Source organism: Bufo bufo, chromosome 6 (genome assembly GCF_905171765.1).
Source record: "Bufo bufo chromosome 6, aBufBuf1.1, whole genome shotgun sequence".
NCBI classification, from domain to species: Eukaryota; Metazoa; Chordata; class Amphibia; order Anura; family Bufonidae; genus Bufo; species Bufo bufo.
Genome location: NC_053394.1, coordinates 180,360,949 through 180,504,442, shown reverse-complemented (window position 1 = coordinate 180,504,442; position 143,494 = coordinate 180,360,949). Strand labels below are relative to the sequence as shown.

General features: G+C 44.7%; 2 protein-coding genes across 4 annotated transcripts; both read left to right on the top strand.

Annotated features, from left to right (window-relative positions):
- The first annotated feature begins 23,652 nt into the window (after nucleotides 1-23,652).
- Nucleotides 23,653-82,356, top strand: LOC121005089 (gastrula zinc finger protein XlCGF26.1-like). 3 transcript variants are annotated; one of them, XM_040437628.1, is made up of 8 exons: nucleotides 23,653-23,765; nucleotides 24,984-25,120; nucleotides 35,302-35,463; nucleotides 35,549-35,630; nucleotides 55,120-55,217; nucleotides 55,674-55,788; nucleotides 60,760-60,996; nucleotides 81,625-82,356. In XM_040437628.1, the coding sequence occupies exons 2-8, from the start codon at nucleotides 25,040-25,042 to the stop codon at nucleotides 82,329-82,331; spliced, it is 1,482 nt and encodes a 493-aa protein (XP_040293562.1). In that variant the 5' UTR covers nucleotides 23,653-23,765; nucleotides 24,984-25,039; the 3' UTR covers nucleotides 82,332-82,356. The 3 variants fall into 3 exon arrangements, with proteins under 3 accessions (XP_040293562.1, XP_040293559.1, XP_040293561.1); XM_040437625.1 differs by having other exon boundaries at nucleotides 60,760-61,302; XM_040437627.1 differs by lacking the exon at nucleotides 23,653-23,765 and adding an exon at nucleotides 24,619-24,778 and having other exon boundaries at nucleotides 60,760-61,302.
- Nucleotides 82,357-127,192: 44,836 nt separating this feature from the next.
- CLP1 (cleavage factor polyribonucleotide kinase subunit 1) lies at nucleotides 127,193-139,519 on the top strand. Its single transcript, XM_040437638.1, has 3 exons — nucleotides 127,193-127,295; nucleotides 127,824-128,477; nucleotides 138,754-139,519. The coding sequence occupies exons 2-3, from the start codon at nucleotides 127,833-127,835 to the stop codon at nucleotides 139,429-139,431; spliced, it is 1,323 nt and encodes a 440-aa protein (XP_040293572.1). The 5' UTR covers nucleotides 127,193-127,295; nucleotides 127,824-127,832; the 3' UTR covers nucleotides 139,432-139,519.
- Nucleotides 139,520-143,494: the final 3,975 nt, after the last annotated feature.

Genomic DNA, 143,494 nt, shown 5'->3' with positions numbered 1-143,494 from the left:
ACTGCCTGTTTTAAGAGCAGGGATTGAATATGCGCTTTTAGAAGGGACTGATCTTTTATGCAAAGTTTCCTGTTTATGTAAAATCTTTTTGGTGGAGGGGAAGCGAACTCCATTTTGTACCCCGAGGATATTGGGTCCAAAACCCACGGAGACTTTGCAATTTTTTCCCAGGCTGGGAGACACTTTTGGAGTCTTCCCCCCACCGGGCTCCTGGAGTCATTGTCCAGGCTGTTTAGAAGACTTGTCCGGGTTGAAGAGAAACCCCCTTCCTCTGCCACTGGAGGGTTGCCATGTACCCGAATTCTGGTCTATCTTTCTTTTGGGAACGAAAGGACTGGCGGTTATGGAAGAATCTGGCCTCTGATGGAAACCCTTTTTTCTTGTCTGAGGCTTTGTCTAGGATATCATCCAAGACAGAGCCAAACAGTCTGTCTCCTTCGCAGGGGATATTACACAGTTTGTTCTTAGAAGTGTTATCCCCTGACCATGACCTGAGCCATATTGACCTCCTGTCTGAGTTAGCCAAGGCGGCCGATCTGGCTGATAGTTTTACCAGATCAGCAGAGGCGTCTGACAAAGTTAGTAGCCTGCTTTAGGCCTGGAAGGGAGGCTAGAATGTCTTCGGTAGGAGTACCCGCAAGCAGATGCTCTTCTAACTGGGCAAGCCACAGTGAAAGGGTCCTGGCAGTACAAGTGGCCGCAATGCTGGGCCGTAACATAGCGGTACAAGTGTCCCAAGATTTTTCAAGGATTGACTTACATTTTTTGGCCATAGGATCTCTTAAGAGTCCCACATCTTCAAAGGGAAGTAAGGACTTTTTTGAAATCCTGGCGACCGGGGCATTGACCCGTGTGGGGTTTTATCCCAGTGGGCCGAGTCTGACTCGCTAAAGGGATACTTGCGTTTGAAAACCCCGGAGACTCCCGATCTTTTCTCCAGGTCTTTCCATTCATTAGCAATTCATTTCTTAATATTTCAGTGTATAGGAAAAACACGTCTCTTTTTGTCTGCCAGTCCCCTAAACATGTGATCTTGGATAGATTGAGGCTCTTTGGTTTGCTCAACATTCATGGCCACTCTAATAGTCTTTAGTAATGAGTCAGTATCTTCAACTGAACATACGGGCCAGAATTATCATCAGATGAATCCGAATCTGAGGATACTTCACCTTCATCCAAATCAAGTTCAGATTCTAGAGGAGTCTCTGGAATGGACTTTGAGGTGGAGGGAGCCTGTGGGAGGGAGGCTATCCTGGTCTCGATGCCTGAGGGAACTTCCTCTTTAATGATGGATTTTAGACTGTCCACTAGAGACGGTTTTTCCTCCGCCATTACATTAGCTGCACATTTTTGGCAGAGTGTCTTTTTGGAGTGGCCCACTAGCTGTTTTCCGATGGCACACTTATTTTTAATAGAGTATTCCCCGACCTTGGGTTTTCCCCTAAGGCTACTTTCACACTTGCGTTCAGAGCGGATCCGTCTGGTGTCTGCATTATAGGAGCGGATCAGTCTGTGCAAACGATGGTATCCGTTCAGAACGGATCCGTCTGCATTATATTTCACAAAAAAATCTAAGTGTGAAAGTTAGTCAGACAGATCCATCCAGACTTTGCATTGAAAGTCAATGGGGGACGGATCCGTTTGAAAATTGCACCATATTGTGTCAACTTCAAAAGGATCCGTCCCCATTGACTTACATTGTAAGTCTGGACGGATCAGTTTGGCTCCGCACGGCCAGGCGGACACCCGAACGCTGCAAGCTGCGTTCGGGTGTCCGCCTGCTGAGCCGAACGGAGGCCAAGCAGAGCCAGACTGAGGCATTCTGAGCGGATCCGCATCCACTCAGAATGCATTGGGGCCGTACGGATGCGGTCGGGGCCGCTTGTGAGAGCCTTCAAACGGAGCTCACAAGCGGAACCCCGAACGCAAGTGTGAAAGTAGCCTAAGAATTAAAGAAATAATTCCTTTAGGAAGGATTCATAAAAGGAAAATTTTCTAGTGAAAGGAACCTTCACCCAAGACAGGGCCCCCAGTGAATTACAAAGGGCAAAAGTGAGCAGAGAGATGCCCCAAAAATACTCCTGTTAGGAGGAGGCTTACCGGGCTCAGGGCCTTCTGAGGGTAGTTCAGTAGGTAGAGACATGCTGGTCCCTTCTGGAGCTGTACACTGCGACAGACGCCATTCTCTGCCCCATGCCGGCATTTAAGTTTTACTTCCTGGTCACTGCGCGCGTGCACCCACGTGACCGGATCTTGCGAGACTTTCGCCCGCAAGTTCTCTCGCTGCCGGCATCCTCCTTCGCAGCCTGCAAATGGAAACCGCATCGCCCGGGGTTGCCTGCGAACCGCAGGGCTTATACCTAGATGTCGGAAAGGTCTCTCTCTTACCCTGGGATCCGACGTACTGCTGCAGCCCTCCTGACACCCGTCCAGGGAGAAAAAGGTACTAGGCTGCGCAATCTTGGTAAAGCGCAGGAGAGAAACCCCGCTCCATTCTACACTTCATCCCAGAGGGACAGGAAACAACTGGAGAAGGAACATGGGAGGGGGATTTTAAAGGTTGGTTCTCCACGTTTTTTCCTGACCCTGGGAGGCGGGGTAACCCTCCTGCTTAGTGCCATTGGGGAGGCGCATGAAAAACTTGCAAAATCCCCAGTGTATCAAATATTTATTTCCCCCACTTTATGTGGAGTTTTTATTTCTAAAGGTGTTGTCCCATTACAAAGACATCCCCTATCTATGTCTTATTGGCAGGGTTCTGACTGCTAGGAGCCCCAGCCAATCGTAAAAAAAATGCTGTGTTTCCCTGTTTGAATGCAGTAGCAGTCACTCATGTGCTGCCGCTCCATTCATCTCTATGTAACTGGCAGAGATGGCTGAGCACTGAAGTTGAAAGCAGAGACAGCGTGTACGTGTGACTGCCACTCCACTCATCTCTATGTAACTGGTAGCGATAGCCCAACACTCAGGCATGGGATTCAGCCAGTTCTCCAGATCCGGTTCTTAAAATTACAACTAGATCGGTGAACAGTGTTACCAGCAGAGTCCCGATCCGGTTCTCTGGCAGCAGCAGGACAGCTGGAGCTGTTCTCTTCCATTGCTTTGCGTGCGACTGATAGTTTAGCTCCTTATTTGGGTGGTATGTTTGTGTAGTGTATATATGGTGTATTTATGTATGTGTACCATATATATGGTGTATGTATATGTAAACATGTGTCGTGACGCCATGTGTCCGCAGTTGAGTAGGTAACCAGTTACCTACTGAAGTTGAAAAGAGCGACAGCGTGTGTGACTGCTACTCCATTCATCTCTACGGAACAGGCAGAGATAGCCGAGCACTGAGGTTGAAAGGAGTGAAAGCGCGTGTGTGTGTCACTGCCGCTCTATTCAAGAGGTGAAAAACAGGGTCTTTGTCAGGGGTGGACTTGGAACCTAAAGTGGCCCTAGAAAGAAATTCACGGCTATATCGATAGGTACTTGAGCGTCCCACAATGAAAAGAAATTCACTGCTAGTGTGGGGTTAACGCTTAAAAAAAAAAAAAAATTCTTTATTGAAATATAATTAAAAGTAGGTAGGAACAAAAGAAAAAGTACCGATGTAAACGGCAGGAGAACTACATCACTCAACCGGGGAAGTAGGCGTGATGACCGCCCACACACATAAGTGTGACCCTGGTGAGGAGCTATGGGCAACCAAAAATAGCCCCCACTAGTTCACCATGCAGGTCAATCACACGTGGAGCCCACCTGGCCAAATATAGTAACATAGTAACATAGTAACATAGTACATAAGGCCGAAAAAAGACATTTGTCCATCCAGTTCGGCCTGTCATCCTACAAGTTGATCCAGAGGAAGGCAAAAAAAACCCTGTGAGGTAGAAGCCAATTTTCCTCACTTTAGGGGAATAAAAAATTCCTTCCCGACTCCAATCAGGCAATCAGAATAACTCCCTGGATCAACGACCCCTCTCTAGTAGCTATAGCCTGTAATATTATTACACTCCAGAAATACATCCAGGCCCCTCTTGAATTCCTTTATTGTACTCACCATCACCACCTCCTCAGGCAGAGAGTTCCATAGTCTCACTGCTCTTACCGTAAAGAACCCTTTTCTATGTTTGTGTACAAACCTTCTTTCCTCCAAACGCAGAGGATGTCCCCTCGTCACAGTCACAGTCCTGGGGATAAATAGATGATGGGATAGATCTCTGTACTGCCCCCTGATATATTTATACATAGTAATTAGATCTCCCCTCAGTCGTCTTTTTTCTAACGTGAATAACCCTAATTTTGATAATCTTTCAGGGTACTGTAGTTGCCCCATTCCAGTTATTACTTTAGTTGCCCTCCTCTGGACCCTCTCCAGCTCTGCTATGTCTGCCTTGTTTACAGGAGCCCAGAACTGTACACAGTACTCCATGTGTGGTCTGACCAGTGATTTGTAAAGTAGTAGGAATATGTTCTCATCACGGGCATCTATGCCCCTTTTGATGCAACCCATTATCTTATTGGCCTTGGCAGCCGCTGCCTGACACTGTTTTTTGCAGCTTAGTTTGCTGTTTATTAAAATTCCTAGATCCTTTTCCATGTCAGTGTTACCGAGTGTTTTACCATTTAGTATGTACGGGTGACTTGCATTATTCCTTCCCATGTGCATAACTTTACATTTCTCAGTGTTAAACCTCATCTGCCACTTATCTGCCCAAGCCTCCAATCTATCCAGATCCCTCTGTAGTAGTATACTGTCCTCTTCAGTGTTAATTACTTTACACAGTTTAGTGTCATCTGCGAAAATTGATATTTTACTATGCAAGCCTTCTACAAGATCATTAATAAATATATTGAAGAGAATAGGGCCCAATACTGACCCCTGAGGTACTCCACTAGTGACAGTGACCCAATCTGAGTATGTACCGTTAATAACCACCCTCTGTTTTCTATCATTGAGCCAGTTACTTACCCACTTACAGACGTTTTCTCCGAGTCCGAGCATTCTCATTTTATATACTAACCTTTTATGAGGTACAGTGTCAAATGCTTTGGAGAAGTCCAGATACACGACATCCATTGATTTGCCGCTGTCAAGTCTAGTACTTACCTCCTCATAGAAACTGATTAAATTAGTTTGACATGACCGATCCCTCACGAAGCCATGCTGATATGGCGTTATTTGCTTATTTCCCATAAGATGCTCTAACATAGCATCTCTCAGAAAACCTTCAAACAGTTTACCCACAACAGATGTTAAACTTACCGGCCTATAGTTTCCAGGCTCTGTTTTTGGACCCTTTTTGAATATTGGCACCACATTTGCCATGCGCCAATCCTGTGGGACATTCCCTGTCAGTACAGAGTCCGCAAATATCAGAAATAAGGGTCTGGCTATGACATTACTTAATTCCCTTAGGATACGGGGGTGTATGCCATCCGGTCCTGGCGATTTGTCTATTTTGATTTTTTTAAGTCGCTGTTGTACTTCTTCCTGGGTCAGACAGGACACTTTTAATGGCGAATTTATTTCAGCATTCAGCATTTCATCTGACAGTTTATTTTCCTCAGTGAATACATTGGAGAAAAAAATATTTAACAGCTTTGCTTTCTCCTCGTCGCTCTCTGCGACTCCCCCCTCATTACTCTTTAAAGGGCCGACACCTTCAGATTTCTACTTTTTAACATTTATATAATTGAAGAACATTTTAGGGTTAGTTTTACTCTGTTTGGCAATTAATCTCTCGGTCTCTAGTTTGGCCGCTTTTATTTGTTTTTTACATGTTCTGTTTTTTTCCTTATAGTTTTTCAGTGCTTCCGTGCTACCCTCCTGTTTTAGGGTTTTATATGCTTTCTTTTTGTCATTTATTGCTTTCTTTACAGTTCTGTTTATCCACATTGGTTTCTTTTTGTTCCTTAACCTTTTATTCCCATACGGTATGTACCTCTCACAATGAGATTTTAGGATGTTTTTAAAGATATCCCATTTTTTGGCTGTATTTTTATTTTTGAGGACTTTGTCCCAGTTAGTTAGGCCTATGGCCTCTCTTAGTTGGCTAAATTTAGCTTTTTTGAAGTTTGGTATTTTTGTTTCTCCCTGTAGAAACGCTCTTTTGAATGATAATTGGAAGGTTATTACTTTATGGTCACTATTTCCCAGGTGTCCCCCAACCTGCACGTCTGTTGTTCTGTCAGGTCTATTGGTTAATATTAAGTCCAGTATGGCCGTCCCTCTAGTCGGGTCCTGAACCAGTTGGGAGAGATAATGGTCTTTGGTTATTGCCAAGAATCTGTTTCCTTTATGAGATATACAAGTTTCAGTTTCCCAGTCTATATCTGGGTAGTTGAAGTCCCCCATAATAACCACCTCATTATGATTTGCCGCCTTGTCTATCTCGTTTAGTAGTAGATTTTCTGTGGACTCTGGTATATTAGGTATATTATGGCTCAGTGTAGCTCCCTTGACCCCAATAGTGGTCAATTAGTGGGTGGTTCCCCTAATTCCTAAAAGCTACAGCTGTGTGAGGATAGGCTGGGGTCAGCCATTGGTTGCTGGGTAAAGCCTATAGAAGCAACTATCTGATAAGTGAGAGGGATACTGGGCCCTGGAAAGAAACCTAAAAGTGGCCTCATGTTGTTGGCGGATCCAAATTGATGGAAGGCAGGGTCAGCAATACCATAGTGGAAAATACTGTCCCATCAGAACCATATACCACAGTGCAGCACAATATATTGCCCCAAACACTTTTGCTCTGGTAACCATCAATAGATGCCATTTTCTGTCCTTCTCCAATTGTCTCTAATTAAAATATGGAGCAGGGGCTTAGGTAAAATGTGGACCACAGCAGTTGAATTTAGGAGGGCATGTGTAGTTGCTGGCTGGGTACACGAGTACCTGATCCTCACAGCGTTAATTACTGCTGAAAGCTTATTTTGTACACGGCCAGCAGCAGAGAGGAGGACTTCGGCAGCCCCTTGGGCATCAGTCCAACAGGAAGTTTCCCTGTTAGATCTATGGCCAATCTGCCCTTGGCCTTTGTTCTTGTGATCAACAGGGGCTCTAGTGGTCTACCCTGCTGATTAGATACTTACACTGGACGTCCAGCTCTTGGCTTTGGAATAGATGGACTTCATTTCGTATTCTTCCAGCTGTCATGGCACTAACACAATGCTGTTTGGCTGAAATACTGCTATAGACGAGCTGAATGATGCTGTTTCTATTTTATTGAGAAATCTTCTTCATGGCTGCTCTTGGATTCGCTTGGGAATCAACCTAATAAGACCCTGAGCTATTAGGGAATGTAAGAACAGGTAGTAATTTGTAGTCTACAAGAAGAAAAAGATTGTTCCACCACCAGGAGCAAAACAGTAACAAAGCAATCACAGGAGAAGAATCTGCAGCACTAATCATATACTAAATAGTCGCAAGTCCAATTTATGTATGAGATAGCCAGGATTGCCTATAAAATGATGGTAGTCTCACGTTCAAAGCTGTAGTGGATGGTGAGATATGGAGCCTGAAAGTCTAAAGTTCTAAACATTGGTACCCTTTTGCTCGTCGGTGTATTCCAAAGTCGGTGGATAGGTGAAAAGTCTTTGTAATGGGACAACCACTTTAACCACCTCCGGACCGCCTAACGCAGGATCGCGTTCCGGAGGTGGCAGCCCTGCGCACAGTCACGCATATATGCGTCATCTCGCGAGACGCGAGATTTCCTGTGAACGCGCGCACACAGGCGCGCGCGCTCACAGGAACGGAAGGTAAGAGAGTGGATCTCCAGCCTGCCAGCGGCGATCGTTCGCTGGCAGGCTGGAGATGTGTTTTTTTTTTAACCCCTAACAGGTATATTAGACGCTGTTTTGATAACAGCGTCTAATATACCTGCTACCTGGTCCTCTGGTGGTCCCCTTTGTTTGGATCGACCACCAGAGGACACAGGTAGCTCAGTAAAGTCCCACCAAGCACCACTACACTACACTACACCCCCCCCCCCCGTCACTTATTAACCCCTTATTAGCCCCTGATCACCCCTGATCACCCCATATAGACTCCCTGATCACCCCCCTGTCATTGATTACCCCCCTGTCATTGATCAACCCCCTGTAAAGCTCCATTCAGACGTCCGCATGATTTTTACGGATCCACTGATAGATGGATCGGATCCGCAAAACGCATCCGGACGTCTGAATGAAGCCTTACAGGGGCATGATCAATGACTGTGGTTATCACCCCATATAGACTCCCTGATCACCCCCCTGTCATTGATTACCCCCCTGTAAAGCTCCATTCAGATGTCCGCATGATTTTTACGGATGCACTGATAGATGGATCGGATCTGCAAAACACATACAGGCGTCTCCCTGGAGCCTTCCAGGGGGGGTGATCAATGACTGTGGTGATCACCCCATATAGACTCCCTGATCACCCCCCTGTCATTGATCACCACCCCTGTCATTGATCAACCCCCTGTAAAGCTCCATTCAGATGTCCGCATGATTTTTACGGATCCACTGATAGATGGATCGGATCTGCAAAACACATACAGGCGTCTCCCTGGAGCCTTCCAGGGGGGGTGATCAATGACTGTGGTGATCACCCCATATAGACTCCCTGATCACGCCCCTGTCATTGATCACCACCCCTGTCATTGATCACCCCCCTGTAAGGCTCCATTCAGACATTTTTTTGGCCCAAGTTAGCGGAATTATTTTTTTTTTTTCTTACAAAGTCTCATATTCCACTAACTTGTGTCAAAAAATAAAATCTCACATGAACTCACCATACCCCTCACGGAATCCAAATGCGTAAATTTTTTTAGACATTTATATTCCAGACTTCTTCTCACGCTTTAGGGCCCCTAGAATGCCAGGGCAGTATAAATACCCCACATGTGACCCCATTTCGGAAAGAAGACACCCCCAGGTATTCCGTGAGGGGCATATTGAGTCCATGAAAGATTGAAATTTTTGTCCCAAGTTAGCGGAACGGGAGACTTTGTGAGAAAAAAATTTAAAATATCAATTTCCGCTAACTTGTGCCAAAAAAAAAAAATTTCTATGAACTCGCCATGCCCCTCATTGAATACCTTGGGGTGTCTTCTTTCCAAAATGGGGTCACATGTGGGGTATTTATACTGCCCTGGCATTCTAGGGGCCCCAAAGCGTGAGAAGAAGTCTGGTATCCAAATGTCTAAAAATGCCCTCCTAAAAGGACTTTGGGCACCTTTGCGCATCTAGGCTGCAAAAAAGTGTCACACATCTGGTATCCCCGTACTCAGGAGAAGTTGGGGAATGTGTTTTGGGGTGTCATTTTACATATACCCATGCTGGGTGAGAGAAATATCTTGGTCAAATGCCAACTTTGTATAAAAAAAATGGGAAAAGTTGTCTTTTGCCAAGATATTTCTCTCACCCAGCAAGGGTATATGTAAAATGACACCCCAAAACACATTCCCCAACTTCTCCTGAATACGGCGATACCACATGTGTGACACTTTTTTGCAGCCTAGGTGGGCAAAGGGGCCCATATTCCAAAGAGCACCTTTAGGATTTCACAGGTCATTTACCTACTTACCACACATTAGGGCCCCTGGAAAATGCCAGGGCAGTATAACTACCCCACAAGTGACCCCATTTTGGAAAGAAGAGACCCCAAGGTATTTCGTGATGGGCATAGTGAGTTCATAGAAGTTTTTATTTTTTGTCACAAGTTAGTGGAATATGAGACTTTGTAAGAAAAAAAAAAAAAATAAATAAATAAAATCATCATTTTCCGCTAACTTGTGACAAAAAATAAAAAGTTCCATGAACTCACTATGCCCATCTGCGAATACCTTAGGGTGTGTACTTTCCGAAATGGGGTCATTTGTGGGGTGTTTGTACTGTCTGGCCATTGTAGAACCTCAGGAAACATGACAGGTGCTCAGAAAGTCAGAGCTGCTTCAAAAAGCGGAAATTCACATTTTTGTACCATAGTTTGTAAACGCTATAACTTTTACCCAAAGCATTTTTTTTTTACCCAAACATTTTTTTTTTATCAAAGACATGTAGAACAATAAATTTAGAGCAAAATTTATATATGGATCTCTTTTTTTTTGCAAAATTATACAACTGAAAGTGAAAAATGTCATTTTTTTGCAAAAAAAGCGTTAAATTTCAATTAATAACAAAAAAAGTAAAAATGTCAGCAGCAATGAAATACCACCAAATGAAAGCTCTATTAGTGAGAAGAAAAGGAGGTAAAATTCATTTGGGTGGTAAGTTGCATGACCGAGCAATAAACGGTGAAAGTAGTGTAGGTCAGAAGTGTAAAAAGTGGCCTGGTCTTTCAGGGTGTTTAAGCACTGGGGGCTGAGGTGGTTAATATGGCATTTTGTAAGTGAAAAAACACTTTTCAGGAGTTGATTTTTTTTTTTATAACTTAGAAACTTGACCATGTGATCATTTGATTGCTTCTATAATACATTACTTCCGTATTGCAATGCATTATTTCTGTCACTTTAAAACTAACAGGCATCCTATTAGGCCAGTCATACGACTGAGGAAGTCCCCTCCCTATGTCAACTACTTAGGAGCTGCGGTCACATGACCTGTTACATGTGACTTGGCAACTGAAGGCATCTGTGTTGGTCCTGTGTTCACATGTGTGCATTGCTGAGAAAAATTGAGTTTTAATAATTGCAAACGAGTCTCTTGGAGCAATGAGGGCATTGGCATTATAGAGGTTCCATTCTGATTGACAGAGCCAGGTAGGTGTGATGACTTTCACTGCTTGGCCTTGTCAATCAAAGTGCAGAGCCTCTAGGTGTAACAGCAACGCCCCCATTGCTCCTAGAGGCTCATTGGCATATATGTAAACATGATTTTTCTCAGAAATGCAGGCAAATATAAACATGGTAGATAATGATGAGCTGCTGCACCTATCTGGTGCCTACTGATATAAAGAAGATTTCAATTACTTACCGGTAATTGGTTTTTCCTCTAGCCCCCACAGCGGCACGACAGGATACCCCGCCTCCCCAGGGACAGGAAACAACGTGGAGATCTTTAAATATAGTCCCCTCCCCTTACCTGCTCCAGTAAATAACCGAGGATCTCTGGAATGGATGCGACAATATTAATCTATATGTGTTATTGAAATTAGACAAGGATACTTTCCAAGAAATGCCCAAAAAAAAAAAAAAAAAAGTGTTTGTTTTTTTAACAAAAGTTTGAATAACTTCTGGGTGGGAAATTCCCCATTCTGCTGTGGGGGTTAGAGGAAAAACCAATTACCGGTAAGTAATTTAAATCTTTCCAAACGCCCTTCCCCAGCGGCACGACAGGAGGAATAACAAAGGAATCCTATATCAGGGGGGGACAACCGCAGATAATACCCTGCGAGCAAATGATAACTCCCTGTTCTTTAACACGTCTAACTGGTAATGTCTAAAGAAAGTGGAAGGTGACGACCAGGTGGCTGCCTGGCAAATCTGTTCTAACGGAACCTCCGCTGATTCAGCCCAAGAGGCTGCCACAGATCGGGTTGAGTGGGCCTTCAGGCCCGCCGGAGGAGGAACCTCTTTTAAGTCATAACAAGTCAAGATTGCAGATCTGATCCATCGACTAACAGATGTTTTGCTTGCCGCGTTCCCCTTATTTGGACCTGCAAATTGAATAAACAGTCTGTCAGTTTTTCTGAGATCTTCCGTAGTCTTTAGGTAGGCAAGTACTGCTCTTCTCACATCCAGGTTATGGAACCGTCTTTGCTCTTGACTGCCTGATGGGGATCCAAAGGAAGGGAGGGACATTTCCTGTAGACAGTGGAACTTAGAGACCACCTTAGGCAAAAAAGAGGGAGAATGTCTCAGTACTATCCTATCATCCTTGATGGATAGGTAGGGAGGTTTGCACGAGAAGGCCTGGATTTCCCCCACCCTTCTAGCCGTGGTGATAGCTACTAAGAAAAACGTTTTAAAGGTAAGTAATTTTAGTGATATTTCAGATAAGGGCTCAAAAGGACTGTCTGATAAGGCAGCCAACACTAGATTCAAGTCCCAAGGGGGGACAGTGGACCTCACTATTGGTTGTTTTCTTTTGAGCCCCTCACAAATCTCTTAACAAGGTCTACCTCTGGCAATTTTACATCAAGAAATGCACTCAAAGCCGATATGTCGACCTTCATAGTGCTGACTATCAGCCCCTTCTGTAGTCCTGACTGGAGAAACTCTAGGACCTTAGTGATTACAAGGGGACCTCTAGTATCACCACCTGTAAATTTTCTGAAGGACTGCCAGATTCTGTCATAAATCTTAGAGGTCACCTTTTTGCGGCTATAAACAATTGTGGAAATTACCTCGTCCGAGAGGCCCTTTTCCTTTAATATCTCCCGCTCAGTCTCCATGCTGCTAATTGGAGTTGCGTTGTCCTGGGATGCCATACTGGACCTTGATGAAGGAGATCCGGGATGTCTGGTAGTAGCCACACGTCTCCTGCTGACATCCTCACTAGGAGAGGGAACCACGATCTCTTGGGCCAGTAAGGTGCAATCAGGATCAGCCTGTGGTTCTTCTGTAGCACCTTTTGCAGCACTTTGGGGATTAACGCAAAGGGAGGGAAGGCATAGAAGTTTACTTTTGGCCACGGGTGAGAGAGAGAGTCCACTATGAGTGGGTGATCTGTATAGGCTAGAGAGCCGAACTTTTCTGTTTGTCTGTTTTGACGTGTGGCGAACAGATCTACTTCTGGAAGGAACCATCTTTGTGCTATGTGATGGAATATTTTTGGGTTTAAGGACCATTCCCCTTCCTTTAAGACATCCCTGCTGAGAAAGTCCGCGACTGTGTTGTCTTCTTCCCTTATGTGAACCGCTGATATTGACAGTATGCTCCTTTCTGCCCACTGGAAAATTTCTCTTGTGACCTTCGCTAAGGATGGAGTTCTTGTGCCTCCCTGCCTGTTCAGGTAGGCCACAGCTGTGGTATTGTCTGAGAGTATTCTTACTTCTTTTCTGCAGATTTCTGAGTGAAGGGCCTTCAAGGCTTCCCAGACTGCGGTTAACTCCTTCAGGTTGGAAGAGGCTAGATTTAGATCTCCGTGCCAGCCACCCTGTACTACGGATCTGTCTGTAAAGGCTCCCCAGCCGTTTTTGCTGGCATCTGTAGTAATAGTGACTACATTTGTTTGTTGCCACGGGACGCCTGCGTTTAGATTCTTGTTGATCAACCACCAAATTTAAGGAATTTCTTACATACTGAGGGACTTTTACCTTCAGCTCTAGTGAAGCTATGCTCTTGTTCCACCTTCTGAGCATGAAAGATTGAAGAGTTCGCGAGTGAGCCTGGGCCCACTTCACTGCTGGGATAGTTGAGGACATCAGACCCAAGATCTTCATTATTGATCTGATTGTCATTCTCGATCTGCTGCGGAATAGAGTAAATTCTTGCTTGATAGTTTGAATTTTCTCTTGTGGGAGGAAGGTCCTCATGAGTCCTGAGTCTAGCTGCATCCCTAAAAAGATCTTTTTTTTCGGGCCGGAGGTCTGATTTTTCCATATTTATTAGCCACCCCAGATCCGTTAGGCTGTGTTTCACTAACTCTATGTGTTCTAACAAAAGACTCTCTGATCCTGCTGCTATTAGGAAGTCGTCTAAGTAAGGCACAACTAATATGCCTTTTAGATGAAGGTCTGCTATCACCTCTGCCATCACTTTGGAGAAGACCCTTGGTGCTGATGTAATGCTGAAAGGAAGGACTTGGAATTGAAAATGGTGTACTACCGAGTTTTGTTGTACTGCAAATCTGAGGAATCTCTGATGTTCTTTGCAGATTGGAATATGGTAGTACGCGTCGGTGAGATCTAGGGTTGCTATAAAGAGGTTTCTTTGTAATAGACTTATCGTGGATTTTATGCTCTCCATCTTGAATCGTTTGTAAAGTAGATGTTGGTTCAGTCCTTTTAAGTTTATAATGGCTCTGTATGAGCCGTTTGGTTTCATGACTAGAAATATAGGAGAATAACCTGTTCCTTTGTGTCACGGCTGAGGATGGGGGAAATCCTCAGCCGTGCGATGCCAGATGCTGTTGGCCTACTCGGCCAGGAGAACAGGATAGGGAGCAGGTCACCTCCTAACAGCGTCCCTACCCTGACCCCAACTCCTAACTGCATGGGCTGACCTTAAAGGTAGGAGGACCCATGCGCAGGAACCTCGGATCCCTAACTCACCCTCCGTCCGGTCCCTGCGCTAGGAGTCAGGGTAAGACTACCTACTCCTCCTAGACGTGGAGGAGCAGGAGTCTCACTGGCCAAGCTGTTGGGAAAAAGGGGAACACAAACAGCTTTACGGGTATGGCAGGCGAACTAGAAGTTCCACCAACCTGCCACAGCCTTGCTGACTGGATCCCTGTGCAACAGGAATCCAGAACCGTAAACTGCACAAAGTAACAAGGAAGGTCCCAACAGAACATCACATACAACATGACATACAAGAAGATATAAACATAACGACAATATTTTTTATGACCACAGGGGTGGCTCTCACAGGCAGGAAGAAAAACACAGGAGGCTGCTCCAGCCAGCATGACTGAAGCAACCTTCTGAGCCATGTAAAAGTGAGAGGCTTTAAAAGCCAAGTAGCCACACCCAGTCAGACACACCCAGTGACACACACGCACACTGGGAAGGGAGTTAACCCTTCCAACACCACTTAAACGGGAAGTGCACACAATACATACAACGTGCATAACATACACACACACACCTAACATAAAGGTTGCTAGGTGTAACCGCATGAAGATGCCGCAAGCTGCCTAGCACCAGCTCAGGCTGCTATCTGCGACAATCTCCAACCACATGTTGCCCGCGGCAACCACAAGTGAGGCAACACACAAGTAGCCCTCACCTGTGGTTGAACTACCAAAAACAAACCGCAGGCAACCGCATGCGGTTAAGGAGTCACGGTCATAGCCATGGCCGTGACACTTTGCTCTTCTGGGGGAACTGACACTATAGCTTCCTTTTGTAAAAGGATCTCTATCTGATCTAGGATTAACGATTGAACTGGATTTTTTTTTTGGTAAAGTGGAACACATCTTGGGGAAGAGAGGAGAATTCCAGTTTTAGGCCTGATGAGCCTACGTCCAACACCCAAGGAGAGTTGGAAATATTCTCCCAGTCTGGGAGGAAATATTTTAGCCTTCCTCCTACCTTGCTTCTGGCGTCATTGTTTTGATGACTTTTGGGAGGAGTCTGAGGGGTTGAACAAAAAAAAAAAAAACTCTCCCCCTTCCTCTTCCCGAACGCCACCGGGAAGAAAAATCTTTTCTTTTCTGGTCTTGTGTGCCCCTAGATGTAGGAAAAAAATAGTCTTTGATGAAAATTCCTTTGTTCAGAGGGAAATTCCTTCTTTTTGTCTGTGGCTTTTTCTAGGATGTCGTCCAGGACTGACCCGAACACCCTATCACCTTCGCAGGGGATGCCGCATCACCTGACCAGGACCTAAGCCACACTGCCCTTCTGGTGGAATTTGAGAGGGCCGCTGATCTGGCTGCTAGTTTTATAGAGTCGACCGAAGCATCCGCCCAAAAATTTGCCGCCTGCTTAAGTACTGGCAAAGATGCTAAAATATCCTCTCTAGGGGTTCCTGTTACTAGGTGTTCTTCTAACTGATTTAACCAGATGGACATGGACCTGGCTGTATAGGTTGAAGCAACGCTAGGTCTAAGGATGGACATGGAAGCCTCCCAGGACTTTTTTAGTAGAGCCTCGCTTCTCTTATCCATCAGGTCCTTTAGGAGACCCAAATCCTCAAAGGGTAATGCCGATTTCTTTGTAATCTTTGCTACCGGGGAATCCACTCTAGAACATTTGTCCCAAAAGGACGTATCTTCCTCTGAAAAGGGATATTTCCTTTTCAGGACCCTAGAGACACTCAGTCTTTTTTCCAGATCGGTCCATTCCTTACTAATTAATTTTGTAATATTAGAGTGGAGGGGGAACACCCTTTTCCTTTTTTCTCATAAGCCTTTAAACATCAAATCCTGTATAGCTTTGGATTGCTTAGACTCCTCCAAGTTTAGGGTTGCTCTAATAGTTTTCAATAATGCTTCGGTGTCCTCTATGGAGCAGAGTGGCTTCCCAGATTCGTCCTCAGAGGAAAGTAGTTCCGGCTCGGAGAGGAGCTCCCCATCATCTAAATCCTCTTCCTGATATTCAAACTCTAAAGTAGCGGACATCTCGGTCATGGAGGTAGAGGGTTTTTGGGACATGGTGGCTAGTTTTTGATCCACAGCGCTGCTTACTTCCTTCCTAATTATATTTCTAATGTTGTCCAATAAGGAAGGGGACTCTTCCGAAACAATTTTCTCCAAACACTTTGAACAGAGGGGTTTCTTATAACCTGACGGTAAGGCTTTTTTACAAATGGAGCATTTTTTGACTCGCTGAGATTCGGTGGACTTCTGAGCTTCCCTAACCTATAGATATAAGTCAGAGTGCTTGTTTAATAAAGGGGGCTGCCAAGTTTATTAAAAAAGGGAGAGGTACAGTCCCTTATCCAGTGCAGTAAAAAGATAAGAATCTAACCCCTCAGTGTACACAGGCTACTTCAAGCATTTTCTATCTCCACCCAGAGGAGGGTAGCTTACCGGGCTGCCGGCCTTGGATGGATCCGTGGGTCTGCGCATTGCGTCCTCTCATGATGCCGACATGTTGCAGGCTGAATCTCAGGACGCTGCCGATTCCCGCAATTTTTTTAATGCCTAGGGGAAAAGACGTCACTCTTCTGCGCCTGTGACCCGCGCCTTCCTCTCGCAAGAATTGTATTCAGGAAGCGCTGCCTCCACCGGAGGACTTGCGCCTGAGAGACAGGGAGGGCCGCACCGCAACCCCGCGATCCTGCTCCCCCGCCGAACTGCCGGCCGTCTTCTGTGGGAAAAAAGAAACTCCCACTGATGGATCTCCACGCTAGTCCCAGAGGGACAGGAAACAACTGGAGCAGGTAAGGGGAGGGGAGTATTTAAAGATCTCCACGTTGTTTCCTGTCCCTGGGAGGCGGGGTATCCTGTCGTGCCGCTGGGGGGGGCGTTTGGAAAAATTATAATTATAAGGGTCCTTCACTCACTGCACCTAATATTAAAATGGACGGCGCGGAGGAGACCAAGGATGTCAATCACCTTTACAAGGGTGTGCCAAACGGTGAGAGGACGAAGCCTTTAGGTGCTGCAGCAACGCCCCACTAGCACCTAGTGGCTAATTTGCATATTATTAAAGTCATTATTTAGTGCGACCGGTGGCAGGCAGGGAGATACAAGTCATACCGTTATGTTCTGCTGACATTAGCACATCGCTAATGCTAACGATTTTTCTGATAACAGAAACCCTTTAAGCTATAAAAGTAGTACAAAGTATTTACGGTACATACAACTATTCGATTTACGGCTACTGAGGAGGGAGCCAGGAGCTCCGAAACGTGTATGGTCTATATCCTAGCATGGCAGGCATATATTTTTATTTTATTTCTGTATTTGTGCTAGAAACTAGAAAGAAAAAAAACTGGTCATAGAACCAAACCGCAAATCAAAAATTGCGGACCCATTGCAGGTGTAGTCCGCTGCATCATCTTTAGCGAGGCTGCACGCATTGTTAGTGATACAGTACGTACTGATGGTGGAGTGGAGAGCCAGAATGGTATAACCTACAGGTGAAACTCGAAAAGTTAGAATATCATGGAAAAGTCCATTTATTTCAGTAATGCAAATTAAAAGGAATTGCATTAATGCAACTTAAAATTAGAGTTTTGTGAAAAGTTTCAATATTCTAGGCTCAAAGTGTCACACTCTAGTCAGCTCATTAATCCATATCCCCTAAGAAAAGTGTACCTCAAATTATCACTTTGGGGTTTCATAAGCTGTAAGCCATAATCATCCAAATTAGAACAAATAAAGGCTTGAAATATCTCACTTTGCATGTAATGAGTCTATCTTATATATTAGTTTCACCTTTTAAGTTGCATTACTGAAATAAATGAACTTTGCACGATATTCTAATTTTTCGAGTCTCACCTGTAGCTGTGATCGACAGCCACAACTTTCAAATGGAGGACACATGGTATGGACTAAACAAGAAACAGTGATTTCACAGCGGACTTCATCAATCACTCAGGCTCAATTCACACCTGAGCGTTCTGAAAGGAGCGCTCTGTATGCGCGATTGTACGGACGTTTACAAGCGCGCATACAGAGACAAGTGTGCACACAGTGTCGCGCGTTCCCGAAAGTCTATGTACGGGAACGCGCGACAAGCGCCCAAAAAAACGCTCCTGTACTTGTGTGAGCGTCGGGCGTTTTACAGCGCGATCGTACGCGCTGTAAAACGCCCAGGTGAGAACCATTCCCATAGGGAAGCATTGGTTTCTCCTTGTTGAGCGTTTTACAGCGCGTAGGAACGCGCTGTAAAACGCTCACGTGTGAATTGAGCCTAAAGCACGGTGTTACTTTTTCTGTGATCGAGCATGGTTGGAGTGGTGGTTTTTAACCCACGTATATAATCCACATAATCTATTATCAGCGCAAGATTGAACTACCCGACATTGTATAGCGCATAAATACCGCATCTTGAGAATACAACAATATCAACAAATACCGCACTTTGGGAATATATCAATATCATATGCATGATACAGACATAATTATATGTCAACACATTTATAGCTGCAGGGCCCGCAGGAACAACTATTCTTTGTGATTTTTTACCATAATTGTATATTGATATATTTGTATTAGTTTTTATTTTAATTAAAATATATGTTTAGAGCACCTGCCCATTATGATTTTCTTTATAAATAGATATATTTGAGATATACATGGGGGGGGGGGGGGGGGGGGCAGTCGCTCTGGTAGACACTTGGTAGCTATGCAGGAAGCAGGGACACAGACAGGATAAAGTCCAATTTAAGGCCTCTTTCACACGAGCGAGTTTTCCACACGGGTGCAACGCGTGACGTGAACGCATAGCACCCGCACTGAATCTTGACCCATTCATTTCAATGGGTCTCTGTACATTAGTGAAAATCACAGCATGTTCTATATTCTGCGGTTTTCACGCAGTCCTGGCCCCATAGAAGAGAATGGAGCTGCGTGAAAAATGCATTGCATCCGCAAGCAAGTGCAGGTGCGATCCGTTTTTCACTGATAGTTGCTAAGAGATGTTGTTTGTAAACCTTCAGTTTTTTTATCACGAGCGTAAAAAACGCATCAAAAGCATTGCACCCACACGGTAAAAACTGAACGCAATCGCAGACAAAACTGACTAAACTTGCAGCATGGTAGGCCCCCAGCTAAAATAATGTCCCCCATAGTGTGTTTTTTTTTTTTTTTTTTAAGGGCCCCCAGCTTTATAATGTCCCCCATGGTTTATATAATGCCCCCATAGAGTCCCACAGCAAAAACAAAAAACACCTTATCCACTTGCTCACGCTGCAGCAGTCTCTTCACAGAACGGGACCTGCCGAAGGTGCGTGATAACGTCACTGCGCGCTCCCAGGTGGTTAGGTCACCACGCAGATCACAGGTCCTTCGGCAGGTCCTGCTCAATGAAGAGAGAAGAGACTGCTGCTCCGCGAGCAAGTGGATGAGGTGAGTATATATTTTTTTTTTACCCCAAATGTCCTGTGTACCCGTTTTTAACGGCCGTTAGACGGGTGCACTCCTGTCAATCGTCTGTTAGAAACGGTCCCATTGATTTTCAATAGGGTCAGTCTGGTCGTGAAAACAGCCACAAATAGGACATGTCCTATTTTTGGACGGACACACTTCACTGGCTATTAAAAGAACGGCCATGTGAATAGCCCCATAGACTTTCACTGGTGCTAAAAATGGCCATGTGACGGACGTTACTTAGACGGCCATTTTGTGTGCATGTAGCCTTAGTGTTTTTATTTCACACTTAGGCCCCTTGCAGACGAGCGTTCCTCCCGCAGCGAGTCCGCATCGCAGCACCCGGCCTGACAGGATTCACATAGAATTATATTGATTTACGAGGCTATGTAACCCTTACAGTTCTGGAATGTATTGGATAACACTGGCAGGATTATGCCAGTTTTATCCAATACATTCCAGAACTGTAAGGGTTACATAGCATCATAAATCAATATAATGCTATGTGAACCCCGGCCGCGCCGGGAGGTCAGGCCAGGAGCTGCATTGCAGACTCGCTGCGGGAGGAACACTCATCTGCAAGGGGCCTTAGATATTCCAACAAAAGCATAGCCTTAATCCTGCTTGGCTCAGCAAGTACCTAATACAAAGAGACAGTCCCTGACTATACGTGGGACCAGCTACCCGGCCCACAGGTACAAATGGTAAGTATTGGGTGACACATGCAATACCTTCTGTAGTCCAGCTTCTCCAGGTATGGCCACACTGCTCAGCTCTACACTGAGCTTTAAATTAGGCCCTAACGAACCATGTGACCCGCAGCTGTGGGCTATGGAAGCCTAGGACCGAAGCCCGGGTGGAGTGAGCGTCCCACTGCCAACCTCACTCACTCCAGTAAAAGCAGGTCCCAGTACATACTTTACAATCTGTCTATGTTAGCTATGGCTAACATAGACAAAACAGGCCATCAACCCTGCTTATCCTGTGTCTAAGGCCTCATGCACACAAACGTATTTTCATTCCGTATCCGTTCAGGTTTTTTTGCGGATCGTATACGGAAACCATTCATTTCAATGGGTCCACAAAAAAAACGGAAGGTACTCCGTGTGCATTCCGTATGTCCGTATTCTCGTTCCGCAAAAAAATAGAACATGTCCGATTATTGTCCACATTACGGAGAAGGATAGGACTGTTCTATTAAGGGACAGCTGTTCCGTTCCACAAAATATGTAATGCACACAGACGCCATCCTTATTTTTTGCGGACCGCAAAATACATACGGTCGTGTGCATGAGGCCTCAGTTAACCTTTCAGTTCCCAGAGACACACCCAAGGCTTGACAGCCACCGTTTAACCATTTCAAAGGCAGATATCGGTTCTACCAAACCATGCCCTTCTCACAACATATATAATCTTACATATGAACATGGGACCAGCACAGATGCCTTCAGCTGCCAAGTGCACATGTAACTGGTCCGCCGGTTTCATAGGTACATCTAACGACAGGAAATGCTTTTAAAAACAGCCTGCCGGAATGCCGTCTGGTGCTATTGATTATTATGAGTTCCGGCGCAACCTGGCAAATATGCCAAAAATCGGTTGGCCAAATACCAATGCAGCGGTTTTTGTCTATCCGATTCCCAGTATTCTATGCTAGAATAGCCTGCCGGTGTGAAACAAAAAACACAGCATTCACCAGTTTAATCCCCCACTGCCCCTACTGGTCCCCACCAGTCTGTATATACTTCTCAGCAGCTGACCATACACATTCTTACTTTATGACCGCTGCAGCCAATTACTGGCCTCAGCAATCCCGTCTGGATGTCAGACACTAGATTTTTTGTAGTGACATTTTTCAGCAATGAGTTTTTGTTTTTATTATTTCCATGTCCGTTTTTGAAAACCACAGCATGGTCTGAGTGCGGCTTTTCTGTGCAGTAGACATCCATTGTTTTTTCGCCCCTCTTAAAAAAGTTCATAAGTCAATGCATAGCTTGCAAAAAAAAAAAAAAAAAACATGTACTAAAACACACTAAGGTAGACTGTAGATTGCCTAAACTTAAGACACTTTTGTCTAACTCCATGCCAACTATAGGTTGGCTTAATGTGGGCTAGAATTTTATGTAAGGCCATGCCCTTCTCAGACTAGCCTCAAACTTTCTCTGAATTTAGATGCACCAAATAGCACCACAATTCACCCCAAAATGTAGGTGCACTCATATTAGTAGATGTGGGCAACTATTAATTTCGATTACTTGTATAGTGTCAATATATTCCATAATGCTTATGCGATGCGCTGGCCCCTAGGGGAGGTGTGGTGGAAGCAGTTGGAGAGGATGGGAGTGAAGGCTGAGGCAGATGAGGGTGGTAGTAGTCCTCACAGTAGCTATTTCCAACTCTTCCCTAGGCTGTGGTTGGAGGAGCGCAACCCTTCTTCTCTTTAGGCCGTGAGCGGTCAGTGTATTACTGTAGTGCAGCGGCGGCATGAAGTGCACGGCGTCATAGCAACCAATGACGCCGTGCGTTCCTGCTCTCAGCAGGATGCCAGGCCAGGATACCAAGGACCGCTCACGGCCGTGTGCATTCGGCCTTAGGGCACACTCGATGGAGGGGGGGTCTGAGCAGGAACAGCCTGTCTCCTAGCAACCAACAAAGACTTCCAGATCAACTAATTACCACCTATATATAACCTTTTGGGATTCATAGTGCATAGATCATCATCACATTAAACATTTGAAGTGGAGAACCTGAGTATAAGGTTACAGGTACATGGTGACATTGGTCATGGCCAGGATCACAGAGGCATCAGTGGTGAACCCATAGAAATGGATGGGATTGCAGTGCGAGTCGCATGTGTAACGCGACTGCAACCCCTATATTGCAAAAAATCCAACCCTATTGTTTTTATTTCCTGCGATTCAGGGGTCGCAGCACATGTGCAACCCCATTCATTTCTATGGGATTACCACCACACTACGATGCCCCTGCGATCCTGGCCGCGACCTGTACTCTAAACCTCTTTAGTAGTCAACCATTGGTCACTGCACTTAGACAATCAATATTTGCTGTCCCAATCTCAATTCCCTGTCAGTGGGTTTTTGGAGTGTGAGAGAAACCAGGGGGAAACATACAAGCTCCATATAGATGTGACTCTTGATCAGATTCAAGCCCAGGACCGCAGCGCTGAAAGGTAATAGTGCTACCACCGAGACACCATGTTGGACCTATTTATAAAAAGATGACAATAAAATGCAACAAAAATGCCATAAAACACATTTGTGGAAAAAACGCGGGCATTTTACTAAAAAAAAAAAGCGAAACCAAATTTATGTGTGAAGGAAACCATAAACTGGCCAGTAATGTTTTTTCAGAGCTGAACCTGGACATACCCATAATTTCACCCAGACAGCCCCCCTGATGTTCGCATCGGAGCATCTCATGTTGACCGATTGGTCACTGGAACTCCTGAAAATGCCTTTGCCCTGCACGATTTAGCGCAGGGCAAAGGAGAGCATCGGAGCATGAACTGGGTGAAAATGTAGCTATGTCTGGGTTCAGCTATGAACCTGGACAACCCCTTTAAGAGAAGAAAAAAATAAAAATGACACCTTGGACCATGCTCAGACACATTATCAATAGAGACCACTCCAGCTGTTCTGAAAACTACAACTCCCAGAATCCTCCTTGCAGTTCTATGGGCGTTACAGCTGAGTAAGTGTGCATACTGGGAGTTGTCGTTTCACAGCAGCAGGAGTGCAGAAGGTTGCTGATCGCTGATATAGAGCCTATGACCTGAGGGGAACTAGTATATGGGACATTGGCCTGGGTGACATTCCTTCTACAAAAAAAAATTCTTTTTACGACAAAGAGGTGCAGGTTCTGCTACAAATCACCCTCCTCTCCCTCACTGACTGATGTCCCACTGTGGGCTGGAACCGCAGTCTTCTCCCCTTCCGCCATTAGGTGTAAGCCCCTCCCCTTTGAGCCCGATCATGTGACCTCCGATACCATGTGACTTGTAATCTACTCTAGATCCTACCCACAACCCCGTGCTGTCCGAGTCCTTCCCTAATCCCCGCTAATCCCCGTGTTTCCTGTGAGGCAGATGTCGAGGCTCTTTATTCGGGACCCGCGTCCAGTGAGAGGTAGGAATGGGGTGTAGGATGATATGATACGGAGCTGTTACGTCAGGTGTCGATCCCTGGGGAGGCTTTATTATTATGCCTGTCTGGGGTGTAATAAGTCTCTCTAACCGCAGAGGTTTTAGGCTGTCATACTAAAATCTATCATTATTCTTTTTCGTGTAGTTGTAGGAATGTCTAGAAGTCATTGCTATGTGTCCAGTGATCCTGACCCGCCTGTCTAATAGCTTCATGTATTCCCATGTAATAACAATCGTAGAACATCTATTCTTACAGCTCTATGTTGTGCCATTCCTCTATTATTCCTGCTAGGTACACCCCCCAACTGGTTACCACCCCTCTGTACCCTTACTGCAGACTGCTAGCAATTCACTCATAACTTCTAGTAGGAATAACAGAGGAATGGCACAACATAGAGCCTACAGTAGGGTCCGTGGGATGCACACAGCCGGTATCTGTGTTTTGCTGACTGCAAAGCGGTTCCGGACGTGTGAACGCTCCCTTATACTGAATCTTTTTCCATAAAACTATCTATGACTCTGCTGTCTAACCTGCTGCCTGCATTTTCATGGTGACAGGTTCCCTTTAAGAAAGCAACATGGATAATACATTTAAACAAAATCGGGGCTGTGGTAGCCATTTTGCCCTTTTTTTGTTGGGCCAGAAATCATTTTCCCAGACTTGTGAAAACTGTGGAAGACACCTCAAAGAACGTGATGAGATTGTGGATTTTGTCAGGATTTAGGCAGTATGTTCATGTGACTGGGGTATTCTATGCCCTGTTAACATGCGTCATAAAATTTGGCGCAGAATAATGAATCTTACATGGATTTAATAGGCTGATCACGCTCCTTATTCATGTGGACCCCGCACTGTGAAGCCATGGATAAGCTGTGTTGAGGCAGAATCTGACATTTACCACAGTTTTGCAATTTGGCGGCTGGTGCACAGCTTGTGAAAATGAAACTTGCTGAAATGCGTTTCGCCTGTACAAACCCTGCAAGGTTTTTGGATGTGTAAGAATACATATTAATTGATTACTCGTAGCATTAATATACATTATGTAATATTCTTGGTATTACTTTGTACAACCTGCTCGTCTATCACCGGCGCTCCATTCGCGATAAATGAGGCGCCAGCACGCATTTCTGACCAACCACCACATCCAATTCCATGGGGTGACCCTTTAACATATATTCTATTCTCCATCTATATTTATAGTGGGACCTTGTGCTCAAGCTTTCCTGTAAAGACAATATTTTCTCATTGCATACTTCATGATGGACCAAGACAAGAGACTAGTGGCTGAGAGGATATTAAATATCACCCTGGAGATCATCTACCTGCTGACTGGAGAGGTGAGGGATTTGGGCACTTGTCACATCACTCTTAGGCTACTTTCACACCTGCGTTAGGTGCGGATCCGTCCGGTATCTGCACAGACGGATCCGCACCTATAATGCAAACGCTTAGATCCGTTCAGAACGGATCCGTTTGCATTACCATGAACAAAAAAAAAAAATAATAATTTTTTTTTTTTTTTTTCATGATAATGCAAACGGATCCGTTTTGACTTTACATTGAAAGTCAATGGGGGACGGATCCGTTTGAAAATTGAGCCATACTGTGTCAACTTCAAACGGATCCGTCCCCATTGACTTACATTGTAAGTCTGGACGGATCCGTTTGCCTCCGCACGGCCAGGCGGACAACCGAACGTTGCAAGCTGCGTTCAGGGGTCCGCCTGCTGAGCGGAGCGGAGGACAAACGGTGCCAAACTGATGCATTCTGAGCGGATCCGCATCCACTCAGAATGCATTGGGGCAGTACGGATCCGTTTCGGGCCGCTCGTGAGAGCCTTCAAACGGAGCTCACAAGCGGAGCCCCGAACGCAGGTGTGAAAGTAGCCTTATCAGGATTGATAAAACATACGCCATGACTCAAGCGTTGAATGTGGGAACTCCCTCTTATCTCCATCTGCTTGGAGATGTCCTGGATTCTAGGCTTGGTGTCATATGACATCACTGTTCTCTATTAATGGACGAGATGGATATTGACAATAATGCATGGCTTCACTTATGTCATAAGATAGGGATATGATCAGAGGATTTTGGGAATTTGTTTATATCCCTTAATAAAGGATATGAGCTTGAGAGCCTTAAAGGGAGTCTGTCACCTCCATATGGCCATATACAGCGCTTACATTGTCCTATAGCACACCTATACATGAATGTAATGGTACCTGTCTTTTTCTGTACACTTGCAGAAGCTGGAAAAACGAACTTTGATTTATATGCAAATGAGCACTCGCAAGTGCCCAGGGGCGGCGTTCACTGTGTTGGAGCCCAGGCTGCTCTGCCTTTTGTCATTGCTTCCCCGCCTCTGCCTATGCCTGACCTCCTATTCCCTTGCGTCATCCTTTGGTCCGGCCGAGATCCCGCTCCTGTGCACTGCCTCGCCAGGCCGGGGCATGCGCACTGCAATGCCCATTGTTGGCACGGCATCGCTTTAACTACTGCGCATACGCCGGAGAACAGTGCGAAACCAGCCGCAATGTTGCATGTGCCGGCGCATGCGCAGTAGTTAAAGTGATGCCATGCCCACAATGGGCAACACAGTGCGCATTCTCCGGTCCGACGAGGCAGTGTACAGGCGCGGGATCTCGGACGGACCGAAGGATGACGCAAGGGAAAAGGATGGCGGGGAAACAATGAAAAAAGGCAGAGCAGCCTGGGCTCCAACACAGTGAACGCCGCCCCTGGGCACTTGCGAGTGCTTATTTGCATATGGATTAAACTTTGTTTTTTCCAGCTTCTGCAAGTCTAAAGAAAATAACAAAGGTACCATTACATTCATGTATAGGTGTGCTATAGGACAATGTAAGCACTGTATATGGTGGTGACAGACTCCCTTTAAAGGTGTTTTCCAAGATTTTTATGCTGATGACCTATCCTCAGGATTGTAGAAAAAGGAATGAAAGCAGCACACACGGTCTCATCGGGTCACCAGAAAGTTGAAGTAGAAGAGTCACAGCAGCATCTCCGTTTTTTTCTTTTTTATTGCGAAAACTTCACAGCATGTATACAAATAAAGTGCAAAGTTTCAGCTGTAACCAGCCTTTATCAAGCATAATCAAACAGTGACATATACCGACATTAAATAGGGTAACCTCCACCCTCCTCAAAAGACATCAACCAATAATATGCGTTCACCTGCCACAACCAACCAATCATAATTGATCACAATAGTAATCCCTCTTTTGCATATATCAGCAATCTCACCTGAGTAGATTTCACCATGGACTCACTTACTCCCGCCCAACATTCGCGACTCCGCCTCTGCACTGCTCAGACTCGCGCTACTCACTGTTTGTATATCACCCCGGCAACCGCGCTGCAGATCTCGTGGAGATCCCGTGTGAACAAGTCACAATACATATCTGCTCAAGCTACATAGCCGGCGCCGAGACTAACAGCCGCGCATGGATATGACATCACTATACGTCCCGTTGCCAGGGTAATAGACAGAACTTCGCGGACACAGCGAAAGCGGAGCTCCAAGAGTAAAGGGTCCATCTGTCCAATAGTACATGTCATATAAATCTCCACCTCCAAACAAATTGGGGCAGGGCACCTATATGACTATGGTGACATACATCTAATTTAGGGATTGGGCATATATTTAACACAAGCTGGTTACACATATCATTCTAGAGGATATAACAGACATAATTAAAACCAATAAAAAAAATCACTAAGATTATACAGAATACGGAGGATGACCTCAATAAAGTGGGGATCATCTTATTCGATCCCTGCCACCCTGAAATCTAAATTAAGACCATGTGGTTGTAGGGATCGCAGGGTATATATCCACTTAAGTTCTTTTTTCCTTAAGATTTTTTTCTCTGTCTCCACCCCTTCTAAGGAAACCCACTGCATCGATGACTCTAAACCGCAACTGATTAATAGAATGTCCACGCTCAATGAAATGTCTGGCGACTGGTTAACCAACGAACCTTTCCTTATTGTGCTCTTATGTTTGTTGATCCTTTCTCTCACCTCCATTGTAGTCTCACCCACATAGATGAGACTACAAGGACACTGTATCATGTAGATAACGTCTTTTGATCGACAGGTAAAAAAAACATTGATTTTAAATATCTTTCCACTATAGGGGTGTGTAAATGTATCACCCTTCATTAAATTACTGCAATTGCAGCATGACAGGCACGGGAAATGACCATTCTTTTTAGGAGCCAGATATAATTGCCGATCCACCTTTGGACCACCAACATCACATTTCACCAGTTTATCCCGTAAATTGGCATTCCTTTTGTAAGCCATGATTGGAGGGACAGAAAATTCCTTAATCTCGGGCAACCCCCGTTGTAAAATATGCCAATCCTTTCTAAGGATATTGGCAATCACACCACTGTCCTGTCCAAAAATGGAGACAAAGGGAATCCTTTCCATAGTCCTGTCACCAGATGCCTCAATGAGCGTGGATTAACTATCAATTCCCATGATCTTTTTCTTTTTTTTCAATAACAGTTGTCTATGGTAACCTCGATCAACAAACTTATTGCACATTTCATCAACTCTCTTAGAGAAGTTCCCTTCTTGTGAGACAATCCTTCTGACTCTCAACAGTTGACTCCACGGCAGGGAGTCAACCACACGTCGCGGATGATAACTATTATAGGCCACCAAATTATTTCTATCTGTCGGCTTTTGATATATATCTGTATGTATAACACCATCAATGATATGTACCCTAACATCAAGAAATTGTAATTCATTTTCTGATGCTGTAACTGTAAATTGTAGTCCAGGAACCCCATTATTAAGGTGGGTATGGAACTCATGCAATTCCTCCCTGGTCCCACCCCATATCATGAAAATGTCGTCGATGTATCGCAGCCAGCACAGGACCCTCCCAAAGAATGCAGATCGATATACCAGCCTGTCCTTCACCTCAGCCATGAACATATTGGCGTAAGTTGGGGCCACATTGGACCCCATGGCCACGCCACGCTTCTGTTGGTAAAAAGTGTCCTCAAAGAGAAAATAATTTCTCCTCAGGACAATCTCAAGGTGGAGGACAAGCCGGCAATCATCCAGGGAGAGTCCGGTGCTGGCCAAGGCCACATCGACATTCAACCCATAAGTATGGTCAATTGACGTGTGTAACGAGACCACATCAAAGCTGACAAGCAAAAATTGTGAGGGTAATTGAATTTGCCTTAGTTTACCCAGAAAAAATCCAGTGTCTTTGACATAGGAGGGAGCCGTGGTTGCGCGGACCCGCAAAGCCTGTCAAGGAAAATAGAGATTGTGTTGAAGACGGATCCCCTGCCAGACACAATCGGTCTGCCAGGCGGATCCTCCAAACGTTTATGTATCTTAGGGAGTGTATATATCATGGGGGTGATTGGATAGGCAACCCTTAAATAATTGTTTAACCACCTCCGGACCGCCTAACGCAGGATCGCGTTCCGGAGGTGGCAGCGCTGCGCACAGTCACGCATATACGCGTCATCTCGCGAGACGCGAGATTTCCTGTGAACGCGCGCACACAGGCGCGCGCGCTCACAGGAACGGAAGGTAAGAGAGTTGATCTCCAGCCTGCCAGCGGCGATCGTTCGCTGGCAGGCTGGAGATGTGTTTTTTTTAACCCCTAACAGGTATATTAGACGCTGTTTTGATAACAGCGTCTAATATACCTGCTACCTGGTCCTCTGGTGGTCCCATTTGTTTGGATCGACCACCAGAGGACACAGGTAGCTCAGTAAAGTAGCACCAAGCACCACTACACTACACTACACCCCCCCCCCCATCACTTATTAACCCCTTATTAGCCCCTGATCACCCCTAATCACCCCTGATCACCCCATATAGACTCCCTGATCACCCCCCTGTCATTGATTACCCCCCTGTCATTGATCAACCCCCTGTAAAGCTCCATTCAGACGTCCGCATGATTTTTACGGATCCACTGATAGATGGATCGGATCCGCAAAACGCATCCGGACGTCTGAATGAAGCCTTACAGGGGCATGATCAATGACTGTGGTGATCACCCCATATAGACTCCCTGATCACCCCCCTGTCATTGATTACCCCCCTGTCATTGATTACCCCCCTGTAAAGCTCCATTCAGATGTCCGCATGATTTTTACGGATGCACTGATACATGGATCGGATCCGCAAAACGCATCCGGTCGTCTGAATGAAGCCTTACAGGGGCATGATCAATGACTGTGGTGATCACCCCCCTGTCATTGATCACCCCCCTGTAAAGCTCCATTCAGATGTCCGCATGATTTTTACGGATGCACTGATAGATGGATCGGATCCGCAAAACGCATCCGGACGTCTGAATGAAGCCTTACAGGGGCATGATCAATGACTGTGGTGATCACCCCATATAGACTCCCTGATCACCCCCCTGTCATTGATTACCCCCCTGTCATTGATTACCCCCCTGTAAAGCTCCATTCAGATGTCCGCATGATTTTTACGGATGCACTGATAGATGGATCGGATCCGCAAAACGCATCCGGACGTCTGAATGAAGCCTTACAGGGGCATGATCAATGACTGTGGTTATCACCCCATATAGACTCCCTGATCACCCCCCTGTAAAGCTCCATTCAGATGTCCGCATGATTTTTACGGATGCACTGATACATGGATCGGATCCGCAAAACGCATCCGGTCGTCTGAATGAAGCCTTACAGGGGCATGATCAATGACTGTGGTGATCACCCCCCTGTCATTGATTACCCCCCTGTAAAGCTCCATTCAGATGTCCGCATGATTTTTACGGATGCACTGATAGATGGATCCGATCCGCAAAACGCATCCGGACGTCTGAATGAAGCCTTACAGGGGCATGATCAATGACTGTGGTGATCACCCCATATAGACTCCCTGATCACCCCCCTGTCATTGATCACCCCCCTGTCATTGATTACCCCCCTGTAAAGCTCCATTCAGATGTCCGCATGATTTTTACGGATGCACTGATAGATGGATCGGATCCGCAAAACGCATCCGGACGTCTGAATGAAGCCTTACAGGGGCATGATCAATGACTGTGGTGATCACCCCATATAGACTCCCTGATCACCCCCCTGTCATTGATCACCCCCCTGTCATTGATTACCCCCCTGTAAAGCTCCATTCAGATGTCCGCATGATTTTTACGGATGCACTGATAGATGGATCGGATCCGCAAAACGCATCCGGACGTCTGAATGAAGCCTTACACGGGCGTGATCAATGACTGTGGTTATCACCCCATATAGACTCCCTGATCACCCCCCTGTCATTGATCACCCCCCTGTCATTGATCACCCCCCCTGTCATTGATCACCCCCCCTGTCATTGATCACCCCTCTGTAAGGCTCCATTCAGATATTTTTTTGGCCCAAGTTAGCAGAATTTTTTTTTTTTTTTTCTTACAAAGTCTCATATTCCACTAACTTGTGTCAAAAAATAAAATCTCACATGAACTCACCATACCCCTCACGGAATCCAAATGCGTAAAATTTTTTAGACATTTATATTCCAGACTTCTTCTCACGCTTTAGGGCCCCTAGAATGCCAGGGCAGTATAAATACCCCACATGTGACCCCATTTCGGAAAGAAGACACCCCCAGGTATTCCGTGAGGGGCATATTGAGTCCATGAAAGATTGAAATTTTTGTCCCAAGTTAGCGGAACGGGAGACTTTGTGAGAAAAAAATTAAAAATATCAATTTCCGCTAACTTGTGCCAAAAAAAAAAAATTTCTATGAACTCGCCATGCCCCTCATTGAATACCTTGGGGTGTCTTCTTTCCAAAATGGGGTCACATGTGGGGTATTTATACTGCCCTGGCATTCTAGGGGCCCCAAAGCGTGAGAAGAAGTCTGGTATCCAAATGTCTAAAAATGCCCTCCTAAAAGGAATTTGGGCACCTTTGCGCATCTAGGCTGCAAAAAAGTGTCACACATCTGGTATCGCCGTACTCAGGAGAAGTTGGGGAATGTGTTTTGGGGTGTCATTTTACATATACCCATGCTGGGTGAGAGAAATATCTTGGTCAAATGCCAACTTTGTATAAAAAAATGGGAAAAGTTGTCTTTTGCCAAGATATTTCTCTCACCCAGCATGGGTATATGTAAAATGACACCCCAAAACACATTCCCCAACTTCTCCTGAATACGGCGATACCACATGTGTGACACTTTTTTGCAGCCTAGGTGGGCAAAGGGGCCCATATTCCAAAGAGCACCTTTAGGATTTCACAGGTCATTTACCTACTTACCACACATTAGGGCCCCTGGAAAATGCCAGGGCAGTATAACTACCCCACAAGTGACCCCATTTTGGAAAGAAGACACCCCAAGGTATTCCGTGAGGGGCATGGCGAGTTCCTAGAATTTTTTATTTTTTGTCACAAGTTAGTGGAAAATGCTTATTTTTTTTTTTTTTTTTTTTTTCATACAAAGTCTCATATTCCACTAACTTGTGACAAAAAATAAAAACTTCCATGAACTCACTTTGCCCATCAGCGAATACCTTGGGGTCTCTTCTTTCCAAAATGGGGTCACTTGTGGGGTAGTTATACTGCCCTGGCATTCTAGGGGCCCAAATGTGTGGTAAGGAGTTTGAAATCAAATTCTGTAAAAAATGACCTGTGAAATCCGAAAGGTGCTCTTTTGAATATGGGCCCCTTTGCCCACCTCGGCTGCAAAAAAGTGTCACACATCTGGTATCTCCGTAATCGGGAGAAGTTGGGGAATGTGTTTTGGGGTGTCATTTTACATATACCCATGCTGGGTAAGAGAAATATCTTGGCAAAAGACAACTTTTCCCATTTTTTTATACAAAGTTGGCATTTGACCAAGATATTTATCTCACCCAGCATGGGTATATGTAAAAAGACACCCCAAAACACATTCCTCAACTTCTCCTGAATACAGAGATACCAGATGTGTGACACTTTTTTGCAGCCTAGGTGGGCAAAGGGGCCCACATTCCAAAGAGCACCTTTCGGATTTCACAGGTCATTTACCTACTTACCACACATTTGGGCCCCTAGAATGCCAGGGCAGTATAACTACCCCACAAGTGACCCCATTTTGGAAAGAAGAGACCCCAAGGTATTCGCTGATGGGCATAGTGAGTTCATGGAAGTTTTTATTTTTTGTCACAAGTTTGTGGAATATGAGACTTTGTATGAAAAAAAAAAAAAAAAAAAAATCATCATTTTCCACTAACTTGTGACAAAAAATAAAAAATTCTAGGAACTCGCCATGCCCCTCACGGAATACCTTGGGGTGTCTTCTTTCCAAAATGGGGTCACTTGTGGGGTAGTTATACTGCCCTGGTATTCTAGGGGCCCAAATGTGTGGTAAGGAGTTTGAAATCAAATTCAGGAAAAAATGAGGAGTGAAATCCGAAAGGTGCTCTTTGGAATATGGGCCCCTTTGCCCACCTAGGCTGCAAAAAAGTGTCACACATCTGGTATCCCCGTACTCAGGAGAAGTTGAGGAATGTGTTTTGGGGTGTCTTTTTACATATACCCATGCTGGGTGAGATAAATATCTTGGTCAAATGACAACTTTGTATAAAAAAATGGGAAAAGTTGTCTTTTGCCAAGATATTTCTCTCACCCAGCATGGGTATATATAAAATGACACCCCAAAACACATTCCCCACCTTCTCCTGAGTACGGAGATACCAGATGTGTGACACTTTTTTGCAGCCTAGGTGGGCAAAGGGGCCCATATTCCAAAGAGCACCTTTCGGATTTCACAGGTCATTTTTTACAGAATTTGATTTCAAACTCCTTACCACACATTTGGGCCCCTAGAATGCCAGGGCAGTATAACTACCCCACAAGTGACCCCATTTTGGAAAGAAGAGACCCCAAGGTATTCGCTGATGGGCATAGTGAGTTCATAGAAGTTTTTATTTTTTGTCACAAGTTAGTGGAATATGAGACTTTGTAAGGAAAAAAAAAAAAAAAAAAAAAATCATCATTTTCCGCTAACTTGTGACAAAAAATAAAAAGTTCTATGAACTCACTATGCCCATCAGCGAATACCTTAGGGTGTGTACTTTCAGAAATGGGGTCATTTGTGGGGTGTTTGTACTGTCTGGGCATTGTAGAACCTCAGGAAACATGACAGGTGCTCAGAAAGTCAGAGCTGCTTCAAAAAGCGGAAATTCACATTTTTGTACCATAGTTTGTAAACGCTATAACTTTTACCCAAACCATTTTTTTTTTACCCAAACATTTTTTTTTTATCAAAGACATGTAGAACTATAAATTTAGAGCAAAATTTCTATATGGATGTCGTTTTTTTTGCAAAATTTTACAACTGAAAGTGAAAAATGTCATTTTTTTGCAAAAAAAACGTTAAATTTCGATTAATAACAAAAAAAGTAAAAATGTCAGCAGCAATGAAATACCACCAAATGAAAGCTCTATTAGTGAGAAGAAAAGGAGGTAAAATTCATTTGGGTGGTAAGTTGCATGACCGAGCAATAAACGGTGAAAGTAGTGTAGGTCAGAAGTGTAAAAAGTGGCCTGGTCTTTCAGGGTGTTTAAGCACTGGGGGCTGAGGTGGTTAAGTCATCATCTATGACAGCTTTATGTAGGGACTCATCCAAAATGTCATTCAATTGTCTCATGATCTCCTTGACATACTTAGGGCTATCCATCACAACCACGGCACCCCCCTTGTCAGCTGGCTTAATGGTAATGGTTTTGTTATCCACAAGTGCCTCAATAGCTTGTCTTTCCTGTATAGAGAGATTGGTCCTAACATGATTATCAGCATCAGCTCTCATCCTCTATCTGTTTATGTACAATTTCAATATACGATTCAACCACATGATTATTACACGGTGGGGAGAAATTGCTAATACGCTTCAGCTCAAATTTACTAAACGGCAATTCAATACCCTGTTTAGTCCCATGGGAGTGGGTACTAGTTTCCTTATTGGAGGCAAAAAAACTTTTATTGTATACATGCTGTGAAGTTTTCGCAATAAAAAAGAAAAAAACGGAGATGCTGCTGTGACTCTTCTACTTCAACTATCCTCAGGATAGGTCATCCGTATCTGATCAGTGGGGGTCCGACACCCGTGACCCATCCCAATCAGCTGTTTGAGCGGCACAGCCTTCTCTCTGCTTTCCCTAGGCCATGTGACAACATTTTCATGGCCAGGAGTAGTTGGGCCCCATTCAAGTGAATGGGGCTGAGCGCGATACCAAGCACGGCCGCTATTCAATGTATGGAACTGTGGTTGATAAGCTGATCAGCGGGGGTCTGACACCAATCAGATACTGATGTCGTATCCTAAGGATAGGTCATCAGTAAAAAAAATATCTCGGAAAAGCGCTACTCTTGTTTTGGAGGACTCCCACAGCAATGCTTTTATGCCCATTGTAACAACACATACGTGGTGGCTCGCAGGTATCCTTGGCAATATCAGCTGTGATGACTGCACTATTATTCTGTTTCTAAATCTACAGGTTTACATGGTAGTCAAGAAGAAAAGTGGGGAGTCATCAGGAAGAAGAACCAGGATCCAGAGCCCCATTAAGATGCCTCCATCTATATCACTGATTCTTGAGAGAAACAGTGAGAAGATCCTAGGACTCACTGACAAGATCATTGAGCTGCTGGCTGGAGAGGTGAGCGCTGCTGGGTGTGATGGGACATTATACAGTAACACCATGAGAAGTGACTGGATGATGACTGTATCTTTGTGTGTGTCAGGTTCCTGCGAGACAGTATATAGAAGAACCCACAGACCTGTATCTGGATGATATGGACAATAATGAGCCCCTTTCATCTCCAGGTAAGTTCATTTATTATTATTTTATGCACTTATATAGCGGTACTATATCCCGCAGCGCTTTACAGAGATTAGCATCACACCGTCCCCAATGGGGCTCACAATCTAAGTTCCAATTAGTAATTTGCGACAGCGAAATCAATAGTAATCCATAACAAGTCTGTTGTGAATTCTGCTGCAAATTTGCCACAGATTTCACACTGTGCCTTGCGAAAAGTGAAATCCATAGTATAATTTCATATGCTGCTGATTTAAAGCCTTAAGATTTCTTAAAATCTTATCTATTTTGCTGGTACTATAAAAGAACCGTGCCAAATCAAGAATTAGCAGACTGCTTCCAAACTAGACATATAAAAGCAACATAAACATGGTATTGACATCTAAGACCACTTGAACGTGCACAGCCATGGTCATGTGTCTCCCCCGAGGAAGCTAACATGAAACATGTCGGTGTGTTCTGTTGAGGTTTCATTTGTACAAGTCTGTAGATTGATATATGGTATATGTTTTGATGAGTGGGGTTGCACCACATTGTGGTTGATTGATCTTTCATTGGTACCCCCTTGTATCTGTTTTATTTGTTCACACATGACCACTGTGTACGTGGTCTTTGATGTCAATACCACGTTTATGTTGGTTTTAGATGTCTAATAATAAAGATGTATCTTTCTCTTTCGCCTATGACAGCACCCTTGGAGAGACTGACTCCACCTCCTCAGGACAGCAGACAGGAACCGGAACCGCATTTTAAAAGAGGGACCATCCCCTCTATCCCCAGTTCTGTCAGATCCGTTGGTTAAAGTTAACATGGAGCTGCGGGGGCCCCGGCTATGTATAGTGTGAGGAGGGTTATCCCGTGCGGCATAAGGCTCCTTTAGAAGCCGCTGCAGAAGAGAGGGCTCCCTTCTCTATCCTACCCCATTTCTGTTCTCCTTCCTGGGACCTGGAGGGGGGGGGGGGTTCGGCCTTCCTGGGCTTCTGCGAACCTCTGCGGCCGTGTTCACATGTTCGGCCGCCGGCCTGCGTTCAGGGATGCTTTACTTCCGGGTTGCGGCGGTGGGAGGAAGCCGACGCTGCAGACCAGAAAGGAGGGGAGGGCAGCATGCGGGCACCGAGGAGAAAAGCCCAGCCAACTCGCTGCCATGCCGAGTGGAAGAAACTGGCATTTCCTCTTCTCCCCTCACCCACGACAGCACCACAAGAGAGAGGATCCGCCCCCAAAGAGAGGAAACCTGAAGTACAAAAAGGCGGAGACTCCCCTCCAACTTCAGTATGGTTTCCTGTCTTTAGAGGGGAAGCCTGTGGTACACCCTTTTCTCCCCATGGCGGCCCTTATTGTTACCGGCAGTCCCGGTAACTATCGCGGCACGGTGGTGAACTGGCAGAGACGTGACGGCTGAGTTCCTGAGCGCTGGGGGCATGATACTTCAGTGCAATTCAAAGCACTAGTAAGAATCGCGCGCGCTGGAAGGAAGACTTGTTTGAAGCCGGGTAGGGGGGGAGCGTTTTCTGAATGGAGCGCACGTATGCGCGGCCACTCATCACGTGCTTTGTGGGAGGTGCTTAATAGCACAGGAACCCGGAAGTGAGTTGCCGGCGTCTTCCTTTACATGTGCTTGCTGTAAGAACAGAAACAGTGTGCTCCGGTGATCACTATGGAGGAAGAAAAGAGGGACAATACTGAAGAACCAGTGTCCAACCCAGCCTTGGTACCTATTGGAGGGGTGAGAGGCTTATAGCCACATATGTTTATTTGTACTCCTGACTGGTGTATCTGTATATACATGTTTTGCAGGGAAAACCCAAAAATTCCCTGACTAAGAGACACCATAAAGAGTGTGCTATCTGGTGATGTGCCTTGGCCTCCGATTATGAGAAGTTATGTCAGCCATGTATTGATAGGACAGTGGCGGAGGAATCACCGTCGTTTTATAAGTGTTTACAGTCTTTGGTAGATCTGAAATTGATTCATCTTTGGCCTCAAGGAAAAGTGTGCCTAAAATTAAGAGAGAGCATACGGTGTGTGAGATGGTTTCCTCAGAGTCAGAAGAGGGGGAGGACGTCCAGTCGGTAGAAAATCCCCTTTCGGATATGTCATCCTGTTCTTCTGAAAATGAAGAAGGTGAAATAGGGAAACCCTTCTTTCCTACTGAGGACATAGATAAATTACGGTACTTAAATCAGTCAAATCTACTATGGGAATAGAAGAGGCCAAAGAGCCTAAATCGGTACAAGATATTATGTTTGGCGGTCTTGAGACTAAACATATCAGATCTTTCCCTGTCCATAAAACTGTATCAGCATTGATTAAGGAAGAATGGCGAAAACCTAACAAAAGAGTTTATCTCAAATTTTTTTAAAAGGAAGTACCCTTTTTCTGAAGAGATAGCAGCTACCTGGAATAAAGCTCCCAAAATTGATGTGGCCATTTCAAAGGTAGCTAAGAAATTATCATTGCCCTTTGAAGATATGGGATCATTAAAAGACCCTTTGGATAAGAAAGCAGAGGGTTTTCTGAAGGGGGGCTTGGGTAGCTTTAACTTCTTCCTTTTAGTCCCTCCATTGCTGCAACCTGCACAGCTAGATCACTAATAATCTTGTTATCAGAACTAGAAGACCAGTTAAAAAAATAAGTGTCCCAGGGAGGATATGATGGCAGGATTGGCGACTATTTAAAAGGCTGTAGATTTCCTGGTTGACGCATCAGCGGATGCAATAAGATTAGAAGCAAGTTCTTCTGGCCTAACTAATTCTGCACGCAGAGCCTTATGGTTAAAAAACTGGAGTGGAGACATTCAGTCAATGAAGAGGCTTTGCGCAATGCCCTTGTTTGGTTCATCATTGGATGAATTATTGGAAGTGGCCGACAAAAAGTAGTTTCTTGTGCAGACTTTCTTCTTTTCAAGAGAAAGATTCAGTCGCCCCTTTCGGAATAAAAGGGAGAGAGAAAGAGGAGATAAAGACTTTAAATTTAAACCCCAAAAAAGGGGGGCGTTTCTTCTTTTAATAGATCTTCTAGAGAGGACAAAAAAAAACAGGTCCGTAATGACGATCGGTGCCATGTAGGAGGCAGACTGAAAAGTTTTCTTCCTGCATGGACACTTATTTCCAGGAGTCCCTGGATCTTGGATACATTGAGTCTGGGCTTGAGAATTTCGCTCCCTACCTCCTCCAAGATTCATGATAACAAGATCGTCACAGACAGAAGAAATAGCAATTATTTCAGAAGTACTATTCTTAATAGAAAAAAAGGGGATTAGTACCAGGGTTTTTACTCTTCACTATTCCTAGTAAACAAAACAGTTGGTTCCTTCAGGACTAATATAAATTTTAAAAAGTTAAACTGGTTCCTTATATTGGAAGAATTTCAGAATGGAGACTATAAGGTCGGTAATAAATTTACTGTTTCCAGAGTGTTTTATGGTTGTACTGGATTTAAAAGACTCTTACTTTCACATTCCTATCCATCATGATCATCAAAAGTACTTTAGAGTAGCATAGGAAATAGGAGTCATCTACCATTTGCAGTTCCAGGCTCTTCCCTTCGGGTATCAATGGCACCCAGGGTGTTTACCAAGATAGTGGTGGAAATGTCAGCCTACATTCGAGAAAAGGATATAGTATTTATCCCATACCTGGATGATTTTCTGATTGTAGCAGAGAACAGAGTAGCATGCAGCAGAGCGGTAGAAGAAGTGATGAAGATCTTGAAAGAATTGGGATGGATCTTAAACGAGGAAAAGTCAAAACTGTACCCTCTTCAGTGCCAACAATTCCTAGGTTTAATCTTAGATTCCAGGAAGCAGACGTGCCTGTTGCCAGAGGACAAGATTTGGAATATAAAGAGGGAAGATACAGATGTTAATCAATCATCCAAAGATCTCCTTACGAAAAGGTATGTCAATCCTAGGAAGCCTAACTTCATGCATTCCGGCAGTCATGTGGTCCCAATTCCATCCAAGGGATCTTCAGTGGTTTTGACTGTCTTTCAAAAAGCGAGACAACCCTTAGAATTAAAAATAGAGATATCCGTCCGGACACTTCTCAATCTAAAATGGATGAAGACGGACAATTTGAATCGGGGAGTTCCATGGTTAAAAAGCAACTTAGTTTGCCTGATGACCGATGCAAGCCCTTGGGGCTGGGATGCCCGCATTCAGGATCTATCAGTCCAGGCGCTATGGGGAAGGAGTCTGAAGCTGGCCTCCTCCAATATGAAAGAGTTGATGGCAGTAAAGTTTGCAATCCTGAAAGTACTTCCGCTAGTAATTGGGAAGGACTTGAGAATTATGTCACACAACAAAACTGTGGTGTCATATATAAACAGACAAGGAGGAACCAGAAGCCAGAGTCTGATGTCAATGCGAAGTTCTATTATCCAGATAGTAGAAACTAATTGCAAATCAATTTCGGCAGTTTACATAAAGGGAAAGGAGAACATCCAGGCAGATTTTTTGAGCAGTCACATAATATCTCAGGGGGAATGGGGCCTGGATACAAAAGTTTTTGGACAGATAGTGAACGGCTGGGAGATGCCATGCATAGATCTTTTTGGTTCAGCAGAGAACAGGAAAGTGTGAAAGTTATTTTCCCTGTCTCTAAAGGGATCCCCATGTGGTCTAGATGCCTTTCTCCACAGGTGTGATTTTTCTCTTGTATATGCTTTCCCCTGATCCTGAGGGTTCTAAAAAAAAGATAAGGGAAGATCGAGCAAGAATAATTCTGATAGCCCCATTTTGGCCTAGGAGACCATGGTTCACATGGTTGAGAAAACTGTCTGTGACGGATCCATGGGTTCTTCCAGCAACCAAGGGCCTTCTGTCGCAGGGACCAGTAGTTCATCCTCAGGTCGACAGTCTTCACCTGACGACATGGAACTTGAGAGGCAGCTTTTAGCTAAGGGCTCTTTCACACTTGCGCTTTTGTTTTCCGGCATAGAGTTCCGTCGTCGGGGCTCTATGCCGGAAAAATCCTGATCAGGATTATCCCCATGCATTCTGAATGGAGAGAAATCCGTTCAGGATGCATCAGGATGTCTTCAGTTCAGGACCGGAACGTTTTTTGAACTGAGAAAATACCGCAGCATGCTGCGCTTTTTGCTCCGGTCAAAAATCCTGAACACTTGGCGCATCGACGGATCCGGAATAATAGCCCATTGAAATGTATTATTCCGGATCCGTCCTAACTTCTTCAGTTGTTACGACGCAACGACGGATCCGGAAGTTGCATCTGCGCCAGAAAGTAGGAAGGACTTGGCTGGCGCGAAAAGAGACTGATCCGGAAATCCTGAAGCCAACATCAACGCTTTTTTTCCGGATCCGTTGTACGGATCCGGCCCCATACCCGATCCGGACAAAAAACGTTGATGTTGGCTTCAGGATTTCCGGATCAGTCTCTTACCAAAAAAGCCGGAAAGACTCATCCGGAAAGAAAAAATGATGCGTTCTTACGCGTTTTTACGGATCCGGCGTGTAATTCCGGCAAATGGAGTACACGACGGATCCGGACAACGCAAGTGTGAAAGAGCCCTAAAAAGGTTTTTTCCCACGAATTGATAAACACCCTGCTAAAAAGTAGGAAGTAGGTTACCATTTCCATATATTCTAGAACTTGGAAGAAATGTTTGTCCTTCGCAGGTTTACATTTCAGAGATCTTCCATGTCCTTCTCCAGTAAACAAGATTCTTGAATTTCTCCAGAAGGGGTTGGAGATTGGATTATCTCCTAATACCTTAAAAAGTACAGATTTCAGCATTGTCGGCTCTCTTTAATGAACAGTTGACATCTAATCCGTGGTTGATCCATTTCTTTAAATCAGTCTCTAAAACATCCCTGAATGTGTCTCCCAAGGGTAGCTCCTTGGGACTTAAATTTTATTTCTAGAGTCCCTTTCTACTCATCCCTTTGAACCTATTGAGCAGATTTTGGTTAAATTTCTGTCTCTGAAGTTATGTCTGTTAGTGGCCCTTCAGCTCGAAGGGTTGATGAACTCCAGGCAATTTTGATTAATGTTCCTTATACTACCATTCTAGATGATAGAGTAGTTATTAAACCTGACCCAGCTTTTATACCAAAGGCAGCTTCTAGGTTCCACAAATCTCAAGAGATTATCCTTCCATCCTTTTTTGAGAATCCGACATCTGAGAGAGAAAAGGCTTTCCATTGCCTTGATGTCCGGAGGTGTTTGATTCAGTACCTAACCAGAACTAAAGATTGGATGAAATCCTCCTCGTTGTTCATTCTTTTTCAGGGAAAGAATAAGGGTCTACAAGCCTCTAAGAAAACTCTGGCAAGGTGGATTACGTTTGCAGTGTCTCAAGCCTATGTATCTTCAGGAAAAGAACCCCTAGAAGGCCTTTGTGCACATTCTACTAGGGCTGTCTCTACTTCTTGGGCGGAGAAGGCTGCAGTCTCTATTGAAGATATCTGCAAAGCAGCGGTCTGGTCTTCTCCGTCTACCTTTTTCAATCACTATAGTCTACAGTTAACTTGCCTGCTGATCTGTCTTTTGGTTCTAAGGTACTTTCTGCTGTTATCCCACCCTAAGAGTTCCTTGGTTCTTTCTCGTGGTGCTGTCATGGGTGAGGGGAAAAATGAAGATTACTCTTACCGGTAATTGGATTTTCCTAAACCCACGACAGCACCCATATGTTCCCTACCCTCTTTCTTTTGGTGCTGGATATTACACATGGTTGTTGCAGTAAAAAAAAAAAATAATCCTTGGAAAGGACATGCTGACGTTGGAGGGGAGTCTGCCTTTTTGTACTTCAGGTTTCCTGTCTTTGGGGGGCAAAGCCTCTCTCTCATGGTGCTGTCGTGGGTACAGGAAAATCCAATTACCGGTAAGAGTAATCTTCATTATTCTGGCTGATTTAGCTTATGAACATGGAGCAGACTCAGTGTGCTGAAACCACCAATGATACGCCGATACCAGGGTGGGGTAAGAGGGGTTGTACCCCGACATGTTTTATAGTATATGCCAGGGCTGGCCAACCTGCGGCTCTCCAGCTGTTGCAAAACTACAACTCCCAGCATGCTCAGTCTGCCTACAGCAGGGAATGGTGGGAGTTGTAGTTTTACAACAGCTGGAGAGCTGCAGGTTGGCCAGCCCTGGTATATGCTCATGGGGTCATGTGTTGTGCTTAGGTGTCTGAGTCTTCCAGGAAGATCTCCAGATCAAAAGAAAGGGGATGTGCTGTGTGTGAAAAGAAGCTACTCTCTGCCTGGGCAAAACTCCTATGCCAAGTGTGTATAAGCAAGTTAATGGAGGAGTAAGCTCCGTCTCTTATGGGCAGCATTAAACAGATGATCTGAGAAGAGGTCAGAATGTCGGTTAGCGGTTTAATTAGAAGCCGACCCAGTACTTCTGTGCCTGCATCTAAAGATGTCCCCTCCAGTGACAGTGATGTGTTTTCTGGTTTAAAAGAAGGAGGAGAATGAGTGTCATCTAATGAGTCCTCTGAGGCGAATCCACAGGGAAACCACTGTTTCATGTTGAGAACACTAACTCCCTAGTCAAGGCTGTTGGAGTTACCATGGGGTTGGATGATCAGAAGCCACCGAGGTTAGTCCAGGACTCTGTTTGAGAGTCTTGGTCCCAGAAGAAAAAAGGTGTTTGATGTCCATAAAAACATTCAAGCGGTCATTGCCAAAGAGTGGAAAAAAAACGGATAGGAAGTTTTTTGTTCTTTCTTCTGTGAAGCGAAAATATCCCTTTCGATGAGAAAATCTCCGCTCCTTGGGATAGGGCCCCAAAGCTTGATCTCCAGTAGCCAAGATGTCCAGAAAAGCAGCACTTCCTTTTGAAGATATGGGTTTGCTTAAGTACCCGATGGACAAGAGAGCATAGTGTATTTAAAAAAGAATTGAGAGGCCTCGCTATTGCCGCTACTTCTGTTACTAGATCCCTGAGGCCGGGAGGGGAGAGACCAGCTACAGGTTAAAAGGCTTGTGCCAGCAAGCGGGCGTGTCTTTTTTCTGAAGGAGGGTCACATCGTGCCATGTGTTTTAGAGGGACCTGCAACCAGCTGACATCACTGCCCTCCATGTGAATACAGCAAAGGAACATTCATCTACCCGGTAACTGACTTGAACTCTGTGTAATCCTGTTTGTACCATATTACCTGTATTTGTAACCTCAGACCACTGTATATAGTGTGACACTGTATATATTGTGTGTATAGTGTTATATCTAATGTGCCCTTAAGGCGATTAAATATATAATTTAATCTTGTGCTATCTTGTATCTCGATCACGAATTCCCCACGTCCGTGTTTTGGCCTAGTTATAAGCTACCACGGGTTGGTTTCTCACCCTATATAATCCCGTTAGCGGACCGGGCTTATATCAAACGATAAGCTGGTGGCAGATTACCCGGGCTGAGGAAGCGCTGTTTTTTACTGCGGCAGTTAAAAGGCTCTCTCAGCTTGTTGCCTTTCTGTGCCCGCGTGGACAGGAGGTGTCTGTGTAAACTGTACCAAGCTGACCTTACAGGCTCCTCCAGGAGAGCGTAATGTCACATCTTGGTAACCAGGGACCATACCGCGTCTCATGAGCTCGACGTAGTTGACGTCGAGCAGGCACGAGGTGTGATATCTCTCACACCCTGTCTTTCGGGCACCTGGTGATCCACAGGGTGGGGCAGTCATAGCTCTACTACTCTGCCTGTGCTCACATGTACTAGGCTGTCAAGCCATACCCATATTGGCTGGAGCAGTAACCTTGCGTGCACCACTGCCTGTACCTACTGCTGAGAGCTGAGCAGCCTAGGGGAGTCATTAATTATTCTGTGTGGGGGATGGGTAAGGGGCTAGGGCTTGGTATAGCCATAGATCATAACTGTCACTGTCATGGACACTGTGTATTAAGGTAATAGCACTCATCACCCCTAACATCTCTGGTCAGACAGTGTTAAGAAATCCTCCATGTTGTGCTATCCTTTCACAGAAACTGAACCGGAACTTAACCAATACAGGCATATGAAATCGGATATTATAATTGAATCACATCACCACAAAATAAGCATGGTTAAACACCCTGCAATTTTGCAAGTTCTCCCACTTAGAAATCATGGAGGGGTCTGAATTTCACATTGTAGGTGCATTCCCACTCTGAGAGACAGAATAAAAAATCAGGAAATCACATTTTATGATTTTTAAAGAATTTATTTGTCTTGTACTGCTGAACATAAGTATTTGAACACCTGGGAAAATCAGTCTTAATATTTGGTACAGAAGCCTTTGTTAGCAATTACAGAGGTCAAATGTTTCCTGTAGTTTTTGACCAGGTTTGCACACACTGCAACCGGGATTTTGGCCCACTCCTCCACACAGATCTCTTCTAGATCTGTCAGGTTTCGGGGCTGTCGCTAAGCAACACAGAGTTTCAGCTCCCTCCAAAGATGTTCTATTGGATTTAGGTCTGGAGACTGACTAGGCCACTCGAGAACCTTCATATGCTTCTTACGGAGCCACTCCTTGGTTATCCTGGCTGTGTGCTTCGGGTCGTTGTCATGTTGGAAGACCCAGCCACGACCCATCTTCAATGCTCTGACTGACGGAAGGAGGTTGTTGCTCAAAATATCACAATGGCCCCATTAATACTCTCCTTAATACAGTGCAGTCATCCTGCCCCCTTCGCAGAATAGCACCGCCAAAGCATGATGTTACCACCCCCATGCCTGACAGTAGGGATGGTGTTCTTGGGATGCAGCTCATCCTTCTTTTTCCTCCAAACACGACGAGTGAAGTTTAGACCAAAAAGTTCTACTTTGGTCTCATCTGACCACATGACTTTCTCTCATGCCTCCTCTAGATCATCCAGATGGTCATTGGCAAACTTCAGACGGGCCTGGACATGTGATGACCTGAGCAGTGGAAGCTTCCACGCAATGCATGATTTAAAACCATGACGGCGTAGTGTTCTACCGACAAGTGACCTTTAAAACTGTGGTCCCACCTCTCTTCATGTCATTGACCAGCTCCTCCCTTGTAGTTCTGGGCTGATTCCTCACCTTTCTTATTATCAGTGATACCCCACGAGGTGATATCTTGCATGAAGCCCCAGTCTGAGGGAGACTGACAGTCGTCTTTAGCCTCTTCCATTTTATAAAAATTGCTCCAACAGTTGATCTTTTGTTCACTAAGCTGCTTGGCAATTGCCCCATAGCCCTTTCCAGCCTTGTGGAGGTCCACAATTTTGTCTCTGGTGTCTTTAGACAGCTCTTTGGTCTTGCCCATGGTAGTTGTCATCTGACTGATTGTGGGGTGGACAGGTGTCTTTAAAGAGCTCAGACAGGTGCTACTAAGTTATATTAATCAGTGGAGTAGAGGTGGACTTTTTATAGTCACAGTAACAGGTCTTTGAGAACCAGAATTCTTGCTGTTTCTCAGGTGTTCAAATACTTATGTTCAGCAGTACAAGGCAAATCCATTTTTTTTAAATCATACATTGATTTCCTGAATATTTATTTATATATTTTTTTTATTCTGTCTCTGAGTGGGAATGCACCTACAATGTGAATTTCCGACCCCTCCATGATTTCTAAGTGGGAGAACTTGCAAAATGCAGGGTGTTCAAATACTTCTGTTCCTCACTGTAATTGGCAAGACATAGACAAATTAAAGATAAAAAACAACACTATGATGTTGGTCTGGAAACAGCATATACATGAAGAAAGTTCCAGTGCAATACGAAATAAACTGGTGGAAGAGGTAGTTGAAAAAATGTTACTGTTGAAAATTTCCTATAACTTAAGAGGCTTTATATAAACATGGTTCACACAGAACCTATGGCCACTGAACAATAAGAGAATAATCAACTTAAAAAGACAAAACCTAATTATAATACCAACCAATGAAAATCCGGTATTGTGGCAAACCACCACCATGCCCTGACGCACGTTACGTGGTCTACTTTCTTAAGGGGTAATGACTGGTGGAGTAGCAGTGGGGAATATATATATATATATATATATATATATATATATATATATATATATACACATACACACACACACACTCTCTGATGTGGTCAGGGACATTAACAGTTAGGTGTAGACAATTATGATAAGTCAAACCAATGAGCAAAGAGGTATATGATTATATTCATAATTGCCACCAATAAAAGTGCATCAAACATACCTGTAGATAATAATTAGATTAAGGCTGCTGCCGTTCATTGCATGGCGCGTTAGTCTGTGCCATGCTGTCGGCCACAAGACGTGGACGCGGCATCCAGAAGGTACAGAGTGCGTGTGATGTTGTGCAGTCCATGCCATCTCAGAGCCAGGGACACATCATGAGCTGGCACATGCGCAGAGCGCACACCATGGCAGCTATATTTAATGTGGTATGCTGCCTAGGTTAGCGTGATGGCAATGAGAGATATTGCAATCCTAATACAAAATAATAAAAATTAAAATAACTAGAATTCAAGATACATAATTAAGCATTATTATAGACCTGATTAACATATTAAATTTATGCATACATGATTGAAGCAAAACAATGAGCACCCATACCAAGACATAAGGATGTGCAAACTGCATAAAGCACAGTAAGTAAATAAATACAATGTATAGCAATATATTTATAAATCCATTAAAATCCATATAGTATATACCAATAGACACATATTATAGTGATTAGCATACTATAATACTATTATAATAAAGTTGTGAGAAAAAGAGAGACGAATGAGTGACAGAGTGAATATACTGTGAATGAAGAGAGTGATAGTGATACACTCAGCTATCCGTACCAAATGAGTTTTGTTATGTTCGCAAGGAAGCCCCAGACATACTCCGGACTTTGGGGATATAATTATGTATGTTCTGTGCTGGAACTACTCCAGGGCGATGGAGATCATCAACACCCTTGGAAGTTTGAAGTCCAGAGTATGTATGGGGTTTCCTTGCTGACATAACAATACTCATTTGGTACAGAGAGCTGAGTGTATGTATGGTGGGACTGGAAAGACCCTTGGACGAGAGCAGTTCCTCTATTTGGGGATTTGCCCAGTCTCGGGATTTATAAGGACCAGGGTGCGGATGGTGACAGGTTGTCCCCTTGTCGAGGGTGAAAGCTAGTGGACAGGAGCGTACACCTTACTGGTCACTAGTTTATTGTGGCCTTGAGTTTATTCTCTTACTATATTCGCTATACAATGGAGACCACAGCATAGCCCGTATAACGGACTTGCCAGCTACTGCAATTTTAGGGTCCAGATATGACCTACTATGGCCGACTCTTAGATGTATAGGTTTATTTAGATGCGTCACATTGCCGCAGAGACGGTCTTTGGTCTCCTTATCCCGTTGTATATCCACACCTTATAGACCTAATTAATTAGACCTCAAGCAGCAGACTCATTTATGCTCCGCAGCAGTACAGAACCCTGTTTATTTTGGGCCCCCTAATAATGCATACAATGAATAGGCGGTAGGTCACTCCCATTTTTTTTTTTACTCGTTTTATTGAAGTTTAACGAGAGGCATGAAACATAACATTCTAAAGCAGTCACATCCCACGCAGGGGAGTCACAAGCTTCATAGTAAACTATACAGTGACATGTAAATGAGAGGGTACTTTATACAAGAAACCATCGTATCAAAATTTGCAAAGGGTGCATATGCAAAGGGTGCAGGGTTTGAGGAGAAGAGCACCACCCCCCCCCCCCCCCCCCCATACTTTCTGAAACTTCTGTGGGCACTTCCTATGTGTGTAAACCACTTTTTCCATGGACATAGCGTGATTGACCAATGCTTTCCACTGATTAATTGTGGGAGTCCTATCAGCCATCCATCTCAACGCAATCGCTTTCCTAGCTAAGAACAGGGTCTCCCCCAGAAACACTCTCTGATGGTGCGACCACAGCTCCTCATCTAACACTCCTAGGATACATATTTTAGGGCAAACTGATATTGGGGCAGGAACCATTGTTGAGAGGACATCTACCACACTCCTCCAGAAGGCCTGCAAATGGTCACAGTCCCATATCAGATGCCAAAAGTCTGCCCTCTCCTTTTGACACCTGTGACATCTACTGTTAGGCAACCTCCTCATTTTGTACAATCTGAGTGGGGAAAGGTAGCTTCTGTGCAATATAAACAATTGAGTTAATCTATTATTTATCGATGGGGAAACCTTAGTGGGAACCAGCAGAGCCTCTTCCCAATCCTCTGCATCAAGTGTAGGGATGGAAACTTTCCATCTCCCCTCCAGCTCAAAGGGCTGGAGTAGCATGCGATCGCCTAACAAGTGTGTGTGTGTATATAGCACAGATATGATTCCCCTGGGCCCTTGGGATCTCAACAACCCTATCAAGGGGTATTTGGAAATGCTGCGGCCCACACCACCGAACTGAGCGCCTAGAGCATGTCTCAGTTGAAGGTACCTATAAAAGAGAGTGTGAGGTATCTCAAACTTCTCCGGGATCTGCTGAAGAGAGCGCAACACTCCTCCCACATATAGATCCTCCAGGGAGATGACCCCTCTTTGTTTCCAAACAGCAGAGCCCTCCAAATCCACCAATTGCGGAAACATGGGATTATCCAAGAGTGGAATGGCGTCAGGCACATCTTTTATATGAGTTTAGTTTGGCAGCTTTCCATACTTGATTAGCCAACTTATGAATAGGGAGTAATCTCCCAGGTACTGAACCCGGGGATTCTAACACCGGCCATAGGGTAGTCAGATGAAGATACTCTTTTAGCCAGTACTCCGGTCCCAGTAAGTCCCCCGGCGCTACCCATGCAGCTATATACTTCAGCTGACCAGCAATGTAATATAGGAAAAAATCAGGCAGAGCTGCCCCCCCTTGAAGCTTAGATCTTTGTAGTACACTCAGGGAAAGCTTCCTTCTAACCTTGCCCCAAACAAAAGCAGCTGTTAATGAATGCAATCGGTCAAAGAAGGCTTTGGGAACCGGAGCACATGCAGTTTAATCTTCCCATTACCGACAGCGGCAAAGACTTCCAAGTTTTAAACTTATCAATAAACAGAGATTCTATAGGTTCTATATTTCTTGCCACCGATGTGTAAGGGTCCCTTGTGATTATAATACCAAGGTATTTAAAGTGATCCACCACTGGCAAATTATGAAATCTTGCCGGCCAGTCATGTGCCTGTAGAGGCATAATAGCAGATTTCGTCCAGTTTATGTGTAAGCCCGAGTAAGTGCCAAACTTCTCTATCACATCTATTGCACTCGGGAGAGTTTGCTCGGGCTCAGCCATAAATAGGAGGAGATCATCAGCATATAGGCCTATTTTCTCTTCTCTACTCCCCCTAGATATCCCCAAAAAGGAATCATCCTGTCTAATTCAAGGGCCAGGTGTTCTATCACTAGAGCAAACTGCAGTGGGGAGAGGGGGCAGCCCTGCCTGGTACTCCTGTGGAGCGTAAAGGATTCAGATTGCGTTCCGTTAACAAGTGAATTAGCTTTAGGTCTCTGATATAAGATTTCAACCCATCTCACAAACTTAGGACCAAATCCGAAGTCCGTCAAAATCTGCAGCAGAAAGGGCCATTCTACAGAGTCGAAGGCCTTGGCTGTGTCAAGGGACGCTAGGGCCCATCTTCTCCCCTCTGCCGTCCCTATCTGTGCCATAACCTGTGCTCTTCTGATATTGTCAGAGGTCGTTCTGCTCGGCATAAATCCGGCTTGATCCTGGTGTACAATAGAAGTTATTACTTTGTTTAAGCGGGAGGCTAGGAGCCTAGTTAAGATAGCCTTTAAGAGCCACATTCACTCGGGTCTTTATCTGGTTTCATACAGTGTTTCAGGGAGTTGGTGTCGTTGGAGGGACGCTGAGTATAGTTTAAGGAGTTGGGGTCCTAGAATCTCAATATATCTGGAATATACCTCCACAGGGATCCCGTCAGGACCCGGCGCCTTCCCAGCAGGCAGTTCCTTTTACAGCTAGCTGGATTTCCTCCAAAGATATATCTTTATCTAGCAGGTTTTTGTCCTCCGCACTAAGTCTAGGATGAGATACCTCGGCTATATACTCTCGCAGCTCTCTATCGGTGTATTGCGCCGCAGAGCTGTACAGTGATTGGTAGAAACACCTAAAGCTGTTTAGAATGCCATCCACGGAGTCCACCATCTGACCCTCGGTGTTCTATATGCGTATGACTGGGGGAGACATTTGATTGGTTTTAGCAATTTGAGCTAGGAGTTTACCCGCTCTATCCCCAGACTCAAAGGACTGCTGCTTCATAAAGAACATCCTACGCTCACTCTTTTCTTTAACCACCTCCTGGACGCATCGCGCGCCATCTCGCGAGACGCGAGATTTCCTGTGAACGCGCGCACACAGGAGCGCGCGTTCACAGGATCGCAAGGTAAACAAGTTGATCTACAGCCTGCCAGCGGCGATCATTCGCTGGCAGGCTGTAGATGTGATTTTTTTTTTTTTAACCCCAGAAAGGTATATCAGACGCTGTTTTGTTAACAGCCTCTGATATACCTGCTACCTGGTCCTCTGGTGGTCCCTTTTGCTTGGATCGACCACCAGAGGACACAGGCAGCTCTGTAAGTAGCACCACACTACACTCCCCCCCCCGTCACTTATTAACCTCTGATCACCCCATATAGACTCCCTGATCACCCCCCTGTCATTGCTCACCCCCCTTTAAGGCTCCATTCAGACGTCCGTATGTGTTTTGCGGATCCGCAAAACACGGACACCGGCAATGTGCTTTCTGCATTTTCAGAATCCGCACATTGCCAGAACTATATAGAAAATGCCTTTTCTTGTCCGCAATTGCGGAAACAGGTGCTCAGAAAGTCAGAGCTGCTGCAAAAAGCGGAAATTCACATTTTTGTACCATAGTTTGTAAATGCTATAACTTTTGCGCAAACCAATAAATATACACTTATTGGATTTTTTTTTATCAAAGACATGTAGCAGAATAAATTCTGACACAAACTTGTATAGAAATGTAATTATATTTGAACAATTTACCAGAGAAAGTTAAAAATACACTTTTTTTGAGAAAATTGTGGCCTATTTTGATTAATATCGGAAAAACTAAAAATCTTAGCAGCAATCAAATACCACCAAAAGAAAGCTGTATTTGTGAGAAGAAAAGGAGGTAAAATTCATTTGGGTGGTAAGTTGTATGACCGAGCAATAAACCGTGAAAGTAGTGTAGTGCAGAATTGTAAAAAGTGGTCTGGTCATTAAGGGGGTTTAAGCTAGGGGGGGGGCTGAGGTGGTTAAGATGCACCATGTAAGATCTACCCCTAGCCATCCACTCTATCCTATTCGCTTCCGTGGGGTCAGAACAGAAGGAGAACTCAGCTTCTCTGCATTTTGCGTGTAAGTCCATTTCCTGTCGAGCGGTGTTCTTTTTAACATAGGAAATGGAGGACTTTAAACAGCCCCTCAGGTAAGCTTTCAGGGTGTCCCATAGTAGCAGATCCTCTGTCTCCTCACCCTGCATGTCTAGGAAGACCTGCAGCTGCTCAGGGATTCTATCATTCTGAGTCAAGAGTGAGCCAGAAAGGATGGATTCTCATCTTACCCCCTCTAGAGGCTGCCCCCGGCACTCTGTCGTGCCAAACCGGGGCGTGGTCCGAAGGACCCTGCGGTTCATATTGAATAACAATCAGATCCGTGTATACTGCAGCATTGCCCAGTACATAGTCGATTCTAGATAGCGCGCCTCTAGCGGGTGTAAAACAGGAGTATCCTCTCAGCTGCGGGTTTCTAAGTCTCCACATGTCCAACCACCCCATCTCCGTGGCAAGTCTAAATAAAGTGGTAACGGAAGAAGCTCCGTCCGCTCTCGGCGCAGCTGGAGGGTATCTGTCCAGACCTTCCTGCATGATCATGTTAAAGTCCCCCATACAGAGTAACCGGGCCGATAGATACTAAGCGGCAAATCCCAACACTGTCTGGAGCAGTGAAACCCTAGCTGGGGGAGGATTATATAAATTAATTATAACATAGGGGACATTGTTAATGAATCCATATACCAAAATGTACTGCCCCTTAGGATCTGCTACAGATTGCTGCATCTCCCATTTGAGATTCTTATGAACAAGTATGACCACTCCCCTGGAGTGTGAGGTTCCATACGCCTGCAGAGACCACTGCACCCATGGTTTAATGATTCTATTCCCAGTGTCAGCCGTCAAGTGAGTTTCCTGAAGTCCCAGAACGTGAGGGCTATACCTTCTTATGTGCGAGAATACAGCTATTCTTTTGTTCGGAGCCCCCAAGCCTCTCACATTCCAGGACATCACTACTAGAGACCCCATAACACAAGCGCAGGGTTTCCACCTGGACACCTCAGGATCCCACTAGAAAAGAGGGCAGTAGTCCCTCTGCATCACTAGTGAACGCCTCTCATCCCCATCCAACTTGAGGTTATTAAATGACCATGCCTTCAACATCAAAAAGAACACATAACATAACATGTGGTAAACTAACAACCCTAGATACACATCTAGTGCAAACATTATTGTGTTAGTTCTGTGGCAAAATATTCGGGGACATGGACGGGAAAGTAGATGTTAAACCCATACAGGTGGCTGAACATTCCCTGTACATGTGCAGTAGAAAAGCTGCGGGAGCTGGGGAATAAAAATAGGTACATACATGAACACCCAGACCCCCCTTAGCCTGCATTCTTAACAACATTAACTAGCCTGGTATCAAAATGTCTCACATTATGCTATTAATGGAGATAGATATAAGACCGAGAATGCACATGTATGTAATAGCAAGGCTCGCACATTGCACTGCGCAGTGCCAAGGTATACTTGCGGTGTCGGATTTAACCATATAATTAGCGCGGTCTTGGGCGCCTGGATATTCAGTCCCCCGCTTCCTTTGGGTCGGTGAAAAAGACTGGTCGGTCTCCGTCAATTACGCGGAGACGCGCTGGATGGGCCATAAAATATTGCAGGTTCAGTTCACGGAGACGTTTCTTAACTGAAATGAAGGTGGCCCTCTTCTTTTGCAAATCCGCAGAAAAAATCAGGGAACAGTGACACATTGGCGTGATCACTCCCTTACTCCTTGCTTGACTGAGCATTAAGTCCCGATCTTTCCAGTTGAGTAAGCGGGCTAGTAAAGGCCGCGGCGGAGCTCCCGGGGGAGGTGGTCTGGCAGGGACCCTGTGTGCTCTCTCAAATGCGTACGCTGCAGAGAATGTAGCATCGGGGAATTGGGCCTTGAACCATACCTCCAAGAAATTGGCAGGATCTCGCCCCTCCGCTCTTTCTGGGATGCCTAGGATCCGCACATTGTTGCGCCGGGCCCTATTCTCTAGGTCGTCGCATTTCTGCCTCCACAACCCGACAGACCGCTCAACCTCCTGCAGTCTCGAGTCCAATGGCCTGGTGAAGTCTTCCAGAGCTGAGACACGATCCTCCGTCTGTTTCACTCTCTCCCTCAGCTGCTGTACGTCCTGCCTAAGCAGTCCCAGGTCCACCCGCACCGCCTCGATTTTACAGGTGAGGGAGGACTGGCAGGAAGAGATCGCTGTCAGGAGCTGTTCCGACACCTCTTTCAGTGTAATTTCAGGTTCTCCAGCATCCTCAGGCTCTATCTGTTGCGCGGCTTGACTGCGCTCACTGCTGCACGTGGAGTGGCGGGAGCCGCTGCGCCATTTTGGTTTTCTTGGCGGGCATACTCCTTGAGCTTATCAGCCGCGGATTGCGCCTTGCTGGGACCCATTTCGCGCTGTCTAGGCTTCCTCCTTCTCCTCTGCACTTGCCACTCAGAATTTGAAGTAGGCAGCGTGGCAGGATTAGTCAGGATTCTGTACAGGGAACGGAGCAGCTCTTAAGTGCGTGGCCCGGACAGCTAATCATTTTCACCATGATAAGCCACCTCCCGTTTACCCATACATTTTACTGAGGCAGATGGCTTCTCTGTCAGGCAATGTGACGTCGGGACATGTGCAGTGCTGCAGAAGGGAGTGCGTGCAGCGCCCCGGCTATCGGGCTACCCAGCATGTATTGACATGCGTGGATAGCCATACCTGATTTGGATATGTGCAGTTTATCCTACTTGGCGGGCAAACTAATATCTGGATTCCTGCTCTGATACACACGCGGATGTCTTGGGTCGACGCCACAAAAGTGATACATGGACCCGATCTCCCCTCAGACACCTCCCATATGTATGCTTCACGTTTCCTCCTTTTTTTTTTTTTTCTTTTACAAAGGATGATTATATTTGTATATATTTCTGTACCTAATGGTCTATCACATGACCCAAGGGGTGGGGCAAGGCCCACAGGGTATGCACTCATTTAGCAGGTGTGTATATATATGTACTGAACACTGGTGTCTATTGTCACTCTGCTTGAAAAAGACTCACTGTAGTCGAAATGTTGGATCTTTGGTGAATAAATTAGGAATTGCACTGAAGACATCGAGTTCTGCAGTGCTAAATTGTTTGACATTGTCCACGTGCCATCACATTGGTAGATGTGGGACAGTGTATTCAGCAATGCGTATATTTCTTTCAGACGGATCCAGTGACAGAGATAAACGACAAAGATCTTCCAGTCCTGTCCATTCAGATTATACAGAGGAAGAGAAAAGTGGTCCACATGATGATGATGTGGTAGGTAGAACTGAAAATGCTGCCAAATGCAGTCATATAGAAGTATAAGAAACTTTTAAATACATAAAGGGAATCAACAAGGTAAAAGAGGAGAGAATATTTAAAAGAAGAAAAACTGCTAGAAGAGGACATAGTTTTAAATTAGAGGGGCAAAGGTTTAAAAGTAATATCAGGAAGTATTACTTTACTGAGAGAGTAGTGGATGCATGGAATAGCCTTCCTGCAGAAGTGGTAGCTGCAAATACAGTGGAGGAGTTTAACCATAAGGCCATCCTTCATATAAGATAGGGCCAGGGGCTATCCATAGTACTCAGTATATTGGGCAGACTAGATGGGCCAAATGGTTCTTATCTGCCCACACATTCTATGTTTCTATACGTCTGGAAGCTTATAGTTTCAGATCTTGCTTTGGTACACTATGTCATACTTTTTTCTTTATTGTTCCCGGTTTACTAGGGTCAAGAATCACTTCAGATTAAAGTTGAAGTTGTAGAGGAGGAAGAAGACAAGTTGTACAGTAGTGGTGATGTGCTGTGCAAGCAGGAGGAAGTCCCAGTAGACATCGCTGCAGGTGAGGAATAAATCAGAAACCACCATTGTCTGAGATAGCAAAGTCCCCCCCTTCTCATTCATTTACAGTATATTGTATTCAGTGAATGACTGTGACTAGTAGTGTAGGGTAATAGTGAATCGATAGATATACATGTACAGTACAATAAGCTATAATATCCTATTTTCATTCTGTTTTAGAGGACCATTCCTCTTGAGGAATATTTTAGTGGAGTTTGGTGTTGCATGTGCAATAAAAAAAAAGGGGGGTTTTACTGAACTTAACTTAGGCTAGTTTCACACTAGCGGAAGCCTTCTCCGGCAGGCTGACTATAATGGGGGCAGGCCGGAATTCCGGTGGCAGCACAGCAAACATGCTGAGAGGCAGCCGGAATAAAACTACGACCATGCCGTGCTGCAGCCGTCAATGGGGTCGGAGCGGACCTAGCGGCAGCACAGATTTGGCAGGCTGTTCACCCACCAGAACAGCCTGCCGGAGAAGGCTGCCGCAAGTGTGAAAGTAGCCTTAGTGTTGGTCATACTGCTAGGACCCTATCTGAAGGGGCCCATGGAGCACCATATCTCTATTCTTCACACAGACAAAGGCCCTGATTTATCAAGACCAGTGTGATACACTAGTCATGATAGGACCTGGTCAGCCAGAGGAGGCATTTAATTTATGACGAGGTGCTGGCCTTGTGATACATTAACCTCTTAAGGACATAGGGCGTACAGGTACGCCCTTGTGCCCTGGTACTTAAGGACACAGGGCGTACATGTACTCCCTGTGTATTTTCGATCACTGCCGTGCGGCTGGCAGTGATCGGAACCCGGTGCCTGCTCAAATCATTGAGCAGGCACCTAGGCTAAATGCGCGGGGGGGGTCCCGTGACCCCCCCATGTCGGCGATCGCGGCAAACCGCAGGTCAATTCAGACCTGCGGTTTGCTGCGATTTCTGCAGTTTCTGGTCCCCGCGGTCCCTGACCGCGGGGATCAGAAACTTTATATGCCTAAAAAAAGTTTTATTCACCCCCCCTGCATCCCCGAATGATTTTTATGGTGGCGGGAGGTGCAGGGGGAGGGTTGTGGGCGGTGCGGGAGGCGGGCGGTGCGGCAGGCGGGATCGCGATCCCCCGCCCGCCTCCCCTTGAAAATTCATTGGTGTTCAGTGGGTATACCAGGGTGCCAGCACATTGCTGGCACCCTGGTATAAACGGCTGACATCTGCGATGCGATGTCAGCCGTTTAACCCTTTCCATACAGCGGTCCGTACGGACCGCTGTATGGAAAAGGTTAACAGCGCAGGGAGCTCCCTCCCTCTCCCATTGGGGGGCTGCTGTGCCTTTGCAGCCCCCCGATGGGAAGGGAGAGAGCCCCCAGACAGCCCCCCGAGAGATCCCCTCCTTACCCTTCCCCGTCTGCGAAGTTCTGAGCAGACGGGGAAGGTTCCCATGGCAACAGGACGCCTCTCAGGCGTCCTGCTGTCCATGGTGCTGAACAGATCTGTGCTGAAAGGCATAGATCTGTTCAGTGTAAGTAAAATACAGTGCAGTACAATATATATTGTTCTGTACTGTATTATACAGACATCAGACCCACTGGATCTTCAAGAACCAAGTGGGTCTGGGTCAAAAAAAAGTGAATAAAAGTGAAAAAAAAGTAAAAATCAAAAAACACATTTATCACTGATAAAAAATGAAAAAAATAAAATTCCCTACACATGTTTGGTATCGCCGCGTCCGTAACGACCTGATCTATAAAACGGTCATGTTACTTTACCCGAACGGTGAACACCATAAAAATAAAAAACTATGATGAAATTGATATTTTGCCCACCTTACTTCCCAAAAAAGGTAATAAAAGTGATCAAAAAAGTCGCATGTACGCCAAAATTGTAACAATCAAACCGTCATCTCATCCCGCAAAAATCATACCCTACCCAAGATAATCGCCCAAAAACTGAAAAAACTATGGCTCTTAGACTATGGAGACACTAAAACATGATTTTTTTTTGTTTCAAAAATGAAATCATTGTGTAAAACTTACATAAATAAATAAAAAGTATACATATTAGGTATCGCCGCGTCCGTATCGCCCGGCTCTATAAAAATATCACATGATCTAACCCCTCAGATGACCACCGTAAAAAAATAAAAATAAAAACGGTGTAAAAAAAGCCATTTTTTGTCATCTTACGTCACAAAAAGTGTAATAGCAAGCAATCAAAAATTCATATGCACCCCAAAATAGATGCCAATCAAACCGTCATCTCATCCCGCAAAAAATGAGACCCTACTTAAGATAATCGCCCAAAAACTGAAAAAACTATGGCTCTTAGACTATGGAGACACGAAAACATTTTTTTGGTTTTAAAAATGAAATCATTGTGTAAAACTTACATAAATAAAAAAAATTATATACATATTAGGTATTGCCGCGTCCGTGACAACCTGCTCTATAAAATTACCACATGATCTAACCTGTCAGATGAATGTTGTAAATAACAAAAAAAAAACGGTGCCAAAAAAGCTATTTCTTGTTACCTTGCCGCACAAAAAGTGTAATATAGAGCAACCAAAAATCATATGTACCCTAAACTAGTACCAACAAAACTGCCACCCTATCCCGTAGTTTCTAAAATGGGGTCACTTTTTTGGAGTTTCTACTCTAGGGGTGCATCAGGGGGGCTTCAAATGGGACATGGTGTAAAAAAAAAACAGTCCAGCAAAACCTGCCTTCCAAAAACCATATGGTGTTCCTTTCCTTCTGCGCCCTGCCGTGTGCCCATACAGCTGTTTACGACCACATATGGGGTGTTTCTGTAAACTACAGAATTAGGGCCATAAATAATGAGTTTTGTTTGGCTGTTAACCCTTGCTTTGTAACTGGAAAAAAAATATTAAAATGGAAAATCTGCCAAAAAAGTGAAATTTTGAAATTGTATCTCTATTTTCCATTAAATCTTGTGCAACACCTAAAGGGTTAACAATGTTTGTAAAATCAGTTTTGAATACCTTGAGGGGTGTAGTTTCTTAGATGGGGTCACTTTTATGGAGTTTATAATCTAGGGGTGCATCAGGGGGGCTTCAAATGGGACATGGTGCCAAAAAAACAGTCCAGCAAAATCAGCCCTCCAAAAACCAAACGGCGCACCTTTCACTCAACGCCCTGCTGTGTGCCCGTACAGTAGTTTACGGCCACATATGGGGTGTTTCTGTAAACAGCAGAGTCAGGGCAATAAAGATACAGTCTTGTTTGGCTGTTAACCCTTGCTTTGTTAGTGGAAAAAATGGGTTAAAATGGAAAATTAGGCAAAAAAATGAAATTCTCAAATTTCATCGCCATTTGCCAATAACTCTTGTGCAACACCTAAAGGGTTAACGACGTATGTAAAATCAGTTTTGAATACCTTGAGGGGTGTAGTTTCTTAAATGGGGTCACTTTTAGGGAGTTTCTCCTCTAGGGGTGCATCAGGGGGCTTCAAATGGGACATGGTGTAAATAAACCAGTCCATAAAAATCAGCCTTCCAAAAACCATACGGCGCACCTTTCCCTCTACGCCCCGCTGTGTGCCCGTACAGTAGTTTACGGCCACATATTGGGTTTCTGTAAACGGCAGAGTCAGGGCAATAAAGATACAGTCTTGTTTGGCTGTTAACCCTTGCTTTGTTAGTGGAAAAAATGGGTTAAAATGAAAAATTAGACAAAAAAATGAAATTCTCAAATTTCCTCCCCATTTGCCAATAACTCTTGTGCAACACCTAAAGGGTTAACAACGTATGCAAAATCAGTTTTGAATACCTTGAGGGGTGTAGTTTCTTAGATGGGGTCATTTTTGGGTGGTTTCTATAATGTAAGCCTCGCAAAGTGACTTGAGACCTGAACTGGTCCCTAAAAATTGAGTTTTTGTAAATTTCTGAAAAATTTCAAGATTTGCTTCTAAACTTCTAAGCCTTATAACATCCCCAGAAAATAAAATATCATTCCAAAAACAATTCAAACATGAAGTAGACATATGGGGAATGTAAAGTCATCACAATTTTTGGGGGTATTACTATGTATTACAGAAGTAGAGAAACTGAAACTTTGAAATTTGCAAATTTTTCCAAATTTTTGTTAAATTAGGTATTTTTTGGTGCAAAAAAAAATTTTTTTTGACTCCATTTTACCAGTGTCATGAAGTACAATATGTGACAAAAAAACAATCTCAGAACGGCCTGGATAAGTCAAAGCGTTTTAAAGTTATCACCACTTAAAGGGACTCTGGTCAGATTTTCAAAAAATGGCCTGGTCCTAAGGTGTAAAAAGGCTGTGTCCTTAAGGGGTTAAAGGGGTATTCCAGTTAGAAAAAGTTATCTAGTATTAGATTGGTGATGGTCTTACTGCTGGGACCCCCACAGATCACAAGAACGGGGACCTCTACACTATGAAGCCTCCCCTGAAATGAATGGAGTGGCTGGTCGGAATTGTCGCCACTGCTCTGTTCAATGATCGAGATTCGTGGGGGTCCCAGCTGTAGGAGACCCACTGACCTAATAGTTATCCCCTATGCTGTGGAAACACCCCTTTAAATGCCTCCTCTGTGTGCCAGACTGAATTCTACAGCAGCTTGCAGCTGGCGTAGATATCATTCATTATTTACACCAGTTTTTGGCTTAAATAATGATAAATGAGCCATGGCCAAAGGCTCCACCCACAAATCCTGCCATTGCCTTGCCCTCTTTTCAGAAATTGCGTAAAAATGCCAATTGCAACTAATCTAGTGGCATTTAAAATGCTGCAAAACCAGGTTTTGCGACTTTTTAACTCCAAATCCCTGACGTAGGGGATAATAAATCTCCCCCTTATCATACATGTGGCTGTGCCTGGTACTTCAGCCCATTTACTTGAATTGCTGTACCACATGGGGGTTATATTCTATTGTATTCTTAATTTTTAGTTTTTGAGTAAAGTTTTTGTCATCTTTAAGAACTGCTATTTGTTTATCCCCAGCGAATGCACACAACATCAGGAATTCTTCTGCAGATTGGGAATTAGAAGATAACAATGACTTGGATAATTCCCCAGAAGAAAGCTGCAGTTTTCAAAACAGGCATTCTGGACTCCAGGATGTCGATATAAATGATATTAATGAGCTTTCTTATGATGTGGACATGACTCCTGATAAAGCATTTTTTTCACTGTATGGTGCAGCTCACAGTGACAAAATTTTCACCTGTATAGACTGTGGTAAGTGTTTCACCCAGCATGATGCACTGTTGATACACCAGAGGGCTCATGTGGAGGAGAAGTCATATCCATGCTCTAACTGTGGGAAGTTTTTCAAGAAGAAATCAAACCTTATTCAGCACCAGAAAATCCACACTGGTGAGAAACCGTTCCTCTGCTCTGACTGTGGTAAAAGTTTTACGCGGAAAGCTGATCTCATAAAACATCAGAGAATCCACACAGGAGAGAAGCCATTTCCATGTTCTGAGTGTGGCAAATGTTTTACCCAGGTATCCGCTCTAATAAGACATCGGAGATTCCATTCAGGTGAGAAACCCTTTCCATGTCCGGATTTTGGGAATTGCTTAATACATAGACAAACTCCAATGAGATTCCAGAAAACCCATGTGCGGGATATAGGGGAACATTTTCGCTTGAAAGTTTTACATGCATGCGAAAAATAGTTTTTTTAAACCAGTAAAGTATTATTTTTAAAACCACTTGAAATAATTTATAATACAATTATGTCTAAAGCTCAGATTAAGTCCTTGGGTAAACGGTGGGACCCAGAATGGAAAACAGACTGGGTAGTGAAAAATATCTGGCGCTGGCAGTGGCAGTACTTGGTTTGGGCATAGTCTGAAATCCCCATCATTGGGAGTTGTCCAAGTTAGCTCTTGTGCTACTGTACCATTGAAATCAATGCCTTTCCTTTTAAATCAGTATTTTAGTTTTATGTTCTCTCAGTAGTATTCAGTTAAATTATGCCATTTTTAATTTTTGGAAAATTTTAAGTAAAATGAGTCTAAAGACTTCTGTCAATGTTTGAGTCTGTTCTACTGGGATACAGAAAAGATGCTCCCAAATTGTTATTTTAAAGGGGTTGCCCGGGTTAAGAGCTGAACCTGGACATACCTCTATTTTCACCCAGGCAGCCCCCGGACTTGAGCATCGGAGCAGTTCATGCTCCAATGCTCTCCTTTGCCCTGCGCTAAATCGTGCAGGGCAAAGGCATTTTTTAGGAGTTCCAGTGAGGAACCGGGCTCTCCATAGGGCTGCCAGGAAGCCTGATGACGTCACCGGCACTGATGGGCTGGCTCTAGCGCTGCCCTAGCCAGTAAAACGTCTAGGGCAGCGCTAAAGAACGCCCATCAGAGCCAGTGACGTCACCGAAAACACTGCCGGACGGAGGCCTCCGCCCGGCAGTGTGGTGTTATAAACAAAAGAGCCCGTGCCCTGCGCGATCCAGCACAGGGCAAGGGAGCGCATGGGACCATGAGATGCTCCGATGCTAGCATCAGGGGGGCTGAGTGAAAATATGGGTATGTCCAGGTGTGTGTGTGTGTGTGTGTGTGTGTATATACACTGCTCAAAAAAATAAAGGGAACACAAAAATAACACATCCTAGATCTGAGTTAATTAAATATTCTTCTGAAATACTTTGTTATTTACATAGTTGAATGTGCTGACAACAAAATCACACAAAAATAAAAAAAAGGAAATCAAATTTTTCAACCCATGGAGGTCTGGATTTGGAGTCACACTCACTCAAAATTAAAGTGGAAAAACACACTACAGGTTGATCCAACTTTGATGTAATCTCCTTAAAACAAGTCAAAATGAGGCTCAGTAGTGTGTGTGGCCTCCACGTGCCTGTATGACCTCCCTACAATGCCTGTGCATGCTCCTGATGAGGTGGCGGACAGTCTCCTGAGGGATCTCCTCCCAGACCTGGACTAAAGCATCTGCCAACTCCTGGACAGTCTGTGGTGCAACGTGACGTTGGTGGATAGAGCGAGACATGATGTCCCAGATGTGCTCAATTGGATTCAGGTCTGGGGAACGGGCAGGCCAGTCCATAGCATCAATGCCTTCGTCTTGCAGGAACTGCTGACGCACTCCAGCCACATGAGGTCTAGCATTGTCTTGCATTAGGAGGAACCCAGGGCTAACCGCACCAGCATATGGTCTCACAATGGGTCTGAGGATCTTATCTCGGTACCTAATGGCAGTCAGGCGACCTCTGGCGAGCACATGGAGGGCTGTGCGGCCCTCCAAAGAAATGCCACCCCACACCATTACTGACCCAATGCCAAACCAGTCATGCTGGAGGATGTTGCAGGCAGCAGAACGTTCTCCACAGTGTCTCAAGACTGTCACGTCTGTCACATGTGCTCAGTGTGAACCTGCTTTCATCTGTGAAGAGCACAGGGCGCCAGTGGCGAATTTGCCAATCTTGGTGTTCTCTGGCAAATGCCAAACGTCCTGCATGGTGTTGGGCTGTAAGCACAACCCCCACCTGTGGACGTTGGGCCCTCATATCACCTTCATGGAGTCTGTTTCTGACCGTTTGAGCAGACACATGCACATTTGTGGCCTGCTGGAGGTCATTTTGCAGGGCTCTGGCAGTGCTCCTCCTGTTCCTCCTTGCACAAAGGCGGAGGTAGCGGTCCTGCTGCTGGGTTGTTGCCCTCCTACGGCCTCCTCCACGTCTCCTGATGTACTGGCCTGTCTCCTGGTAGCGCCTCCATGCTCTGGACCCTACGCTGACAGACACAGCAAACCTTCTTGCCACAGCTCGCATTGATCTGCCATCCTGGATAAGCTGCACTACCTGAGCCACTTGTGTGGGTTGTAGACTCCGTCTCATGCTACCACTAGAGTGAAAGCACCGCCAGCATTCAAAAGTGACCAAAACATCAGCCAGGAAGCATAGGAACTGAGAAGAGGTCTGTGGTCACCACCTGCAGAACCACTCCTTTATTAGGGGTGTCTTGCTAATTACCTATAATTTCCACCTGTTGTCTATCCCATTTGCACAACAGCATGTGAAATTGATTGTCACTCAGTGTTGTTTCCTAAGTGGACAGTTTGATTTCACAGAAGTGTGATTGACTTGGAGTTACATTGTGTTGTTTAAGTGTTCCCTTTATTTTTTTGAGCAGTGTGTGTATATATGTATATATATGTGTATATGTATATATATATATATATATATATATATATATATATATATATATATATATCTATCTATCTATATCAGGTCCATAAATATTGGGACATCAACACAATTCTAACATTTTTGGCTCTATACACCACCACAATGGATTTGAAATGAAACAAACAAGATGTGCTTTAACTGCAGACTGTCAGCTTTAATTTGAAGGTATTTACATCTAAATCAGGTGAACGGTGTAGGAATTACACCAGTTTACATATGTGCCTCCCACTTGTTAAGGGACCAAAAGTAATAGGACAGAATAATAATCATAAATCAAACTTTCCCTTTTTAATACTTGGTTGCAAATCCTTTGCAGTCAATTACAGCCTGAAGTCTGGAACGCATAGACATCACCAGACACTGGGTTTCATCCCTGGTGATGCTCTGCTAGGCCTTCTCTGGAACGGTCTTCAGTTCCTGCTTGTTCTTGGGGCATTTTCCCTTCAGTTTTGTCTTCAGCAAGTGAAATGCATGCTCAATTGGTCAGGTAATTGACTTGGCCATTGCATAACATTCCACTTCTTTCCCTTAAACTCTTTGGTTGCTTTTACAGTATGCTTTGGGTCATTCTCTATCTGCACTGTGAAGCATCATCCAATGAGTTCTGAAGCATTTGGCTAAATATGAGCAGATAATATTGCCTGCTGCTATATTCATCCTGCTGCTTTTCTTAGCAGTCACATAATCAATAAATACAAGAGAACCAGTTCCATTGGCAGCCATACATGCCCACGCCATGACACTACTACCACCATGCTTCCCTGATGAGGTGGTATGCTTAGGATCATGAGCAGTTCCTTTCCTTCTCCATACTCTTCTCTTCCCATCACTCTGGTACAAGTTGATCTTGGTCTCATCTGTCCATAGGATGTTGTTCCAGAACTGTGAAGGCTTTTTTAGATGTCGTTTGGCAAACTCTAATCTGGTCTTCCTGTTTTTGAGGCTCACCAATGGTTTACATCTTGTGGTGAACCCTCTGTATTCACTCTTGTGAAGTCTTCTCTTGATTGTTGACTTTGACAAACATACACCAACTCCTGGAGAGTGTTCTTGATCTGGCCAACCTTTGTGAAGGGTGTTTTCTTCACCACGGAAAGAATTCTAAGGTCATCCACCACAGTTGTTTTCCGTGGTCTTCAGGGTGTTTTGGTGTTGCTGAGCTCACCAGTGCGTTCCTTTTTAAGAATGTTCCAAACAGTTGTTTTGGCCACGCCTAATGTTTTTGCGATCTGTCTGGTTTTTGTTTTGTTTTTTTCAGCCTAAAAAATGGCTTGCTTCACTGATAGTGACAGCTCTTTGGATCTCATCTTGAGAGTTGACCGCAACAGATTCCAAATGCAAATAGCACACTTGAAATGAACTCTGGACCTTTTATCTGCTCATTGTAATTGGGATAATGAGGGAATAACACACACCTGGCCATGGAACAGCTGAGATGCCAATTATACCATTATACCCCTTCACAAGTGGGAGGCACGTAAGCAAACTGTTGTAATTCCTACACCATTCACCTGATTTGGATGTAAATACCCTCGAATTAAAGCTGACAGTCTGCAGTTAAAGCACATTTTAAGTTTCATTTCAAATCCATTGTGGTGTTGTATGGAGCCAAAAATGTTAGAATTGTGTCGATCCCCCATAGTGACACAGTGAGAGGTTTGGTCTGGGAAAACAGGTATTTTCCTCCCAGCATGTGCTGCTGGGCTGATTTACAGCCAGGTGAGGTCAAATACTGGACCGGATTTTGGCAGCACCTGGCTGTCCTTTAAATAGGCAGCTGGGCTCAGAAGCCATGTCTCCATGCTGGGATCTGGGAGCCTTGTGTCTGGATGAAAACTTGCTACCTGTTTGGCGTGAAAAGAGGTTGGTGCTGCTATCGGCAAGGACTCTTTGAGGCAGAATTGCCCCATGGTGTTAATTACCGCCAACACCGCAAGGTGACTTTTTTTGTTTGAATATGCTTGTTTTGTCACTTGCCTAAAGTGTGAATAAAACACTGAACTGTTTGATCCAAAGAACTTGTTGTTGCCTCTATACTGCGTCCGCTAATCCTGTCTACCAGAGCGAGTCCCCACAATTGGTGGAGGATGCGTGCAAAAGCAGTGAGGCTGGCGAGAACGCCGATATTTTTGGTTTCTGCATTTTTCATACATTAAACCATCTGTATTACAACCAGTGCCCCACGACCAAATGGAGGCTGTTGTCAAGGCCCTCATGGAAGCTAATCTGCAGCAGCGAGAGACAAACCTGCAGCAACGGGAGGCTAATGAGCAACAGCAGGAGACTAATACGTTGCAGGAGCAACCTCGAGCGTCCACAATGCCCGGAAAGCAGTCCGTGCTGCAATTCCTAAGATGACCCCAAGACGACATTGAAACCTACCTGGCGATGTACGAGAAAGTGGCCATCAGGGAAAAACTACCCCGTGACCAGTGGGCTGAGGTCGTCGCTCCATTCCTGGCATCCGATTCCCAGCGGGTGTATTTTGACTTGCCGGACGATCAAGCGGCCGACTACGGGAAAGTCAAGGGTGAGATTCTGGCAAGACTGGGGGTGAATGTGTTGGTCCGGGCCCAGTAGGTGCATCAGTGGAGGTTCAACCCGGCTGAGCCTGCAAGACCCCAGTATTCTAACTTACTTCACCTCTTGCAAAAATGGCTATAGCCTGATGTGCTGAGTCCCACTGCTATGTTGGATCATCTGTTAGCCTATATGTTCTGGAGGGCTTTGCCATACCCTCTCCAGCACTGGATCGGTCAGGTGTCTCCTGGCAATGCCCTTGATATGTAGGACCTGGTGGAACGCTATGAAGCTACCAGGAATCTAAAGGACGGTTCTGTCGGGAGGGGGTCGGCAAACCCCAGAAATCTCCACCCCAGGCCCGAAGATTTGAGCCGATAAAACCCGCCCGGGATGTACCCACGGCGGACCTGGCTCCGATAGTCTGCTGGCGGAGTCAGGAGCCTGGCCACGTAAAAGCTGACTGTCCCCATTGGGTTGAGCCCATGGACACTAACTGTGGCTACCGTCAGTCGCTATATGCCAGGAGGCTGTGTGCAACAGGTACCCCAGAGTCTCTAGATCACTTGTGCCAGGTGAAAGCGGGAGACACTCCAGCGGAGGCTCTGCTAGACTCAGGGAGTCTGGTGACCCTAGTAAGGGCTACCCTGGTGCGGTCCACTGAGTATACTGGCCGGAAAGTCGGGGTGATGTGCATACGGTGAGCCTTAAAAGACTAACCCACCGCTGGTGTCTCTAACCACGGTGGCCGGTAGATGGACCCACGAAGTGGCTGTCGCCACAAATCTACATTGTGAACTCCTAATAGGGGGAGACTTCCTGGCACTGTGGCCTGCTATGAGAGTGACTGATACCCATGAGACAGGGGTAACCCTAGCAGAGTGGCCTGGCTCAGGGGGTAGACCAGAACTCTGGGAACCTGAGACCGAAGGGCCAGCGGTAGGGGTGACCCCCACTTCGCTGGAAGAGGGGGAGACAACTCCGCTAAGTGTGATGGTGGGAGACGTGGAGGACTTGCCGCCGGGTCCTAAATTGGCGTACCTCAACGTCTCCGGGGATAATTTTGGTACCGCCCAACGTCGAGACCCAACTCTATCTCGTGCCTGGGAGAATGTGTTAATAGTAGATGGTGAACCACAACAACCTGGGGCAGAGTCAGTGTTTCCCTGTTTTGTGGTTCATAAAGATATGTTGTGTCGGGTAAACCAACTACAGGGTGAGCCTATCGAACAGTTGATGGTACCAAGGCTTATCGAAAGCTTGTGTTAGATCTAGCCCACCAACATTTTCTCGGGGGTCACCTGGGGCTGCAGAAAACTCTGGATCATATTCTACAGCGGTTTTACTGGCCCAGCATATTCAAAGAAGTGGAAGAGTTTTGTAAGTCTTGCCCGACCTGCCAGATAACTAGCCCCCAGCCACATTTCCATAGTCCCCTAGTACCTCTAATAATTATCGAAGTACCGTTTGACCGAATAGCTATGGACTCATAGGCCCAGTATCGAAGTCCGCCACAGGGCATCAACACATCTTAGTCATTCTAGACTACGCCACTTGGTACCCGGAGGAGGTGCCACTGCGACATACCTCGGCCAAACTCATAGCTAAGGAGTTAATGGAGATGTTTTCCCGATTCGGACTACCTAAAGAGGTTCTGACCAACCAAAGGACCTCTTTTATGTCCAAGGTGATGAGGGAACTCTTAAGTTGCTGCACATAAAACAACTACGGATGTCCGTTTACCATCCGCAAACAGACTGTCTGGTAGAACGGTTTAACCAAACATTAAAAAATATGTTGTAAAGCGTAGTGTCTAAAGATGGGAAGGACTGGGACCTCCTTCTGCCCTATCTCATGTTCAGTGTGGGAGGTACCCCAGGCCTCTACTGGGTTCTCGTCCTTCGAACTGTTATATGGCAGACACCCTAGCTGTCTCTTGGACGTGGCCAAAGTGGTGTGGGAACAACAACCCACTGCACATAAAAGTGTAATTGAGTACATTAACCAGATGCAAGATCGGATAGAGACAGTGTTGCCTCTTGTTAGGGAGCATATGGAGGCAGCTCAGTGAGCCCAGAGTCGGGTCTATAATCAGCAGGCTCGGGTCCGGATCTTTAACTCGAGTGATCAGGTTTTGGTTCTAGTGCCAACCGTGGACAGTAAGTTCCTGGCTAGGTAGCAGGGGCCCTACGGGGTACTCGAGAAAATTGGAGGTGGAAACTACAAGGTAAACCAGCCAGGGCGATGAAAGTCAGAGCAGGTTCACCATGTGAATTTGCTCAAACCGTGGAAAGATAGGGAAACCTGTACAGAAGACAGCCCGCGGCTGGGTTTTCTAGGGGGAGAGGTTCCAGCCCCTCTGTCTGATGCAAGAGAGTAAAAATGGCTAACGGCCTCTCCTCTAAACAGACTCGGGAGGCCAGGGAGTTCGTTAGTAGGAACACGGATGTGTTCTCGGACCTCCCTGGACGCACTTCCATAATCCAGCATGACATTGTCACTGAGCCTCAGGCAAAAGTCTGATTAAAACCATACCGGGTGCCCGAGGCTCGGAGACGAGCCATATCGGAGGAGGTACAGTTAATGTTATTGAGGAGTCAAAAAGTGAGTGGGCCAGTCCTATAGTATTGATACCCAAGCCGGACGGGACGTTGCAGTTTTGTAACGACATTCGAAAACTTAACGAGGTTTCCAAATTCGATGAGTATTCCCCGGGTGGATGAGCTCATCGAGAGTTTAGGACAAGCCCGGTATTTTTCTGTTTTGGACCTCACAAAAGGGTACTGGCAGGTGTCCTTAACGGAGGCTGAGAAAACTGCCTTAATCACGCCTGAGGGGCTGTTTGAATATAAGGTCTTACCCTTTGGTCTGCATGGCGCCCCCGCCACTTTTCAGCGACTAATGGACATTGTGCTTCGTCCACATTGTCTGTACGTTTCGGTTTACCTGGACGATATTGTCATCCACAGTACCAACTAAGAAAGTCACCTACCCAAAGTGCAGGCTGTAGTGGACTCCCTTCGGAAAGCTGGCCTAACCGCTAACCTAAACAAATGTGCGTGTCACGGCTGTAAGTGAGCAACTAGAGCATACACAGAAAATAGAGCCACTGACCGGACCCAAACTAGGGAGGATAAAGGGTGACCCCTGTCAGACCCTCAAAGCTTTCCCTATGCTGCTAAGCACATACCCGGATCCTAATGGTGGAACGAGGCATGCCCGCGTACCTAAGACTGATGACCACTGTAACCCCTACAATAGTGGAAGGGGCACGGCCACCGGTGCCCTGCTCAGTATATGGAGGGAACCGTGGTCGCCTCGGATCCGGTCAGAAAACAAACATATACACTACAATGTCTGCACTCTTAGCTGAAGGTGCTGCGGCAGCAGAGAAGACGGATCCAAAGACAGGTGGCAATATCCGGAGTACTTGCTGCAGCAGAACAAAGGTCCAGTGAAAAGATAGCATACAAGTGAAGATACTTAAGCAAGAGCTACAACTCAAATGAGAAATATAATCCACACTCTACAAAAGGAGGAGGGGTGATTTAAAGGCAGAGAAATCAAACATAGGAGGAACAGCTGGAAGGAAGGAAACAGAAAGTAATGACCTCATCCCAGGGGCGGAGAAACAGAGCAGTGAGAACTCCTCCAAGCTCTGGTAGTGACATCATCACAGGGGTGGAGAAACAGAGCTGTGAGAACGTCTCAAAGCTCTGGTAGTGACAGTACCCCCCCCCCCCCCCCTCTACGGGTGGACTCCGGACACCCAGGACCCACCTTCTCAGGATGAGCCCTATGAAATGCCCTGATGAGGCGAGTGGCTTTAATGTCCGACACCGGAACCCATATCCTCTCCTCAGGACCATAACCCCTCCAATGAACGAGGTACTGAAGAGAACCGCGGACAATGCGAGAGTCCACAATTCTGGAAACCTCAAACTCCAGATTGCCATCAACCAAAATCGGAGGAGGAGGCAAAGAGGAGGGTACCGTGGGCTGGACATATGGTTTTAAGAGAGATCTGTGAAATACATTATGTATCTTCCAAACCCGTGGAAGATCAAGACGGAAGGCAACAGGATTGATGACTGACAAGATTTTATAAGGCCCAATAAACTTGGGACCCAATTTCCAGGAGGGAACCTTCAGTTTAATATTTCTTGTAGACAACCACACCAGATCACCCACATTCAGGTCCGGACCAGGCACACGTCTTTTATCAGCCACACGCTTATACTTCTCACTCATCTTTCTAAAATTACTCTGAATCTTTTGCCAAATGGTAGACAAAGACGAGGAAAATCTCTCCTCCTCAGGTAAACCAGAAGGAGCCCCTCCCGAGAATGTCCCAAACTGCGGATGGAACCCATATGCACCAAAGAATGGTGACTTATCAGAAGATTCCTGACGACGGTTGTTCAGAGCAAACTCAGCAAGAGGGAGAAATGAACACCAATCCTCCTGATTCTCTGCCACAAAACAGCGCAAATATGTCTCCAGATTCTGATTGAGGCGCTCAGTCTGACCATTCGACTGCGGGTGAAAAGCAGAAGAGAAGGACAGCCGAACCCCCAGGCGAGAACAGAAAGCCTTCCAGAATCTGGACACAAACTGCGTGCCTCTATCGGAAACAATATCAGAGGGAATGCCATGCAACTTAACAATATGGTCGACAAAAGCTTGCGCCAACGTTTTAGCATTGGGTAAACCAGGGAAGGGTACGAAATGAGCCATCTTGCTAAAACGGTCCACCACCACCAGGATCACCGACTTCCCTGAGGAACGAGGAAGATCCGTCATAAAGTCCATGGACAGGTGTGTCCAAGGACGGGAAGGTATGGGTAACGGGAGAAGGGAACCTGAAGGCCGTGAACGAGGGACCTTAGCACGAGCGCACGTCTCACAAGCAGCCACAAAACCCTCCACCGACTTACGAAGAGCCGGCCACCAAAATCTCCGAGCAATGAGATCTACCGTGGCTCTACTCCCGGGGTGACCAGCAAGAACAGTATCATGATGCTCCTTGAAGAGTTTGTGACGTAGCTCAGGAGGCACAAACAACTTCCCAGAAGGACAACGGGCAGGTGCCTCAGTCTGGGCAGCCTGGACCTCGGCCTCCAAATCAGAATATAGAGCAGAAACAACTACCCCCTCCGCCAAAATGGGACCCGGGTCCTCGGAGTTTCCTCCTCCCAGGAAAACAGCGAGAGAGAGCATCAGCCTTCACATTTTTGATCCCAGGGCGGAATGTAACGACAAAATTGAATCTGGAGAAGAACAGAGACCATCTGGCCTGTCTCGGATTCATACGCCTGGCCGACTCCAAGTATGCCAGATTCTTATGGTCGGTAAAAACGGTGATAGGGTGCCTGGCCCCCTCCAACCAATGGCGCCATTCCTCGAAAGCCAACTTGATGGCCAACAACTCCCTATCTCCCACCTCATAGTTTTTCTCTGCCGGGGAGAGTTTTTTAGAGAAAAAGGCACAGGGTCGCCATTTGGCAGGAGAAGGGCCCTGGGACAAAACCGCACCCACACCCACCTCGGAAGCATCCACCTCAACAATAAAAGGTAAGGAAACATCGGGATGCCCCAAGACGGGAGCAGACGCAAAACTCTCTTTAATCTTAGAAAAAGCTGCAAGCGCCTCCTCCGACCAAGAGGAAAAATCCGCCCCCTTTTTTGTCATGTCAGTGAGGGGTTTGACAACAGAGGAATAATTCAAAATGAACTTTCTGTAATAGTTTGCAAAACCCAGAAAGCGCATCAATGCCTTCTGATTCTCGGGAAGCTCCCACTCAAGTACAGCACGGACCTTCTCCGGATCCATGCGAAAACCAGAAGCAGAGAGGAGAAAACCCAGAAATTGAATCTCCGATACCATAAAAACACATTTCTCCAGCTTGGCGTACAATTTATTTTCCCGCAGAATCTGCAGAACCTGAAAAAGATGATCCTGATGGGTCTGAACATCAGGGGAAAAAATCAAAATATCATCCAGATACACCAATACAAATTTCCCCATTAAATGGTAGAAAATACTGTTAACAAAATGCTGAAAGACGGCCGGAGCATTCATCAGGCCGAAAGGCATAACGAGATTCTCGAAATGCCCGTTAGGGGTATTAAAGGCCGTTTTCCATTCATCCCCCTCTCTGACCCTGACCAGGTTGTACGCGCCTCTCAAATCCAATTTGGAAAAAACCTTGGCCCCAACAATTTGGTTGAAGAGGTCCGGGATCAGAGGAAGGGGATAGGGATCGCGAATCGTGATACGGTTCAGCTCCCTAAAATCTAGGCAAGGTCTCAGAGAGCCATCTTTTTTTTTTAACAAAAAAAAAAACCAGCGGCAACAGGTGATTTTGAGGGACGAATATGCCCCTTATCGAGACTCTCGGAGATATAGGTTCGCATTGCGATTCTTTCCGGTTGTGAGAGATTGTAGAGGCGTGCTTTTGGCAGCGAAAATGCCCAAGTCTGAGCATTACCCCTGAGCAGGGAGATGGCAATCATCACCCTCTGCTCTTCATTACCAGAGGAATGGGGACACAAGCAAAAATGGAGTTTGCATGCCTCTCTGAAGCGAACAAAATTCTCACTGCCCCCGGAGAACGTTTCCGGAAGTGAGACCTTTGGCTCGCAACAGACTCCATGGGCCGGAGCAGAGCCCAATGCTTGAAGCTGAGTCATAGATTGACGGAGATCCGCTACCTCCAAAGAAAGACCCTGCATGCGGTCAACCAGGCCAGAAAGCGGATCCATGTCAAAAAAGACGGTTTTGGTGGATTATAATGTCACGGCTGTAAGTGAGCAACTAGAGCATACACAGAAAATAGAGCCACTGACCGGACCCAAACTAGGGAGGATAAAGGGTGACCCCTGTCAGACCCTCAAAGCTTTCCCTATGCTGCTAAGCACATACCCGGATCCTAATGGTGGAACGAGGCATGCCCGCGTACCTAAGACTGATGACCACTGTAACCCCTACAATAGTGGAAGGGGCACGGCCACCGGTGCCCTGCTCAGTATATGGAGGGAACCGTGGTCGCCTCGGATCCGGTCAGAAAACAAACAGATACACTACAATGTCTGCACACTTAGCTGAAGGTGCTGCGGCAGCAGAGAAGACGGATCCAAACACAGGTGGCAATATCCGTTGTATTTGCTGCAGCAGAACAAAGGTCCAGTGAAAAGATAGCATACAAGTGAAGATACTCAAGCAAGAGCTACAACTCAAATGAGAAATATAATCCACACTCTACAAAAGGAGGAGGGGTGATTTAAAGGCAGAGAAATCAAACATAGGAGGAACAGCTGGAAGGAAGGAAACAGAAAGTAATGACCTCATCCCAGGGGCGGAGAAACAGAACAGTGAGAACTCCTCCAAGCTCTGGTAGTGACATCATCACAGGGGTGGAGAAACAGAGCTGTGAGAACGTCTCAAAGCTCTGGTAGTGACAGTGCGATAGGGTTAGAAGACACTAAGTACCTGTGGTATGTCATTGGGCGTGGAGTCATCACTCCCAAGTGAACAAAATAGAGGCAATACGGAATTGTCCCCGACCAATGGTGGGCTATTACATGAGGTTTGTTCCCCACTTTGCTACTCTAGCCGCGCCCTTGACAGGACTCTTGAAAGGACACAAGTCAATGATGGTTCGCTGGGATGATCGGGCGGAAGAGGCTTTCTCCGCTTTGAAGTCAGCCCTGTGCGGGTCCCCGGTTTTGGTGATGCCCGACTTCAAAAGGGAGTTTATAGTACAGACCAATGCCTCCGAAGTAGGCCTCGGTGCTGTACGGTCTCAACAAGTCAACTGGGAGGAGCATCCCGTTGTCTTCCTCAGCCGTGAGCTCACCCCAGCCGAGACCTGATATAGTATAGGGGAAAGAGAGTGCCTGGCTATCAAGTGGGCACTGGAATCTCTCCGCTATTATTTATTGGGGAGAAAATTCCACCTGGTGACCGACCACTCCCCTCTCAAGTGGATGAGCCAGGCCAAGGATAGAAATTCCCGGGTCACCCGATGGTTTCTCTCCCTACAAAACTTTACGTTTTCGGTGGAACACAGGGCAGGCCGGTTACAGGGAAACGCGGATGCCCTGTCCCGGGTACACTGTGTGGCGTGTGTTCACACCCTCAGGGTTGAACAAAGGGGGGAGGGGTATGTGACACAGTGAGAGGTTTGGTCTGGGAAAACAGGTATTTTCCTCCCAGCATGTGCTGCTGGTCTGATTTACAGTCAGGTGAGGTCAAATACCGGACCGGATTTTAAATTCTGGTCCGGGTTTTGGCAGCACCTGGCTGTCCTTTAAATAGGCAGCTGAGCTCAGAAGCCTTGTCGCTGTGTTGGGATCTGGGAGCCTTGTGTCTGGATGAAGACTTGCTATCTGTTTGGCGTGAAAACAGGTTGGTGCTGCTATCAGCAAGGACTCTTTGAGGCAGAATTGCCGCATGGTGTGAATTACCACCAACACCGTAAGGTGACTTTTTGTTTGAATATGACTGCTTGTTTTGTCACTTGCCTAAAGTGTGAATAAAACACTGAACTGTTTGATCCAAAGAACTTGTTGTTGCCTCTATACTGCGTCCGCAAATCCTGTCTACCCACAATATAAATATATATATACAGTGGCGGAAATAATTATTTGACCCCTCACTGATTTTGTAAGTTTGTCCAATGACAAAGAAATGAAAAGTCTCAGAACAGTATCATTTCAATGGTAGGTTTATTGTAACAGTGGCAGATAGCACATCAAAAGGAAAATCGAAAAAATAACTTTAAATAAAAGATAGCAACTGATTTGCATTTCATTGAGTGAAATAAGTATTTGAACCCTCTAACAAAAAAAGACTTAATACTTGGTGGAAAAACCCTGGTTTGCAAGCACAGAGGTCAAACGTTTCTTGTAATTGATGACCAAGTTTGCGCACATTTTAGGAGGAATGTTGGTCCACTCCTCTTTGCAGATCATCTCTAAATCCCTAAGGTTTCGAGGCTGTCTCTGTGCAACTCTGAGCTTGAGCTCCCTCCATAGGTTTTCGATTGGATTAAGGTCCGGAGACTGACTAGGCCACTCCATGACCTTAATGTGCTTCTTCTTGAGCCACTCCTTTGTTGCCTTTGCTGTATGTTTTGGGTCATTGTCGTGCTGGAACACCCATCCACGACCCATTTTCAGTTTCCTGGCAGAGGGAAGGAGGTTGTCGCTCAGGATTTCACGATACATGGCTCCGTCCATTTTCCCGTTTATGCGAATAAGTTGTCCTGTGCCCTTAGCAGAAAAACACCCCCAAAGCAAAATGTTTCCACCCCCATGCTTGACGGTGGGGACGGTGTTTTGGGGGTCATAGGCAGCATTTTTCTTCCTCCAAACACAGCGAGTTGAGTTAATGCCAAAGAGCTCTATTTTGGTCTCATCAGACCACAGCACCTTCTCCCAGTCACTCTCTGAATCATTCAGGTGTTCATTGGCAAACTTCAGACGGGCCTGCACATGTGCCTTCCTGAGCAGGGGGACCTTGCGAGCCCTGCAGGATTTTAATCCATTGCGGTGTAATGTGTTTCCAATGGTTTTCTTGGTGACTGTGGTCCCTGCTAATTTGAGGTCATTAACTAACTCCTCCCGTGTAGTTCTAGGATGCTTTTTCACCTTTCTCAGAACCATTGACACCCCACGAGGTGAGATCTTGCGTGGAGCCCCAGAGCGAGGTCGATTGATGGTCATTTTGTGCTCCTTCCATTTTCGAACAATCGCACCAACAGTTGTCACCTTCTCTCCCAGCTTCTTGCTAATGGTTTTGTAGCCCATTCCAGCCTTGTGCAGGTCTACAATTTTGTCTCTGACATCCTTGGACAGCTCTTTGGTCTTTCCCATGTTGGAGAGTTTGGAGTCTGCTTGATTGATTGATTCTGTGGACAGGTGTCTTTTATACAGGTGACTAGTTAAGACAGGTGTCCTTAATGAGGGTGACTAATTGAGTAGAAGTGTCTAACCACTCTGTGGGAGCCAGAACTCTTAATGGTTGGTAGGGGTTCAAATACTTATTTCACTCAATGAAATGCAAATCAGTTGCTATCTTTTATTTAAAGTTATTTTTTCGATTTTCCTTTTGATGTGCTATCTGCCACTGTTACAATAAACCTACCATTGAAATGATACTGTTCTGAGACTTTTCATTTCTTTGTCATTGGACAAACTTACAAAATCAGTGAGGGGTCAAATAATTATTTCCCCCACTGTGTATATGTATATGTATATATATATATATATATATATATATATATATATATATATATATATATATATATATTATGTTTGTTATATATTTTTTTTACACGTATTGTCAAAAAATATTACACACCCAGATAGAAATGTCGGATTGCTTGGCATGCAGTTATTTCTTGGGCGGATGTTCTAATGATTACAGCTGTGTTATAATTATACGCTAGGTCTTGCCACGAAAGAGCATAAAAGTGCTTTTCCTGCTGCCCTGTAAAAAAAGTCTGTAGAAAAATTAAAAAGCAACACACTTCAATAATGGTTGTGTAACAGTCTGTTTGAATATTGTGGATTTTGGGGTACTTTTTAATGCGTATAAAAAAAAAAAAAGTGGTTTTACCGTCTGGAGATGATTAGGTTACCTACAGTGTCTAACCTGATTATCTCCCAGGCAGAAGGGAGACATTGTGTGGGACTGTCCCAGATTGTGTGATTATTTCCATTGGTCTGTGTGTTTTGTAACGCAGTTCTCCATCAGGTCCACAGGGGAGGTCCCTTCCATGGAGACTGGTATATAAGGCCAAGGGTGGCACCATTAAATGTTGTTCTTCTTACCCTTAACTCACAGCCTTGTCTCGTGTTGTGGGAACAGCTATATCATTACTAGCTCTTGTAAGAGCTGCACAGCTACTGGAAATCGCAACTCTGCTTAGAAGTCTCGGGAGCAGCTGACCAGGGGAGAGGGACGTCGCCAACGGTTGATACCGTTACAGATTGCAATCCCTCTTTGGATCCATGACCAAAGTCCAAACATTTTCCTCCTTCAATCTACATTCAATACCCCATAATGACGAAGAAAAAAACTGAATGCTAGAGATCTTTGCTAAATTTATTGAATGGGAAAAACTAAAATATTGCATTGACATAAGTATTCAGACTCTTTAGCACTGTCCTCTCAAGCACTGTCAGGTAGGATGGGGACTGGCGGTGGATTTCCATTACCAGACCTCTCCAGAAATGCTTGATTGGTTTTAAGTCATCTCTGGCTGGGCCACTCTAGGACGTTAACACAGTTGTCCCTAAGCCACTCCTGCGTTGTCTTCGCTGTGTGCTTGGGGTCCTTGTCTTGTTGGAAGGTGTACTTTCAGCCCAGTCTAGTCCAGTCTATATCTCTGTCCACTCAGTTTTCCCTCAACCCTGACCAGTCTCCCTGTCCTAGCCACTGAGAAACACTCCCACAGCATGATGATATATCCACCTTGCTTCACTCCAGGGGTGATATTGGGCAGGTGATGAGCAGTCCCTGGTTTCCTTTTTGAGGCCAAAAAGTTCAATCTTGTTTCTCACAGTCTGGTAGTCAATTTGCAAATTCCAGTAGGAGAGACCTTTTCTGGCCATTCTGCTACAAAGCCTATATTGGTGGAGTATTGTAGTAATGGTTGACTTTCTGGAAGTTTCTGAACACGGGATCTTTGGAGCTCAGCCAGAGTGACCATTGGATTCTTAGTCACCTCAAGTTGTATCTTTTTAATAGTGCCATTTATTTTACCATGTCATCTATTGGAAACGGGACATGAAACAGAAAAAAAAAAAATTCAATTCCACCATGATTTTTGGGGCTTTGTTTTTGCGGCTTTCAGTGTGCACTAAAAATGATTTGGGGCCCTATTCTATGGGTCAGTATAATTACAGGGATACCAAATTTATATAGCTTTTATTTAGTTTTAATAAACATAAAGGGCTTTGAAAGAAATGTTCTTTGTATTGCCATATTCAAACACACCATAATTCTATTAAAATATCTTATAATGTGAAGGCTTTTTTTTATGGTACCAGTTTGGGTTGGGGGCTGAGTGAGGGGACCAATAAATGTCAGTTTGGGCTTTTTTTTAAATTTATATATTTTTATTTTTTATTTTATTTTATTTTTTCCTCCATTGCGGTGTTCACCATGCATGATAAATTTTTATAGTTTGGACGTTTTCAAACATGGTGATACCAATTACGGTTTATTTTTACATGTAAATTTGGGAAAGAGGACTTATTCTTTTTAATATTTAGATTTTTTTAAACAATATTTTAATTTTTTTGGTCCCCTTGGGAATTTGAGCATGCAGTCCTCTGATCATTTCTACCATAGACTGCAATAGAATATTATTGCAGTCTATGGGATTTATAAAAGCTTCCCATTAATCCCTGCCACAAACGTAGGCTACATGCACACGACCGTTGTTTTGGTCCGCATCCGATGGGCCGCAAAAGATGCGGACAGCACTCCATGTGCTTTCGGCATCTGTTGCTGCATTGTCATCCACAAAAAAATCGATAACCTGTCCTATTCTTGTCCGTTTTGCGGACAACAACAGGCAGTTATATTAATGGCTGTCCGTGCTGCATGTAGCCTTATTCACTAAAGCCCCAGGCTGCCATAATAACCACCGGGAGGACGAAGGGAGCCACTTCCTCTGTTTAATTCCTCAGCTGTTGCTATTGACTGTGGCATCTGAGGGGTTAAATTACGGATTGGGATTACCTCCAGTCCCAGTCATTCTGGCGGGCGTCAGATGTATTACGTAACTGGCACCCGCTGAATATAGAAAGAAATCGCCTCAAGACCTCACCCCATACATGCTCACAGATATCGTCCAGAGTCGTAAACCAGTTAAACGGTTTTACAAGATTTTAATACTGATGACCTATCCTCGGGATAGGACATCAGTATCGGATCGGTGGGGGTCCGACACAGAGGTCCCACACCAATCAGCTGTTTGGGAAGGCTCCAGTGCTCCTGTGAGCGCTGCTGCCTTCTCCGTGCTTATCAAGCACAGCGCCGTATGTTTGATAGCGCCTGTGCTTGGTATCTCACTCGGGCCCCATTCACTTCTATGCTGCTGAGCTGTGCCTTGGCCATGTGATCGATGAACGTGTCCTCTCTGCCCTAGGGAAAGCTGAAAGAAAGCTGCGGCGCACACAGACACTCCAGTGCCTTCTCAAACAGCTGATCGGCAGGGGTCTCTGGTTTTGGGCCCATATCGATCAGATACTGATGACCTACTGTATCCAGCCTTTAATTTAAAAAATGCTTTAATTGAGGTGCAAAAGTATAAATGGTGCTGTAGAACAGACATATTGGTTGCTGGAGGTAATTATATGTTTTGTGTAGCATACATTCTGCCTGATGGGAACATTAATGATATTCCCCAAAAAAAAAAAAAAGTGGCTTACTAACTGGTATATGGGTATGAGTACACAGTACTGCTGGTTACCCAAACCCAGACAGAAATACTGTCCAAGGCCTCACGCACACAACCTTTTAACAGACCAGAATAGGACATGATCTATCTTTTGCCAAACTGACATGCGGATGCAGAAAGCACATGAACGCCATCCCTGTGCTTTCCACATCCATCTGTTCTGAAAAAAATATAATGTCCTATTATGGTCTGCAAAATGCAGACCGCTAAACCAATTCCATCAATGGGTCTGCGTAAAAAATGCTGATTGCACACGAAATATATATATATATATATATATATATATATATATATATAATATATTTACACATTAGCTGATTGACCCTGCCTTGCACTGATCTGTTTCATTTGTAGTTTGTGTGTGTGGTTAAAAGACATCCACAGGGCCCCCATAACGGTGTGGGCCAACAGGGCCCCCATTTGCCAGCACAGGTGTTGCTTTTTCTGGACCACAGCTTTAGTAATACAATTAATTAAATCTATATGCACTTGTGATCACAGTGGTCGAGTGTGCATGTCATCACTGCAGGACAAGTGAACAAAAGTGAATCTTATATTATTTTTATTTTTTTTCTTGCTGACTTTCTTAAATCCTGGAAGCCCATTGAATTCCTTAATTTAATTATAGTTTAAAATAATACCATACTGATTTAGGCTACTTTTACACTTGCGTTTTTGGTGGATCCGGCATGGTTCTGCAAAAACGGATACATTATAATAATACAACCGCATGCATCTGTCATGAACGGATCCATTTGTATTATCTGTAACATAGCCAAGACGGATCAGTCTTGAACTCCATTGAAAGTTAATGGGAGACGGATCCGTTTTCTTTTGTGCCAGATTGTGTCAGAGAAAACTGATCCGTCCCCATTGACTTGGGCCTCATGCACACGATCGTTTTTTTTTTTCCGGTCCGCAAAACGGATTTCCGTTCCGTGATTTGTGACCGTTTTTTCTTCCGTGGGTCTTCCTTGATTTTTGGAGGATCCACGGACATGAAAAATGAAAAAAAAATCCAAGTCAAGTTTGCCATTGAAATGATAGGAAAAAACGGACACGGATCATGGACGTGGATGACAATCTTGTGTGCATCCGTGATTTTTCACGGACCCATTGACTTGAATGGGTCCGCGAACCGTTGACCGTGAAAAAAATAGGACAGGTCTTATTTTTTTCACGGCCAGGAATCACAGATGCGGCTGCCAAACGGTGCATTTTCCGGTTTTTTTTTACGGACCCATTGAAAGTCAATGGGTCCGCGAAAAAAAACTGAACCACGGACGCGGATGCACACAACGGTCGTGTGCATGAGGCCTTATATTGTGTGCCAGGACGGATCAGTTTGGCTCAGTTTCGTCAAACGGACAGCAAAACGTTGCAGGCAGCATTTTGGTGTCCACCTCCAGAGCGGAATGGAGACTGAACGGAGGCAAACAGATTCATTCTGAGCGGATCCTTTTCCATTCAGAATGCATTAGGACAAAACTGATCCGTTGTGGACCGCTTGTGAGAGCCTATGACTGATCTCACAAACGGAAAGCCAAAACGCGCGTGAAAGTAGCCAAAAAAAAAAAATCACTAGTATTACAATGGTTTTTCATTGTTTCTCTTAAAAACCCATACTGATAGCTTTATTATTACCAACAGATGGACACCATATCAGGAATACCTTGGAAGACCAACTTATCTTATCTCGAGATTCTAAAATACAAGATAAACCTGAAAGATTTGCAGGAGAAAATGCTAGTTTTGCCAATACACAGCCAGTCCTTCAGGATGCAGATATTATTGGTAATCTTTCTTTTCGTAAGGACGGTTCTCCTGATCAATCTGATTTTGCTGCCTGTGGTACTACTCCAAAAAGTGACAAAATATTCCCCTGTCTGGAATGTGATAAATTGTTCACTCAGTACGCCAAACTTCTAACACATCAAAGAAGTCACACAGGTGAAAAGCCGTTTTCATGTTCCTACTGTGGGAAAAGTTTTACTGAAAAATCCAACCTTATTCAGCATGAGAGAATCCACTCAGGTGAGAAACGCTTTATATGTTCAGAATGCAGCAAGGGTTTCACGCGGAAAGCCGATTTAATTAAACATTTGCGCACTCACACAGGAGAGAAACCTTTTAATTGCCTTGAGTGTGGGAAATGCTTTACCCAGAATTCAGCTCTTTTAAGACATAAGAGATTTCACACCGGGGAGAAACCCTTTGCATGTTTAGAATGTGGAAAATGCTTTACACACCGACCTGATCTTAAAAAGCATCAGAAGATTCATAACCGAGTGAAAATGGACAACTTAAATGTGCCAATTATGGCATTTGGTTGGAACAGGAATAAATACTGTTTATAAAACTGGTCACAACATCAACCACCAACATGTGAAATGTAGGATGCATGGAACTTATTTTTTAAATTCCTCTTACTAGAAATAAATATTACAGATCCAAATAATTCATCTGGAGATGTTGCTTGAGGAGAATAAGTGTGGAGGCCATATGTGCTGAGCATTGCATGTAATGAGGGCTGACCGACCTCCTCATTGCTTTTCCACCGGCAATGCCTCCATGGGAATTCTAACTGCTTTTGGATGCTACTTACGGACTGCCTACTAACCACGGTCGGTTGGATATTCCATGATGTTTTAATGAACTGTTTGTTGAAGTCTGTCCGATATTTGTGAAATTTATGGATATATAAATAATTGGTATTTGAAAAAGAAGTTCGGCACGTCCTGCAGTACGCATGTTACTAAAGATGTAGGACATTTCTCACTGCAGCTCAAGCTGGATGATGAATTTGGTGAGTGGCTAGAGACTTTTTTGATTAACTTTATATCATCTATTGTTTGGCTTTGTAACATAATTTGTGCCAAAATGTTGGGTAGGTAGTGTTTTTATTTAAAACTAGATGCACCAAGTTAGAACATTTTAATGATATTAGACGTGCTGCTTTCCCTTTACAAATGGTCTTATGTGATTTGTTGCTATCGGTATGGACAAAGAGAATCAACAGGCAGTTAAGGTAGATGCAAGAGACCAACATTAAAATGGAAGGCTTGTTTCACACTGCCATTAGGAGTTCTGTTTTCTGTCTGGCCGAATTCCAGCATATTTGCTGGGCAGGGGCCGGATCTCAGCTGGACCCCCTTATAATCAATGTGGCCAACGGGTATTCTGGTAACATCGGGTAATGCCGGATACAGAGCGCTCTGGCAGGCTGTTCTGCCAGAACAGCCTACTGTAACACATAACGGCAGCGTGAAACAGGCCTAAGTTTTAGTCCTCCAAACAACCATATCATTTTAAAGTCCTGAGGACCTGAGCATGGCGCTGGAAGAAGCAGGGGGAAAAAGGGGCTAGGTATCTGGTATTGTTCTTATCTGTTATTGTAGCATATTGACAGGGGCTGCCAGACATTTTATTAAACTTGGACAATCCCTTTAATTGAAAAGTGCACTTAGAACAAGAGCTAATAACTACTGATGTCCAGAGGACTAATATACACTTATTAATCCAGCACCTATTCCAAGTTACCTAATACTTAACTTTTATTTGTGTATTAGTAAAACGAATTGCTACCTTAACTGTATCTTAAAATTGCAGTGCGTTACAGTCCTCACTTGTCTATTAGAGTACTATAATGTTGTGCAGTATCCCCTTAATGTGGGATACAGGTCACTCCTAATCACCACTGATGCTGCTGGCTGCGCGCTGCCAGCATGCTCAACATTCAGTGTGCGATTCCCCTTATGCTGTTTGGGGCTGTAAACTGCACTGTATTAAAACTAGAGCCTCACGCTGCCCCCCAACATGTTTCGCCGTTACCGGCGTCTTCAGGGGTTAGGGCTGCCCTAACCCCTGAAGACGCCGGTAACGGCGAAACATGTTGGGGGGCAGCGTGAGGCTCTAGTTTTAATACAGTGCAGTTTACAGCCCCAAACAGCATAAGGGGAATCGCACACTGAATGTTGAGCATGCTGGCAGCGCGCAGCCAGCAGCATCAGTGGTGATTAGGAGTGACCTGTATCCCACATTAAGGGGATACTGCACAACATTATAGTACTCTAATAGACAAGTGAGGACTGTAACGCACTGCAATTTTAAGATACAGTTAAGGTAGCAATTCGTTTTACTAATACACAAATAAAAGTTAAGTATTAGGTAACTTGGAATAGGTGCTGGATTAATAAGTGTATATTAGTCCTCTGGACATCAGTAGTTATTATTTTTGGAAAAAAACACTGCATCCAGCACTAAGGGAAAGCACAGGTTTTCCGTAGAACAAGAGCTGACACTTCCATTAACTTAAGCCCAATTTTTCACACTGAAAGTGAAGTTCAATCTGCAAGCAGCATGTTATAGAACAGGTGAGGTGAGGCTTCCCTCCATGACTGTGTATACAGAGCTAGCCAGGGGCATGATAGGCCCAGGGCTGTCTACCCAACTTGGGCCCCTCCCTCCATTTTCTTTTTTTTTTCTGTATGAAGAGACTGCGGTGCCTCGTGACATCACATTCATCGTTCACGTGGTCTTGGTGCAGCTCGGTCCTATTTGAGTGATTTGGGCTGAGCTGCAATACCAAGCACAGTGCTATCAAATGGACAGCGCTGTGCTTGGTAAGGAGCACAGGCTGCTGCGCTCACTGGGACATTGTAGTTTCCTCAAACAGCTGATTGGCGGGGGTGCCAGGAGTCGGACCCCCACCATCTCATAGCTCTGAGTACAGATGTCATAGATGTTACCAGCAGTCCTATGTAACACCCCACATAACACAGTAAATTGTGTTGTGTGGGGTGTTACATAGGACTGCAGGGAACATCTACTACATTGTCTGCACACAAAGTTATCACAGTTATCTGGGCTGTTACATGGGGCTGCAGGTGACATCTACAAATAAAATTTTTAGTTGCCAAATTTAAAATACATATGATTATAATATAAATGACTTGGAGGAGGAGATAAGATGCAGGTCACAGTAGTGAGCCAGCTCTACATATGAGAGTACAGCAACACATACCTCTTACATCCAGTGACATCTCCTGTCATGTAGACTTTCTATTTCTTCTTCTCCGTTTGATCCAGACCACCATGACTAATTCTTTCAGCCGCATCTCATCTCTGCAGAGTTTGTTACACAGACATGTTAGATTTCTCAATTTTTCCATCAAACTCCCCATTCTGGTGTCCCGACAATGACATCCTGCTGCCACTCCCAGTACTGTCCCCGCACTGCTCCCCAATGTCCTATACTATACTGCTGAAAAAATAGTGACCCCAGTAGACATAGTTGGGGTCATTTATCAAACTGGTGTAAAGTAGAACTGAATCAGATTCCACCTTTCATTTTACAAAGGAGCTGTCAAAAATGAAAGGTGGAATGATTGGTTGCTATGGGCAACTAAGCCAGTTATACTTTACACCAGTTTGATACATTATCCCAAGGGTCCCTATAGTGTCTACAGCAATTATAATGTCCCCTAGAGTGCCCCACATAATAATAATACCATATATTGTGCTCCAGGTAATAATGCCTGTGCCCAAAAATAATGTCCCCTAGTATGTCCCTGTAATAGAAATGCCCCTACAGTGCCTCCACAATAGCAACGTCCCCCACACTGCCCACTTATAGTAATTTTCCCCGCAGTAATTTGTCCCCCATGAAGTAATTTGCCCCCACGCTCCCCCATGAAGTAATTTGCCCCCACGCTCCCCCATGAAGTAATTTGCCCCCACGCTCCCCCATGAAGTAATTTGCCCCCACACTGCCCTCCATTAAGTAGTTTGCCCCCATGTAATTACACTGCCTGTCCAAAAAAAAAGTTGCCACCAAAAAACAGCCTTTAGCTTTGATTACGGCACGCATTCGATAAGCTTCTGCAATGTCACAAGATTTATTTCCATCCAGTGTTGCATTCATTTTTCACCAAGATCTTGCATTGATGATGGTAGAGTCTGACCGCTGCGCAAAGCCTTCTCCAGCACATCTCAAAGATTCTCAATGGGGTTAAGGTCTGGACTCTTTGAAAATGATGTCTCATGCTCCCTGAACCCACTCTTTCACAATTTTAGCCCGATGAATCCTGGCATTGTCATCTTGGAATATGCCCGTTCCATCAGGGAAGAACAAATCCATTGATGGAATATCCTGGTCATTCAGTATGTTCAGGTAGTCAGCTGACCTCATTCTTGGAGCACAGTAGGTTGCTGAACCTAGACCTGACCAACTGCAGCAACCCCAGATCATAGCACTGCCCCCCAAAGGCTTGTACAGTTGGCACTAGGCATGATGGGTGCATCACTTCATCTGCCTCTCGTCTTAACCTGATGCGCCCATCACTCTGGAACAAGGTAAATCTGGACTCATTAGACCACATGACCTTCTTCCATTGTTCCAGAGTCCAATATTTATGCTCCCAAGTAAATTGAAGCCTTTTTTTTCTGGTTTGCCTCACTGATTAGTTGTTTTCTTATGGCTACACAGCTGTTCAGTCCCAATCCCTTGAGTTCCCTTTGCATTGTGCGTGTGGAAATGCTCTTACTTTCACTATTAAACATAGCCATAGCCCTGTTGTTTTTCTTCGATTTGATTTCACCAAACGTTTAAGTGATTCACGATCATTCAGGATTTTTTTTCCCCGCCACATTTCTTCCTCGAATACTATGGGTCCCCACTATCCTTCCAGTTTTTAATAATGCAATGGACAGTTCTTAACCCAATTTTAGTAGATTTTGCAATCTCCTTAGATGTTTTCTCTGCTTGATTCATGCCAATGATTTGACTCTTCTCAAACAGACTAACATCTTTTCCACGACCACGAGATGTGTCTTTCGACATGGTTGTTTAAGAAATGAGAAGCAACTCATTGCAGCAGTTGGGGTTAAATAACTTATTGCCAGCTGAAAGATAATCACTAATGCAGTAATTATCCAATAGGAGGCTCATAACTATTTGCTTAGTTAAATCCAGGTGGCGACTTTTTTTTTGGACAGGCAGTGTATTTGCCCCCCACTGTGCCTGCAGTAATATGTCCTCCTCTGCCCCCCAAAGTTGGCACGCACACACAAAAAACAAACAAAAAAAACATCTGAAAGCTAATACTTGCCTGTGTCCGGGATGGTAAAGCAGGCGCGCATACATCAATGCCCTGCGCCCCGACACAGGCGTGCGATGACATCACGCTCGCCTGCGGCGGGATTTTACTGCCACATAGGCTTCAGGCCAACTAGGCCTGAAGCCTATGGCGGTGATCGGCGGCAGGGAACTATGCGCTCCTTTCCCCCGCTGCAGTACACATATGGCACATATGCAAACTGTTGTAATTCCTACACCATTCACCTGATTTGGATGTAAATACCCTCAAATTAAAGCTGACAGCCTGCAGTTAAAGCACATCTTGTTCGTTTCATTTCAAATCCATTGTGGTGGTGTATAGAGCCAAAAATGTTAGAATTGTGTTGAAGTCCAAATATTTACGGACCCGACTGTATGTCTCAATCTGCTCAGCTCCTCCTGCACTAGAACATGTTGCCTGCAGCTCAGACACCACGTTGAATATTACAGGTTATAAGGCATCCTCAATTTATTTTTTATTTTTAGTCTATTAGATCGTAATGGCAGACCATCAAAATTTCTTCCAGTGCCAAAGGAGTTTTACTGTATGTACTGATTTCTTTTTTTTCTAGAATGTGTAACCAATGTATGCAATAGATTAGTTCTTCATGGTACAATTCGTCTGTCCAGGGTTTAGTCCAATTGCAATTATAGATTTTAAACTGCTATATTTATTAAAAGAATTTGTAGAATTTTGTGTGTAATAAAATAGTATTTTAGCATGTTATTTTTTAAGTAGACTGAGTCATTGAATATCGATGCTACTCAATCTTGCAGTTTTCACATGCAGCACATATAACAACATCAAGTGAAGCAGTATGAATTTAGTGTGACTAAAAATTATATAAGTTAAATGATGTGCTAATAATAGTGTATTTAGTGCTATGAAGTGAAGTGTTTTGTATAACTGGTGGAAGATGTAAAAGTTTCTATATATTTATTTAATAAAACATGTTTTATATAGTACAATAGTTTTCATGTCAATTTTGTTGCCCAAAAATATATCTTTTTTTTCTCTACCTATTACATACAAGTATGGGAGTCATATGAAAAGCAAAGTTTACACCAATACACTATATCTGACTTATGCAGGGCCAGCGCTACCAGTAAGGCGACTTAGGCAGTCGCCTAGGGCGCCATGTAGCAGGGGGCGCCCGTTGCGGTAAAAAAAAAGAAAAAAAAAAAAGTTGCTTATATAAATTCGGGCGGCGCCGCCTGAGCGGCTGAGGCTGAGCGCTTGCCGCTTTAAAGAATCCTGCCTGCGCCTGCTCTGTGCTGTTGTTAATGTAGCGTGGCCGAGCTCTGTTCGGTCCGCGGTACAGGAGCTTTTGTTTCCTGTACCCGGCCGGACTGACAGGAAGTGTTCACTTAGTGTGCACTTCCTGTCAGTCCGGCCGGGTATAGGAAACAAATGCTCCTGTACCACAGACCGAACAGAGCTCGGCCACGCTTCATTAGAGGTGGGAGGGAATGAGAGTGACGAGGGGGGAGGGGGGGTGGAAATAATGAGTGACAAGGGGGGAGGGGGGGTGGAAATGAGTGACAAGGGGGGAGGGGGGGGGTGGAAATAATGAGTGACAAGGGGGGAGGGGGTGGAAATAATGAGTGACAAGGGGGGGTGGAAATAATGAGAGTGACAAGGGGGGGTGGAAATAATGAGAGTGACAAGGGAGGGTGGAAATAATGAGAGTGACAAGGGAGGGGGGGGTGGAAATAATGAGAGTGACAAGGGAGGGGGGGTGGAAATAATGAGAGTGACAAGGGAGGGGGGGTGGAAATAATGAGTGACAAGGGAGGGGGGGTGGAAATAATGAGTGACGAGAGGGGGGGTGGAATAATGAGTGACAAGGGAGGGGGGTGGAAATAATGAGGGTGACGAGGGGGGGGGGGAGAGTGACAAGGGAGTCCCCAGAGCCAGACTGCAGCCAGAGACCAGATCATCTTATTGTCCTGGTGGTAAGTAGACAATGCAATATGTTTATTATGTAATTGTTTAGTTATTAATACTACATTGGAAACTAATTTACCTCACATTTAGGGTCCATTCACACATCCGTGTGTGTTTTGCGGATCCACAAAACACAGACAGCGGCAATGTGCGTTCCGCACTTTGCGGACCGCACATTGCCGGCACTATTGCGGACAAGAATAGGACATGTTCTATTTCTTTCAGGATCGGAATTGCGGATCCTATGATAAGGGGGGGGGGGGGGGGGGGCGTCAATTTTTATCTTGCCTAGGGCGGCAAAAATCCTTGCACCGGCCCTGGACTTATGTATTTACATATCTAGTCCAAAGGTAGGATACATACAAATAAAGATATTCTGCAAGAGCTCTATTCTTATTATGAAACTTAGAGGACCTTTCATCACTCCTGACATGCCTGTTTTAATAGCTTCCCCATGTAATAACCATTTTGGAGCATCTATTCTCATTGCTCTATGTTGTGCCATTCCTTTTTTTATTTCTGCTAGTAGTTATGAATGAATTGCTAGCAGTATGCAGTAAGGGTACACAGGTGTGGTAACAGGTTGGGGGGGTGTACCTGCATAGTATGACTCTATCCAATCAGTGCTGCCATTTTCAGACTGTGCAGGTACACACCCCCCAACTGGTTACCACACCTCTATACCCTTACTGCAGACTGCTAGCAATTCATACAGAACATAGAGCCATGAGAATAGATGCTCCAGAATTGTTATTACATGGGGAATGCACGTATCTATTAAAACAGGCATGTCAGGAGCAGTGAAAGGTCCTCTTTAATGTAGTGACCTCAGAGTCTGAGCTCAAAGAAAATGTAAAATTCTCTGACTATTCAGCCCGGTCTCTATTGTATATCCTAGCTCTGAAATATTTGGCTAGAGCTCTGAGAGTCAGTAAATCCATAAAATGGGTGAAGATGCTTCCTCATGTAAACTGGTGATTTATGCATATAACCTGCACATCTTCGCCTGCAACCCATGTATTAACTTTCGGCAGTATCCTAAGGAATTACAGAGATTTGGAGACTTAACCAGTTACAAGGTCAGAGGGGTTGTCCAGGGAAAAAGTTTCCCCTTGGTGTACATGAAAAACACACTTGAATCTTACTGTTACAAATCTACCCAATTCCTTCTTAACCACTTGTACGTATCTTGGGAATTGGTAAGTCTTTTGATCCAGAGGCTTGGTAAAAGGCATTTACCTTTACACATATTCTGCCATCTCCTGGAGGCTTCAGGAAAAGAATGACAAACATTTATCCTAGTGGTACAGAACTTCAGCACAGTTGCATGATAGCTGCTGGAGATGTCAGAACAAAGAAGGCACACATTTACACATGGTCAGACTGGGGTGCCTAGGGCCCACCAGTAAAATTTATTTTGGGGGCCCTCCGTACAAATGCATTAAAATATTACCTGCTCACTCAGCAGCAAGATGCTACCAGATGATTGAATATAGGGTTCCCTGCAGCAACTTTGAGAAGGTAGATCCTGGGGAAAAGAGAGCTTTTATCTAGAGAAGTCATCTCGGCTATCTGATCGTGTCTATAATAATAAACTGGGAAGTTTTTTTTTTTATAATCCATCAATTTTTTTTTTTATATGAACATAGGCTGGTTGAGGAGCTGTACATTTGAATATATGTATGTAGTGCAGTCAGTCTACTGTGTGCCACTTGTGCAGGGGGTCGGAGACTAGGGGCCCATCGGGGAATTCACCTGTACCCCTGTGGGCCAGTCCGAGCCTGCACATGGTGGTCCTGCAGAATTTCCACCTTCTGGCAGAATGAACTATACTCACAGGTCATGGATGGTCAGATTACTTAGAACCATTCTATAGCCTTCCTATTTATGCTGCCAGTGCCAGGGAATATATACACTAAAAAAGCATCCTGGGATTCTTTATTTAGGCTACCAGACTTGTGATTCCCAGACATTGTAAACAGAGTTTAGTTCCATACCTGACAAAATGGCTCTCCGGTTTCTAATCTGGGACGACAAATTATATGTTACTGCCTGGCCTTCCAAAACGGTCTTTCAAGAACCTGGCTTCTGCTTTCATCCAATCAATTCTGGTTTAGATTAACATGTAAACGGGGTCTCAATAGCTAGGCTGACAGGCACAGTAAAGTCTCCTGTAGCCATACCCCTTGCCTACAGTTGTTCTTCAATTTATGTGGATAGATAGAACTGTAAAGAAAGCAATAAATGACAAAGAATTTAAAGCACTAAAACAGGAGGATAGCGAGGAAGCATTGATAAACTATAAGGAAAAAAATAGAATATGTAAAAAACAAATAAAAGCAGCCAAACTAGAGATTAATTGCCAAACAGAGCAAAATTAGCCCAAAATGTTCTTCAATTATATAAATGGTAAAAAGTATAAATCTGAAGGTGTCGGCCCTTTACAGAGTAATGAGGGGGGAGTTGCAGAGAGTGATTAGGAGAAAGCAAAGCTATTAAATATTTTTTTTCTCCACTGTATTCACTGAGGAAAATAAACTGTCAGATGAAATGCAGAATGTAAAAGTAAGTTCCCCATTAAAAGTGCCCTGTCTGACCCAGGAAGAAGTACAGCGGCGTCGTAAAAAAATTAAAATAGACAAATCGCCAGGACCAGATGGCGTACTCCCCTGTATACAAAGAGAATTAATGTCATAGCCAGACCCTTATTTCTGATAGTTAAGGACTCTATACTGACAGGGAGTGTTCCACAGGATTGGCACATAGCAAATGTGGTGCCAATATACAAAAAGGGTCCGAAATCAGAGCCCGAAAACTATAGGCCGGTAAGTTTAATATCTTTTGTGGGTAAACTGTTTGAAGGTTTTCTAAGAGATCCTATCTTGGAGTACCTCAATGAAAATAAGCAAATAACGCCATATCAGCATGGCTTCATGAGGGATCGGTCATGTCAAACTAATTTAATCAGTTTCTATGAGTAGATAAGTTCTAGACTTGACAACGGCGAATCAATGGATGTCATATTTCTGGACTTCTCCAAATATTTTACATTGTACCGCATAAAAGGTTAGTATATAAAATGAGAATGCTTGGACGGGGAGAAAACGTCTGTATGTGGGTAAGTAACTGGCTCAATGATAGAAAACAGAGGGTGGTTATTAACTGTACACACTCAGATTGGGTCACTGTCACTAGTGGGGTACCTCAGGGGTCAGTATTGGGCCCTATCTTTTTCAATGTATTTATTAATGATCTTGTAAAAGGCTTGCACAGTAAAATATACATTTTTGCAGATGACACTAAACTGTGTAAAGTAATTAACACGGAAGAGGACAGTATACTGCTACAGATGGATCTGGAGGCTTGGGCAGAAAAGTGGCAGATGAGGTTTAACACTGACAAATGTAAGGTTATGCACATGGGAAGGAATAATGCAAGTCACCCGTACATACTAAATTGGAATACACTGGGTAACATTGACCTGAAAAAGGACCTAGGAATTTTAGTGAAGAGCAAACTAAGGCTACTTTCACACTCGTGTTTTGTGCGGATCACTCATGGACAGATCCGTTCAGATCATACAACCGTCTGTCTGCATCTGTTCAAAACGGATCAGTTTGTATTATCTTTAACATAGCCAAGACGGATCCGTCTTGAACACCATTGAAAGTCAATGGAGGACGGATTCGTTTTTTATTGTGCCAGATTGTGTCAGTGAAAACGGATCTGTCCCCATTGACTTACATTGTGTGCCAGGACAGATCCGTTTGGCTCAGTTTCATCAGACGGACACCAAAACGCTGCAAGCAGCATGAATTAGGGCAGAACTGTTCCGTTTTGGACCGCTTGTGAGAGCCCTGAACAGATCTCGCAAACGGAAAGCCAAAACGCGAGTGTGAAAGTAGACTAAGCTGTAGAAACCAGTGTCAAGCAGCTGCTGCCAATGAGATAATCGGTTGCATCAAAAGGGGCATAGATGCCCATGATGAGAACATATTCCTACCACTTTACAAATCACTAGTCAGACCACACATGGAGTACTGTGTACAGTTCTGGGCTCCTGTGAACAAGGCAGACATAGCAGAGCTGGAGAGGGTTCAGAGGGGGGCAACTAAAGTAATAACTGGAATGGATGGACTACAGTACCCAGAAAGATTATCAAAACTAGGGTTATTCACTTTAGAAAAAAGACCGACTGAGGGGAGATGTAATAACTATGTATAAATATATCAGGGGTCAGTACAGAGATATCTCCCATCATCTATTTATCCCCAGGACTGTGACGAGAGGACATCCTCTGCGTCTGGAGGAAAGAAGGTTTGTACACAAACATAGAAAAGGATTCTTTACAAGAGTTCAAAAGGGGCCTGGATGTATTTCTGGAGTGTAATATTATTATAGGTTATAGTTAGAGTTGAGCGGACACCTGGATGTTCAGGTTCGACGGGTTCGGCTGAACTTCACAAAAAAGTTCGAGTTCGGGACCTGAACTTGACCCCGAACCCCATTGAAGTCAATGGGGACCCAAACTTTTGAACACTAAAATGGCTGTAAAAATGTCATGGAAAAGGGCTAGAGGGCTGCAAATGGGATCAAAATGTGGTTAAGAGCATGGCAAGTGCTCTTCAAACAAATGTGGATAGGGAAATGACTTTAAATATCTTAAAATCCGTAAAAATACAAAACAATCTTGATCTAGGACAGTGGAGGCGAATATATGGCACGGGTGCCAGAGGCAGCACTCGGAGCCCTCTCTGTGGGCACCCAAAGTCTGTGGTGTACCAATATGCCTTAGCCTTTTCCTGCCATTCATCAGCACAGGGTGAGCTATAAACGGCACAGGTAGCGCACTGAATGTAGGCAGGCTATTATAACTAAATGATAAAGTACATGGAAGATATACTATTGGACTGTAGTATTCAGGGTAAATTGCCATTTTGGGATAAATAAGTGGGTTTTGGGTTGCAGTTTGGGCACTCTGTCTCTAAAAGGTTCACCATCACTGATCTAGGAGGACGAGGTCCATATGAAGTAGGAGTTTGAGGAGGTGGTGGATGTGGCGGTGTATGTGGAAGCGGTGGTGGTGGAGGAGGAGGTAGCCTACACTGCTTTTTGGTTTTAAATTTATTTAAATTTTTTTAAATTGGGGTACACCCCAAAACATTGGGAAATATAACCTGTGATAACCCGCTCCAGTCGTGCTAAACACACGTTCAGACAATACACTGGCTGCAGGGCAGGCCAGTACCTCTAAAGGGTAAAGGTCAAGCTCAGCCCATGTTTCCAATTTGGAGACCCAGAAGTTGCAGGGGCTGACCCCTGTCAATCAGTTCGTATAGGCGTGTGCACATTTACTGCCACACCATGTTTCACGTCCCTGTGATGTTCACGATCCAATTTGATATCTGCTCTATCAACTTTCGATGATCTTTTATGCGCCTACCATGGTGATTACGGGTGGCGGGGAATCGGGGTTCTAGGCCAGAGAAGGAGCCTGAGAAAAGGATACCACATGCAAGGGAGGTCAATGGATGAAATGAAATGTAATTGAGCGGAAATGTAGGACAAAGTATTGAAGCATAAGCTTCCAAGTTAAGGAGGGGATGCGCAGCAATTACCCACTCCTGACTCGAGGAGGTAATGATGATAAATAACAATACAGGACTCTTAAGATGCCCTGTTATTGGAATGATTAATAAAAAATTATAGGGAATGTCACTGTGGTATTTTTGATTTGTAAACGTTAGCCAGGAGAGGCCCTGCTGCCGCTTTATTGACTCTAGCTAACTTCTGCCTGATCGCACGTCCCTGTGACGTCCACCATCCATTTGGATATCTTTTTTTTTTCTATCAATAAATTTTTATTTTTAAGGAGTTGTATTTTGACATATGTAAACATCAAGTCATAAAATGCAATGACATTTTACATAATATTGTGGGAACAATCAGTAAAAGGTAATAAACATAGGGGGTAACAAGAAGAATAAACGGCACAAGCACAATTCTGAGATATGAAATCATACAATAAAGGTATGCGGGCATACAGCAGTCAAGTGAGGTTACAATATAGTGGGTTGGACCAAGTCTCCCAAGCCTTCAGAGGGCCATCCGGGGATTCACTTAGAAAGGATAAGGTTTTTTCATACATAAATGTAGTGTTAACTCTGGAGTATCTCTGATAGTGACGGGATAATGTTGTTTTTCCAATTACAGGTGATGGACATTTTTGTAGCGAGAAATAGATTCGCCAATGCTAGTCTATATTTATTCGGAAAGGTCCATTTGGATATCTTCTTTATCAACTTTCGATGTTCTTTTCTGAGCCTACCATGTTGATCACGGTTATCGGCGAATCAGGATTCCACGCCGGAGAGGGAGCGTGAGAAAGAGAGACCACATCAAAGGGAGGATTAATTGTTTGAAATTTAAAATGATAGAGTGGAAATATGGGACAAAGTATTAAAGCGTAAATGTGGGACAACTTTTTAAAGTTTTAAGCATTGAATGAAAGAATGTGTCGCGCCACAATTAATGAAGAATTTCTTAAATTTTATTCCCTGTCAACTATGCAGAGCAGGGGTTTCTATCCGGCAAAATTAGAAAAATGTCACCTGACAATGTAACCGACGATTTTTTTAAAATTTATGCTCCTGTCACCTATGCAGAGGTGCCCCAGTGACATCCACCATCCATTTGGATATCTTCTATATCAACTTTCGATGTTCTTTTCTGAGCCTACCATGTTGATCACGGTTATCAGCGAATCAGGGTTCCATGCCAGGAGAGGGAGCCTGAGAAAGAGAGACCACATCCAAGGGAGATAAATGTATACATTTTTAAGTTTAATCATTGAATGAAAGGAGGTGGCGCACATCAATTAAAGAAGAATTTCTTAAATTTTATTCCCTGTCACCTATGCAGAGCAGGGGTTTATTCACGTCCAAAATTGTAAAATGTCAACCCAAGAATGTAACTGAAAAATTACAGAAATGTATTAACCTGTCTACTTGGTAGAGCAGGTGTCTATGACAGAAAAAAATTGTTTATTGTCACCCGAAAATGTAAAAGAAAAATTATTGAAATTTATTAAGCTGTCAACTAGGTAGAGGAGGGGTATATTACACCCAAAAATTTGTGAATTTCACCCGAAAATGTAACAAACAAAGTAGTGAAATGACATAAAATACGTACAAATAAAATAAAATAAATTTGATTTATGAGGTGGAGTTCCATATGGAGTAGGAGTTTGAGGAGACGGTGGACGTAGCGGTGTAGGTGGAAGCGGCGGTGGAGGAGGACGACGAGGTAGCCAACACTGGTTTTTGGTTTTCATTTTTATTTTTTATTAGGGTACACTCCAAAAGAGTGTGAAATATCCAAAATACAAGAATGACCAATTGCGCTGCAGTATAACAATGGCTGGTTAAGGCCGGTATACGTGTCTATTCTGCACAAGGTACGGACAAGTCCTGTGGGATTCATGCCTGGTTCATTTTAATGTGCAAAAAAAAGGGGGTTAGTCAGCACCTGCGCACTGGGAGGTGCTGACTAACCCCCTTTTTTTTCAGATTTACAATGCTGGAGATGTGGCACTCCAGCGAGTCGTGCACTCCTGATTAGCCTGTCTTCCCCATAGGCTGATTTTATTTCAGTATGATTAGTTTCAGTATAAAGCTGTAGCCTGCTCTCACTACATTCATTGGAAGCTATCTGGCACAAGGAAAGGTATAGGCTCTATGTTGGTACCTGCATCCCTTCTAATGGAGGCTATTATGGCACCAAAAATGGTAAAAGGCAGAGTGGATCCATCATGCATGTAGATCCAACACTCCCTGAATTTTATGGCGGCCATTATGGCGCATAACAGGTAGCATTTAGTGTTAGGACCCGTCTAACAGAGATCGCCTTGACGTACGGCAGACGGGCTCAGATGGTTTTGTACAAAATGCATTGGCCAAGCATCTCACTTTATAAATAAGCGTAGCATTAGCACTATAATTTTTGTGACTATGGCATTGTTGTACTTTATCTGATTTGCAGGGTGCTGCTGCATTGTCTTTTTTTTTTTCCCCCTCTGGTTCATTTTAATGAACGTGAGCTTGTCCATATTGGCTGTGGACAGTCGGCTGCGCTTGTCTGTGATGACGGCCCCTGCCGTGCTAAACACACGTTCAGACAATACACTGGGCTGCAGGGCAGGCCAGCACCTCCAAGGCGTAAAGGGCAAGCTCAGGCCATGTGCCCAATTTGGAGACCCAGAAGTTGAAGGGGGCAGACCCGTCATGTGTGCACACATACTGCTCCACCATGTTGGTGAAATGCTGCCTCCTGCTAAGACGTTCCATATCAGCTGGTGGTGCTGGTTGTTGTGGCGTGCTGACAAAGTTTTTCCACAGCTGCGTTGGCGACCTCTGCCTTCGCCTTGTGCTTCTACTGTGCCCCCGCTGTCAGGTGGGAATGCCACCAGCAGTGCATCTACCAGCATGCGCTTGTACTCGCGCATCTTACAATCACGCTCCAGTGACTGAATTAAGGATGGTACGTTGTCCTTGTAACGGGGATCCAGCAGCTTGGCCACCCAGTAATCAGCACAAGTTAGAATGTGGGCAACTCTGCGGTCGTTGCGGAGACACTGCAGCATGTAATCACTCATGTGTGCCAGGCTGCCCACCCTCGGAGCCACTTGTGAATGACTGGCTGGAAACCCTACAAAATAATCCCTCTTCCTCCTCCTCCTGTGCCACATCCTCTTCCATCATCGCCAGCAGCGTTTTTTCAAGGAGGCATAGAAGTGCGATAGTAACGCTGAGAACGGCGTTATCGGCACTGGCCATGTTGGTGGAGTACTCGAAACAGTGCAACAAGGAACACAGGTCTCGCATGGAGGCCCAGTCATTGGTGGTGAAGTGGTGCTGTTCCACAGAGCGACTCACCCGTGCGTGCTGCAGCTGAAACTCCACTATCGCCTGCTGCTGCTCGCACAGTCTGGCTAGCATGTGGAGTTCCACCTTGTGGGCACGTTGCATATGAGGCGGTGAGCGGGAAGGCAGAAGTTACGCTACTGTGGGACAGCCACCGCCATAAGGCCTTTAAAACTATCCATCTCCACCAGACTGACAGCATTTCAAAGGCCAGTAATTTAGAAATGATGACATTCAGGGCTAGGGATCGCGGGTGGGTAGGGGGGTACTTCCTCTTCCTCTCCAGTGTTTGGGAGATGGAGAGCTGAACGCTTCCATGGGACATTGTGGAGATGCTTGGTGACCCAGGTGGTGGTGTTGCTGGCAGATCCTCTGTTTGCGGGGTGGCAGGTGGCACTGTCACTCCAGAGGTGGATGAAGAGGCCGAGACTGCAGCAGAAGAGGAAGCAGGAGGAGCCAGAGAGATTTCTTGGTTTTTGAGGTGTCTACTCCACTGCAGCTCGTGCTTAGCACTTAAATGCCTGGTCATGCAGGTTGTGCTCAGGTTGAGAACGTTTATGCCTCGCTTCAGGCTCTGATTGCACAGCGTGCAAACCACTCATGTCTTGTCGTCAGCACATTGTCTGAAGAGGTGCCACACCAGGGAACTCCTTGGAGCTGGCTTTGGTGTGCTCGGTCCCTTGCTGCGGTGGGCAGTAGCAGGCGTACTGTCTAGAGGACGGCAGCTCCGCTTTTGCACCCTGCTCCCTCTTCTGCTGTGCTGGTGGCTCTGTGCGACCACCGCCTCTTCCTCCGAACTACATAGGTCACTCGCATGACCTTGATTCCATGTGGGGTCGAGGACCTCATCGTCCTCAACATCATCTTCCACCCAGTCTTCACCCCTGCCCTCTTTCTCGGTCTGCACACTTTCAAAAGCCCCAGCAGTTGGCACCTGTGTTTCGTCATCATCCGAGACGTGCTGCGATGGTCCTCCCATGTACTCATCTTAAAACATAAGTGCTTGGGCATCGGTGCACTCAATCTCTTCCACTTCTGGGGCAGGTATAGGTGGATGGCCCTGGGAAACCCTGCTAACAGAGTCATCAAAAAGCAGAAGAGATTGCTGCATGACTTGGGGCTCAGACTGCTTGGCTGATTTGCAAGGGGGTGAGATGAAAGACTGATGGACATCGGCTGCAGGTGCCAACTCTGATCTTTCAGTAGGAGACTGGGTGGGAGACAATGTGAAGGAACTGGAGGCACTGTCAGCAACCCAATCTACTATCGCCTGTACTTGTTCTGGCCTCGCCTTACGTAGAGCCGCATTAGGCCCGACAAAATACTGCTGCAGGTTCTGTCGCCTACTCGCACCTGAGGAAGGGGTTTCACTTGTGCGTCTAGCTGGCACAGATCGACCACGTCCTCTCCCTGCAACAGGAGCTCCACCAGCAGCACCACGACCTGAGCCACGTCCCTTATTTGACGCTCTCCTCATATTTCTCAAATTTAGGATCTTGCCCTAAATTGGTGTTTTTATTAATAGCAGAATAGAACCACAGTATGTAAAGGGTGTATCTTACACGCCCTGATCCAGACTAGGCCGCAATTAACGATTTGTGCCCAAAATGGGTGTTTGTTTAATAACTGAATATGACAGCAGTATATAACCCTTGAATTTCACACGTGATGATGCTGCAATGCCAGAAAAATTGTGTATTTTGCCCAAAAAAGGGTGTTTTATTAATAGAAGAATATAACCACAGTATATAAAGGGTGTATTTCACACCGACTGATCCAGACTAGGCCGCAATTAAAGATTTGTGCCCAAAATGGCTGTATTTCAAATAACTGAATAGAACCACAGTATGTAAAGGCTGTATCTCACATGTACTGATCCAGACTAGGCCGCAATTTAAGTTTTTTTTGTTTAATAACTGAATATGACCGCAGTATATAACCCTTGAATTTCACACATGCTGATGCTGCAAGGGCTGTTAAATTGTGTATTTTGGCAAAAAAAAAGTGTGTTTTTAAAAACCCAGAAAAATATGGCTGTATTTCTAGCTTAAATTGCACACTGACTAATCCAGATGTTAGATATTGCCAAAAAAAGTGTGCTTTTTTACTAACTGAATATGAAAGCTGCATATATTAAACTTGAATGTCACAAAATAGGGGATTTTGCCAAAAAAGGGTGTTTTTAAAAACCCAGAAAATTATGGCTGTATTTCTAGCTTAAATTGCACACTGACTAATCCAGATGTGTGTATTTCACACCGACTGATCCAGACTAGGCCGCAATTAAAGATTTGTGCCCAAAATGGCTGTATTTCAAATAACTGAATAGAACCACAGTATGTAAAGGCTGTATCTCACATGTACTGATCCAGACTAGGCGCAATTTAAGTTTTTTTTTGTTTAATAACTGAATATGACCGCAGTATATAACCCTTGAATTTAACACGTGCTGATGCTGCAAGGGCTGTAAAATAGTGGATTTTGCAAAAAAAATAGTGTTTTTAAAAACCCAGAGAATTATGGCTGTATTTTTAGCTTAAATTGCACACTGACTAATCCTGCAAATGCACCAGATGTTGTATATTGCCAAAAAAGGGTGATTTAAAAAAAAAAAAAGATTATTAGTGCAGTATTTCAAGATTGGATTTGAATGTGACAAAAGCTCAGATGCAGTACTGGTGCACTGAGCTTGCATAAAATGGCCGCCGCCGCCACCCACCTAACTAACAGACGGATAAAAGTTCTTTTTTTTCTGTCACTGGGCTCAGGGCAGGGTAAAAAGATTGTGCACTGCACCCACACAACTAAATGTATGTAGATCGCTGAGTTAGATTCCAGTTCTGATCACAGATTCTGTCCTATTCTCTCCCTGAAATCACCAGCAGCATCCACTCCCTACACTAGTAACAGCAGAGTGACGTGCAGCGCTACGTGACTCAAGCTTATATAGAGGCTGGGTTACATGCTGCACTGGCCAATCACAGCCATGCCATTAGTAGGCATGGCTGTGATGGCTTCTAAGGTCAGACAGCTAAACGCTTGTTGATTGGCTGCTCTGCAGCCTTTCAAAGAGCGCTAAGAAATCGCCCAACAATGAACCCGAACCCAAACTTTTACTGAAATGTTCGGGTCCGGGGTCCAAAAATCCTAAACTTCGGTACGAACCCGAACTTTACAGTTCGGGTTCGCTCAACCCTAGTTATAGTTACTAGAGATGGGTTGTTGATCCAGGGAGTTATTCTGATTGCAGTCAGGAAGGAATTTTTCCCCTTAAGTGGGGAAAATTGGCTTCTACCTCAGTTGTTTTTTTTCTGCCTTCCTCTGGTTCAACTTGCAGGATAACAGGTTGAACTGGATGGACAGATGTCTTTTTTTGGCCTTATAAAAGATACAAAAGGAAAGTTTTCATGAATACATTATATGTGATATTCCATGAGATGTTTTTTCTCATCAGAGGAACTAACACAATTGGAACCATTGTATGATATAGAACACTGTCTTGTTTAATCTGGTTAAAGGGGGGCACTTCTAGCCCAAAGATCCAGATCCCAACAATAAACTGTCTACTGGATCTAAACTTTTAACAAACTCATCCATTACCTGACCAGTAGTACATGAAAATATAGAGACTTATCCGTAAGTATAATTTACACATCTATAAACACGTGTAGGACACAGAATACACAGACCCACATGTAAATAGAATACAATTGCAGATTACAAATATCTATATGTACACATACAAAGTCTACTGGGATATTATACTTATATACATACACAGAAAGCACACATATAATAGAACTTAGCTTGCTCCTGATGTAAGTGCTGTTTGTCCAGGGGTGGCAGGTTCTTCCTGAGTCTCACCCCCCACCATTGACTCCACCCTATGACCACCCAAATATCTTCCCAATCTGTTGGCCAAGAGAATGATTTCCATCGACTTTCCCCCACTTTACAATGTGTCCTTTCTGTCTTTGAAATGCTAACAAGGGACACAATGACCAAATAGCCTCTGGGCATACTGATAGCTCAGTGGGTGAATATAACTGAATAATATCGGTGTATGCTATATCCGGTTACTAGGTATGTGGTCGTAGGACTGAGGGTCCAACTGGGAACCATATTTTCCTGTAACACTGTAAACAGTATATATGCCAATGAATTGTGACTGTATAGGGTGGCCCATGAAAAAGCCTGCCTTCAATATCTCCAAATCAAACTGCCTAATAGTAAATCTGCCTTAGTTGTCCATAGCAGCAAATCAGAGCTCAGCTTACATTTTTTCAGAGCCCTGTAGGAACTCTGGTTGCTATGGGTAACTAAGACAGATTTACTATTAGGCAGTTTGATTTGGATATATTGGAGGTGGGATACTTTTTTCATGGCCACACTGTACTATAGAAAATGTTACATGAAAAAGTATAATCAAAAATGCAACTGAACTGTTTTACTTAATCCCTGCATTCCCTAGCTAAAGGTATTAGAAAATTCTGATTTAACAAAACAGTGGTATCCTGTTCAGGATGGTCATCTATTAGTAAAAATGGAGACTGGGTTTTTACTGAGAACCCCTGGCACATCAATCACTGTTTTTGGTAGAAATGATATTTCTACATGGCAAATAATTTACTAGCAGGTGTAATAGAGTAATAGAAACCTAACAGACCCAACAGTCATGACATGCATGCTGCTGATTCTCTAATTCAATCACTTATTGAAAGGGGCATGTTCAAAATAATAACAGTGTGGAGTTCAATGAGTGAGGTCATTCATTCTTTGAAAAACAGGTGGAAATGATTGCCCTTATTTAAGGAAGGAAGGCAGCAAATGTTGTACATGCTGGTTACAGAGCATTTCTCTCTGAAATTCTGAGGAAAATGGGTCATTCCAGACATTGCTCAGAAGAACAGCGTACCTTGATTAAAAAGTTGACTGGAGAGGGGAAAACATATAAAATGATAGGCTGCTCAGCTAAAATGATCGCACATGCTTTAAAATGGCAACCAAAACCTGAAAGACGTGGAAGAAAGCGAAAAACTACTATTCAAATGGATAGAAGAATAGCCAAAATAGCAAGGACTCAGCCAACAATCTGCTCCAGGAAGATCAAAGAAGGTCTAAAGTTACCTGTGAGTACTGTTACAATTAGAAGATGCCTATGTGAAGCCAAGCTATCTGCAAGAAGCCCCCACAAAGTCCTGCTGTTGAAAAACAGACGTGCTGAAGAGGTTACAATTTGCCAAAGAGCACATTGACTGGCCTAAAGAGACATTTTGTGGACTGATGAAAGTAAGATTGGTCTTTTTGGGTCTAGTGGCCAGAGACAGTTTGTCAGATGATCCCCAAACACTGAATTCAAGCCACAGTACACTGTGAAGACAGTGAAGCATGGTGGCGCAAGCATCATAATAAGGGTCCATTCACACGACCGTTTTTTCATTCCTGATCTGTTCCGTTTTTTGCGGAACAGATCTGGACCCATTCAATTTCAATGGGTCCTGGAAAAAAAGAACAGCACAATGTGTGCTGTCCGTTTCCGTTGTTCCGTTCCGCATGTCCGTTTAAATATAAAACATGTCCTATTCTTTTCCGCAAAATTCGGATCCTGGCACAATACAAAGTCAATGGATCCGCAAAAAACGGAAGACATTCGGATGTCATTACGTATGTCATCCGTTTTATGCGGATTCCGTTCCTGGAAATTACATTTTATTTTTTTTTTATTTTTTTTATTTTCAAAGAAATCCAAACAACTTTATTTGCTTATTGAAATTTATACATGTTTCCGTTTTTTGCGGATCCGCAAAAAACGGATGACATACGGAAACATTTTCAGGAACAACGGATCCGCAAAAAACGGACCAAAAATCGGGATATAGAAAAATACTGACGTGTGAATGTAGCCTAAGGTGTTGGGCCTATTTATCGCATACCAGGGATCATGGATCAGTTTGAATACATCAGAATACTTGGAGGTCATGCTGCCTTAGGCCCCTTTCACACGTGCGAGTTGAACGCATTGCACCTGCACTGAATCCGGACCCATTCATTTCTATGGGGCTGTGCACATGAGCGGGGATTTTCACGCATCACTTATGCGTTGCGTGAAAATCGCAGCATGCTCTATATTGTGCGTTTATCACGCAACGCAGGCCCCATAGAAGTGAATGGGGCTGCGTGAAAATCACAAGCATCCGCAAGCAAGTGCGGATGCGGTGCGATTTTCACGCACAGTTGCTAGGAGACGATCGGGATGGAGACCCGATCATTATTATTTTCCCTTATAACATGGTTATAAGGGAAAATAATAGCATTCTTAATACAGAATGCATAGTACAATAGCGCTGGAGGGGTTAAAAAATAATTTAACTCCCCTTAATCCACTTGCTCACGCAGTCCGGCTTCTCTTCTGTCTTCTTCTTTGCTGTGTACAGAAAAAGGACCTGTGGTAACGTCACTCCGGTCATCACATGGTCCATCACCATGGTAAAAGATCATGTGATGACCGGAGTGATGTCACCACAGGTCCTTTTCCTGTACACAGCAAAGAAGAAGACAGAAGAGAAGCTAGGCTGTGCGAACAAGTGGATTAAGGTGAGTTAAATTATTATTATTTCTTTTTTTAACCCCTCCAGCGCTGTTTTACTATGCATTCTGTATTAAGAATGCTATTATTTTCCCTTATAACCATGTTATAAGGGAAAATAATACAATCTACACAACCCCGATCCCAAAAGATCATGCCGATTTTTCTCACGCGCGTGCAAAACGCATTACAATGTTTTTCACTCGCGCAGAAAAATCGCACATGTTCCCGCAACGCACCCGCACCTTTTCCCGCAACGCCCGTGTGAAACCATCCTTATGCTGAAGAGGAAATGCACTTGAAATCTGTGTTCTAACAAGACAACGACTCCAAACACACCAGTAAACGTGCAACATCTTGGTTCCAGATCAACAAGATTGACGTTATGGAGTGGCCAGCCCAATTCCCGGATCTTAATCCAATAAAAAAAAACTTGTGGGGTGACATCAAAAATGCAGTTTCTGAGGCAAAACCAAGAAATAGAGAAGAACTGTGGAATGTAGTCCAATCATCCTGGGCTGGAATACCTGTTCACAGGTGCCAGAAGTTGGTTGACTCCATGCAACACAGATGTACAGCAGTTCTCAGAAACAGTGGTTATACAACTAAATATTAGTTAAGAGATTCAAAGGAAAGCAACATCTTCAAACATTTTTCAGTTTATATAGTGAATGTTTGAGTTTGTAAAGAAGAATACAAACACTGCTATTTTTTTTGAACAGTCTAATATTCACTTTTCTTCAATTTTTTTAGAGGAACAACAAAAATTTGATATATTTTTATTCATGTTTTGATTTGGAATAGAATGTGTAGTGTTCCCAATGCATTTGTGTGTATGGAAATAAAAGCTATTAGAAGGATTTTGAGCTTTATTAACTTTTTTTAAACTCACTGCTATTATTTTGAACACAACTGTATATACTACACAAGACAGCCCATTGTTGAGAGCTGTATTTAGGGAGTACCATCGCTCCCTGTGGAGAGAGCTTCTTAATTGGTGTGAGGCGGCTTATAGGCCATACATGCCCCTCTGGAATTCTGGGGAGGGATGCAAAAGAGCTTTCAAAAAAAAGCTCTCCCTCTGATGCCATCAGATGTAAGGCAGCTATCCTAGAAGTCAATGTTTGACCCTTTAAATAGGCTTTGAGACATGACTCAGACATTAAATAAGCCAGCACCTCATCTGCAGACAGCTGTTTTGGGGTGTATAATGTGTTCTTTCCATTGTTATGGCACTGGAGAGATATTAAGTACTACAGATTACAGCAGGGGGTCTCAGCAGAAGCAGAATACCCTGTTAGAAACTTATCAGGAAGAGACTGTCTGTCTAAAGTGGAGGAGTCCTTTAATTAACAAAGATCTCAGGTAGGATGATGTAGTATTAATTCAGGTTCCAAGAAGTAGAATTCTTTAGGCCACCTGCACATGTTGCGGATTACACGCAGTTTTTCTTCACAGATTTTTATTAGGAGAAACCAATGTGCAATACAGTATCAACACAGTAAATCCGACATGACATGTACACTGCTTATATTTTCAGTATAGAAAATTGACCCGCTGTGCGGATTTTCAAATCCACAGCATTTATATATATATCTTTCTAATAAAGTACGTCAAACAAAACCAACTAGAATTCCTTTTGTTTCCATGTACTCGGAACAGAGTATAGCGATAGGGAACATCATCCGACGCCATTGGGGTATACTGGGTGGATGCCACAATGCTGTAAAAGAATTCCATGCCCCACCCATGTCCTACCGCAGATCCAAAAGTATTAAGGACCAGTTAGTCAAGGCTGACGTAGGTACCACCAAAAAATTGAGACAGACAACATTGACAACAAACAGCACAGGTTGTTTCCCATGCTTATCATGTGTAAATTGCAAATATATCGTAAAAGGCAAAAATTTTGTACACCCTCAAACTGGGGTGGTATACCCGATACGATATTATCTAACTTGTGATTCTAGTTACATCATTTATGCACTGATGTGTCCATGTAATTTAATTTATGTAGGTGAGACCACTACTGATTTTAAGACACGGCTTAATAATCATCGTCTAAGCATAAGAAAAAAACGGCTTGACTTGCCCGTGTCTAAACACTTTACGGACCTCAAACACACTGAAAGGGATCTCAGGTGTTGTATTATTGATTTTATACCTATGCCCAGAAGAGGTGGCAACAGGGCTAATCTTCTAAATAGACGGGAGTTGAGGTGGATTCACACCTTTAATTCCCTCAAGCCCTGTGGTCTAAATGTGGACTACAGGATTGGGGTGGGTTAGGGTTTGTGGTTTGCCTCCATGCTGTACATTATGGTGTTGACCTCACTGTGTATATTGTGAGATTTTTGTACAAGACAAAAAAACATGTTCCTTTTTATTATTTATTTGTATACACAATATACTTATTCTCCTTTTTCTCTCGTTTTCTTTTTTTCCTAGTCTGCAGTAGGTGGGCCACGGAGCATGGAGTGAGGAGATATGAGGCTGTAAATGTGGACGGCAAGCCTATACAAGGATAGTCTTTCTTTGTCAGTGCATTCTTATGCTTGTAGATGCTTTTTGGTGCCTCTGTGACCACAGTCTGTTGTTTACACTAGAGGTGTATATGAGGAGATCCCTCCCCTATGGGGTGGTAATGAGTGGGCATTGTTCGCAGATACTGTGTGACCTCACACTAACGTGTGGGTGCGCAATGGATCTGGGATCACGGATGTGGGCTGCAGCTTTGATTTTGTTGCGTCCCGTTTCTGCACTCACTCAGCCACCAGTATAGGCTATAGGAGCACTATGATGTGCCCTCACCTTATTTGTTATACATCGGCTGTTACCAACAGAGGTTCCTGGCATTGCAGGCAATATGCCCTGATCCAAGATGGCGCAAGAGACATCAGAAGGCTAATGCGCATTTGCGGTACCACAAGCACATCGTAACCCGGAAGTATGTTACATACGTCATTGTGACATGCGCAGTCACACTACAGGCACGCCGAAACCGCATGTTCCATGACAGCCGTCTGTGTCCTGCATCGTCCTTCACCCTCCGTTTGCCTGACCCACGCAGTAAGCACTTAGCACTTTATCAGCATATACAGCTGACACCACTTACTGTATGATTGATAATCATGCAGTATTCTTATGTATTTGCACATTTTTATTGTATGTTATATGAATTTTTTAATTGATTATTCACCATATGATTATGCACAGATTTTTATCATGTGACCCATTGTGATTATGTCATATGTACTGTATTTTGTATTTTGATTATCTCAATTGTTATGATTGAACACACCTGGATTGCACATTGATTGTATTCACTCTCACTGGCATATATACCCAGTATTTTGTCTGTACACTTAGCTTGAGAAAGGCTCACACATTGAGCCGAAACGTCGCTTGTCCCGCATGGGTAATTAAAGATTTCTTCTTTTACTTTTTGGAGTGCTGCCCTTTTTGTTTTTTCTGTCTATTTGGATTGGCTCTCATCCACGCTGGGCCAGCTGCACCCGCATTTTTTTCTTTTTCTTTGACGGTGCTGCCACTGAACTTTTTTGCTCTCTCTCTCTCTATATATATATATATATATATATATATATATATATATATATATATATATATATATATATATATATATTATACACAGTATAGCGATTTACCCATAGACTTAAATGGTTTTGTTAACACGAGCAGTAAATCTGCAGAAAATAGTGCAGCATTTTTTTATGAGGTACTGGTGTGGATTTCATGTGGATTTTCTGCATACAAATCTGCAACGTGTGCAGGTATCCTTATACCTTTACTTTTAACACCCTCCCGCAGTGCATTGTAATAGCACATTGCGGAGGGAAGGTGGTTACCTTTGTTTTATGAGCAAAGACTTCTGTTTAAAACATTAGCAGAATTTGAAAAGCAAACCAGCTCATGGCCTTCTGGTGCACAAATCCATACATACAAAAACACAAGTGATCAGACTGGCACACAGAACCATAGATAAAACTCAATTCCTAATTGATTGTTCTAAGTATCGCAAACAGCAACTCTGGAAAATAAATGATTCACTTGTCTTACACGCTCCTGACCCCTCATGTCCTTAGTCAATGTGATTTTACGGTAGCTTCACCTAAAAATCAGTATAGGCACACCCACCGCACCCGGTACATAGCAAAATAAAAAACACAATGGGGAAGATTTTATCATAGTCTGGCGGCGTACACACTGCCAGATGCTGTGCCGGATTTATGATGAGGCATACGCTTCTCACAGTCTGGGTATTAGCCTTTAGTCTTGTATGAATTGCTGTTTCACAACAAAGTATTTTGGCAAAACAATTACCTGACTCTGAACAAGCAAGTGATTGTGGGTATTTCTGAAAAACTCTGCTAGGAAGTTTACGTTTCACAATCATTAAAGGAGTCACAGCTGGAAGAAACGTGATTAAGCTAAAACTTACGATTTATTAGATAGGCACTAAAACTAGGGAGAAGTGTGAAGATCCCTAAATCTACAAACAAACAAAAAATATGGTTCTATAGTATATGTTGATGCTAGACGTATACGAGATGCGTAATGATCCCACCAGTACATGTGGCTGCACTAGGAGGTGCGGAGCAACTACAGCATCAGCTAGTCATACAACATATGTATAGTTGCTGGATATAAGATGGTAACCTCATGCACTGACAACACCTGTGTAAGAACAACTGTGGCGTGCTCAGATCACAGGTAGTCATATGCTATGACACAGCGTTACCCAGTTTAGGACTAAAAAAGTTGCCAGGGGGGAGGGGAGTAACCACATTTTGTATAGGTGACCCTCAAAAATGAACACCAGGTGAGAAAATCCTCCCTACAGACCCCTCCATTCAGCAAAAACTCAAAGTCCTAACTAATCCAGCTGACTGCTATCTGCCTTAATTAGCATGTGGATGCGCTCTGTCCATGCCCTAAACCTATGTTCAAGCTCAACGTTTCGCCTTGTAGAGGCTCATCAGGAGCTAGGTTAACTGTAGGACAAACAAACATGTAGGTGCCGTCAGCCTCTGATGGTGAGGCGACAGCTCCAGCGCTATGATGGCCGTAATACGGCCACCGCTCTCTGCAGTTTAAATAGGGAGAAAAACCCCTCCCACGGCTGGGCGGATCCAGGGGCAGCTGGCGAGTCACATGAGGTAGGTGTGTGAGACCTGCCTCTCTTCATGCCGCAATCCTGCACTGAGTGTCAACAGGGCCGGTGCAAGGATTTTTGCACACACAAGCGAAGCTACATTTTGGCGCCCCCCACAACTCGGTGAGGGTGATGTAAAAAGGAGGGCGTGATGTGACATGGAGGGGGATGAAATGTGACATAGGGGGGTGATGTATAAAGCAGGGGGTGATGTGACATGGAGGGGGAGAAATGTGACATTTCTCCCCCTTCATGTCACGTTTCTCCCCCTCCATGTCACATCACCCCCTGCTTTTTACATCACCCCTTTGTGTCACATTTCTCCCCCTCCATGGCACATTTCTCCCCCCTCTATGTCACATTTCCCCCCTCTATTAATGTTGTGTAAAAATAAACATTATGCTCCTCACCTGGGCCTGTTCCCGTCTTCTTCTCCGTGTGGTCCTGGTATCTTCTCTCTGTGCTCCCGACAAGACTTTGAGGACCTTTCCCACTCAGCCAATCAGTGGCTGCAGCTGTGTCATGTGTCAGACCAGTGATTGGCTCAGCAGGAAATCACTGCCCTGACACGTGACACAGCTGCGGCCACTGATTGGCAGAGTGGAAAAGGTCCTCAAACAACTTGTCAGGACTCGGGAGCCCAGAGAGAAGATATGAGGACCACCACACAGAGGAGAACAGCCGCAGGAGGCCGGCGACATGCAAGTGATTAATGAAAAAAAAAAGTTAAATTTTTCCGTCCCCCATTCTCAGCGCCCTAAGGCGGCCGCTTGGTCTGCCTTATTATAGCACCGGGCCTGTCAACACACTAAAAATATATATATTTAACAGGGAACAATCGGCGATTCATTTCAGTATAATGCCCATGAAAGAACACAGATTGGGACAGAATAGAAATAGTGCTGAAGGAAGCAGCAGTATGTCATATCGGCGATCAGTCATCCATGTACCTGGGTTTACTGTCAGATACATTAACCCCATGTGTGCTGAGGTCATAGACACACATACACATGAACTCATATTTGGGAAATAGAGAATGATGACTCAGTTTCATTGGGACAGGGACCAATACGAAGGACAGTTTATTTGGATCCATGGATCCGACGGTTTATTGGATCCATGGATCCGACATGTCTTGGATCCATGATGTCACATATATATATATATATGTGTACCCCTAAGGTATTATGCTGGGGATTATTGTATGATTACAAAAAACAAACATATGATATATGTTCGTTCAGGCCCTCAGGACGCACAGTGCGCAACCTGAACGTCCACTCTGCCTCCCTTTGTAACAGTCTCCTATTGTGGTCCCCACCTCTTACAGACCTATTGACCACTTCAATACCATAGAACTTAATAGCCCCCACATTGCCGGCGTGTTCGGTGGAGACATGGCGTGCGATGGGAGTGTCTGCGCCATTGCGGATATCGTTGAGGTGCTCACCAATCCTCCGTCTGAACTCCCGTATCGTCTTGCCCACATATTGCAGACCACACGTGCATGTGGCTAAATACAGGGAGTGCAGAATTATTAGGCAAGTTGTATTTTTGAGGATTAATTTTATTATTGAACAAGAACCATGTTCTCAATGAACCCAAAAAACTCATTAATATCAAAGCTGAATATTTTTGGAAGTAGTTTTTAGTTTGTTTTTAGTTTTAGCTATTTTAGGGGGATATCTGTGTGTGCAGGTGACTATTACTGTGCATAATTATTACGCAACTTAACAAAAAACAAATATATACCCATTTCAATTATTTATTTTTACCAGTGAAACCAATATAACATCTCAACATTCACAAATATACATTTCTGACATTCAAAAACAAAACAAAAACAAATCAGTGACCAATATAGCCACCTTTCTTTGCAAGGACACTCAAAAGCCTGCCATCCATGGATTCTGTCAGTGTTTTGATCTGTTCACCATCAACATTGCGTGCAGCAGCAACCACAGCCTCCCAGACACTGTTCAGAGAGGTGTACTGTTTTCCCTCCTTGTAAATCTCACATTTGATGATGGACCACAGGTTCTCAATGGGGTTCAGATCAGGTGAACAAGGAGGCCATGTCATTAGATTTTCTTCTTTTATACCCTTTCTTGCCAGCCACGCTGTGGAGTACTTGGATGCGTGTGATGGAGCATTGTCCTGCATGAAAATCATGTTTTTCTTGAAGGATGCAGACTTCTTCCTGTACCACTGCTTGAAGAAGGTGTCTTCCAGAAACTGGCAGTAGGACTGGGAGTTGAGCTTGACTCCATCCTCAACCCGAAAAGGCCCCACAAGCTCATCTTTGATGATACCAGCCCAAACCAGTACTCCACCTCCACCTTGCTGGCGTCTGAGTCGGACTGGAGCTCTCTGCCCTTTACCAATCCAGCCACGGGCCCATCCATCTGGCCCATCAAGACTCACTCTCATTTCATCAGTCCATAAAACCTTAGAAAAATCAGTCTTGAGATATTTCTTGGCCCAGTCTTGACGTTTCAGCTTGTGTGTCTTGTTCAGTGGTGGTCATCTTTCAGCCTTTCTTACCTTGGCCATGTCTCTGAGTATTGCACACCTTGTGCTTTTGGGCACTCCAGTGATGTTGCAGCTCTGAAATATGGCCAAACTGGTGGCAAGTAGCATCTTGGCAGCTGCACGCTTGACTTTTCTCAGTTCATGGGCAGTTATTTTGCGCCTTGGTTTTTCCACACGCTTCTTGCGACCCTGTTGACTATTTTGAATGAAACTTTGATTGTTCGATGATCACGCTTCAGAAGATTTGCAATTTTAAGAGTGTTGCATCCCTCTGCAAGATATCTCACTATTTTTAACTTTTCTGAGCCTGTCAAGTCCTTCTTTTGACCCATTTTGCCAAAGGAAAGGAAGTTGCCTAATAATTATGCACACCTAATATAGGGTGTTGATGTCATTAGACCACACCCCTTCTCATTACAGAGATGCACATCACCTAATATGCTTAATTGGTAGTAGGCTTTCGAGCCTATACAGCTTGGAGTAAGACAACATGCATAAAGAGGATGATGTGGTCAAAATACTCATTTGCCTAATAATTCTGTACAGGGTGTAGATGACCCCGCTGGTCCTGCAATTTATTAAGGATAGAATTGTAAATTGTCTCTGTGTCACTGTGCTGGTAAAGTTTTGCCCCCGTTGGATTGCCTCACAGGCAACGCAGCCGCTACAACGAAAGGTCCCCCTAGGTTGCCGAACGAGCCACGTTCCCGGCTGTGGGGTTTGCAAAAAACTGTGGACCAGCTTATCCTTCAAATTTCGGTCACGGCGGAATGTAATCGTGGGAGTGGTCCCCACCAGATGTCCCACATCTGGGTCTGATTTTAACTGATTGTGGGCTTTTATATACAGCTGATATTTGAGAAAATCTGAGCTCTTGTCAAAACTATCTAGCACTATACAGTACATTGTATTTGTGCTTGATGTGCTTTGGTGTAATTGCAAGGCCTGAAAGTTTTGATGTCCCTGAACATAGGCAGAGAACTCCTAACACCTTTTTGTAGGTCACGGTCTCTAAAATAAGAAGGTGCCATGCCAAGGTGTGAGCTTATCTCTGCATCTTATATCAGTCTTCTAAAACAGACTTTTCTATGTAACAGACATATAATCCAATGATTCCTATCCAGAATTGTATACCACTGAGGAAGGTACATACGTGTACCAAAACGCGTCTGGCGGTTGTGAATGGGCAGTGTGCACAAGAATATATCGCAGACAAGGTGAACACGAACACTATTATCAATTGAAGTCGGCGTATCGGGAACCTTGGAGCGCACGCGCTGGGAAGTCACAGCCGAGAGCGGCACAGCAGAGACCCGCGCTGCAAGAACGGAGCGAAAGCAGTGAGTAATCCGCAGGAGGTTGCGAGTGACACAGCGGACATCTGCGCTGAGAGACCGGAGCGAAAGGTGGTTGATGATCTACAGGAGGTTGTGAGTAACACACAGCATTATACAAATGTGAGAAGCAACTAGCGCCCATTTATTATAATCTGCAAGTCTGGATTATTCACACCATATGAAAAGCCGGCTGTGACTAAGGCTACTTTCACACTGCCGTTTTGTGCGGATTCATCATGGATCTGCACAGACGGATCCGCACTGATAATACAACGCATGCATCCGTTCAGAACGGATCTGTTTGTATTATCTTTAACATTGTCAATGTTTGTTTTATCTTGAACACCATTGAAAGTCAATGGGGGACGGATCCGTTTTCTATTGTGTCAGTGAAAATTTACTTACATTGCGTGTCAGAACGGATCCGTTTGGCTCAGTTTAGTGAGACGGTAGCGAAACTGAAGCCGGCTGAGTGTACGAGCAGGAGCCGGGATCGCGCTACAGCAGCCCTTTACTGTAGCATTAGAGACGCCTAGGCCGCTGCCCGCTTGACGATACCTAATATGTATACTTTTTTTTATTTATTTAAGTTTTATACACTAAAATCATTGTCATGTGGTATTTTTATAGAGCCGGTCGTTACGGACGCGGCGATACCCAATATGTGCAGTTTTTCTTTTTTTTCTTATAAAATCAGGGGAAAGGGGCTTTTTTTAAAAATTCAAAACCCTTTTTTTTTTTTTTAACTTTATTTCTGTCCCACTCTGGGACTCTGTATTGTACTGCATTGCCTGTTCGTGTACTACAGGTCCAGATGCCGTGGAGGGCATTGGGCAGCCTCTGCACGGCATCTGGCTGCCTTGTCACGCATCGAGTCCCCGCTACAGCAGCGCGGGGCCTCGATGCGCTGCTTCACCCGCCGCAAACCACTTCCATGTCGCAGTCAGTGCGGACCGCGGCATAGAAGGGGTTAATCCGCCTGCATTGCTGTAAACGGATACAGCAGGGGCCCGGCTAGCATGGACTGCCGGACCCCTGCAGTGATCGGGTGCGCACCGCTCTGGTGCCCGCCCGATCATCCCACCGTGCATGTACGGCAGAATGCATTCTGGCAATGCATCCCCCACCGTACATGCATGGCATTCTGCGTTAAGGGGTTAAATTGTGCCCGATATGCATGTCTCAGTTGAAGGTATTGGTAAAATCACAATATATAATTATAAAGACACAAGTAATGCGCATTAGCTTTCTAACCGTAGAAAATAAACCTGTATTCTCACTTTATTAGTGCTATAGCCTTTTATTATGGGTTAAAGGGTTTCTACCACTTCGTTTTCACATAATTAGCTTTCAGACACTAGTGTCTGCTCTACCGAACCATCCTAATATAATTGCTTTTGGGGCAGCCGTTTCGCTAAAAAAAGAACTTATATTGATATGCTAATGAGCCTCTAGGTGCTATGGGGGCGTCATTAGCACCTAGAGGCTCGGTCTACCTTCACAAACTGCCGCCGCCCAGCGCGTCTCTCCAGCCCGCCCATCTCCTCCTGAATGCGATCCTCCCTGTGAGCGTATGTATTCGGCGCATGCGCAGTGAATGTCTGACCGCTTCCCTGCTCAGACATCTCCACTGCGCCTGCGCCGATGACATCATAGTGCTCCGAGGAACAGGTGCAGTGGAGATGTCTGTGCAGAAAGCGGTCAGACATTCACTGCGCATGCGCCGAATACCTACGCTCACAGGGAGGATCGCATTCCGGAGGAGATGGGCGGGCTGGAGGGACGCGCTGGGCGGCGGCAGTTTGTGAAGGTAGACCGAGCCTCTAGGTGCTAATGACGCCCCCATAGCACCTAGAGGAAAGAAACCCTTTAAATAAGAGGAAAACAAAATAAGTGAAGTAAAAAATCTCTTTTGGGATTTGAACCCGGAACATCTACATAAAAGGCTGACCACTCATCTCCAGGCACAAGGGTGTTACAAAAGCAGTGCTCCAATGATTTAGCCCCACCCCCTCATGCTCCAACTTGATAGTTTGCATATGAATCAAACACTAATATCTCTGCAGCTGTTTAACATACAGACAAAAGAAAGGTATTGTTTTAAGCAAGATGATCAACCCAACCAGCTTGAGTTAATAGGGTTGATCATGCTGACAAATGCTCTTTAACCGCCTACGGACCGCCTAACGCAGGATCGCGTTCCGGAGGCGGCAGCCCTGCGCAGAGTCACGCATATACGTGTTCACAGGATCGGAAGGTAAGCAAGTGGATCTCCAGCCTGCCAGCGGCGATCGTTCGCTGGCAGGCTGGAGATGCGATTTTTTTAACCCCTAACAGGTATATTAGACGCTGTTTTGATAACAGCGTCTAATATACCTGCTACCTGGTCCTCTGGTGGTCCCTTTTGTTTGGATCGACCACCAGAGGACACAGGCAGCTCAGTAATAAGTAGCACCAAACACCACTACACTACACCCCCCCCCCTGTCACTTATTAACCCCTGATCACCCCATATAGACTCCCTGATCACCCCCCTGTCATTGATCAACCCCCTGTAAGGCTCCATTCAGACGTCCGTATGTTTTTTACGGATCGGATCCGCAAAACACATACAGACGTCTGAATGGAGCCTTACAGGGGGGTGATGACCCCATATAGACTCCCTGATCACCCCCCTGTCATTGATCACCCCCCTGTAAGGCTCCATTCCGACGTCCGTATGTTTTTTACGGATCCACGGATCGGATCCGCAAAACACATACAGACATTTGAATGGAGCCTTATAGGGGGGTGATCAATGACAGGGGGGTAATCACCCCCCTGTCATTGATCACCCCCCTGTAAGGCTCCATTCAGACATTTTTTTGGCCCGTTAGCGGAAATTTTTTATTTTTATTTTTTTCGTACAAAGTCTCATATTCCACTAACTTGTGTCAAAAAATAAAAACTCACATGAACTCACCATACCCCTCACGGAATCCAAATGCGTAAAAATTTTTAGACATTTATATTCCAGACTTCTTCTCACGCTTTAGGGCCCCTAAAATGCCAGGGCAGTATAAATACCGCACATGTGACCCCATTTCGCAAAGAAGACACCCCAAGGTATTCCATGAGGGGCATATTGAGTCCATGAAAGATTGAAATTTTTGTCCCAAGTTAGCGGAAAGGGAGACTTTGTGAGAAAAAAAAATAAATAATCAATTTCCGCTAACTTGTGCAAAAAAAATATATTTCTGGGGGGCGTGGCTAGCCAGGCATGTGAGCGCCAGCAAGTTCGCTGAGCTCCCGCACTGAAACCGGCAATTTATCCTGTGGACACATCTGTACCTGCACAGACTGCACCCTCCTGAGCCGCTGATATCGCCCGTCAGCTGAGGAGTGAAATCCTGCTCCTTAGAATCACCGATCCTGCCGCTATGTCCAGAAAGGGCGGACGGGGCGCAGCCAGGGAGATCCAAGATGGCGCCGGGCCCGACACGCCGAGCCGCCGAGAGCGTGCAGGCACAATACAGAAAGAGGCTGCAGTGAGACTCGGCAAGTTTGCACGCGACGCCGCTCTCTCACAGGCTACAAGGGACAGAAATAAACGGGCTTCATCTGCCAGTAGGCAATTTATCGAGGAGGAAGAGGCTGGAGCAGACATAAGTGAAGTCTGCAGCCCAAATAGATATGATCCTCTGCTGGCCTGCGATGCAGACACTGGGGCGGATGCTCCTGATTCTGACACTGAAGAGCCCACACTTAAGGATGTTATGAGAGCCATTGCAAAATGTGGTAAATCATTAAATGCTCTCAATATGCAGGTGGGGACTATAAAAGAAGATATCTCCATTGTGCGGCACGATCTGAAACGATTGGCGGAACGTACCACTGCCCTGGAAGATCGTATGGGGGATGTGGAAGATGCCATAACACCCATTAAGAGAGAGTCAGCTAACCAAGCACGCCAGTTGGATTCCCTTATGGCTAAGCAAGACGACCTTGAAAATCGTCTGCGCAGAAATAATGTCAGACTGGTGGGGGTTCCGGAAAAAGTGGAAGGGGCGAATCCTACGGAATTCTTTGAGAAATGGGTGAAGGATCAGTTTGGACCCGAAACTCTGACTCCTTTATTTGCGATAGAGAGAGCCCACAGGGTCCCTACCCGCCCTTTACCCCCAGGTGCTCCGCCAAGGCCTGTACTCATGAAAGTTCTCCACTACAGGGATCGTGACATCATCCTCAGAAAAGCTAGAGAGCTTCCAGAAATATCTATTGATGGGCACAAGATATCCTTCTTTCCTGATTATTCTATGGAGGTCCAAAAGAAAAGGGCGAGATTCCTTGATATTAAAAGACGGCTGAGAGGACTGGACGTCTCCTACTCCATGATCTATCCAGCAAAGCTGAGAGTTGCGGCGTTGGGAAATACATCCTTCTTTGAAGACCCCAAGGAAGCTCTGCGGTGGTTGGACCGTCATGAACGCCAGTTAAGAGAAGCAAGACAGAATGTGGATGGAGTCTGAGCTGCTGTGATCCTTAAAGTCCCCGGCTGTATAAGTATTTCTGGGCAGGGTGTATGACTGAATGTGTGTTTGCGATATACCTAGAGAGTCTTATTGCAATGTAATCATAAGTAATATCAGTTTATTTCTCTGCTATGATCTAATCCAGTCTTTGATGTCCATGACAAAAGGTTCTAAATGCATACTGTCCGGGAATCGGGCGGGAGCTCGGATACTAATGGTTTAACTGTTTAAGCTTGGTTATATACAGCTTTATTGAGCACGGTAGTGCAGTTAACTATGTACTTGTCACCCCTCCACTGGGTAATATTTGTTACCCATGGGCCTGATGACGCCGATGGGTTCTGTTGTTCTTTACGCCTCCAGTCCCGCTATGGGAATCCCAGGAGGGAACTAGTTGGCGAACTCAGTAACCCGCCTACGAGGGTTTATGTTGAGCTTGTAAGGTTTTGGGGAATTTGTTTAATTTTTGCAGCCATGAGAATGTTATTTAAGAGGTATCCTATTAGAAATTTTATATTGTCTTTTAAAAAAAACACTGTGAGGGAGAGGTCCTTGACTGAGCTGGCGAAATATTCACCATATGTAAATATCGAATATGGCTAACTCAGTTAAACTCCTAAGTTGGAACGTTAGGGGCATCAAAGACGCAATTAAAAGAAGGGCGGTTATAGATAGTCTGAAGCAATACCAGCCATTAATATGTTGCCTTCAAGAAACTCACTTAACGTCAGATCAAACACGTTTGCTTACTCCTCATTGGGCCGGGCAATGTTTTCATGCCACGTATTCTACGTATGCCAGGGGTGTGAGCATTCTTATACACAGAGCCATCCCATTTGAATGCAAGACAAAACGTGTGGATACAGAAGGGCGTTTTATATTTTTACATGGTAAATTATATAACACTGAATGCATTATTATTGGTGTGTATATACCCCCACCCTATTCACCAATAGTCCTTAAAAAGTTGATATCACTTATTATAGACCTCCCGAGTATTCCTGTGGTCTTATTGGGTGATTTCAACAATATGATTAACCCTGTACTAGATAAATTTAATGATAACACACTAACAGTTAATAGGGAAATAACCCCCTTTGGACGGATGTTACAGGAAGCTTCCCTGCTTGACTTCTGGAGACTTAGGAACCCGGAAGCTAGAGTATATTCGTGTTACTCAAGTGCATATAAATCATTGTCTAGGATAGATATGATCCTTGGTAATGAGGAAATGGGCCAGCTACTCCAAGATATCATATATCTCCCTAGGCGACTATCCGATCACTCCCCTATCCTACTTACTGTCTGTTTAGTATCCCCTTTAATTCGGGGAGATAGGTGCTGGAAATTTAACCCATACTGGTTAACTGTCCTGGCTGACACATCTCAGATTAAGGAGGAGTTGGATGAGTTTTTCATATTCAACACACATACTTCCTCCCGACTTGTTGTATGGGATGCCATGAAGGCTTTTTTAAGGGGCATATTGATTGCCAAAGTTAATGGGAGGAGAAGTGAAAGTAGGGCTAAAGTACAGGAATTGCTTCTAAGGGTTAAAAATGCTGAGACTAATTACGTAATGACCCCCTCTGTAGAACATGAAGGCCAATGGAAAGAGGCTCAGCAAAAGTTAAATGAAAGACTATTATTAAATGCACAGAACAGGAGATTCTTTCAGAAACAGAAATATTATGAGGAAGGAGAAAGAGCAGGGAGATTACTTGCCCTGCTGACCAAGGCTCAACAACAGACTAACTTTATAGCAGCATTGCGAGATTCTAATGGAGTGTTACATACTTCACCTGAGCAGGTAGCACAGATCATGTATACGTTCTATGCCTCCCTGTATACATCCAAATCTACAGCCATTGAATCGGAGATAGAAGGTTTCCTGCACCCACTGGGCCTTCCCACTCTCACAACTGAGCAACAAGCCATATTGGATGCTCCTGTTTCCCTGCGGGAATTAGAAATGGCTGTGGGTGATATGACTAATAATAAATCACCAGGGGGTGATGGTCTACCTGTTGAGGTTTATAGAACTTTCTCATCTGTGCTATTACCTCAGCTACTAGAGGTGCTGAAAGATGCCCAACAACTAGGCGAACTCCCAGCAACTATGAACGAAGCGATCATAGCGGTGATCCCAAAACCGGGAAAAGATGTTCTAGAAGCAGAGTCTTACCGTCCTATTTCCCTATTGCAGGTTGACGTAAAAATTTTGGCAAAAGTCCTGGCCAAACGCCTCAACTCAGTAATTACTTCATTGATACATACTGATCAGGCTGGATTTATGCCCAATATGTCGACAGCAGTGAATATTAGAAGGTTATACCTTAATATTCAGGCAGGCCAGGTCCGCACCTCGGATGCAGTGGTCGCATCTCTGGATGCGGCCAAGGCATTTGACAGTGTGGAATGGCTCTACTTAATATCGGTGCTTAAGGCTATGGGGGTAGGGGCAGGATTCATACAATGGATTAGGCTACTGTACGCTTGTCCTACTGCCAGGATTCAGGTGAATGGAAAACTATCGGCCTCCTTTAGATTATATAGAGGGACTAGGCAGGGATGTCCCCTATCACCATTGCTATTTGCAGTGGCGGTGGAACCGTTAGCTGCTGCCCTGAGAAAGGCAAGTGAGGTGAAAGGTATGGTGTATGGCACACTGACTGAAAAGGTCGCTCTATATGCCGACGATTTATTATTGTTTCTGGAGAGCTGGCGTTCATCCCTTCCTAAGGCCATGTCGATCATTAACGATTTTGGGAAATTATCAGGCTTATCCATTAATTGGTCCAAGTCGGTGATTATGGCACTGTCTCCAAATCTAGAGATTGACCCCTGTCATACAGCAGGTTTGCAGGTAGTATCAGCATTTAAATACTTAGGCATTCAAGTGTCAGCACAAATTAACGAGTTTGCTAACCTTAATATACTGCCACTCCTAGATAAGTTTAGGAAAAAGGTTCAGGTGTGGTCTAAATTACCCTTGACATTAATTGGTCGCACTAATCTTTTAAAAATGATACTTATGCCGCAACTTTTGTATATCCTTCATAATGCACCGACTTGGATACCACTTAAAATCTTCCACACTGTTAATGCGATATTCCGTGACCTTATTTGGAAGAAAGGGATTCCACGTATAAAGCTTGCGACTTTATGTAGATCCAAGACCCAGGGAGGGTTGGGTGTCCCAGACCCTTGGGTGTATTACTTAGCGGCCCAATTACAACATATCAGAGGTTGGGGAGAAAATGACACTGTTAACACAGTAGGAAGGATTGTGCAACATCTTATTGGTGGTAGATGTATAATGGCAGCCCTAGAAGACGGTACTTTTGACAAAATGGGAGGACAATATAGCCTTCTGCGTGTTATACATAAGGTATGGTGGAAAGCTAGGAATATAGCAGGAATTTGTGGATACACGAACTTTACTCCGATATGGCCGAATTTTACCTATAAGGAACTGGATAAGATCCCGTCTGCCAAGACCTGGGAACGATATGGTCTTGACCGAATGTATAAGCTATACACAGAAAGGTCCCTTAAGAGTTTTGCAGTACTACAACAGGAATATGAGTTACCTAAATCTCTCTTTTACGTTTACCTGCAAGTTAGACATGCTATTCAGGCGCAGGGGAAGCAGGAGGAAATAATTCCCGCTGGAAAGCATGTCATACTAGACCTTGCTTCTACTAGAGGGGCGACAAAAGGAGTCATCTCACTTCATTATCTGACCCTCTTGGAAGCAATTCAGAAATCTCAACCGTTAAAATTATATGACAAATGGAAGCAAGATATTCCCGGTTTGTCAGTAGAGCAGTGGGAAGAGGTAGTAGAAAGCTTTCCAAATGTGGCAGTAAGTGAGGCTCATAGAGTCTCTCAACTCTTTCTATTACATAGGGTGTATAGGACACCGGCTTTGCTGTTTAGAATGGGTTATCGGTCAGATGATACCTGTCAGCGATGTGGAGCTCATAACGGAGACCTGGTTCACATGATATGGAATTGCCCGAGACTTCGGCGCTACTGGATAGATGTTCGGGAATTAATTAACACTGTATATCATGTGCAGATTGATTTATCCCCTTTGGTATATTTACTAGGTCATATGGGAGATATCCCAGTCTCTAGTGAATTGAAACTGGCTATCCTGAGAATATTATACCAAGCCAGGAAGCTGATAGCTTTCTATTGGATTGCTCCTGATTCTCCACTCTTATCGCAACTGATAAACAAAATACATATACTAGTCAAACTAGAAAGTTATGTGTACCAGAAAAGAGGGAACAATAAAAAATTTAATAAAATATGGTCTTTGTGGATAGATCATTACAATGTTTTAGTCTAGTGTCCTAAATGTTACAATGTAGCGGGAAAGTGGATCTTTGAAAATTGAATATTACCCTGCATAGTATTGCTATAGTAAGCTGTAGTAAATGTATGTGAGAGTAATGAATGCTGTGATGGTGAGATGTGGGGAACCTAGTGAAGGACTTTACCCTGCTTTCATGGACGTTCTGTGACCAATAAGAAGACATTAAAAAAAATGGACCTTTGAACTTTAATCTATATTGTTTATTATATTGGCTGCAAGAATGGGCTGGGGAGGGTGGATATGGGAGGGGATTGTGGGAGGGACGGGGAGGGGTTTTTCCTATTTTGTTGTACTGTTCACTATAAAATGTTATAAAATCAATAAAAAAATATTTGATTTAAAAAAAAAAAAAAAAAAAATATATTTCTATGAACTCGCCATGCCTCTCATTGAATACCTTGGGGTGTCTTCTTTCCAAAATGGGGTCACATGTGGGGTATTTATACTGCCCTGGCATTTTAGGGGCCCTAAAGCGTGAGAAGTCTGGGATCCAAATGTCTAAAAATGCCCTCATAAAAGGAATGTGGGCCCCTTTGCGCATCTAGGCTGCAAAAAAGTGTCACACGTGGTATTGCCGTACTCAGGAGAAGTTGGGCAATGTGTTTTGGGGTGTCATTTTACATATACCCATGCTGGGTGAGATAAATATCTTGGTCAAATGCCAACTTTGTATAAAAATGGGAAAAGTTGTCTTTTGCCGAGATATTTCTCTCACCCAGCATGAGTATATGTAAAAAGACACCCCAAAACACATTGCCCAACTTCTCCTGAGAACGGCGATACCACATGTGTGACACTTTTTTGCAGCCTAGATGCGCAAAGGGGCCCAAATTCCTTTTAGGAGGGCATTTTTAGACATTTGGATCCCAGACTTCTTCTCACGCTTTAGGGCCCCTAAAATGCCAGGGCAGTATAAATACCCCACATGTGACCCTATTTTGGAAAGAAGACACCCCAAGGTATTCCGTGAGGGGCATAGTGAGTTCATGGAAGTTTTTATATTTTGTCACAAGTTAGTGGAATATGAGACTTTGTAAGAAACAAAAAAAAAATAAAATCATAATTTTCCGCTAACTTGTGACAAAAAATAAAAAGTTCTATGAACTCACTATGCCCATCAGCGAATACCTTAGGGTGTCTACTTTCCGAAATGGGGTCATTTGTGGGGTGTTTGTACTGTCTGGCCATTGTAGAACCTCAGGAAACATGACAGGTGCTCAGAAAGTCAGAGCTGCTTCAAAAAGCGGAAATTCACATTTTTGTACCATAGTTTGTAAACGCTATAACTTTTACCCAAACCATTTTTTTTTTTTATCAAAGACATGTAGAACAATAAATTTAGAGAAAAATTTATATATGGATGTAGATTTTTTTACATAATTTTACAACTGAAAAATTTCATTTTTTTGCAAAAAAATCGTTAAATTTAGATTAATAACAAAAAAAGTAAAAATGTCAGCAGCAATTAAATACCCCCAAATGAAAGCTCTACTAGTGAGAAGAAAAGGAGGTAAAATTCATTTGGGTGGTAAGTTGCATGACCGAGCAATAAACGGTGAAAATAGTGTAGTGCAGAAGTGTAAAAAGTGGCCTGGTCATTAAGGGTGTTTAAGCTAAGGGGGCTGAGGTGGTTAAAGAGGACCTGTCACCTCTCCTGATTTCTCGTTAATTACCGATTCTGGAGCATCTATTCTTATGGCTCTATGTTGTGCCATTCCTTTATTATTCCTGCTAGAAGTTTACAAATGAATTGCCAGCAGTTTGTAATAAAGGCACTGCTGGGTGTTACCAACAGTGGGTGTTTGTGACTCGGTCCAATCAATGCAGCTAGTGTCAGACTGTACAGGTACCACCCCTCTGTACCCTTACTGAAGGCTAACAGTAATTCATTCATAACTTCTAGTAGAAATAATAAAGGAATGGCACAACACAGAGCCATAAGACTAGAGCCTCCAGAATTATTGTTACATGGGGGATGCAAGTTATTACCTCAACAGACATGTCAGTAGAGGCGAACTCAGGTTTGGTTCCAAGGTACCACTTGGAACCGAACCAGAGTCCGGGAAATGTTTTTTTACAGTACAAATTATTTTATGAAATTATCCGAAGTCTCACGAGACTTCGCAAAGCTATAACTTCGGCTCATCGGAGCCAATACAGTCTAATACTGTACGGAACTCCTGCTCCATACAATATTGGAACAAAGTTTTATGCGAATCGACTTTGGATGTTACATCCGAAGTCGATTCGCTCATCCCTAGTTATTAAAATAAAAATTGACAATTAAAAAAAATAAAATAAAATGCTCTATAAAGCTCCAAACTTATGAAAGATGTGTGCCTTGTTTGGCCAAAATAGGTGGTGTAAGGAAAAGGGGCGAATGCATCAATATTCACACCATTCTTACCAGGCTGGACCGCATAAGAAACCAACTCAGCCGCGCACCATTTTTAACAACTCGATAAATGACTGGATGAAACAGAGAAGTCTAGCGGTATAACTGACATTATTTACTGAAGCGCCATTCATTCCACAGCGCTGTACATATGATAAGGATTGTGGTACAATAGGCATGAACAAGACGGGTTACAGACTGGTACAGAAGGAGAGGAGACCTTGCCCCTGAGGGATGGGAGAAGGGCACAGAAGTGAGGGTAAAGCTGGTCACTGTGGACTTGTCTGAAGAGGTGGGTATTCAGGGGAGGTGCGAGTCTGATAGGTGGGAGACATGCTTCTTATTCTGTAGTCCTCACAGATGAGCTGAAGGTCCCCTCACTACTGAGCTACCTCTAGCTGGAAGGAGGAACCACCAGGGGCGGCCAGAAGTACCCCAGGCAATCTCCTGCAAATCTAGGGTAGATTCACACACACACACAGGTTTTAATAATTTTTTATGCAGTTTTTGAAGCCAAAACCAGAAGCGGATAGAAGAACTGTACAAAACCTGCATGTGTGAATATACAGTGTACCTGCATACACCACCATACACATGAGATCCCCCTGCCGCAGGTAAATAGCTCTCACTGTACCCTCCCAGCACTAGTCCCCAGCTCACACTGTACCCCTCCCAGCACTAGTCCCCAGCTCACACTGTACCCTCCCAGCACTAGTCCCCAGCTCACACTGTACCCCTCCCAGCACTAGTCCCCAGCTCACACTGTACCCCTCCCAGCACTAGTCCCCAGCTCACACTGTACCCTCCCAGCACTAGTCCCCAGCTCACACTGTACCCCTCCCAGCACTAGTCCCCAGCTCACACTGTACCCCTCCCAGCACTAGTCCCCAGCTCACACTGTACCCCTCCCAGCACTAGTCCCCAGCTCACACTGTACCCCTCCCAGCACTAGTCCCCAGCTCACACTGTACCCCTCCCAGCACTAGTCCCCAGCTCACACTGTACCCTCCCAGCACTAGTCCCCAGCTCACACTGTACCCCTCCCAGCACTAGTCCCTAGCTCACACTGTACCCCTCCCAGTCCCGGCACTAGTCCCCAGCTCACACTGTACCCCTCCCAGCACTAGTCCCCTGCTCACACTGTACCCCTCCCAGCACTAGTCCCCAGCTCACACTGTACCCCTCCCAGCACTAGTCCCCAGCTCATACTGTACCCCTCCCAGCACTAGTCCCCAGCTCACACTGTACCCCTCCCAGCACTAGTCCCCAGCTCACACTGTACCCCTCCCAGCACTAGTCCCCAGCTCACACTGTACCCCTCTCAGCACTAGTCCCCAGCTAACACTGTACCCCTCCCAGCACTAGTCCCCAGCTAACACTGTACCCCTCCCAGCACTAGTCCCCAGCTCACACTGTACCCTCCCAGCACTAGTCCCCAGCTCACACTGTACCCTCCCAGCACTAGTCCCCAGCTCACACTGTACCCCTCCCAGCACTAGTCCCCAGCTCACACTGTACCCCTCCCAGCACTAGTCCCCAGCTCATACTGTACCCCTCCCAGCACTAGTCCCCAGCTCACACTGTACCCCTCCCAGCACTAGTCCCCAGCTCACACTGTACCCCTCCCAGCACTAGTCCCCAGCTCACACTGTACCCCTCTCAGCACTAGTCCCCAGCTAACACTGTACCCCTCCCAGCACTAGTCCCCAGCTAACACTGTACCCTCCCAGCACTAGTCCCCAGCTCACACTGTACCCTCCCAGCACTAGTCCCCAGCTCACACTGTACCCCTCCCAGCACTAGTCCCCAGCTCACACTGTACCCCTCCCAGCACTAGTCCCCAGCTCATACTGTACCCCTCCCAGCACTAGTCCCCAGCTCACACTGTACCCCTCCCAGCACTAGTCCCCAGCTCACACTGTACCCCTCTCAGCACTAGTCCTCAACTCACACTGTACCCCTCCCAGCACTAGTCCCCAGCTCACACTGTACCCCTCCCAGCACTAGTCCCCAGCTCACACTGTACCCCTCCCAGCACTAGTCCCCAGCTCACACTGTACCCCTCCCAGCACTAGTCCCCAGCTCACACTGTACCCCTCCCAGCACTAGTCCCCTGCTCACACTGTACCCCTCCCAGCACTAGTCCCCAGCTCACACTGTACCCCTCCCAGCACTAGTCCCCAGCTCACACTGTACCCCTCCCAGCACTAGTCCCCAGCTCACACTGTACCCCTCCCAGCACTAGTCACCTTTACCATAGACCGCCACCATGATAGCAGAAAACAGCCGTGCAGTCACGTGACTTGCGAATAGCACGTGACTTTCTGACGTCAGCAGTGTGGTTGGACCCCACCGCTGCCTCGCCAGTGGACGTGACCGGGAACTGCTAATCATATTAGAGCGGGGTGCGGCAGGTGAGCGCGGGGCAGACACGAGGGGCGCTCCTTAGCTTCCCGGACACTTATAGTAGTCCCAGCTCGTGGAGGAGGGAGCCAGGGCCGTTCTACAGGCCCCAGAAGCATGGCAGCGGCTTCTGTGTGTTGGTGGACGAAGGCACATCATGGTCACTTTAGGTGACAGTGCTACGTCTTCTGACTGGTGGCTTGTGTGGGTTAGGTTTAGGGTGAGGGTTGTTTGGGTGGTGGATATAGTTTCTGGGCTGGATTTTTTAGGAGTCCATACATCCTAGGCACAACCATAATAGCAGCCATTGTTGGCACCCTGCCCCTTAGTCACATGATGCAGATTTTGGGAACTCTGGTCCCTAGTCTCTTCTCATTATCACAGGATCATACTTTCCATAGTTCCTAACCCAGGCAACGTCTACATGTGGTTTGGTTGTGTCTCTTCTAGGCACTTTCCTGCTTTCCCACATGTTTGGAAATATGGCTGTGTCTGCATGTCCTTCCAACCTATACATACGATTTCATGTCTTATTCCAGATAACTAAGATGTCTTCAGATGACCCACTTATTGGAGGAGGTTCTGAAGCTGGAGGATCTTGGCCATCGTCCAGCGGCCCCTCCACTAAGTTTGAGCTGGAAAAGGAGACCGAGCTGCGACTAGAAGTAGAAGGTTCGGCTCCTGTGCATGTGGAGCTGATCTCTGGTCTTGCTGAGGTGTTTGGAACAGAGCTGACAAAGAACAAGAAATACACATTCCCACCGGGGAGCAGAGGGGCTGTCTTTACATGGCATGGGTGCACTGTCCAATTGTGGGGGAGCCCTGATGTGGCTTATGTGTCCAAAGATACCCCCATGTTGCTCTATCTCAACACCCATGTGGGCCTTGAGCAGATGAGGACTCAAGCAGAACGTGAAGGAGAGCGAGGACCCCGGGTTTTAGTGGCTGGCCCTTCGGATGTGGGAAAATCCACGCTTTGCCGTCTCCTGTTGAACTATGCTGTGCGGCGAGGTCGGAGACCAACTTTGGTGGAACTGGATGTAGGGCAGGGCTCTGTGTCAGTGCCTGGCACAGTTGGGGCTTTGTGTGTAGAGAGACCAGCAGATGTAGAGGAAGGGTTCTCTGCCCAGGCTCCACTTGTCTATCACTTTGGATCTACTACTCCAGGGACAAACATCAAGTTGTATAACAAGGTGAGCTGATACCTGTCTGAGACACTGCTGAGGCAGAAGCTCTTATTTAAAGAGGATCTTTCATGAAAATGTTTTGATTTAATTAAATACTTTTCCTTGCAGGGTAATCTCCGATGATGTTGCCACCCTGGTTGTTTTTTTTTTTTTTGTTGTTTTTTCAAATACCCCACGCATGCCCTGCTGTGCAGCCCTGCAGTTTTCACGCACAGTACATTAAGGCCTCATGCACACGACCGTATTTTGTGTCCGTTCCGTTTTTTTTTTTGCGTATAGGATGCGGACCCATCATTTCAATGGGTCCGCAAAAAACGCGGACAGCACACCGTGTGCTGTCCGCATCAATATGTCCGTTCCGTTGCTCTGCAAAAAAAATAGTGCATGTCCTATTTTTTTCTAGTTTGCGGACAAGGATAGGCATTATTACAATGGATCCGCAAAAAAAATGGATGTCATATGGAACGCAAAACACATACGGTCGTGTGTATGTAGCCTAATACTGAGCATCGATACAGGGAGGAGGAGACACCAGGGTTTTTCAATGGGCGTCTACTTCTCCCTGTCGGTGCCGCAGTCCATTCACAGTGGAGGGCGTCACAGCCAGGTAGAAAATGAGCTGTTTTTTCTCAGTGGCTGTGACGCGCTACACTGTGAATGGGCCGCGGCACCGACAGGGAGAAGTAGACGCCCATTGAAAAACCCTGGTGTCTCCTCCCTGTACTGATGCTCAGTATTAACATACTGTGCGTGAAAACTGCAGAGGGGGCACAGCAGGGCATGCAAGGGGTATTTGAAATAAAAACAACCAGGGTGGCAGCATCAGTGGAGGGTACCCTGCAAGGAAAGGTATTTAATTAATCCAAAAAATTTCCATCAAAGGTCCTCTTTAAGTCAAGTTCCTCCCTCCTGGCTTCACCATAAACCTACATATTTGGCTCGGCTGAACGTGTCTTAAGTATTCTATGGGGAGAGAGAAGAAAGCCACTGCCAGACAGTTCTGGTGGTGGCTTATCTCCCTGGAGAACAAAAGGATTGGGCAAAAATATTTATTTCGCCAGATTGTTGTCGGAATCTCCCCAAACCCATTGATACATCGGCTGAACCGATAATGTGTTTGGCCAGCTTTAGAGGTTCATACATTTCTGTCACTAGAATGGCCTGCAATCAGTATTTGAAGTTCTTGCCACCAAATGAATGATTCTGAACACTTAGGACACCTTACATCTGGTGGCATTAGAGGCAGAGCTTGCTAAGAGCTTATTTGCATCCCTTCTTCCCAGAATTCCAGAGGAATGCCTATTCTTGTCCAAGAATAGGACATGCTCTATATAAGGATGAACAAAGTTTTGTTTTCAAGTTTGTCGTACAAGGTTTGGAATATCTAAGGATTTCGCTACCACGAATCATAACTTATGGTCTGTGGTAGCAGAACCCCATACCGGAATTCTTAGCTAACTGGAACCTTGTACGCCGAACTTGAAAACAGAAGTTCGCTTATCCCTAGCTCTATATTTTTTGTGGGTCCGCAGAACAGAATTATGGATGCGGAGAGCTTGCAGTGTGCTGTCCACATCTTTTGTGGCCCCGTTGAAATTAACGGGTCCCGATCCGCAAAATTGCGGAACCAGAAATACGGTTCTCTGAATGCACCCTTATGCACGACTGTTGTGTGATTTGCGGAACGGCATGGACAGACTTTAATATAACTGCCTATTCTTGTCCACAAAGCGCGGACAAGAATAGGACAGGTTATGTTGTTGTTTTTTTGCGGACCACGGAAAGGAGCAACGGATGTGGATAGCACACGGAGTGCTGTCCGCATCTTTTACGGCCCCATTGAAGTGAATGGGTCCGCATCCGAACCGTCAAAACTGCGGATCGGATGCGGACCAAAACAATGGTTGTGTGCGTGAGCCCTTATTAGAGAGTTTTTTGTGTGACCAAACTTCTGTAGATTTACATACAGTTTCTTTTCTGGTGTCCATTGTCTCTAGCAGAGGCTCTGTATTTGCATCAGTACCATTTAGAGACTTGTGCAGTGCAAAGAAGCTGGGATTAGGCTGGCCAGATTACACGGCCTGATTTTCGGGCAGATTATCAGGAATGCTCGTTCCTGACAATCACCCAATCTAAATGTGCCGCCAATGCGTAACACTCGTTCATTGGGTGATTCTGTCATTCATGCAGGCACCTCAATCATCATTTCTGGACAGCAGATGGTCTAAACAGAGATCTGCCGCCCAGAAACAATGATTCTATAAGAACGAGGAATGGCAGTAGTGATCCCTCGTCCTAATACTGTGGAGGGGATCTTCAGCGGTCTCATTCACTGAACAAGCAGTCAACTGTCGGGAAGAAACGCTTACTTTCAGACAATCAGCTGTAACATTGTGTGCAGTAAATCCACCTTCGGTGTTCCTTCAGTTCAATGGTGCACTAAGATAAGTTTGTGTCTGCTGACAGGTACAGATGGATGTCTGAATAGGTTGTGCACAGGTCAGTAGAATTCAGTAGGCTTTTAGTAAAGTAGTAGGCACAAAACGGCATAAGCATAGATACAGTGGTAAAGTATTAAAGGGGTGTTCTGGTTACTACAGATTATCCACTATCTGACAGACTCTCACTATCCTGAGAACAGGGAGTCCTGTTCCCCCATCCTAATGGAGCTGATTCACTTGGGTCTGTTTGGAACGGAGGCACAAAACCCCTCAGAAGCACTAACATGTTCTATTTTTTTGTGGCGCGGACGGATCACAGATCCATTCAAGTTTAATGGGTCTGGATCTGTCGCAGCAGCCGCTCGGATGGTGCCCGTGCATTGGAACGGCCAAATAACGCCTGTGTGAATGAGCCCTAAGATTGTGTTCCTTTTAATTCTCTGGCTTATAGGTAAGGATGAGTTATTTCCGGTATTCGTGCAACACAGTATTAAATACACTGCAATTCAGCTTCTGTCAAATCCTCCACCACTCACCTGTTAACCACCTCAGCCCCCTTAGCTTAAACACCCTGAAAGACCAGGCCACTTTTTACACTTCTGACCTACACTACTTTCACCGTTTATTGCTCGGTCATGCAACTTACCACCCAAATGAATTTTACCTCTTTTTCTTCTCAAACTTCATTTGGTGGTATTTCATTGCTGCTGACATTTTTACTTTTTTTTGTTATTAATCGAAATTTAAAGATTTTTTTGCAAAAAAATGACATTTTTCACTTTCAGTTGTAAAATTTTGCAAAAAAAACGACATCCATATATAAATTTTGCTCTAAATTTATTGTTCTACATGCCTTTGATAAAAAAAAAATGTTTGGGTAAAAAAAAAAAATGGTTTGGGTAAAAGTTATAGCGTTTACAAACTATGGTACAAAAATGTGAATTTCCGCTTTTTGAAGCAGCTCTGACTTTCTGAGCACCTGTCATGTTTCCTGAGGTTCTACAATGGCCAGACAGTACAAACACCCCACAAATGACCCCATTTCGGAAAGTAGACACCCTAAGGTATTCGCTGATGGGCATAGTGAGTTCATAGAACTTTTTATTTTTTGTCACAAGTTAGCGGAAAATGATTTTTTTTTTTTTTGGGTTTCTTACAAAGTCTCATATTCCACTAACTTGTGACAAAATATAAAAACTTCCATGAACTCACTATGCCCCTCACGGAATACCTTGGGGTGTCTTCTTTCCAAAATGGGGTCACATGTGGGGTATTTATACTGCCCTGGCATTTTAGGGGCCCTAAAGCGTGAGAAGAAGTCTGGGATCCAAATGTCTAAAAATGCCCTCCTAAAAGGAATTTGGGCCCCTTTGCCCACCTAGGCTGCAAAAAAGTGTCACACATGTGGTATCGCCGTTCTCAGGAGAAGTTGGGCAATGTGTTATGGGGTGTCTGTTTACATATACTCATGCTGGGTGAGCGAAATATCTCGGCAAAAGACAACTTTGTATAAAAAAAAATTGTAAAAGTTGTCTTTTGCCAAGATATTTCTCTCACCCAGCATGGGTATATGTAAAATGACACCCCAAAACACATTCCCCAACTTCTCCTGAATACGGAGATACCACATGTGTGACACTTTTTGCAGCCTAGGTGGGCAAAGGGGCCCAAATTCCTTTTAGGAGGGCATTTTTAGACATTTGGATCCCAGACTTCTTCTCACGCTTTAGGGCCCCTAAAATGCCAGGGCAGTATAATTTTCCACTAACTTGTGACAAAAAATAAAAAATTCTAGGAACTCTCCATGCCCCTCACGGAATACCTTGGGGTGTCTTCTTTCCAAAATGGGGTCACTTGTGGGGTAGTTATACTGCCCTGGCATTCTAGGGGCCCAAATGTGTGGTAAGTAGGTAAATGACCTGTGAAATCCGAAAGGTGCTCTTTGGAATGTGGGCCCCTTTGCCCACCTAGGCTGCAAAAAAGTGTCACACATGTGGTATCTCCGTATTCAGGAGAAGTTGGGGAATGTGTTTTGGGGTGTCATTTTACATATACCCATGCTGGGTGAGAGAAATATCTTGGCAAAAGACAACTTTTCCCATTTTTTTTATACAAAGTTGGCATTTGACCAAGATATTTATCTCACCCAGCATGGGTATATGTAAAATGACACCCCAAAACACATTCTCCAACTTCTCCTGAATACGGAGATACCACATGTGTGACACTTTTTTGCAGCCTAGGTGGGCATTTTTAGACATTTGGATACCAGACTTCTTCTCACGCTTTGGGGCCCCTAAAATGCCAGGGCAGTATAACTACCCCACATGTGACCCCATTTTGGAAAGAAGACACCCCAAGGTATTCAATGAGGGGCATGGCGAGTTCATAGAAACAAAAATTTTTTGGCACAAGTTAGCGGAAATTGATTTTTTGGATTTTTTTCTCACAAAGTCTCCCTTTCCGCTAACTTGGGACAAAAATTTCAATCTTTCATCGACTCAATAAGCCCCTCAGCAAATACCTTGGGGTGTCTTCTTTCCAAAATGGGGTCATTTGTGGGGTGTTTGTACTGCCCTGGCATTTGAGGGTCTCCGCAATCATTACATGTATGCCCAGCATTAGGAGTTTCTGCTATTCTCCTTATATTGAGCATACGGGTAATGAGATTTTTTTTTTCCGTTCAGCCTCTGGGCTGAAAGAAAAAAATGAACGGCACAGATTTCTTCATTCGCATCGATCAATGTGGATAAAAAAATCTCTGCCAAAAAAAGAAAAAGGAGGGGAAAGGCGTCTGCCAGGACATAGGAGCTCCGCCCAACATCCATACCCACTTAGCTCGTATGCCCTGGCAAACCAGATTTCTCCATTCACATCAATCGATGTGGATGAATAAATCCTTGCCGGGATTTTTTTTTTTTATATATACAAAGTGTTTGCCAAAGTATATGAACACCGCCACCTCCTCAGCTCATATGCCTCGGCAAACGTATCTTTTACTGCAGAGGAGAAATCTCGTCTTGCAGTGCCGCATACACCGACTTGCGTGTAATCTGACAGCAGCGCAATGCTTCTGTCAGAATGCACATCAGTGCTACAGCTAGTCGATCGGTTGGTCCACCTGGAAGGTAAAAAAAACAAAAAAAAAAACAAGCCGCAACGCAATAAATTTATTAACTGTTGAACAGAACATAGAAACTTTTTTTTAACTTTTTTTACTTACCGGTAATTTTTTTTTTGTTTTCGTTTTTTTTTACCTTTATAGAACAAACCTCTCCTTCCCCATGGGACAATGTGCAAAGCGCAAATCGCCCAAAGATGTGGCGAAGTACGTTATGCACTTTATCCCAGGTGAAAGGAGAGGTTTGCAGCAGCTGTGAGTAAAAGGGCCCTAATAGCCCTGTGTGCCTGTCCTGTGAGATGCAATCCCTATGCTAAGTGTACCTGTGTGTGGTACTTCCGGAAACACTCACCAAAGCATAGGGCAGGGTGGTCAGGACAGTCAGGACAGAAATAGCGGGTGTCACGCCTTATTCCACTCCTGCTAGAGACACAACATTTTTTTCGGGGTGGCGGTTGGGTTGAGGTACCAGCATTGACACTGGGGAAATGTCGCTCGTGTAGACGGCTAACTACACTGGTGGATGGGGCCACGGAACCTCCTGGATACAGGAGGTTCTCGATGATCTCTTCCTGGAATTTGAGGAAGGATCCTGTTCTCCCAGCCTTACTGTAGAGAACAAAACTATTATATGCAGCCAATTGAATTAAATATACAGACACCTTCTTATACCAGCGTCTGGTTCTGCGGGAAACTAAATAGGGAGCCAACATCTGGTCATTGAAGTCCACCCCTCCCATGAGCGCATTATAGTCGTGGACTGAGAGGGGCTTTTCAATGACACGGGTTGCCCTTTCAATTTGGATTGTCGTGTCTGCGTGAATGGAGGAGAGCATGTAAACGTCACGCTTGTCTCTCCATTTCACCACGAGCAGTTCTTCATTACACAAGGCAGCCCTCTCCCCCCTTGCAAGACGGGTGGTAACGAGCCGTTGGGGGAAGCCCACGCGACTAGTTTGCGGGGTGCCACAGGCGCAAATCCGTTCTAGAAACAAATGCCTAAAGAGGGCCACACTTGTGTAAAAATTGTCCACATAAAGATGGTACCCCTTGCCGAATAAGGGTGACACCAAGTCCCAGACTGTCTTCCCACTGCTCCCCAGGTAGTCAGGGCAACCGACCGGCTCCAGGGTCTGATCTTTTCCCTCATAGATCCGAAATTTGTGGGTATAGCCTGTGGCCCTTTCACAGAGCTTATACAATTTGACCCCATACCGGGCACGCTTGCTTGGGATGTATTGTTTGAAGCCAAGGCGCCCGGTAAAATGTATTAGGGACTCGTCTACGCAGATGTTTTGCTCGGGGGTATACAAATCTGCAAATTTCTGGTTGAAATGGTCTATGAGGGGCCGAATTTTGTGGAGCCGGTCAAAAGCTGGGTGGCCTCTGGGATGGGAGGTGGTGTTGTCGCTAAAATGCAGAAAACGCAGGATGGTCTCAAATCGTGTCCTGGACATAGCAGCAGAGAACATGGGCATGTGATGAATTGGGTTCGTGGACCAATATGACCGCAATTCATGCTTTTTAGTTAGACCCATGTTGAGGAGAAGGCCCAGAAAAATTTTAAGTTCGGAAACTTGGACTGGTTTCCACCGGAAAGACTGGGCATAAGAGCTTCCCGGGTTGGCGGATATTGTGTGGCATACCGATTTGTTTCTGCCACGACTAAGTCCAAGAGCTCCGCAGTCAAGAACAGCTCAAAAAATCCCAGGGCCGAACCGATATGAGCCGTCTCAACCCGAACTCCAGACTGGGCGGTGAAAGGGGGAACTAATGGTGCGGCTGAAGTTGGTGACTGCCAATCAGGGTTTGCCAGCACCTCAGGGATTCTAGGGGTTCTACGGGCCTGTCTGCGCGGTTGCTGCGACGGGGTAACTACTGCACGTGCCACCGTACCAGCTTCAACTGCCCTTCTGGTGCTCGCCACGTCACCATGTTGTACGGCAGTGCTGGTACTAGGTCCAGGAAGGGCTGCGCTGCTGGTGTATGCCTCACCACGTGATCCGGCAGCGACAGCCCCACTCTGCTGCTCTTGAAACGGATCCTGCACAACCTGTGGTCTAGCGACACTGCGCCGGGTACGCCTGGTTCTATCAGGGATCTCCTCGTCCGAACTTTGGGTCAGAGAGCCACTGCTTTCTACAGGTTCATATTCTGACCCGCTAGATTCGTCAGATGAGGGTTCCCATTCCTCATCCGACTGGGTCAGAATCCTGTAGGCCTCTTCAGAAGAATACCCCCTGTTTGCCATTTGGACTACTAAATTTAGGGGTATTCCCTGAGACTACCCAAGAAAAAAAGCAAGCCTGTCTTACAAAGGGGAGGCTAGCGAAGTACCGGAGGCCGCTGCGGTTGATAAAAAATATCAAAACTGATTTTTTTATCGCCGCAGTGCGTGTAAAGTGATTGTGCAGTGATCAAAAAACAAAAAAAATTTTGTCACTGCGGTGGGGCGGGTGTGGGTGAACGCACGTGTGGGCGACCGATCAGGACTGATCGGGCAAACACTGCGTTTTGGGTGGAGGGCGAACTAAAGTGACACTAATTCTATTATAGATCTGACCGTGATCAGTTTTGATCACTTACAGATACTATAAAAGTACAAATGCTGATTAGCGATACGCGAATCAGTGACTGCGGTGGGCTGGGCGCTAACTGACGCTAAACTACCTAACCAAGGGGCCTAAACTATCCTAAAACCTAACAGCCAATACTAGTGGGAAAAAAAAGTGACAGTTTACACTGATCACTTTTTGTCTTTCACTAAGTGATTGACAGGGGGCGATCAAGGGGTTAATTTGGATGATGGGGGTGATGGAGGGTGATCTGGGGCTAAGGGTAGTGTTTGGTGGGTACTCACAGTTCATTCTGCTCCTCTGCTGGATCCAACCGACGAAAAGGACCAGCAGAGGAGCAGAGAAGCCATATAACAGATCATATTTACTAATATGATGTGTTATCTGGCTTCTGATTTGATTTTTTGAAAATCGCCAGCCTGCCAGCCAATGATCGTGGCTGGCAGGCTGGTGACGAAATACTTCTTTAACTTTTGCCGGCCCGCGATGCGCATGCGCGGGCCGGCAATGCCCGAAATGTCGCATCTCGCGAGAGGACGCATCGGCGCGTCCACCCAGAGAAACAGGACCGCCGCAATCCTGCGTACGGCGGTCCTGAGGAGGTTAAAGGCACCTCTACACTTCTTAAAGGGAACCTGTTCTCAACTTAATGCTGACGTCACTGAGGGCAGCATAAAATGGTGACAGAAATGCAGATTTCAGCAGTGTGTCACTCATGAGCTAATAGTATGTGGTTGCTGAGAACCAGCATCATAATCATTGCAGCTCGGGCCTGGAAAAGAATCAAATCTACCTGAGAAGAGTCCTGGTTATTCATAATCTCCTGCTCTCTCACCCATCTGCTGATGATTGGCAGTTCTCTCCTAAAGAGAAAGGGAGAAAACTACGTAGGAGACTGTCAGTCATCAGCAGGTGGGCAGGGAGTGCTGCAATTCATGAATAACCATGACTCTTCTCAGGTGGACGTGACTCTTCCAGGCCCAGTCTGCATGGATTGTGATGTTGGCTCTCGTTAACCACTTACTTTTAACTTATAAATGACAGACCGCTGAAACCAACTCTCCTGTCTTTACTTTATTTTGCCGTTAGTATGGGCAGCACAAAGTTGATGACAGGTTCCCTTTAATTGAGCATATGATTGTCAGGAAGGAAGCATTCCTTCCCGACAATCGCCTGCTCATCAGTGGAGGAGAGCGTTGCATTTACATGCAGTGAACTCCTCCACAGTATGGGGAGGAACGATCACTAATGCCATTGCTTGTCCTCATACAGAATCATTGTTTGCCGGCAGGAGAGTGCTGTTTAGACTGCACCATCTGCTGCCAGCAAACCATGATTTAAGTGTCCACATGAATGCTCTTATTACTCAATGAACAAACATTTTGCTCGTTCATCAGGTAATTGGCACTACCGCTACACCGACAGATTATCGCTAATGAACGTTCATAGGCACACTTGTTAGCAATAATCTGCCCAACGTTTGGAACGTTTAAAGCGGTCTTTAGTGTAGTTCTCGTTAGGGGTGGGCGATATGGCCTAAAATCTATATTGCAATATAATTTGAAGCATGTGCGATATATATTGCAATATTTTATTTTCTTCTGTATGTATACAAAAAATACAAATTACAAAACGTGGCTCAGAGCCAGTGCCATCAGCCCCATGGCATTTGCCAATTCCCATCATCATACATGTCCCCCAGAGCCAGTGCCATCAGCCCCATGCCCCACTCGGCAGTCCACAGGTGTCACGTCTTCTTCCCAGCATGCATTGGGCGGGACCTGACGTCACACACAGCGTCAGAGAGCGGGCTGACGCTGTGTGCACGCCAGGCCCTGGCCACTCCAGTACAGTGCGGAGCCAGAGCCATGGAGCGGTGAGAAGCTTCTTCAATTTACTACCGCTTCGTGGTCATATCGCGGTCCGGCGATATGGACAAAATCTGTATCGTTGCACAGATTCATATCGTGCATATCGCATATATCGCCCAACCTTAGTTCTCGTCCATTGCCACAGTTCTTGATGGGTTTACTTGTGTATCCATAGCCCATATTTGCATGTTATTATTACCAGTTTTATTTGGTTCTGTTGAGGAATTACTATGGTTTGTCTGTAAATTCTGACTTCTGTCACTTCATCCTCAGCTGACGTCCCGTCTGGCTCATGTCTTCAACCTACGATGTGAAGCCAATCGTCGAGCATCCATCAGCGGCTGTCTTATAAACACCTGTGGTTGGGTAAAAGGATCTGGATACCAGGCATTGATACATGCAGCCTCTGCCTTTGAAGTGGATGTTGTCATAGTCCTGGACCAGGAACGTCTGTACAACGATTTGTGCAGGGACCTTCCTCACTTTGTTCACACTCTGCTTCTTCCAAAGTCTGGTGGAGCATCTGAGCGTTCTAAAGAGTGTCGGAGGGAAGCCAGGGATCTGCGGGTGCGAGAGTACTTCTATGGCCCACGTGGATCTCTTTATCCTCATGCCTTTGAGGTAAAGTTCTCGGAGGTGAAAGTCTATAAAGTTGGGGCGCCATCTATTCCTGACTCTTGTCTTCCATTGGGAATGTCACAAGAGGACAACCAACTGAAACTGGTCCCTGTTACACCAGGCAGGGATATGGCACATCATCTCTTGAGTGTTGTGCCAATAGATGGTGGCACAGCAGATGAGGGTTTGGAGGAGAAAAATGTTGCTGGCTTCATTGTTATCACAGGGGTGGACACTGAAAGACAGACATTGACTGTGCTCTCCCCAGCACCTAGGCCATTGCCTAAATGTGTCCTACATATTATGGACATAAGATTTATGGATATGAAATGATCTACAAAAACGGTTTGCAATATTTTGAAAGGTCTTCTGTTCTGTGGTAGGAGAATAGAATTGTTTGAAATTTTAATAAAGGTGGTAAATTTTATGTTTTGCTTCTGAATGAATTGACCATTACTATGAGCACAATTCTGTGTATTGTACACAATGGCCCACGTTACTATGCTAAGTCAGCCACTTTTGTGGCGTTTCCATAAAAATGTTGGTGCATCTTATTTCCAAAATGGGGCAGATTAACCCCTTAAGGCATAATGTCGTACATGTACAGCATTATGTACCAGCATTTGTATGGAGCGGGCTGCTGCAATGAGTCTGCTCCATGCGTGGCGGGTGCCAGCTATATCATAAAGCAGATGCCCAGCCTCAATGACGGGAAACAACAATCCTGCTGAACCCCATCATTCAACCCCTCAGATGCCACTATCAACGCTGATCGCGGCATCTGTAAGGCAAGGCAGAGGGATGCTGCTCCCTCTGCCTTCCAATCTGAGCCCCCGCAGTGAAATTGCAGGCCTCTGGGCGCTTACCATGGCAGCCTGGCCACTTCTGAAGCCTTCCAGGTCCCTGCTGCGCTCAAGACACAGCTCAGCAGGGACAGTTTTAGAATTCTATTCACCCTAATAGATCTCTATAAGGGTGAATGAGACAGGGGCTAGAACCTGGGATCTTTTGGTCCCTTAAGGGGCTATCAAATTAAAAGTTTAAATCACCCACCTTTGCCAATTTTACATATAAAAATATATAAACAATTAAAAAAATAAACCTATATGGTATTGCCACATCTGAACTATTAAAATATTTCCTGTGCGGTGAATGCTGTAACGGGAAAAAAAATGAAAAACACGCAATTTACCATTTTTATTTATCTTGTCTCCGCCCCAAAATTGAATAACAGAGATCAAAGAGTCTAACATGCCAAAAAACTACAAAAAAAACAGCAGTTCGTTATGCAAAATACAAGCCCTCATACAGCTCTGTAGACCGAAATCTAAAAAGTTACGGCTGCCAGAATATGGTAATGCAAAGAAAATTTTGATTATTATTATTCTTTTTTAAGTAATTAAACAAAAACTATACATGTTTAGTATTGCCGTAATCAGATTGAGCAGTAGAATAAGGACGTCATGTTTATCGCACAGTGATCGCCATGATGTCGAAACCCCAAAAACCTTGGTGGATTTGTGTTTTTTTTTTTTTTTTTATCCCAAAAATATTTTTTTCCAATACAAGACATGGTAAATTAAATGGTGGCATTAAATGCATTTTGTCCCGCAAAAAATAAGCCTTCATATAGCTATGTGAACAGAAAAATAAAAAAGTTATGGCTATTGGAACGTGGCCTAGTCTTTAAGGGGTTCATAAACACACCAGACTTTTGGAGCAATTTGCAACAAAAAATTGGCATGCGTACTTTGCACCACATCTATTAACCATCTTAGACACTTTGTCTGCCTTGGGTGCATGCCCTAAAGACGACATTGGTGCATTATTGGAGTAAAACTAAGCAAACAAATAGACAATCTAAAGACGTGTCAGATTTATCATCAAGCATCTGCCACATTTCAAGACTAAGTTTAGGGTACTTTCACACTAGCAGCAGGACGGATCCGACAGGCTGTTCACCCTGTCGGATCCATCCTGCCGCTATTTCGCCGGACCACCACTCCGTTCCCATTGACTATAATGGGGACGGAGCTCCGGCGCAGTTCGCGGTGAGAGGCCGCCGGACTAAAAATTCCGACATGCAGTACTTTTAGTCCGGCGGCCTTATAGTCAATGGGGACGGATCCGACAGGGTAAACAGCCTGTCGGATCCGTCCTGCCTCTAGTGTGAAAGTACTCTTACACTGTACTTACTTTCATTTCCTGTTTTTGAACTAGAATGTGGGTGTGTCCAGCAAAGTCTTCCTTTTATTTCCTTATCCATTTATGAAGTAAAAATCCACGATTCTGGTGCAGATTAGATCAACGGCTGGTCTTAAATTGGAACAGGTTTTTTGTGCAAGGTAAATCATCAAATGCTATAACTGCGGCATAGTGTCTGAGGAAGGCCTGCAAGCCGAAACGTCACGCATGAATATTGCTGTATGTTATTTAATAAAAATTCTACTATCAAGACCAAATCTACAAGCTGTAGTTGTATTTATTACAAATTTGACAGGATTAGTAGATCGGGGTCAATGGCTATATTTAATTTAATTTTTTTACATTTCATATAAGAAGCAATGCAAATTTACATCGTTGTTAAGGTTGGAAAAAGACAAAAGTCCATTAAATCCAACCTGTAATCCTGCTATATGAATCCATGTAACAAATCCCTGGATCAATGTCCATCTTCCTTTTAAAAAGGGGTTGGGCCAAAGGGAAAGGGTGTGTACAACAAGATTTTATAAGCCTCAATGTTATTTTGAGTTAAAAATGTATCTAAACCTTTTTTTGAAGCCATCTTCTGTATTTGCTGTGACCAGCTTTTGCAGCAGGCTATTCCAGAGATTCACATCCTACTGTAAAGAATGCTTGTCACCTCTTTTTTTTTAAATCTTTTTTTTCAAGCGTAGGGAGTGGCCCCTTGTTTTTTTAGGGGATTTAACATAAGATCTTCCAGGCCCTTTATGAGTTTAGTTGCTCTCCTCTGTACATTTTCTAACTTCAGGGCATCCTTTTTATGGACTGGTGCCCAGAACTAGACCGTGTTTTCCAGATGAGGCCGTACCAATGCTCTGTATAGTGGCAATATTACACCCCTGTCCCGCGAGTCCATACCTCTTCTAATACAAGATAAAATTCTGTTGGCCTTAGAGACAGCTGACTGGCATTGCATGCTGTTTAGTCTATGATTTACTAATACACCCAGATCCTTCTCAACCAATGACTCTACAGTTTACTTTACATTTATCTATATTGAACCTCATTTGGCAAGTGGAGCCCCAAACAGTAAGTTTGTCCAAGTCAGTTTGTAACTTAACATCTTCCATAAACTGGACTGTATTACAAAGTTTGGTGTCATCTGCAAAAATGGAAACAACACTATTAATCCCATCCTGTCATTAATGAATAAGTTAAATAATAGCTGACATAGCACTGAACCCTGGGGTACACCGCTTATAACTGGAAGCATTTTCTGGCTCTAAGGCCTCATTCACCCGAACAATACGGATTGTGTCAGGGTGCGTTCAGTGAAACTCGCACCATTTTGCAAGCAAGTGAAGTCAGTTTTGTCTGCGATTGCGTTCAGTTATTCAGTTCTTTCTGCGCGGGTGCATTCCGTTTTGATGCATTTTTCACGTGCATGAAAAAAAACTGAAGGTTTACAAACATCTCCTAGCGACCATCAGTGAAAAACGCATTGCATCCGGATGCAAGGCGTTTTTTACTGAAGCCCCAATTTACTTGGGCTAGGGATGCGTGAAAAATGCAAAATATTGAACATGCTGCGATTCTCACACAACACAGAACGGATTCATGAAAAACAACGCTCATGTTCACAGACACATTGAAATAAATGGGTCAGGATTCAGTGCGGGTGCTATGCGTTCACTTCATGCATTGCCCCCATGCGGAAAACTCGCTTAAGTGAAAGGGGTCTAAGTATGTATACATCAGGGATGCTCAACCTGTGGCAAAACTACAACTCCCAGCATGCCCTAATAGCTGTAAGCTGTGCAGGCATGCTGGGAATTGTAGTTTTGCAACAGCTGGAGGGTCGCAGATTGGGCATCCCTGGTTATACACCAATGTAATGTGATGTACCTTTACGCTATAGTTCTTGAACTTTACAGGAAAAGGTTATTATAGCTCAGCATGGATACAGATTACTGGGTAATCATATGATCTTGTTCATAACTGCTGTTCACGCTCAAGAAAAATGGCCTTTCACATGGACCAATTGTTGGCTGACCGGAACATTTGCTCCTAATTACTGGTCCATGTAAAAGGCCAGATCATTTGTTGGCACCCCATGTAAGTAGGGAAAGTGCTTCTGACGATTTAAGCAAAAGAAATAGGGATGCAGGTATTCTTGTCGCTTCAGGGAAATCTGTTGAGAGGAATACAGTTG

Coding starts and splice junctions, on each gene's coding strand:
- CLP1 (XM_040437638.1), top strand. CDS start 127,833: ATGTCTTCAGATGACCCACTTATTGGAGGAGGTTCTGAAGCTGGAGGA. Junction 128,478..138,753: donor ACATCAAGTTGTATAACAAG/GTGAGCTGATAC, acceptor CTTCATCCTCAG/CTGACGTCCCGTCTGGCTCA.
- LOC121005089 (XM_040437625.1), top strand. CDS start 25,040: ATGATGGACCAAGACAAGAGACTAGTGGCTGAGAGGATATTAAATATC. Junction 25,121..35,301: donor TCTACCTGCTGACTGGAGAG/GTGAGGGATTTG, acceptor CTAAATCTACAG/GTTTACATGGTAGTCAAGAA. Junction 55,789..60,759: donor CCCAGTAGACATCGCTGCAG/GTGAGGAATAAA, acceptor GTTTATCCCCAG/CGAATGCACACAACATCAGG.